Here is a 144,179-nt window from a genome sequence, read left to right on the forward strand (position 1 = left end):
ACCACAAGAATTCTAGCTCTCCCTCTCCATTTCTAACAGAGTCTTGTGATTTTATTACAGCCATTATTTACAACATGTGAAATGACAGACGCCAAAACAAAATGCAGCTTTCTATATTTCTACTACTCCAATTATACTTTTTTGTTTTATCAGTAAGGTGAAATGTTAGCCCACTAATGTTACTGCGGCAGGATGGTGGTGGGTTGGTTATGATGTATCTCGCCGGAATTCAGCAGGAAAAGGCTCGAGCCCACCTGTGTCCAATACCATTTACAAGTGGCTACAGCAATGGATTGAAATGGCCGCTAAGTGTCGCCCTACAAGAGTTTCTCCAGACTGGCAAAGCATCGACATTCACGTCCTTCTTAGAAGTTCAACTTTGGTGTGACATTTCGAGTCAAACGTGAGTCCGTTTATAACACACGTGCACGTGCAAGTGCTCGTGTGCCTATTTTACATTCCTAATGTGATAAAAGTTCGTTAACCTCCAGTTCACCTAAAATATAAACATTGGGATTGTGCCTAATAGACGAAGGGATTGTTTTAAGATGCTTCGAATAAACTTGAGGTGCAACTTTGTCACATTGTTATTTCACGTTTAATGACGTCATAATCATTGCTCTGGAGAAAATGACGAGACAACTGCCAAATTATCGCTTTCCCTGATTTCTAACATTGATGGCTAGTTTCGAGTGGTATGTCTGTCTGTCTGTCTGTCTGTCTTGTAGAAGTGCTCATGTGTCTATTTTATATTCCTAATGTGATAGAAGTTGATTAACCTCCAGGCAATTTATAGGCATGGTATTCCGTCTAATACATCTTTCACATGGCCCTTTCAAAACAGCCGCAGCTGCAACACAGCGCTTTACAGAACATTTAACATAAAATAATAATATAACAGAACACATCACATAAAACATCGACATTAATACAAGCGTAACAGCTAATTCTTAAGCACCGGTATGACTTGTTTGATGGAGAGACTGCTTTGAGTTGCTTTGAATAGAGCAACTTTGTTTCATTATCTCACACATGCATATGGCCTCATCATCACAGCTCTGGAGAAAATGAAGAGCCAAATGATCGCTTTCTCTATTTTTGCCATTTTTAGGTCGGCTTGCGTGAAAAAAATAGCATTTGTTTACTCGATCAGCTATTGGCAATGTAACTCCCAAATACAAATAGTCATGTGAGGCATGCATTTGCAGAAAATAAGTACAGATCAACGAACCTGAAAAGGTAATGTTTCTTGTCTCTTATTTCCCCATACCCTCAGAAAGTAGTATAACGAAATTACGTTACAATAACGTGCGGTTTGTATGCAGTAATACTTTTGTAAAAACGATTCTCATGAGCGATCAAGTGGTGTTTACTAAAACGTCTTATTCTAGTAACACTACAGCTGAGACTCAAAGCACGTTCGGCACTGGCGCGCTCTGATTGGCTGGAGTGCGCCCCTTGGCACAAGCCTCCACCAATGGGAAGGCGACGTTGTTTGTGCATCGGCTCTGCGGCCGCTATATAATGTCGACAATGACAAGGGAATGGAGAAACTCACTAAAAGAACGACCACGCACGTGCTACGAGACAACTTTGACCTCAACCGGCTTGTCGACGGACGTCTGGACGCGAAGAGGCGGATTGGACTGAACACTGAGGTGTCTTTGTCCCTGAAGCCGCGCACACTCAGGTGGGCCGCCGCAATCGAGGATGCTCTGACTCACACTCACCGCATCTGACTAGAGAAGAGGCTGAACAGAGTTTGGCTATTTTCGCCACCATTCCACTCAATTATATAAAAATGTGACAGATAATTTAAATTACACCGAGCCTCGTATTGTTTGATATATGGGGAAGGACACTATTATTTATGAGATATAAGCTTTAGTCTTGTTCGCCCTTTATATCGTCATTATTTTCTGACAGTCGAACATGTTAAATGCCTGTAGCATAGGAGTCCGCTTCAATCACCACCCCCCCGACCCCGTTCGGCAACATTTACTACTTTTCCTTGACAGTTGTTTTTCCAAACAGCTGAGCGTTACTTAGTCGTGTACTGGAGATAAAAATCCCCAAGATCACCTCGTTCAGTTCCGGATAATAATATACTGACCGAAATAAAAGCTTAAAAATTGCGAAAATGGAAAATTATAGTTACATTTAGGGGCGTCATCCAATACCCGTGTATGTGTATTTAACAGATGAATATAAACGATAATGCATTAGTTATACTGTAGTGTATATAGTTTAAATTAAATGGAGAAACTGTCTTTTATTTTGTAACCGGAAGAATGATGTGCTGGATCACCGGACACCGAGACATTCTTTTAGCGGGGCGCTTGACACGCAGATACAGTACTGTGCGTGTGCGTGCGCGGGTGTGAGCGTGTGTGAGTGTGTGGTGATAGGCAGTCCAGTTCAGACCAGTTTTGGCGTTCTGACTTTGTCTTTATTGTCGTTGTCGTGATGATGATGATGAGGTGCTGACTTGCTTCGATTTGTTATAACACATCTTAAAAACATATTGTACAGGCGCGGCGCTACCTAAGTGATGACTAATAGAAGTTACGTGTATGCAAAACAAAAACAAAAGAAAATCTAACAATAGGCAATGTATTGTACGTGCACAAATGTGTGAGTCGACTACTGTATTTTTTGTCTGCTTCGTAAAGACACAATTTTAGCAAGACAAGCGAAACGTTAAAATGTCGCATTCTTGTTGTCATGTTCACTTGTTTAGAAGCACACAATGCCCTCGTTTTGTGTTTGTGTCCCGTACATGCCATACAAATTAGGACATGATGTCCATTTCAAGCCCCTGAAAAACAATCTCGCGCCGTGCTGGTTCGAACCGGATAGAGCTGGTGCTGCATTCATGTACTGTCGCTTTTTCGAAACCCAACAATTGAGTCTCGAAATTGAAAACCGTCTTTGCGCAAAACACGCCCAAGTTTAAATAGCTTTCAGTTTAAGGCTTATATATCTACTGAATCAGTTTTAAATATTAACTTGTCGTGGCGATGAATCAGTCATCCAAAGACAACTGTCAGTTGTCACTTATCAGGATGTTGTAAACTTGAAAATTCCAACAGTCTTTTAAAATCCTATTACATTGGGTCATTTGAGCTGTTGCATTATATCGACGATACTTGTTTTTTGTGTATAAGTAAAACCACTTCTGGGAAGGGTTCCTCTCAGAACCATTTGTACTCTGTACAAGCTGAATGCAGCATCCTCACGTGCAGCTGCTCCGTTTCCTATGTCATTAGCAGCCAGTAGTCGAAGAGCTATTTCCCCCACGCTCCAATCAGATGTCTCAAGGTCTTTCAGTGCGTGAACTGGGGGTTGACCCGCCCACGGTGCTCAGCTGTTTTTTTGAGTCGAGTCTGTACATTGGCTTGAGGAAGGAACAAAAGCACCAGGATGAGTCACTGCTTTTTTCTCAAAGCGCCTGTACGATTGTGTCCCACGGCCTCTTAGAACTGATGTTTTTTTAAAAAAGTTTTTCCAAGGTAAAAACTTTCCATCAATTGCCACTACAAGCCTTGCACCATCACTGTTATACAATATATAGTGAGCAAATTATCCAATTTTGTGTCGTGGTTAAATGTTCTATTTCTTTTATTTGTTTGAAGTAAGAAGTTCAATAAATCAACAACATTCAACTTAATTCATTTGAATTCAGGGGCGGTTCTGGATCAATTTCACTGAGGGGGCCAGGCTGGGGCCAGGGGTTTTGATGGGGGGGCACATTCAACCCAGGGCTAAAAAGACACATTCGAAATCTTATTTGACTTTTTATTTCTTCAGACTTTGAAATTGTAGTCATAACATTACAGTGATGAGAAAAAAACAGTATTAGGAGGGCTAAAATGTCTGCAAGCGTAACAATACGTCTGTTGAGAATATTCAAGTCAGGGGATGATATGGTACCAGCCTGCCGGGGACAAAAATTGCAAATACACTGAAGCTAGATGTTTTACATGCATATAATTATCCAAATTTTAAAAGGCAATGTCTTATATATTGATCCTGTTAAATAAAAATAAAAATAAAAAGGGAGACTAAAAAAGTTACACACACACACGCACGCACACACACACACGCGCAAATAGCACTCGTGTCGTGGTAATTTCCTTCTCTGCGGACTGCTTCTCATTTTCCCGCTCATTTTTAAATGGCGCAGCGCACTAAAGGGTCCGACTAGAATGTTAAATCACGCACTTTGGTTCCACCTTTCGCGTCGGCGACTCGGCACGACTGCGTAATCTGCGCTCAGAGGGGGGGCCACAGGGGGGGCCAGAATCGGTGCTACAGGGGCACTGGCCCCCGTTGCCCCCCCCCCCCAGAACCGCCACTGTTTGAATTCCCCCTTCTCCCTTTTTTCCCCCCTAATCATCCAGGCGACTTTAGCCGACCTTCCATCTCTCCTGTCACACGAGTGAAGCATTCCACCGCTCTTGTCCTCTCCGTCGGGATGGCTCCTACCTTGGCTACGGCTTTCAGCCGCCGTTGGTGGATGGCGGTGACGGCGGTCATCGAGAACCTGCTTTTCTCTGCTGTGCTCCTGGGCTGGGGATCCCTGCTCATTATGCTCAAGTCAGAGGGCTTCTATTCCTACCTGTGCAAAGCACCAGGTAAGCTTCATTTAGTATGAAGAGAAAGTACCAAAGTTTCAGCATTATTTTAACATAGTGAACAAAAGTCAAGAGTGGGTATCAAAACATTTATCTTTTTTTTAAATATGACTCAAAAGTTAAACAAAATGTGTCCGTTCCAATCTTTACCATGTGTGATTGGCTGCTCAGGACAACATCAGCGATAATTCAAATAAAATATAATAATGCCTGCACATTTGGTAATACAGTAAAGGTTTTATGATGGCAACAGTTTTAGCCCGGCACAAATAAATACAGGGAAAAGTGAAAACTGAATTGAAATTTGAAAAATAAGTCAAACGGCATCATAGAATGAATTGCGTTTCACTTTGAGCTTTACTCTAGCTGCTGCTGTTATTGTCTGATGTATGTGAGTTCCTCTGCAAAGTCAATCGGAACTCTCCAAAGCAGCACTCGTGAACCCCAAACACAATTATTTGAATATAATTTGTGACCTTTGTCATGCGAAGGATGACACAAATGCTTATTGGCCTTTGTACCTCACAATGTTTTACTAGTTGATCTTCTCTTTGTCTTCCTTTGATTTGCACTGTGATGAATAGGATGTGTGACCACACCTCGGGTGTCTTTTGAGACCCACTGTGTGGTGTTTATGCTGAGGAGGAATTTTGAAATCTCGTGATCAGAATCAGAATCATCTTTATTGGCCAAGTATGGAGAACACACAAGGAATTTGTCTCCGGTATAACACGCTGCATTAAAAGCACACACAATGACGGAGTGGTCGTTTTCAGCAAGCATACCAGTTCAAATGGAAAAAAAGTTGAGGATCCTTTGGGCAAAACAACTTGTGATGACTAAGCTCCAAATTTCAAAAGCTTCAGTCTGCGCTGCAACAATAAAACTACAGTTGGCTCAGATTAGCCTTTTGGCAGATTCTGTCCTTGGCCCACCATGGTCACGTGTGTGGGGTGGGGGAGACCTCCTGAATATAAAAATATGTGTTTGCTGTTCATTGTACCATGCAGTAATGTAGGTCAGATAAAGTAAGTCAACAACAGGCTGCAGGAGTGATTCATCGCCTGCAGACATTTGGGAGTTGCTTGCTTTGCCGGGCAGTTATTAGCTGAAGTTACACTGAATCAGGCCTTTCATTAAAGCAGCCTTGTTTCTGGCTTTGTAGGGGAAGTGATGAAAGCTGTGCTTGGGCGCTCATTTGTGCATACGGGTTCGACTGAGAGATTGCACATTGTCATCACTGTGTTAAAAAAAAATAGCTTTGTCTTCACATGCACAACCATGATTAATTGACATATTATTTGAATAGATTATTTTCAAATAATCAAGTGATCAACCTGTATGGATTATTCATTCTTATAGGACCTTTGTTACCCCTTTGACCTTCCCCGCAGCCTTTAATTGTTTTGCAGTTGACAAAATAATCAGGTCAGGAAGAAGCACCACTGCTTATCTCTCCTTGCACTATAGTCACTGTCATTGTTGTCCTCCTTAGAATTTGGCTAAATACTGACACCTTATACAAGTTCCCCAAGCCCCAGAGAGACACAAAGGGAAGTGAGAGTCACTTGTGTATCTGTATAACGTGTATATTACCATCGAAACTGTTCGTGGTTTGCAAGGTTTGCCCATTTAAGTCTGTCACATTTGCACAAGTGTTCGGATACTCAAATGCTAACCGCCCGGGGCCAAGTCGCTTTTTGGAAATCATCAAGTGCCTTTTATTTCGGCAGCCACTAAAAGGCGTGCGTATATTTCACTTCCATTGATTGAATCCACTGACGTTCTGTTTGACGGTAATCATTAAACCACATTGGATAGGATCCTCGTACAGTGAAGCCCCCGAAGGTGAACAACCTAAAGGTCGTTACCGTTTTAACTTGTACGACAGCGAAAAATGTGAAATTGCGATTTAAGACAAAGTCTGTACAGCTGATTGTTCTTGAAATTAAAAGTGTCGTGGAATGAACTGTTTGACTTTGGAGGGTGCATTGTAGAATTCAGCTCGAAAGGATGTGTCGGAGTGGCAAAACTGTCAGATGGAATTTCCTTTTTATGGCTTCGAAACTTCCTTAAAGGATGTAAGCTCAACACTGACCTCCCACACTCAAACTCCAATGTGTGTGTGTGTGTGTGTGTGTGTGTGTGATGGGGGGGTGTTCAGGGCTATTGAATCACTGCAGTCACTTGAGTATGCAGCTGCCGTGCGGGGAAAATAGTGCTGCTTCTTGTTGATTTGACAGCTGACACGTCACAATCTCGCAGAGGAGGCAACACTGCACACATCTTTAACCTCACCCTGTCAGCATCCTACTTTGTTGACCAAACGTGTGCTCATCAGACACATACAATTGATGACACACAGAGCTTTTCGTGAGTCAGCATTTTTATTTTTTATTTTTTGGTTTTGGGGTGTTGTTTTTAATGAGCACTGAAAGGAGCTCAAATAAAGAAAAAAACCGAAATGCCGATATTGTGCAAAAATAAGGATTTCATTTTCATAGGTTCCAGATCACCCTAATTTAGAAGATACACTTCAAAAAATACATAAATAAAACAACTGTATCGATCAGTGCAAAACACCTCTTGAAGAGCTATTCCACAACTTGTGGTAGTGTCATAGAAATGAGGGTGTAAAACCACATTTACCAGACTATTCCAAGAGGATTCCAGTCGTCTTAAATTTAAAAAAAAATAAATAAATAAAGGGGGGAGCGGGGCATGAATGCTTTTACTTGGACATGAAATTTCATCTCAGCGGGCAGATTAAAACATCATAAAAATAAAAACATCCCACTCGCGCTACAATAGCTTCACAAGTGAAATTTCTTTCTCAAACAATTATTGTGCTCACATTTTGCACATATTGTTGGCTTAATAGTACATGCCTGTCATATTTTAAAGAAAAAAAATAGTAAGCATATTTATTTTTTTACTGATTTGGTGCAAGTTTATTGTAGTTAACAAAAGTGAACAAAAAAATTGAAAAGTATCGGTATCCATCCATCCATCTTCGAACCCGCTAATCATCACGAGGGTCGCGGGCGTACTGGAGCCTATCCCAGCTGTCTTGGGGCAGCAGGTAGGGTACACCTGACCTGTTTGCCAGCCAATCAATTGCAGGGCACACAGACAAAAAAGCCTTTGCTCTCACAATCACATCTCGAGACAAATATAGCGCGTTTAATCAACCTGCCACGCATGTTTTTGGAACATGGGAGGAAACCGGAGTACCTGGAGAAAACCCACGCAGACATGGGGAGTACATGCATACTTCACACGGGAAGGCCGGAGCCTGATTCAAACCTGCCACAATGTGCCGCGCAAAACATTTTCATTCATGAAATAAAATAAAAACAAGACAGCTTTTGTACTCATAATTTGGTGAGTTGAGTGGTCGAGTGGAAGAATCTACCCGGGTTTTGGTCCCGGTATGTCTCCATATATGTGGCAAAAAAAAGAAAAAAAAGCTCTAAAAACTAATTAAAACTACTTAATTTAAAAGTAATTGGCATAAAGTGTGAGCATCATCCTGATGAGGGCAAGTGGAATGGAAAATGGATGAAAATAAGTGCAATTCATTTTTAAAATACAGCGTAAATATTTTTCAGCTACAGGTTTTTTTTTCTTTTCTGCGAATCATAAAAACCACATGTATTTGGCTGTGGCCGCACTTGACAACGTGCCCTCAGCATGAAGATGAAGAAAACACTCTGATGACGAAGTCATTTTTTTCCTCCGTCCCTCATGGCGATAAAAGTACAAACTGCTGAGTCCTTGTGTTTTGTTTTCCTGACAGTTTGAGCCCAAGCAGACCGAGGTGAACGAGTTGCTTTTCGATGTCAGCCCTCCCTGGGTAGCGCACCGGTCTGTTAATGCAGTCCAGTAGGGCAGATGGACAAAAATAGAATGCACGTGTTGAGTGTTGATTCCGCTACTGGGAAGAAAGAGGGCGGGCAGGCAGCGCTTTACCATTCTGGGAGCTTGTTGATTCGGAATGTGTTGTTAACCGACTGTTTGTTTACGTGACCGTTGAATCACTTGGCATATTTGAGCAGTAAGCTCAGATTTCAAGAGAGGGAGGGAGAATGTTCTAATCATTATAATATAAGATAACAAATGCATGATGAGAGAAGAGTGAAATGATAAAAGGATGACAATTCTTTTTTTCTTTTTTTTTTACTTCCAAAAATGACCCGCACAACAAGTATTCACAGGTGTATTCATGTATTGAGTGACATATGCATTCAGATGTCTCCGTGGCACGCGGCCCCTTCATTTCTCATCGTTTTCTCTCCATCCAGACAACAACAGCTCCAACTTCAGTCTCTCCAACACATCTGACTCTGAGGCGTCCGACGCCGAGGAGTACCTGGAGATGAACGGCTGGCAAATCTGCAAGGACCAGGATGAGATGCTGAACCTGGCCTTCACTGTGGGTTCCTTCCTGCTGTCCGCCATCACCCTGCCCATGGGCATCGTCATGGACAAATATGGGCCGCGGAAGCTGCGACTTCTGGGCAGGTGAGAGCCGAGACGTGACCCGGTCTATATCGAGTGTATATTATACTATTTTACATGTTCACACGCAGTGACTCTGTGTTTCCAGCGCCTGCTTTGCCTTCTCCTGCCTCCTCATCGCCTATGGAGCCAGCGATCCCAACAGTACGTCCAACCGCTTATGCCAACCCTCGTACATCAATCATATTTGACATCTGACAGTTGACATGAGCCTGCTCTGATGACACCGCGTCTGTCTGGTCCACTAATCTGCTTTGTCCTATAGATCTGTCCATCCTGATCTTCTTTGCCTTGGCCATGAATGGATTCGGAGGCATGTGCATGACTTTCACCTCTCTGACGGTAAGAGCACTGCTATGATTTCTTAATCACAGACGGTCATGAAAATGCTGAGATGATTGGCCAGGTCATGAAGTCAAAGCAAAATGTCCCAAAACCCCAGCTTAATTTTGCCCCGACCAAGGACCTTATGTTTTCATCAGCATGGCGACATTTATCTGACAAACATTTTGTATGGTGGTTTACCATTCCTCTACCTCAAAGAAGTGACAACACATGGCCCAATATAATACGGCACCTTAAAAACAACCCTTCAGAATTGTATTTTTCTTTGTACTCATGAATATTACGCGCCCCTGATTTGCAGGAGGTTACCTACCGTACTCTGTTGGGCTGGCGTGGAAAAAAAAAAACTCTGATAAATTGGCTACAAAAACGGGTCAACACAGAATCTCTGCCTTGAATATACGCAGTTGCACTATCCTTGGCCAATTTCCACTCAGACATTGGTAGGCTACGTTGATGGGTGACTCGTATTCAAATATTTTGTAGTCTGTTAACACCCTCTACTGGTGGAAATTTGTTGCTGCAGTCAAGCTTTGGGGACTGGGAATTGACTTCCCGCGTTTTGCTCAGCGACCCAGTGTCATGAGCTTCGGCTCAGCCGCAAGGTTCGGGGGTATCGCCCATTGATTGTGATAATGTGGTGCACATGGTATTGATGCTCAAAAAAACCCTCAATTTTTATCCGAATAGTAATTTGTGTTGTCGATTAGTCTGAACTCGCCGTGGCGACTCAAGACTAAAAGGGACTAAGCCAAAAGTCAAACAACAACAACAACAGGGCGATAAAAAGCTTAGCATCATGGTGCGGTAGACTTTTGGTTTCGGTCTCGTCTCAGCCACAAATCGATACGATGCGGATAACGACGTTGCTTTTGCGCATGTGCAACCGCAATTAAATGCGTGGTGGTGGATGTGCAGTTTACGCATCTTGGTAGCCGAGATTTTAGTGACTGTTCGAGGTTGATTGAGCCATGACTGATTCTTGGAATTGCCATGGCGTGAGTCCTGTTTTAAGAACAACAGCAGCAGCAACAGCGGTGTGCAAGTTACATTAAAAAAAATCACAGATGAGAGTTTCTGCTGTCTAACAATGTAAAGCGTGAAATCCGACGCCCTGTTAAGATAAGATAAGATCAGATATCTTTAATTTGTCCCACACTGGGGAAATTTAGGTCGAACGGATGCAATAGCAACAGATATGATATGCTAACAGCTATCAACTGCCAGCATTTGTGATGCTCTGAGATTCAGGGTTAGTAGCGAAAATGATTTTTTTAGTCAAGTCAAGTCAAGCTTTATTGTCAAATATGCTCTATATGCAACATACAGTGCAAACATGCAGTACATTGAAACACACACAGCTAAAAATAAGGGCAGCAAAGTGAACTGCATAAAAATATATAAAGACATATATATATAAGATAAGATAAGAAAACCTTTATTAGTCTCGCAATGGAGAAATTCCAGATTCACAGCAGCAAAGTTATGAAAGGAAGAAGTAGAACAACAAAATATAGGAGCTGCTGGAAAGGCAGCCACTCTCGCGGCGCCATTTTGAAGTATGTCTTTATGTATTTGTTCATATATAAATATGAACAAATAAAACAATTAATAGCAAACAACAGACAACCAAAGGCAATTGTGATTTAGCGGCACTTCTTGAAACTCGTTGCTGCTCCGACCGGCCGAGGAAGTGACCTGGAAGCCCGGAATGCCAAAAACACACGTTTTGAGCATACTTTGTACTCATCGGTCCTCAGTTTTGTCGGTGAAATGATCAAAACTACCACATTTATATATAAATGAAATATCATATTGGAATGAAAGTACACTTTTTTTTCGCAGCGCCTTTACAATATGACAAATTTTTGTTTTCCCCTAAACCGTTTTTTAATACACCCCCTTGATTTTGAATGCTTTTTAATTGTTTGATTATTATTATTGTTATTTTTGCAAATGAATGTGTGTTATTCTTGAGAAATGGCCGTACAGAGCTAATGGCTGTGCGTTCTGTGGGTTCCGCTAAGATTGATACATTGGGCAACGTCTGCGTTCACTCTGAGTGGTCGTGTGGATACGGAAGCAAATGGAAGGATTGGAGTGGATCAGAAAAGCCAGCGCGGTCAGGGTGAACCCATCAGTGAGATAAAAGTGCTGCATCACAGGAGAGGCCACGTGAGAGCTCGAGTAAAGAGAAGCACGTCATCTATTATTCACCGCTGCTCGGTTGCTCTGTCTGGTGGCCAGAAAAAGACGGCTCATGACTATTTCATCGGCACAAGAGCAGATGATGCACCGTACAGTGTCCATCATGGCAGTGTGTGTTGATAACTCTGCAAGTCTGTGTGCACGCCAGTTGTTGTTGTAAGTATGTAGAACGGGGCGTGAACAAAGGATCGCAACCAGTTCCTGCACAAACCACATATTATCCATCGTATTTGACAAAGCGCACCCAACCTTTGGGCATTTTCGCATCAGTGTTACTTTACAGGCTGAGCAATCATATTCCACTTTGATACCGAGAAGATAAAGGGGAAGCCGCAACATGGGAATGTGTGTTGATATGCTTGTCTGCGTCTCCCCACCTACTTTTTACCGTCTCCTGTTCAGGTGGTTAGCATGCAAGTTTTTGCCTTCTCCTCATTCGCCCCGCTCTCGAGTCAAGAGGTTGTTTTTGCCCAGCTCCAGTTACAGCAAGGCCGGACCTGCTTCCAACTGTCAAAACTGACCTGATGTGCATGTCGCGGTATATACACCGGCACGTATGTGTGTTCAACCAACATTCCAAGCTTTCAGCGGTGTGAGTTATTGCTCCCTGTCGGTTGTATTTATATTGCTTCATGTCGAGGTTATTTGTTTCCAGGAAAAACAAGGAGGGGAAAAGCAGGCTTGTGTCACACAGCTCGGATGTCGCGTATCAGTTTTCTTCGTTCCTAATTGTAAGGCGGAGAGCCCCTCAAACCTCGGCGGCTATGGAGAGCGCAAAAATACAGCATGCGCTCTTATCCCCCCGCTCACTCCTCACTGAGTGACCTTTATGACCGCATGTCTGCATTTTCATTTGTTGTTTCTCCTCTTTGTCTGAGCGATGCTCACTTTCCGTTCCCTGTGTCCTGGATGAGGGCAATTGCTGTGCGACTCTTAACTCATTCACTCCCAAAGACGTTTTTAAACGTCTTTTCAGACTTGGTCCAGAATTGGCTGTTACTGAATGAGTCAACACACCTGATAGATTCTCGTGGATGTGTAGTATGGTATGTGAAACTCCCCTCAATTCCATTTCTCGGCACGTTTTGGAGCACCTCTTGCTTCCCGGGTTTGGTCTCCCTACTCTGAAGCATTTCTCTGCCTCGATCGAATCTTTCAAATCATAGTTTTCCTGACGCACGCGCCATCCCCTCGATAAGGGGTGCGGGGGGAAGTGCACCGAGAGAACAGTTTGTGGTTTGTTTCCAGACCGCCGCACAGATGAAAGGAAATATGTAGAAAGGATGAAGTGAGTGTCTGCTTGCAAAGCCGAGTGGCAATTTTAGACGGGAGCTGGCAAAACGCAGCAGCAGTCGCCGATATGCAGCCTCGTGCGGATGAGACTTCGTGGATGAGTGCGAATTTGGCACGCGTGTAGGCCGCGTCACGTAGCGCGTGGGTCTGCGCAACCTGCCGATCTGGAGGGGCTGCAAAGCGGCCCTTCGTTGCACTCCCGGGCGACCCTTTCCCTTCGAACGAAAAAGAAAACTCGCATGCTTCTGGGATGGGCCGACATCATTGTTCAAATGTTTGACCCCCTCGTTGGAGGGAAACGTGATGTCGTGGGTGGAAGCCAGTCTGCTGCGGTGTGTCAGCTGTTGTTTGCTGATCTTCCAACACACTTGGCTGCACTTTATGATGGGTGGAACGGAGACGTATGCTGCGCGTCAGGTCTGGACCGGTCCGAGCTGGTTCTCAATGGCGCATTGGCAAGCAGCAGAATTTCCACTTGCTGCAGCAATCCCTCTTCCTTCTTTCGTTTCTCTCATCGTTCCTCTTAAAAGGCCTTGCTCCTTGTTTCCTGTTTTAGACCACCCGCTGCCCTTTCGAGGCATCTCTTCTTTGGTCATTTCACAGTCAACTCGGTGATGCACGCGTCAGACACACGTCAGCGCACACTCACTCTTGAGCAGAGTTGCGAAACATGTGCTGATGTCTGCAAACATCAAAAGCCTTGTCCCAATCTTACGCCGTCGGGCCGCTTGCACAATTTCATAAGTTTCGATCCCAGAGTGGAGGTGGGAGTGCATTTCAACATCTTTCATAAAATGTCTGATTCCATTTTTCCATCGCTTTCAGACTTCTTTTTTCTTCATGCTCATGCTTATATTCATGTGTGCTTGTTAATTGTTTTGGTTTTTTTTGCTCTGGACATTCTATATATTCATAATGTTAACAGAAATAATAAAATAGATAAGCAAATACCATTGGTGTTGGGATGGAGATTTTTCAAAATACCTGTGTGGTGAGGTGAGCTCTTTTACGACAGCCGATGTCCATCTGCGCCTGACGCTAACCAAACCCGCCCATCGAACCGTGATCCTATCTGCATGTGACCTTTTGGGGAACTAATATAGACCTTACATGGCTGTCCAAACAGCGAGTCCATCAGTGTGTACACTTCCACTCTCTGCTTGGATACACTGACCACAGAGCTAACAAAAGAGTTATTCAGGGAAGGTGCAACAGCAATAGTAGGTGGGGTGGGAAGCACCGCTTATCTACGCTGTCGCCATTTGGATGCGACCTGCGCATTCTGCTAGTTATTTGTCCTGCAAAGGAGACTCGTGAGTGTAATCGAGTGAAATGTGAAACCAAGAACAGGAGGGGTGCTTAATCTGCTTGGCCAGGTGTTGATCTGCTCGCATTTGTGTGTTGCTCACCATTTCTCGAGGCAGTCGCAGCAAAATTGTTGCACTTTGTCACTTGTCTTAAGTGTTATTTTTCAAACCGCACCTAATGGCACTTTCAGACATGAAATCTTTTTAAACAGGATATTTATTTTTTTTAAATCCTCAGCGTAACATACTTTTTAAAAAAAATTACGGTAGTTTAGGAGAATGCACCTTCAATTTCATTGCGCACTACACAATGACAATAGACATTCTTATTCTTATTTCAGGGGAGAAAAAAAGACCATTTAGTGGTATTATACAGTAATCCCTTGTTTATCGCGGTTAATGGGGACCAAAACCACCCGCGATAAACAAAAAGCCGCGAAGTAGCGACCCCCCCATATAGGTACATGTACATAATACTTATAAGGCCAAATTTAATGGTATACATGCATGTAGAAGTAAATTTTGAAGTCATTAATATGACTTAATGTTGTATACTAATAGATTTAAACATGTATAAGTTAGGTTACTTTATGAATAACAAAATACAGTAAAGATATACATGTAGTACTGTATATGTTGCTCTATGTGACGCGCTGTTGTTTTGCTGACTTTCGCTGCTTCTTGCGGACCTTTTGCGGACTTTTTGCGGACTTTAAAAAACAAACAAAAAAAATATGAATGTTTGAAAAAATCCGCGATGCATTGAAGCCGCGATAAACGAACCGCGAAATAGCGAGGGATCACTGTAATCTATTCTCACACTCCACTACGGTTCATCATCTCAATTTCTTTTTGTGATCAGCACATCTAGTTGGTTTGAGATGTGAAACAGCTGTCTCAGCACCTGACTCTGACGCACAACCACTAACCCCAAAAAAACTCTTGGCGCCACCTCGTTTCTTTTCCGGCCCGTGAATGAGATGTGGTGGCAAACTTGCTCTCTCACACATCACAAGGAGTATCGTAGAAGCCGGTCTGGACTTGTTGCAACACAAACAAACCCCCTTTTTTTTTTTTTTTTTTTTTTTTTTTTTGCTGAGACACGGCTCCACTCGTGATCTGGTTGTTTTTGCACAATTAATGAAATGACTGCCTGTAGCAATAGGACTTCCTGGAAATAAAATGAACTCCAGTTGCTTTTGATCTGCATGGGTTGGGGACTGAATGTTGGATCGTTTTCTAACTTTGGCACCTTCTCTCCCAATTTAGTTTTCTTTGTGCCACCTGCCTGTCAGTCGGACGCATTACCTTCATACAAAAATATTAGGACACCGCGAGTTCGGTAATTTTAATGAATCACCCTCACCCCCTCCCCCACATTCATTTTGCCAACAAGTAGGATAGTCCAAAAAAAAAAATTAAATCATTACCAGTTTTTCACCATGTTTTTATATTAACTCTTTCAGGGACAACCCTTACCTAACTTATCCATCTTATACATGTGTGTATATATATTAGTATATAGCATTAAGTAATGTTAATTACTACAAACATTTACGTCTACGTGCATGTATACCATTACATTTGGCCTTATAAATATTATATACTGTATATACTCATACATGTGTCGCTTTGTGCGAGCGGGTTCGTTTAATAAAACAACTTCTGGAAAGAGTAGAGGTTCTTTAATTTGGACTGCCGTCTTGGTCAGAGGGGGAATGCAATCACCATGTGTAAAGCTTGTAGACTCTCGTACGACTGCCGAACGGATGCGCATTCTCCGTGTATACTCTGTGCGCTGTGCAGGCATCGCTAGTTGAACAAACAAATCCAATTTGCTCATATCATTACAATACACATGTACATATACCTGTACGGGTGGGGGGTGGGGGGACGGGGGGTACTACTTAGCGGATTTTCCTCTTTCGCGGGGGCCGGGGGGTGTACTGGTTCCCATTAATCATTATAAGTGAGGGATCACTGTATATAGTGTGTATAGTTGTATATGTACGTGGCGAATGTGTCAGGGGCCCCTCATCTTTTTTCGTATTAGATTGAAAATACAGTACTTCATGACAATACATGCAATCTATTCCAGGAAGCTGGCTCACTTCCAATATCCAAATCATTATCCTGTAGGAAATGGGGAATATCTGTTCCAGTGTCAAACTATGACCATCGTGAAACAATGTAGACATTTTAAAGCAACATTTTACCATGCTCATCAATTGTCGTACACATGTGAAAGGGCATCTTTGTCACGTGCAAGGATTCTCCCTCTCTCTTTTACTTATGGCACAGAAGTGCAAGAAAAGTCAACCACATTTGAAAAAAGAAGCACGCATCGATAAAACTGTAGACTTACTGGTCCTATGCAATAAGTGTCAGTAAAAAGACACTCACAAAACAGAAAGTACACACTCTGCTCACTCCTTTTGATGCCTGATGCCCACTCAAATGCGCTATTCTGAGCTCTCGCGCAATGTCCTGTCTTCTCCTTTGACAAAATGCATGCCATTTACAGGCAAAGTTCTCCTGAAAATTTGGATGACCTCAGGGGCGTTTCATTTCAGCTAACATCTTTTTTTTTATTTTTTATAATGCCCCCCCCCCCCCCCCCATAACATCACTCGAACAACTCCCCCCGCTTTTCTGGCCATTGTGGGTCCCAGTTGTGCAATCCAAATACGGACCACATGGCAGACTAGCTAGAGATGTGACAAACAGCTCATTGAGGAACCAAAAACACTTCACATTGGAACTCATACTTGATGTGTGACTCTGTGTTGACCTTGATGAATCCTGTTGACCACCTCCGATATGCTGAGTCGGACATTTGCCGAGCATCTTGTTTGCGTGTTCTCTCCAGAAAGTGGGCCAAAAGTAGTGTAGCTTATCCCAGCGGGAGTGGCTCGTCCGCCTATCAAGCAAAGAAAGGGCTTTATGGATATTTACGGTCAAAGTATTGTCAAAGTAATATGTGATGAGATAAACCGTGATGGAAAATAAACCACAATGATGAAAGAGTTTGTTGAAAGGTTTTGTTGCCATAAGGGTCTTTCCACGAAGACCGTGCTTGTACCTGCTTGTCCCACCGCCTTCGATGCTCCGGCAGGAATGTGTCGCAATCTTTTGACGTGTTTGTTGTTGCTCGATTCAAGAGGGCTGTTTACAAGAGAGCGTATTTTGATTAAGAACAGCGTGTGCCGAGAGCCGTGATGCAAGGCCAAAGAGTGTCTCTGTTGTGATTCAAATGCGAGAAGAAAAACACGGCAAGATTATTTTTTTACAATGCAGCTCATACTTAATAGGGACGTGCCCTCCACTGGTCTTTACTGTTAAGCAGCGGCAGTTGTTTACCAGCGTGTTTTATCGTGTGTGGTTTTCGGAAGAAACGGCGCACGTTACAATAGGTCACTTTCAAGTCAGCAAGTTCAACTTCAAAGGCAAATCGCCTCCTCGTGCAATAACGACGGAGCTGAGATGAAGCTCAAGTGGCGGTGCTTTACTTTGATCCGCACTTCGGTCTGAGGAGATTTCATCCGATTGTCCATTGTTTTCATGAGATCATTTCCCAACTCTTCATTGTTTCTACTAAAACATGGAGCTCTGAAAAATTACAAACGTCATGTGTACCTCTGCACGTTTTCTTATGAGCTTTTCTGTACCCCTCCCCCACCCCCTCCCTCCTTTAGATGCTACATGATGTTTTCTGCTGTTCTTGCTTATTTGTCAGCTTCCCAACATGTTCGGAGACCTCAGGTCGACCTTCATCGCCCTGATGATCGGATCGTACGCCTCCTCTGCTGTTACTTTCCCAGGCATTAAGGTAACTAAGGCTGTCACCCACAATCCCCGGCACCCGTTCCAAGAGGCGTCGCCTCTTTTCAAGATACAGTCATACCTCGGTTTTCGACCATAATCTGTTCCAGAAGGCTGTTCGAAATCCGAAACTATTTTATTAGCCCATGATTAGGGGCTAATACACTATGCAGAAATAACGAAAACATTTGATTTTGGAACCCATTTTTAGCAAATCCACTCAGCGGGTGTGTAAATCACAACAAACACATCTGCTCACAATGAATGTTACGTAAAGAAGCCGAAAGGAGTCGAGTGGCGTATTCGGGTTTGCTCAGTTTGGTCGAAAACTGGTTTTCAGCCATAATCTGAGGCGTAAAAATCTCGAATTTTCTGGTCGAAATCCAATTTGGTTGATAACAGAGACATTCGAAAACCGAGGTTTTACTGTACACTGAAAAAAATGGCGTGCTGTATTTACTCTATTTTATGCTTACACCCGATTTTTTTCTGTGTATATAATCACACTAATACATCAGGAAATTGTTCTTGATTGTGCGCCCCCCCTTTATTTATTCAGTTTTTAAAAAAAGATGTGATCATTAATCACGAACGCTCCAATGCCCGTCTCCCTCCTTTTAGGTACTCTATGACCTGGGTGCTACCTTCATCTCCATCTTGCTGGTTTGGGCCGGTTGCGCCTGCCTGCTCTTCATCAACTGCTTCGTCAACTGGCCGCTGGAACCTTTCCCTGGCCCGGAGGACATGGACTTCACGTACGAAACATGACACACACCCTCGCTGACACACTCAAAAGGCAGATATGTGGCTCCAGCTGTCCTCCAAAAGACATTATCTTAGATGAATGGTGCCGTCGAGTGTCTGGTCAGATCCAAATCTGTCTGAACATATCCATGTCAGACCAATTTGTTAACGCGATTAAAGGTCTTATTGCCGTGCTACTGGAAAGCAGCTATTATTATCCTTTTACAATCGTAAGTCATCTCATATTTGAAGGTCTGTAATTACTGCCCTGTAGTTTGTCTGAGGCCACACTACAGAGCACACATGAACCACAGCCAAGCCATACCTCCTCCAGTCCAACATATCTGCAAATTTGATCTGCCACTGCCGTGATCTATTGTTTCTCCTTTTGCCTTTCCTACAAGCTTTACCTCCATCCAATCAAACAGCTCATCGTCTTTAATATTCTCCCATTGGCACATCTCCCCTCCCACAGAGTGAAGATCAAATTCAGCTGGCTGGGATTTGACCACAAGATCACAGGGAAGCAGTTTTACCGGCAGGTGACCACGGTGGGGCGCCGTCTGAGTGTAAGCAACTCAGTAACGCAGCAACAGCCGCCTTCCAAGGACCTCGCTTCTCAGGACGCCAGCAAGATGTGCCTGTCCGCCGTCGACCTGCAGGTGACGTGCAAGTCCCAAGAAGAAGGTAAATCCAGAATTGGGCCGTTTGTCACAAATTCGTTTGCCGGTTGTGAAATCCAAAGAAGTAATGCACCTGAGTGTGTGTCATGATGCGTTGCGAGGCAAAGCTTAGACCACAACTGGCTCTGCTTTTCTCCCGAAGCAATGGCTGCAAACACAAATGCTCCTTCACGCTAATCTGTTAGATGAGCCACACAGACACATCACCGGAAGTGATAAATGGAACTTCTGGATCCACTCTGCAAGTTCATTTCACAATTAGCCGTAGACAGCCGTTACTACAGTGGACAGCTTCTCCTGTTATCGGGTTACAGCGTGCATGAAAGGGTTTAAATGTGCCATATTTTCCATCCATGGAATCTCTATGAATTTCACATCTTTAATGACAAATCCAACCTTTGATTTCACATAATCGCGCCTCTTTGGCGCTTGCCCACAAATTTCCAGTTCACACATGGTGGGGGTGTCCAGCACCCTGAAAGTGTGCAAGCCATAAAGCTATTATTATTATTATTATATTACTCTCTTTATCTGTTACTTCTGGCCCTCATCACCAGATAGCTAACGTAGGTTATTGCGCTACATCCAGACGACATCAGTCAATCCAGCTCACCCTCAGGCATTTTGGTTTTTCCCACATTATTGAGGGTCAGAGTGTCTAGGTGGGCCGGTTGGATTTGGTGTTTTTAGTCCCAAAATGGACCACGGAATTGATTTTGGAACCCATTTTTAGCAAATCCACTCAGCGGTTGTTGGTCTTTTCGGAATCCCCAAGAGGCAGTAAAGCAGTCGCGGCTGTGTTTAGACACAAAGACAGTAGGATGAGGCAAAAATGGGAAATATGGATGTGACAACAATCAAGTGATTAAAAAAAAGCGTGTTTAAGCATCATGTCTATTTTTCTCGTACGGTATTTGAAGTTTTGCCTGATCGAAATGCATTTTGAGGCGTGCCACGTCGATGGAATATGGCTATTGTTTTGGAAGCGCCGCATAATCTTCCACTCAGATTACTAGCAACTCGAGTCCAACTTGATATTAAACTTCCACCAGATATTAAACGACAGAGATGTGATCTTGCTCTCCTCTGTCATTTCCTGTGCAGCCCAGACATTCATGAGGAGCGTGTTGAGCCCCATCTTCCTCCTGAGCCTCATCACCATGTGCGTCACCCAACTGCGCCTCATCTTCTACATGGGCGCGATGAACACAATTCTGGAGTCGCTGACCGATGGAGAGCTCAACACGGGTGTGTGTGCACTCTTGTTTTCACACAGCTTGGGCGTGGTCCTCCTTTTGACCGTCTAAACACTCATTTCTTGCACTGGATGCTTGGTTTTAACCTCTTGACCAAGTCGATGCTGACATCGTGGCGTCTAACAATCTTCTCTGTCACTCAGCTAATCTGTTGCTTCTGGTTAACACCCCTCCGTGTTTCCTCTTCTGTGCGTCTCTTGCTCTTTCCTTTTTTTCCCCCTGTCATGCTGCCTTCCTGTTGCTGTTGCAGTGGAACGGATGCAAGTGGGTAAGAGACTTCAGCTGGCCATTACAAAAAAAAAATTAACACCAGTGCTTTTCAAGTTGCCTTCCTCTGCTGTTCCACTCCGTGAAATCACCTCTGAATAAAAAAAAAAAAACTAAACGTGTGGTCATAACCTAAAAAGTCCCTATGACGTCAAGCCGATCTGCACTTTTGCCTTAAAAATCTTCACTACGCTTTAACAACACAAAACATATTTATAACTTCAGTGTCATCGTTGTCTGTCTTCCAGTCAGCACATACACGTCCATCTTCGGCGTACTGCAGCTATTGTGTCTGGCGACTTCCCCTGTGATTGGCTACGTCATGGACTGGAGACTGAAAGACTGCGAGGATGAAAATGACAAGTATACTGCCAGGTGAGATACAATCGAGATACATCTACTTGGCACCAAAGTAAATAAAAATGATTCACACTCTGGGATGCTTTCAAAATCTTGGTGACTCTTCTGGCGGGAAATGATACAAGAAAAGTGAAGAAGAAATTTTTTGAACTTGCTTAATTCTTGCCCATCAGGGAGCCTGGCCAGCCTCGTCGGCCGGACAAAAAGATTCAGAAGATCATCAACTCCACCCGAGCCTTCATCTTCACCAACTTACTCCTGGTGTGCTTTGGAGTAACCTGCGTCATACCCAGCCTCCCACTTCAGGTATACACACGCAAACGCGACAGTAAACAGAAGGGATTTCCTGAATCCTAACAGGTAGAGTCCCATAATGAACTTGTTGCTCTGCGCACAACAAAATCTTGGGATGAAAGGTTGGACTGCTCCCTAAGTTCCCTTCCTTCCACATCTTATCTTACCAGTTGGGAACATATGGTGAATGCGCTTCTTTTTTGTTCCGATGTGGCTGTTCCCCAAAGCAGAAAGTACGCTTTAGTAAAGGCACACGAGGATGAGCTTGGTGTGAAAGAATTAGAAAGGCAGACATGACCGCAACCCCAACACCTTTGCAGAAGAGTTTTGTGTGAGTCACATTCTCATCCAAAAACCAAACGTTCTCCTAGCTCATCTCACAAGCGAGGGAATCCAAGGCTCTAGTCTAAATCTTCTTCCTTTTTTCATATCGGCCAGATGTGACAGTGCTTTGTCCATATGGTCTGTGTCCTTGCATACTTTGTTGAAACTGAAAGATGGAAAGAACGTTTCATGGTGTTTTAGCGACATCTAGTGGATTGAATACATATTGAACAATATTCGTTTAGAGTTGATAGAATCCAATGATGAAAGCCAGTTTCCACATGCAAGTTATTGCGACCACTGGCCTGCTTGTTTACAGAAAATGTTTTTTCCCCAGATTTTGTCCTTCGTCCTGCATACAATTGTACGGGGCTTCATCCACTCTGCGGTTGGTGGCCTCTACGCTGCTGTGTAAGTGTGTGATACCTTCAGTGTTGTGATGCATATGGTGATATCGTAGAAGAAACCGCACCTGCACATTTTGACCTTAGTCCTTATAGTCTGCTAATTTCACTTCACGTCTGGTGTACGGTACATTCTTTTCTTTAACTTCTGCTCTTGAAACTTCTTGCAGAGGCTGTTTCATCGTTTTGTATAAATTGAGCCATAGATAGTCACAGAAGGCGAACAGTTCATCCCGTGCTGCCTGCTGAAATTCGATTGCTGCGATACTTTTTACCAAGCGGTATCCAAAGTCTTTCTGCCAAAATGCAAAGCCACTTTGACCTTCTTCTCTTTTAATTCATTGAAACACACTAAATCCAATCCGCCAGTGTAGGTAAAGGTATTCGAAGCAATTATATGGCCCTCGGTTCATATTTTGGACACCGCTGCGTTTCGGGGCCCCAGGATTTGAAAGCGCATATTTGTTCACGATCAACCTTCGTAGTGTCGGTTCAACATTGGAGCCCGTTCACAATTGAAGTATAATCTTGTTCTTTCCTACAGGTACCCGTCCTCTCAGTTTGGCAGCCTGACAGGCATGCAGTCTCTGATCAGCGCTCTGTTCGCCTTGCTCCAGCAGCCTCTATTCATGGCCATGGTGGGACCCCTGGAGGGAGACCCCTTATGGGTAAGCAAGTCCATGGACAAATACAGTATGAGGTGATCAGTAGGGAGGGTGGTTGGTTTTACTCCTCAGCAGGGTTGATCCAAAGGCACGAGTGACGGTCGCGACTTTCTTTGTCTTCAGGTGAACGTGGGCCTTTTGTCGCTGAGCATGCTGGGATTTTGCCTGCCCTTCTACCTGCTGTGTCACAGCCGACACCTCCGGCGTCTCAGAGACGAGCACGATGATGACCCAAAGATCTTCGTCAAGATGGAAAACGGCAACAAGATTGAGGCCTTCGTCTAGATCCAGAGCAAGCACTTGGATGACTTCCATAAACTTGACGAACTACACGGGGTGGGGGGGACGAGAAGAAAAGAGACGAGACAGGAGTCGCGGAGGTCACTTGCCTCTTGTAGGAACTCTTGCACTGTTTCTGTGGTGCCTCTCTGGGTTTGAACATGCACACGTTCACAAACACAGTCATGACTGGCCAACTGTGTTTCCTGCACAACTGCACACAGCTTCACCATCACTGACATCGGAAACTGTGAGAAACTGGATACACACACACACACACACACACACGCAGACACGCATGCCATTTCAAGTTCCCTGGTGGTACAATTGCATCACTGAAGTGAGCGGTAAAACCGACAGACACAAAGCAAGACTGGCTGTGACGAGACCACCCGTTACAGTTCTTGACGTTTATATTCAAATCATACTTTGCATTGTTTTTGCTCAGCCTGTTCTTCCATGAAATGAGATTAGAAGTAGAACAGCACACTCAAATGGAAAAGCCCCAGTGCGCAGATTGAACAGAAGATTAAATGAGTATTGGGCTTTTAAGCCGCCACACAAATCTAGAACCAGGAGGACTTTGGCTCGAGGACTGGTGTGCTCACACGTAACATCAAAGATGGAGTCCATTTTTACATGTGATAGCCATGTCAAGTGATGTCATGGCTCAAGTATTCTTTTCTTGAAAATCACCTTGAGGGCATTAGAAAAACAATCAAAGACAGCAGAATTGGTAGCAAATCCATGGTGGAAACATATGAAGTCATGCTGACGTGATGCAGTGTATGAAAATGATTTTGCTGCCTGTTAGCGACTCCGACTGCTGGCTCTGGTGTTCAAACTTCCAAGTCTGGAGACTTTGTATCACCACCTTAGATCCACGTTTAAACATTCACTCTTTGTCTTTGACACGTTTCGCAGGATATTGTTAAATCATTGTTGCTTATATATGTTACCAAAAAAAAAAAAAAATGGTGTGCTTGAGAGAATGAGACCTGAAAATAGATGCTGCAGGGTTGGCGTGGTGCGGAGGTGAAATACCATGTCATTTGTTCGCGTGGCTTAGCTGTAGTAGCAATAAGTTCCTCTGTGAGATGCCAGGCAAGCACACTGTCGGTCAACATACATTTACATTTTTTACGGTGCTTTTTTTTAACCCTTTCACGGAGAGCGGTTACTACAGTGGGCAGCTTATCATGTTAACAGGTTACAGGGTGCATGAAAGGGTTCAAATGCCATCATTAGAATGCAGCAAAAAGAGCAGCGCCTGCCTATTTCCTTGGTTTGCTGTCCATTTGCAGACATCCTCACTGTAAAAACCAAGTGTCAAAGGCAGCAACAATGCATTCACACTCATCCTCTGAGGAAAACGTGAGAATCCAAATGGCTGAGAATAGTTACAAATGTTTTCGGATGACGAGCCAAACCGACGTGTCCTGCCTGGCATGAACTCACAGAGGCACTTCTTAAGAGTGCCTCTCAGTAAGTGCAAATGATGGAAGAAGTGGAACTCCACAGGATGTGTCTCACCCCTCTGCCTTCCATCTTTTACGTCCATCCATCCATCCATCTCTCCGTCCGTCCGTCCACAAATGACTTCTAATGCCTGAGCTGAGAGACGAGCCTCCGCCCCCGTAAGAGGCTTCCCATGAATTGCACACCATGCACTTTAGACCCCCTAGGTTGGACCTCAGCTGTGTATTTCCGAATAGTTTTGCTCCTGTGCGTGGCAAGAACAATGCTCGGCTGCTGGCTGGTGGTACACGTCACCAAAGAATGTCAAATGAAAAAATATGGGAACAGAAAGACACACGTTTTTTTTTTTGTTTGTTTGTTTTGTTGTTGTTGTTTTATAAACTCCCGTAGAAGACTCAATTTCATAGCATGCTCGTTACATTGGGTTCATATGCAGGCCACAATAAGAGTCTTGTCTCTCAGCTCAAGAACGTCCATCGAGGCATGATGGAAGACTTTGAAAGTTCATAAATGCATGGAAACTTAATGAAATGCCAGTGGCTATATTGAACATGATCATATGTATGAATTCTCGGCTGGCTTTTTGCCCAGCATGCACGGGTGCTATAGTTAACGCGAATGAGACGATTGAAATAATTTTGGAATCTTCTCGCGGATGCAGATACTTTGGGAGAGAAATAAGAGAGCAACTTAGAAGAATTCATTTCACGTTAATATAGCCATTGTTTTTCAAAGGACAATTTTTGATCAGGCCAGACTTGGCTCTTGTGTCTTATTCTGTTTCAATATATGCTCAGCTTTGATCCACAAACAAGCTTTTGTACGACGTAAAACACGGTGTGCACAAAAATGTCGTATGATCGGTGTGTCTTAAGTTAACTGTCGCATACCTTATTCACACTATATTCGATTGGTTACACCCTTTATGGTTTTCAAAAGAGAACTGAAAGAATGAGTGGTTGATAAAATCCGTTTGCTCCCTAATCGGGATTTGCAGGATATGAATCTGCATTTTCCCTCCCTGGTGTACCTTAAAACATCTCATCGCTTCTGATGTGATTCATCAAAGTCTACTCGACGAATGACTTTCCAGTTTGACTGATGGATTGATGTATCGATAAACCGTTTGTCCGCTGATTGTCAATCAAGGTGCCATATAGATTCCCTGCAGGTGCTTCATGTCATGTTCGTGATGATCGATATCTGACATAATGCTTTTTTTTTTCTTTTTACTCCCCTGACATGAATATTTGTATGAATGATTTTCATTTCATTTGAACTTCTTAGTTGTTTGGAGGTTTTTATTATTTTTATCTTATTTTTACATTGTATATTTTATGTTATTCTTGTATCACATTAATACATTGTCATTTTAAATCATGTTTTAACTTGATGAAAAAAAAATCATTGAAAAGAATAAAGCGTAATTTGTACACAGTGTATCATTTCAATGCAAGAAACGCACATTCAGGGCATTGTTGAAGTAAGTACCTTATGAGAACAGTGGGACTCTGGGAGGCAAGATTTCACAGAAATGTCCGCCCATATACTTGGTAAACCTGATTAGCAACAACTTAACACCACGGTGAAGTTATTTCAAGAACATCGATGGTTGTGACTTAGCTCATGATAAACAGGTTAGACCGGACTCTACCGTTGCTGTAGCAGTTGGATCATGCGTACTGTAACCCATAGAACAAGAACCAATCAAAATAAATATCGTACCACAGGGAAAGCTGCTGATCCGGTTGGGTCATAAGGCCTGACGTACCTGCTCCGGTGCCCATGGTGGGCTATGCATGGCAGAGGCGTTTACCTTCCTGAAACAGGCCTTGACCTGACTGCAGGTTCACTTCCAACCTCCACAGGCTGTGTGCTTGTCTCCTCTTTGTACTTGGAGGAGAACTTGATGTTCCGTTGTTCCCCTGTTGGCCTGGTGTGATTCGCCTTTTTGTGTCCTCACCTCCATAGCTTCAGCCAGTTTCCTAAGCATCTGGTCGTGCCTCCACCGAAACCGACCCTTTGTCAATGAAGTTCTGCAGCCGGATAAGATATGAAGAAGGGAGGCACTGACCATCCAACAGAGGGCCCAGATTTGCTCAGTCCCAAACCACTGGTGGATATATTGTGTGCTGGGTAGGCTGTCGTAGGATGATCTAATACGGAAATTCAGCCAAGCTTGTGGCATTTTCCACGTCTGGCTAGCTGATTGCTCGGCTTGCGAAAGCCTCCCATGTTAACCTCAGCGACAATGAGATCCTTCCTCTCCTTCCTCGGTACACTTTCATTACGGAATGTCCTTCTTTACTTATTTCTCATGTCCTTGTTTACGATGATGCTTGTGCAGCGTGTTTTACCGGAGACAAATTCCTTGTGTGTTGTTCTACATACTTGGCCAATAAAGATGTTTCTGATTCAGATTCTTTGTCACTTTGGACCACAGCGATGGTTGGTGCCCCCAACCGTGGCCCATCCACCCTGCTTGGACCCTTCCCGCTACCTCTTTAAAGCTGCAACCTGCTCACTGCCTTCCATACTTCCTCTTCAGCCCTCCATTTCCTTCAAGTTGCCATTTTCACCTGTGCATCACTCACTGCACAGCCGTCAAAAGGCATCGGGGGAGACCTATCCATTTGCAAGACGTAAATATGTAATGTATATACTCCAAAATATACGCAAGTATTTTCACAGTTCCTTTGCCCCTGCAAAAAATAAAATAAAATCACAATTCTTCACACAAAGGAGCTAATCCAAAAGCAGCCATCTGCAACCCATGGCTCCAGAGACACTTATGGCTCTTTCATCCTTCTGTTGTGGCTCTTTGTGACTTTTGAAAATAATGGGTAGTTAAATTTAAAGTACTTTGATCATTTTTCCAATGTAATTCTTAATATGAAGATTACAGTGTGCTTATAATATTGACATTTTTTAAAAAACATATTTTAATTTGTCGGGTTGGTGCACAAAATGTATTTTAAAAATTTTCAAGTGCAAAGATGCCATTTTGACCACTTATAATTTGTTTAAAATCTGTATTTGCTCATTTCACGGGCCACGTAAAGGGTTTTGTGTTTGACATCTGTGCATTAAGGCTTATGTTTGACGACTGTAGGGTCCAAGTGGGATTTTTGAAATGAAGGTGATTTGCCACCTTAATTCGCAAGTGGGAGACGTGACAACTTTATGGTCGTTTTCAGATGTAATAATACTTTAGGTATTGTACAACATTCCTTTAAAACACGAGCGGGTGTGTGTCAGCGAGAGAAATTTGACTTTTTTTTCCTGTCCGGTGCCGCTTGAACGCAGCACGGCGACGGAGTTACCTGAAACTAGGTGGGAGTCTCTGCCCCTCCCTTTGGTGAGTCTTTTTTTTTTCCCAATCCTGGACGAAAGACAGCGGCGTCAGGGGAGGCAGACGGTGAATTGTCAACTTTGAACAAGAAGCTGCTTGGTGCTTTACATCCTTTCGCTCGGACAAAGACGCCCTCAACATGTTGATTCGAGAATTGTGAGTCATTTATGTTGTTTCAACTTGGCGAGATTGTCATTGTGTCTGTCAGGAAACATTCGCGGCGTCAAAGTGAAATATTTCGTGCTCGCCAAACTTTTACTTGTTTCGCGATGTGAGCGTCCCACGAGATGTGGAGTTTGCTTTTTATGCTGTGGATTTGTTCAGTGCGTTAACCAAGTCCAGTTTTGAAAGGATATGCTCTTTTAAAGTAACTCGTTGTTTTTTTGATGTTTGCAACCGAGCAACTGAGTTCAAGAAGCGCACACTTCCACCGGTTCCCCGACCTCGTGACACTGCGACGTAATTAAACAGGAAGAGGACTTTACTGCTGAGCTTGCTATTGATTGCATTTACTCAAATTTAAACAATATTATCACACAATACACACCCAGTGTTATGCGGAGGTCTAGTATATCGTTAAGAACTCTAGAAAATATTAAGTGGAGGCTGCTGATAAGGAAGGCAATGTTAAATTCGTGAAGTTTTAAATGGGATGATGGAGTGGTTTTGCTGTGTATAACGCAAATTTCACACGGTATTGCAGTGGCCAAATTGTACAATAAAATCATTGTTGGTTGACTTAACATCCAGTAGTTAGCTGTCACCTGACCGCAGTCCAAAGTGCATTGAAGGGAGCAGACACGTTCAATTATTACACCTTAGTCACACCAACCCTCATCTAAAAATAAACTCGATATCAAAATATTTATTTATATAATTGTCATTTCACTTAAAGTGCGTTGAAACAACAAGCCGTGGGTTATTCCATAGAAAATCAAATGTAAAGCGCGCATGAAATATTCCTGCCCTGCTAGACGGACAATAACACGTGGCAATTAATTAGATATTGTGTCAAGGAGGATGAGAATGTTCCAAATGGGACACACGCACGCACATGCGCAGACACGCACACTGTACATGGTTATACACACCAAGCCCTTGTCTTTTGTCTTGATTTGTTTGTTCATTCCCTCTTCCTCCTCTTTAGGTTTCTGTGAAACTTGTTTTAGTATAAGTACCAGGTAATGGGAGTCAGCAGATGGCAATATTGATATGTACATCTGATTTAATCCCCAGTTTTAACGTCAAAAGAAGATTCACCCAAACTATTTTAAACACTGACTACATTTTTTTTGGGGGGGGGGGGGGGGGGGTTGGTAACATTTGAAGTGCCACTGATGGAGTTACTTAACTTTTGGTAGCTATCGGCCATCAGTTGGAATTTAGCCTTATCCACCTCTTACAGCGCGCAACTGTGCCACTTTACGTCATATGGAGCAGTTCAGAATCTACATTTATCAAAGAGCAAGACAAAAGAAAATGGAGAAAAAAGTACAGTACAGTAACCCTTCACACACGCTTCATCTTTCAGGGCTGCGCTGTTCCACTGATTTTTTTATTTTTATTTTTTTCATGCATTACATTTTTTTTTTTATTGTCCATTGTGTTCTCCAACCTAATTGGCTAAGGGACTGTAGACTCAACAGTCTCCGCGCCTCATTGCTGTGCAGCTTGCCAAATTTTCTTCATGACAGTATTTCTAAAAACAGTCAGTTGTTTGTAAGAAAATGCTTATTTATAGGTCTCATCTTTGGTTTCATTTAATAAAGTATTGTATACGTAATAATTGTAAAAAAATAAAGATGACTACTTCATGGATTTCACTTATCACAGGTTGTTTTTGAAACATAAACCCAGCTATAAATGAGGGATTACTGTACTGTTTCAACGGCAGGGAAGGGTAGGCGCCGGGAGCTCACAAGATGCAGCTGGACCCACGACACATTCCTGGATTATTTTAACAGCATAATCGCAAGCGCTTTTTTGAAAGCCGTACTAAGTGACTATCTGAAACATTGTTCGCTTCAGGTGTTGGCGCTGTACGGCAGAAATCACAAATCAGCTTCCTTCATAAATTACTGTGGCTGTACGCAAACTGAAGCACAGTTTGTCAACCAACGCAAAATTTATCCAAACATGTTGTTCGTGAAGCGATTTTGTTCATGAACAGGGACATTCATGAACCAAGGTTCAGCTGTAAAATACATGACAGTGGACATCTAGTGATGTTGGCAGACATGTTTTGCCATTGGAACTTGGCTTGCTCTGATCAACCAATCAGAAGAGAGACAAATACTGAAGTCATTGAGGGCCAGCTAGTTGGTGCTAGCTGGCCTTCCCTGGAGGAGGAGGAGATTGTTGACATTGACCGAGGAAAGTGAAGAATGATTTGATGTTTCGACAATGTGTTAACATTTACTGAAGAGAAAATCTTTTGTTCTGCAAGTGTTCTAACGTCTGATGTTTGTGTTTCTCTCCTAGCCGAATCGTCCTGCCCGTGTCAGTCGATGAGGTAAAGACTTTCCCATGTACTTAATACGTCAAGGCCTGTCTAATTTGATGTTGTTGCAGTTAATTCTGATAATTGCAAAACAGTCCATCCAATGTTCATAGAGCTATTTATTTTCTCTGGACTAAATACCTTTTATGCTGAAGTGATGAAGCATTTCAGGATGTAAAAAAAAAAACAAACAAACCTCCCAACCTTTTTTCGTCAATGAGTCATAAGGTGTGCATAGAGATGGGGTGTTGTCCCATGTGGTGTTAAAATGAATCAAGTATCTCTTGGGCACAGGGTTGGGACTGCATGCCGACATCAATTTACGTGCAGCCATGCCTTTTGTAACGTTTGCAAAATGTGTTGAGATGATGCACTTGCAGGCATTTGATCTTACAACCTTCTCATCCAAAATCCTACTTCAAACAATCACCTCTTCCTCAACACACTGCAGAAGCCGTTGTCTCAGCCAGACAGAAATGAACTGATTTCTACGTGACCGCTTTTCCCCTTTTGATCTCTTGGAACACAGTAACGGAAAAAAACCAATTGAGACTTCACGCAGTAAAGTCACTTGTTGACTTATATCTAAAACTGGTATCTTGATAGTTGGATATGAGCCACTCTGAGGGACACGTTTGAATATATTGATCTTGAACTGTATATGCTAAATCTAGTAGTCAGGATGCAGACGAGCAATGCAAAACAATAACAGTAATGCCGTTCTCCCTATCTATGCACAAATGCTGACAGAGGTCTTCACTTTGTGCCGAGTTTTCCCAAAACTCAGTTTTTAAGGACATAAACCAACTTTGCACATGGATGAAAATAACGAAGAAGTGTTTGTGTGGATATGATTTTTGATATCAACAGTCCGGTTCGTTTGTTTCCTAGTTGTCTACCTGCCCACAGAATTTTTCAAGGCAGAACATGGATCACTGTCAACTTTTGCGTTTGGAGCAATACCTGATGTCTTTAAAAAAAAATGTTTTTAATATACCGGTATTTTGATGAAGACATGGCCATTCTTTAAGTGCCATTTGAAAGTTATTTCGGTTTCATTTGCGCCAACCTTATTGTTGTGGATGTTTGTTTCAAGGAACAACAACTCAAAGTGTTGGCATGTGCGCGCAAGGATACGTTGTGATCTAAAATGATGGATTTGAAGTTATCTGTAATATTTTAGTGAATGGGAAAGTTTATAATTGATTATCTTTTTTTTTAAATGACTAAACCAAGCAGGCGATGAAATGCTTGAAATTCACAGATTCCCCGTGACACAACTTTTAACATTGTTTCACCAGTCCACTAAATACGCTTTCAAATAACCGAGGAGGAGAGAGTGCGCATATTGGCTCAACATGTTCAGACCAACCATGCATATCAAGTTTATCCTGTATGTCAATTGCAGTTTAATGTAAACTGGTCGCCCTGAAATCTCACAAAGGCTTGGATCGCGTCCTCTAGGAAGCAAAGGAAACATTCTGGTTAGACGTGCTTCGTGACATTCCGTTGTTTCAACTCAACCTTGCATAGACACCTCCTCTTCATTCAAGGGAAATAGTTTTTTCCAGATTGAGAATGAAAGGTAGCCAGTCACCTTTCCCGAATAGCTCAAGGTGCCAGCATTTCATGTACAATTCACAGAGGGAACTGGCAAAGAATGGCAATCTGAAGGACTGAGAGAAGCATTTTAAAACGGTACACGTCAGCTACGATAGTTAACATGCTGTAAAAGTGCGTCCCATCCCTTGATTATCTTAGGAGCCGTTATGGCTGTTGCTCATTATGGCATGCGTGTGCGGTAACGGGTCGGTCGCGGGAGGTTGGTTGATCGAAAAGTAAATCTTCGGTCAAAAAAGGTTGAGCACCCCTGCTCCACAGGATGTACTGCAGGGAACAAAACATTGAATCATGAAGGCTCATTGTGTATTTGTAGCCAACGTAGTCATTTTGATAGAAGGCTAGTATAGCTAATTTTGAAGGCTTTTAATTGTTTGCGGCTTCAGACATATTTGTTTTTTGGTCCAATATGGCTCAACATTTTGGGTTGGAAGGGAAACTGTTCACTCGCTTATTCATTGAATTGCCTTGATTGAATATGGTGGTAATTGATCATCATGAAGAAGAAATGTATTGCTGGCAACACACGGAATTGAGAGAGACCAATAATTAAAAATAAATAAATAAATACCCTCACATGTGGACTGACCAGTACCTTAGGTTTGTGGGGACAAAGATGGAATCCAGTGGTCGAGTGGTTAGTGTGTCAAAGTCACAGTGCAGAGGTCGTGGGTTCAATCCCGGCTCCGGCCTTCCTGTTTGGAGTTTGCATGCTCTCCCCGTGCCTGCGTGGGTTTTCTCTGGGTACTCCGGTTTATTCCCACATTCCAAAAACATGCAGGGTGGGTGAAATTGTCCCTAGATGTGAGTGTGAGGGCGGATGATTGATCGTCTCTGTGTGCCCTGCGATTGTCTGGGCAACCGGTTCAGGATGTCCTGAGACCAAGAACACTAGGGCTCAGACTCGCACCCAAAATTTCCATTCCCTAACCATGGGTGTATTCGGAAACACAGTCCAAGCAGGCACTGTTTCACTCCAACCGTTGGGAAATTCAGAGTGATGCTCAGTGCTCCAAAAAAAAGGATTGCTGGAGCCCAGTGCGTCAGGCAGCACATGTGGAGACAGTTCAAGTACTGTACGAGCTGTTGATTGCTTTGCAGTCCTTGTTGTGGCACAAGAAAGCCACATGCTAGACAAGCGATACGAAAAAAGTCACATTCAGTAATGACTCGCGAATCTGCATTGGCCAAGCTGATGATGGTGGAATTTTTGTTTGGCGTTCATCCAATGAGATTTATGAAGACAACTGCCCAAAGTAAACATACAGTCATTGATGATATAGGGATACATGTCAGGTCAAGGCACTGGGGAAAATGGCTGTCTTTACATCTTCGAAATATGCACAAGCTTATGGTGGCATTGTGGACGCTTTTCTGATCCCACCAGTTGAAAGGATGTTTGGGGATTAATGAGATCATTTTTCAAGATGATAATGCATCACCCCCATCCATCCATTATCCAAACCACTTATCCTTAGCAAAAACTGTGAAAACATTCCTTGAACAAAAAGACATATACGGTCAATGTCATGGCCTGCAAGTAAACCGGATCTCAATCCAATTGAAAATCTTTGGTGGAAGTTAGAATAAATGGCCACGACAAGGCTCCTACCTAAAAAGCTGATCTGACAAAAGCAAACCGAGAAAGTTGGAGCCAGACTGATGAAGACTGCTGTTTATCACTCAGAAATCTACGCCTGTTTGACTATGAGCTGAGCTAAAAACCAGAGGTGGTGTTGAAGTGTCCTTTTTGTCTGGGTTTTTTTTCATTCAGAATTTCATGATTTCAATTTGTTTTTCCCTCTGATTGGTCCACACAAGTAACTGTTACTATCACCTTTAACACCCCCCCCCCCCGATTGCTTTGAGTGTCTTGAGTTGAGTTGCCATTTGAAACGACCTTAGTTTTTTTGTCATTGTCATTGTTTTTCCTACAAAATTGAACAACTGAATGAATAACCTGTGACGCTGAGATTGGCGATTGCGTAATTTTTGCCAGGGTTTGTATAACTCGAACAAAGTGATGCCATGGGAACTCAAGCAAGCAGTCATTTTTTTTTTTTTTAAATAAAAAAAAATTAAGTTGTATTTTTGACGAGACAAGGATTCGGACAACCATGATACACAAGTGGCACCTGCGTATAATTTGCATGACCAGCCAAACTGTGGAAAAAAAGTGTGACTTACGGTTCGAAAAATAGGGAAAATTAAATTTTCATCTTCTCTTGTAGTATCAAGTGGGCCAGCTGTATACGGTAGCAGAAGCCAGCAAGAATGAGACCGGTGGAGGAGAGGGCGTCGAAGTGGTGGTCAATGAGCCCTATGAAGAAAACGGGGAGAAGGGACAATTTACCCACAAGATCTACCACCTCAAGAGGTTACGTTGCATGCCATTACCTGAACATTTATTGGGCCGCCCGGAGCTAAGTTGCAAGGAAGCTCTGACTAATACTGTTTTGGACGTTGATCGACCCTAAAAAGCAGTGCCACATCAGACTGGCTTTTGAAATTTTGGTTTGCGCCACAAAGTCTTAAATCATGACCAAAAGGGTGCCAGTTGAATCAATTGAGGCATCAATTCGTGCTTACTTCATCGACCAGTTGTAATGAACCCTTTCATGCACCCTGTAACCTGATAACATGATAATCTGTCCACCGTAGTAGCCGCTGTCCCTGAAAGGGTTCATCCATCCCGACTCATATCATCCTATTTTTCTCGACAGTAAAGTGCCAACCATCGTGCGACGGCTTGCTCCAAAGGGATCTCTTGAGGTCCATGAGAAGGCCTGGAATGCATATCCCTACTGCAGAACCGGTGAGTGCCTCCGAATACCACAAAAAAGATAAATAAATAAATTGTGGTGTAAATTTATAGTCTGTTAAATATCTGCCATTTATCATTTATGAATGAGAAGATAAACTCGATGTATTAACTTTAAGTCTCTGCTCTCCACTTTATCCATCACTCGTGGACAACCCTGATAAAGTTCTCAGTGTAAGTAATAATTTCCTTTGTGTTTATTCTTTGGGTGAAACACGTTTTCATTAAAACATGCCGGACAAAATGAAATGTCGTGACGCAACGAGGCACTCGATGAGCGTGTCTCGGGGTGCTTGGGTTTACCCGTGCTATTTCATAGAGTGCATTGGAATATGACTGACGCTATGCCATATGTCCTTTGTTTCCAGAACTCATACATGAAGGACAATTTTGAAATTAAGGTTGAGACTTGGCACAAGCCGGACATGGGAGAAACGGAGAATGTAAGTTGTGTGCTGTGCTTGTGTTAGGTTGTGTGTAATCTAGAAATTTTCTGATGTTGCTTTGACTTTCCGATTGTAAATCCTCTCAATAAACTCGCATTGTGTGGTGAAATAAATAACTTTAGTGGTTCAATTTAAAAAGCGAAACTTTTAATATTTATGACAAATAGTGAAACATTTGAAGTCATTTTGATGATGACAGAATACAGATAAAAACGCATGTTACCATATCAAGAAAACAGAAGATTTACAGAAACAACGAAAAAAAAGTTTAACAGAGAAATTTGGGAGCATTTGTACAGAAACAGCCAATGTGGAGAGAAAATGTTTTGACTGGCAAATGCATTCAAAACATTTTTGTTAAGCACTTTGTTACAGCTGCAGCTGTTGTGAAAGCGCGATATAAATCAGGATATATTGTATTGTAAAACTTATTTGCATGTACGTACAGTCCACTTAGCTTTCGGGTAAAAATGTTTTTTGGGGATATGTGTATCATACAGAGTATGACTTGTGGAACTGAACTACTGAAACAAACTTTTTTTTTAACTTTGCCTCATAGCAGACTGAAATTGTCAAAGTAATTTTCAAAAGTTTTTTGGAACATGAGAGGGGGGGAAAAAAGTAACATATTGAACAAATAAGACTTCAGTTGCCTTGTGTCAATTCTTGTGCAAATGATCATGTCCTGGATGACTGATATTGTGATGTTAAGATTAAAAACAAAAAAGATGCTGGAATTGATGCGATCAGGGTAATGATGTTACCGTATTTTCCGCACTATAAGGCGCACTGAAAAGTATTCCATTTTCTGAAAAGCTCACAGCGCACCTTAAAATCCGGTGCGCCTTGTGTATGGTCATTACGGTAATACGTCAACCCCAAGATGGCTCCTTGCTGGAGTCATGCTTACAATGTTATAACTTGCTGTTGATTCAGTGAACTGTGTCACTGCTTTATTCAATACTTTTTTGTTGCAGCTCCGAAAAAAGGAGAGCTATGGTGTTGTTTTTTTAAAACGCACACTTTATTAATGGTTTTCACAGTCTCAACAAATACGGCCACGTCTTTGTCCGTCTCCGTGCCTTCTCTTCTTCCGTTTGACTCGAGAGGCGTTCATGTCCGCCTCCGAAAAACGTAAATGAATGATTCCTTCAATGAATCTACGAAAATTGATAATAATGCATCAAAAGAGAAAATCAAGCGAGGAAATCACAAAATAAATTCTGTAGGCCGTCTACAGAATTTATTTTGTGATTTCCTCATTTGTGAACACATCACTGTACACAACAAAGGAATAAATAACAAACACTTATGAGAGAGTCCAGTCTCCTACATTTTACTGACCTCTGATCCTTCTGCTGGAGCTATGCTCAAGGAAATGCCAAAATAAATTCTATAATCCAGTGCGCCTTTTAGTGCGGAAAATACGGTATTTGAATTTATTTGTATGTCTATGTATTTTGTAAAACAATGGCTTGATTTGAAATGCCATGTTACAGATACACGGACACGAGAAATGGGATAAAGCTCAGATTGTACACATCGACATTGCTAACCGTGTCAGTGAAAAGGTAAGAAAGGAACAATAACTTGGAGCTACACAGATTTCATCTCAGTCCACTCAGAGGAGATGATTTATTTATTGCCTTGCTTGACATATACTGTCTATCATATGTGATTAAATGTGCGCATGAATACTCTGTTAAGGAGTACAAAGCAGATCAGGATCCCGCCAAATTTAAGTCTGCAAAAACTGGAAGGGGGCCCCTGGGACCTGAATGGAAGGTAGGCATTTTCACAAGAATAATCACATTTTAGTGTGGCAGTCATACAGATTGGTTTTTTTTTTTTGCTTTTGTGATCGCAGAAAGACATTCTCAACGACCCCAGCTGTCCACATATGTGTGCCTATAAACTCGTCACGATAGAGTTTAAGTGGATGGGCCTGCAGTCAATGGTGGAAAACATCATTCTAAAGGTTTGTCAGTCATACTACCATCTAGTGGGCTGATGCGCGAACTGCAACAAAGAAGTGCTCACGTTGTCACTGGCCTGTTGTATACCTCCACTAACGTACTCTTTTGTGCAGGCGGAGAGGCGCATTTTCACCCACTTCCACAGACAGCTATTCTGCTCGATTGACAAATGGATCGATCTTTCCATGGATGACATCCGAAAAATGGAGGAAGAGACAAAAAAGGAGCTGGATGAGGTGACTGAACAGTATAGTACTGTACTTGTTTGCTTCCTAAATACACTGGCGCCCCACCGTTCCAAGCAACCTATTTTTTATTATTATTATATTTTTTACGAACCTCGGGAAGAGAAAAATTAAGACAAAAACACCAAAAGGTGTGGATGGAGTAGAATGAAAACAAAAGAAGTAGGAATGGAAGCAAGATTACAAACGCATCAGTTTGTAGTTTTTACTTTCTGGGACAATTTGTTCTTGCAACAGGCCGATTTTCACATGAAAATGGACAGTAGCACTAAAATGTTTGGGGTCCTACCTTCATTTCAAAATGTGTGTCCGCATGCGTATGCATTGTGCATTGTTGTAATGTTACTGCTAAGTAAATAATTTTCTAGGCAGTTCATTCTTTAAAATGATTAAATAGATATAAAACATGAGTGGGGGTGATAACAAAATGTGAGCAACTTTAGTCATCTTTATTAATAGTGACTGATACACATCAGAGTTTTTGAGAATGCTCATCACCTCACTGTCTAAAGCAGGGGTCGGCAACACGCGGCTCTTGAGCCGCATGGCTCTTTAGCGCCCCCCCCCCCCCCCCCGTGACTCCTTTAGAGCTTTTTCAAAAATGTTTGAAAATGGAAAAAGATGGGAGGGAAATATATTTTTTTGTTTTAATATGGTTTCTGTCAGAGGACAAACATGACACAAACATTAACGTTTTCCGATGCTGTAAAAATGTATCGAATAAATATTTAATGTCAACATTTCGTCAACGAATATTTGCGTCATAGCCTGCGACACACGTTTCTATTAGCAGGGCGGGATGTCAGTCAGGGGGCTGTTGTAAGAAAAAAAAAACAGCTGCCTTTCATGTACAATTCACCAAGGGTACTTGCTAAGAATGGGAATGTGGGCGGCCAAGTGAAGCATTTTTAAATGATACCTCGTTCATTTTAGCAGCCGTTAAGGCGTTGCTCATTACGGCATGCGTGTGTAAGTGTGTGTGTATGCGCGCATGTGCAGTAACTGGTTGATCGCGGGAGGTTTGTTGTTCGAAAAGTAGATCTTCCGTCCAAAAAGTTTGGGCACCCCTCCTCTAGAGGCGGGGGGGGGGGGTTTAATAGATACATACACCATGTGTTGCCTTCATCATAAGGCTTTTTATTTTTTGCGGCTTCAGACATATTTGTTTTTTGTTTATTATGGTCCAGTATGGCTTTTTCAACATTTTGGGTTGCCGACCGCTGGTCTAAAGTGACAAGAGTTCAGAAAGTAGCAAAACATGAATTTACCTTGTCCTCGCCACTTTTTTTTTTTTTAATCATCTGCCGACATTGCTACTTTAGTTGGAAACAAGGTTGGAATGATTTTTGTTCTTTTAAGCTACAACATCAGATATATTTGTACTGTACAAAAAAAAAAAAAATTATCTGTATATGGCTATACCAGGGGTCTGCAACCCAAAATGTTGAAAGAGCCATATCGGACCAGAAAAACAAATGTGTCTGGAGCCGCAAAAAATAAAAAGCCTTATAATGAAGGCAACCCATGCTGTATGTATCTATATTAGCTATATTAGCCTACTCTCAAAATGACTGAGTTGGCTACAAATACACAATGAGCCTTCATGATTAAATGTTTTTTTTTTCTCTCTGCACTGTGCATCCTGTAGATCAGGGGTGCCCAAACTTTTTTGACTGAAGATCTACTTTTCGATCAGCCAGCCTCTCGCGATCGACTTGTTCCTGCACGCGCGCATACTCACGAACTTACACACGCATGCCATAATGAGCAACAGCCATTACGGCCCCTAAGATGAACAAAGCGTGGGACGCACTTTTGCAGCAATAACTATCGTAGCTGACGTGTACAGTTTAAAAATGCTTCTCTCGGCCCTCCACATTCCCAGTCTTTGCCAGTACCCTCGGTGAATTGTACATTAAATGTTATTTATGTATTTATTTATTGATTTTTAAAAAAAGTCACCTCCCTGGTATCCTGTCCTGCTAATAGGAACGTGTGTCGCAGGGTATGACGCAAATCCTCGTTGACAGAAATGTTGACATTTAATATTTATTCGACACATTTTTACAACATAGGAAAACGTTAAGAATGTTTGTGTCTTGTTTGTCCTCCTACAGAAATCATATTAAAACCAAAAATATATGTCCCTCCCCCATCTTTTTCCATTTTCAAACATTTTTGAAAAAAGCTCCTGCGAACCACTAGGGTGTCGCCAAAGAGCCGCATGCGGCTCCAGAGCCGCAGGTTGCCGACCACCGCGCTATACATAGGAAGTTGTCAGTATCGGTTGAAAATTTTCATGTCATGCATCACTACTTGGAAACTATCAACTGAGAGGCAGACGTGCTAACTCTTTTTTTTTGATCAAATGGAATTGGTTGTTAGACTGCACTGGAATGACGCATGCCGACAATATCCCTCTTCCACAGATGAGACAAAATGGTGAAGTTAAAGGCATGGCCATTGATGACTGAGGGCGAAAGCAATTTTCTTTGTCCAGGTTGGTTAATAATTCATACATTTCACATTTTGTCTTATCTAAAACATTTTTTTTTTAAATCTGCTTTTCAGTTGGTGCTCTTCATGCAGACTGTACCCTTGAAACACTGGACCGAGCCCTCCCCTTTCTGATCCGAGAAGGCTAGAGTTCCTTTATAGATGCTTATAATTATACATTCTAAAGCAGTTTGGAAAAAAAAATGGTAGCATCTGTCAACAAGTTTGCGAGGTGCTTGAACCTTGTAAATTCACTGGCATAAAGCGACCTATACCAGTTATCCTGTCAGTGATTTGTCATGTCTGAATTGCACTCGATTGATACATTACCATTTTATTGTTGTATGGTCTCCAAAAGACGAAGTTGTTCGACTTTTTTTTTCTTCTTTCTCCTTTAATACAATGAAACGTGTTGCTTTTGAGACTTTTGTTATGTCAGTTCCTATTGTTTGGGGCTTACAGACGATCCTTTTAGTATCTTTTGAAGGATTCCATGTCATCATTTGAGTAACCACAAGAAAAACCACTGGTTATATGTTCTATTAAAACTCACTGATATTAAGTACTGTATTTATTTCCATTTTCAAAGGATCATTCAGAGGTGGAGGAAAATGCTGATGTAATGGCTCGGTGAGCTAACTGATGTTTTGTACACACGAACTTTTCTTTCTTTCTTTCTTAGTTTTTTTTTTTTTTTTTGCAGGTGCTAATGTCATTATCACTCAAGTTTGCAAAGATTTGGGAACCTATTCTTGTCTCTGTTGGATGAAATGGTATTGGATTTAATGTCATCCATTTGAGTGTCTACCAATGTATGTCAAATGTACACTTGTCATTCCTTTTCATCTTCTTTCGATTCACTTGCAGAACCAATACTTGTCGGGAAATGACCACAGGATATTTTGTATAGGCGTTTATAATCATTTGTGGATTAGGTTTACTCGATGTTTCCTGTCATTGATGGAACCTTTGAATCGATTGACTTGGACATTTCAAGGAACACATCTCGATATGGAGGCGTTTACATTCACAACAACACTTGAGACAGCCTGCGTGCGCATGAGCCCAAGTTGCAAGGAAATAACTTCACAAGCATCACCAGCAGACAGTGAGAACGTGGATGTCAACCGTAATACACAAATAGTCATCAAAATATCAGCCTTCGGGCCGTGTTCAATTTCACTACACTTAGAGCAGCTAGCGAGAGGACATTGTTGGCCATGTACAGACACTCCGTTGTTTATTTTATTTTTACTGTTTTCAGCAAATTTTACTGTGCAAGTTTTTTTTGTAACATCAGTTTTTGTCATTAGTGTAAAATATCCATTTTTATTTTTTACCCCTTCAAATTCCACTTTTTTAGAATGCGCACGGTGTACAATTTCAAAAATTATATTTTTGTGGTCACTGTCAGTAGTATTTAGCATGGTCTTTTTTTTTTACAGAGCAGATGAAACTATTACATTGTTCATTTTCTGAACCACTTATCCTCACTTGGGTGGTGGGCGTGGTGGAGCCTGTCCGAGCAATTTAGAGCCTTTAATTAACCTAGCATCAATCCATCCATCCACCCATCCGTTCTCAGAACAGCTTATCATGTTTCTGGAATGTGGGAACACCCGGAGAAAAACCCACGCAGACACGACCACGGGGAGAACATATCAAACTCCACGCAAGAAAGACAGAGCCCGGAATGAAATTCACAACCCCCAGTGGACTGCCACTCATTCAGCAAGATTTTAGGGTCTGATTCTGACCCCGTGGTTGCAAGGTGTGCTCTTAAAAAGAAAAAAAAACAACCTAATTTTTTGTGAAGATTTATAAGTCACAAGTGATTAGTCATCAAGCATTGAAAACAATGCTTTTATGCAAGTCATCCTGTGTGGAGTCACCAAAAGACTAAAAATGGAGCAAGTATTTTCCCCAAAAGCTGTTAAATGTAAACACTTTGGTTTAGTTGTTCAAATGTTGCTCATTGCTGCTTTTCACTTCGTTTTGTACAATAATGTGTGTGTGTGGGGGGGGGGGGGTCATGTTTTGGAGCATTGAATGGTTTTTGTTGCATTTGCTTTTTTCTAGGTCTTCGTTGTTATTTTAGTATGACAGAGAACCTGACAGGGATTCAAAAATGGCTCAATTTTGAGTTTTATTTTAATTGCATTATCTTTTATTCATTTAAAATTTTAACTGTTAGATGCAAATTGAAAGTTAGGGAGCAATAGCAGTTATTTTAATGGAGTCAAGAGGTGTACTTTTTGTTTTTTGCCTTTTTTGTGGAATAGAGTTCTATTAAAAATCAAGTCTGTTTTTGTGGGGATTTACGTACTTGTTGACACCAACCGGGGGTTAAACAAAGTTGACATCTGAAAGGTCAACAATGTCTTATTTTCTGAATACTGCAGTTACTCCATTCGAGTATATTTTCATCTAAGTTTTTTTTCACCCTGATTTTTGTTGACTTGTTTCATTAAGTCAGCATTAAACACATTGGTGTTATTTTAGCATTGGAAAATGTAACTGTACATACGATGTCAAAACAATGTACCCATAATCCTATTATAGAAATTAATCTGACCAACGGGAAAAAATCAGCTTCTACTATAGTTAATATGGCGTGGGTGTGTGTGCGCGCGCGCGTTTGTATGCGTGCACGTCCGGTAACGAGTCAATCGCGGGCTGTTAGTCCCTTGAGAGGTTTCGGCCAAAAACGTTGGGGACCCCAGCCTTAAATGCTCCTCATGATCAGGTGTTGCAGCTGTCTAAACGTATCAGTGGGTTGCACCCCTGACTTTGGACGAAGAGGTTTTTTTTCCCCATATATACACAGTGTGTGTCGATTCTGGTCTCGAATGGAAAAGGCAATCCTGGTTAAGGTAGTGTCTGCACCAGAGAAAAAAAACCTAAACAAAGTAAAAGCATCTTTTTCGATGACAAAATGTACTCCTGTGGTTCTTTTCTCTATGAAACGTGCAAGGAAGGCGTTTGACATGCCGACTCCTTGTAAAACTGTCCCTCCTCAGTTGCCGTACTGTGCGGTTCCAGATATAATTGGCCATCAATCGACCTCTTACCATTGACCTTTATAATTTTAATGTCTCACTTTTAAATAATGCAACATTAATATTAAACAACACCAACAATACTCCTATGAGACATTACAACACCAACAATACTCCTATGAGACATTACAACACCAACAATACTCCTATGAGACATTAAAATTAATAACAATACAAATACTGGTTTATTTTTTAAAACGCGTGCCTCATGTGGTGGTGGTGAGGGGAGGGGGGGGGGCGGTGCCACAAGCAATTTGGTGCGAAATTCGGCCCTCTCCAGGCTCCAGCTACAAGTGTTCTTGACCATGCAGTGTAAATCCAAAACCGGTCAATAGTATCCAGCTGCAGACTCGGAGGAGGTAGCTTCAGGCAAACGGTGGCCGGTGAAGTTTCGTCACTCAACGCTTTTAATTTGAAGGCGAGGTAGCTTCTTCCGCAATAGGGGAGGTCCTACTCAACAAGAGTAGAAAGTCCTGTAGATACGTACTTGATGGCTTACAATGAAAACAAGCGCTTCGTGACCGCGTCGGGTATTAGAAAACATTCATTTATGCACGAATTTCTTGTCACAATCGAACGTTTAATTGACTCAAATGATCTTCCTAAGCTTGCTCTCATTGCTTTTGATCGTGAACTGAAATACGATTAGACCGTTTGATCCATGTAGCATGCTCTGTTTTCTCTTCATCGTCAACTCTGGATGGTTCCGAAAGCTAGATGTTTAACATTAGTTCATTACAATCGTATTCGTCCGTTGTCTCGCTGTCCGTAAATGATATATTGCCTATTGTATAATTCTGCATTGAACCTATTAAAGTACTTGTGTGTTTTTCAGTTGTACTGCTGAGCTTCAAAACGTAACTTTCAGATATGGCATCGATGGAGCGGAATCGGGGTATGCCGAGGGGAGACTACGAAGGAGACAAATTTAGGTAAACAAAATGTCATCTTTTCCTTTGTGCCAGAAATAATATTTCTCCACTGGTTTTAACGTCAACAGATGAACAGACGCTATTTATTTGACTTAGCTGAAAGAGAGTACTGTACTTATTCGTGGACTGGTGTCGAATCACACATTTAAAGGTTTCTCATTCAAAAAAAAAAATGATTGTAGGAAAATAATAAACACCACACAATTTTCCCCAAGACTCTCCAAATCTGTTTCTAGATTAGGTTGCTCGATTTTATCTAACCTAAAACGGATTTGCAGAAATGGTCATGCTGTCATGTCTGAGAAAAGATCGACTCTGAGCTCACCAGTTTACAGAGGGACTTGAACTTTAAATGTTAATTCAGTTTACAAACACTTCTAAATCTTCAGGATTCATAAATGAGATTAAATGGGCAAACAATGGAGGGTTTAAGAACCAGTTCCCTAATTACTCAGTGGCCCTTTGTTGCCTGTTTGACTCCACAGAAGGCACTAAAACGTCTGAATGTTGTTGATAAATACAAAATACAATGCTTGCTTTCACGACTTGTACTTTTGGCACACTTCCAAGAAAACAGCTGACACTGCTTACATCAACACCAATATTATCACCGAGCTACTAAGTAATCAACTACAGGTACTGTTACAATCTCAGGGATGTCACGACGTCATTTGGATGGGAATTCTGCACAGTAGCATAAAGTGAGCACGATTTCTCCAAAAATTCAAAGTTGTGGGAAAGCGTGACAACCGTGCGGAATGCCATTCTTACTCTTTGATGCAGCAACAACCAGTGAATGTTTTACTGCAGCTGGAGAAATTATATATCATCATGTTTTCTAGGAGACTTGTTCTGCACTTTTCCCCACAATTTGAAACAGTTCCCAGGTCCAGAACGGTGGCTTCTTTTGGTCAAAATACTCCCAAGGTTCAAGAATTACATCCGACTTTACACACCCAAATTCTAGACTGACTGAAAATAGGCCGTTTTTGAGGGACTGGTTATGTTTCTCCCTTCCATTGCTGGGTCAATGATAAGTCTGGCTTGCCATTGCCATGGTGACAGGTAGCAGAGCCTTTAAAATACAACGAGAGCTGTTACGTGCGGGGTGGAAAAGCTGCTCGTGCACGGTCACATTTTTAGAAACAAGCAACACATTACCTTGTTAAATTTCACATTATGATGGGTGAGCAGACACTTCAGCGACCCAACCTTATGTGTACAAGAAATTAAATGTCAATTTGACATAACATTCACCCTTTACAACAGGAATGTTCATCCAAATGAGCAATTGAAGATCCATCCTCAGTAGTAACATTTGTTTAAAGTACCGGTATGCTAGCAGAACCGATAAAGTTAAACTAGACTTTGCTGCCTAGAGAAGTGTTGTCGCTCTCATTCGGGTGACAATAGAATAATTGCAATAACAGCTTTTTATTCCACCTTTGTTGTTTTGGTCATGAAATATTTGCACATTCCTTCACAAAACAAAACAAAACAAAAAACTTGCCACACACGCATGTTTTTTTATTGTTTATTTTTTGTCAGCATTTCCACAAGACAAGATTACCGGTAATGTAGTTTTGTGTGTGGCCTCTAAATTCTTACCTCCTCCAAGCATTAAGTGTGAGCTGGGAATGTCAAACACAAATACAAAACTGAAGTGATGTAGCTGCAACTCAAACCATTGCAGCTTGTGCGTCCCTTCAAAGCACATTACCAACACACAAATACTACTCGGTGTATATTCATGACAATTTATAAATGCGGTTTATTTTTTTACTTTCTCATTTATTTTATTCATTATGTTTTTTCCATGCAATATAGTGCATATAGTTAAAAAAAAAAGAAAACACATCACAAAAAATTGTTTTTGGGGTGGCTACAATAGCTGAATAGCATTTCAATTTACTTCATTAGGGAACAGTGGCGGTTCTGGGGGGGGGGGGCAGCGGGGGCCAGTGCCCCTGTAGCACCGATTCTGGCCCCCCCTGTGGCCCCCCCTCCGAGCGCAGATTACGCAGTCGTGCCGAGTCGCCGACGCAAAAGGTGGAACCAAAGTGCGTGATTTAACATTCTAGTCGGACCCTTTAGTGCGCTGCGCCATTTAAAAATGAGCGGGAAAATGAGAAGCAGTCCGCAGAGAAGGAAATTACCACGACACGAGTGCTATTTGCGTGTGTGTGCGCGAGTGTGTGTGTGTGTGCGCGTGTGTTTGTGTGTGTGCGCGTGTTTGTGTGTGCGTGTGCGCGTGTTTGTGTGTGTGTGTGCGTGTGCGCGTGTGTGTGTGTGTGTCTGTGTGTAACTTTTTTAGTCTCTCTTTTTATTTTAATTTTTATTTAACAGGATCAATATATAAGACATTGCCTTTAAAAATTTGGATAATTATATGCATGTAAAACATCTAGCTTCAGTGTATTTGCAATGTTTGTCCCCGGCGGGCTGGTACCATATCATCCCCTGGCTTGAATATTCTCAACAGATGGACACGGCGTATTGTTACGCTTGCAGACATTTTAGCCCCTCCTAATACTGTTTTTTTTCCTCATCACTGTAATGTTATGACTACAATTTCAAAGTCTGAAGAAATAAAAAGTCAAATAAGATTTCGAATCTGTCTTTTTAGCCCTGGGTTGAATGTGCCCCCCCATCAAAACCCCTGGCCCCAGCCCGGCCCCCTCAGTGAAATTGATCCAGAACCGCCCCTAATAGGGAACATGGATTTGATATATGTCATATGCATACATTTAATCGCATTATGACTCATGACCTTATTAAATCCATGAGTTAAGGTAACTCAGTTATTTATATGGAAAAGCATGACTGGTCCACATTTACTGGTGAGTATGTGGTTGGAGTAAGCCGCTGAAGTCTTCATTTTATGGGTTTGTTCACTGAATTCATTTTTTTCACTGCCACGCTGGAATCGACACGCTTCCTTTTAAGTAATCCGGATGTCTTTTTTTTTCTTTTTTTCCTCACTGTTGCCCCCAGGCTCCACATAGTGACATGGAATGTAGCCACAGCTGATCCCCTAGATGACATGAGCTCACTTCTCCGTTTAGATTCTGCAGAGGATGCAGACCTCTACATCATTGGGTAAGATGGCGTCATGAATGGAAATTGATTGTATCAGTTTCTACACTAAGCACTACTGGCCACTTTAAATTATGTTGATAAATCTCTGCATCATCTGAAACAACAGTCATTGTATCGTAATTACGGCACTACTGCTCAATTTATTTTGCTAGCCAACTTTACACATCATTTGTGCTGCTGTCATTGTTTGGCACCACAGTGATCCCTCGCTATGTATCGCTTCATTTATCGCGGCTTCCCTACATTGCGGTTTTTTTTTTCCAGAGTACAGGATTCAGAAAAAAATGCCGAATGACTTTGAGGTTTTGCACGTTTCCTGCCACTACGTCGACCAATAACAGCATGAGTAGATTTATCCCGGGAGCTGATTGGCTGCACATCGTTGCAGCCCCGCCCAGTTCCTTCCTGATCAGTGTCTCCTCACGATGTTGTTTGAGAGAGAGAGAGAGAGAGAGAGAGAGAGCTAGAGAGAGAGAGAGAGAGAGAGAGATTGTTTTATCATAAACACATCGGCTGTGCGGAGATAGCTGGCCAGGAGCTAGCTGGAAGCTAATGGCAGATACACCGTCAGAGCGCACCTTCGACGTCACTAACACAAGTCCCTTTACCTCACTCAGAAGACAATGCTGATGAACGTTAATTTCTGTATTAGGTTTTATAGTTAAAAATTTGAGTAAATACATGTACTGCTGTAGTCTTTGTAAAGTATAAATACTGTTGACATATTTTAAACATGCTGTTACCCACATCCACTTACATAAAAATTCTTAGCGGGGCAGCCAACCCTCCTTGGCGGTTTTTCACTTATCGCGGCAGGGTCCCGGTCCCCATTAGCCGCGATAAGTGAGGGAACACTGTACTGCGCTCACGCTATCGTTACATTGCTTAACGACTCTCACTACTCATGTTATTTGTTCTCAATGTTCTTTATACTTGGCCATTAAAGATGATTTTGATTAAGTGTGAGGATGGGCACAATGATTCATGTTGACGTAAGCCTGCAGGAGGTGTACTCCGGGCCCCTGAGATTCATGTCAGATGTTGTATTGGATGACCCTTGGAGTTCTGTGCTTATGACCGCCTTAGCACCAAGGCAATACGTGAAGGTACACAAAAGGCTGTACTAATAGTTTCTATGGACCTCTGTACTCCACCGACTGCCCTACATATGACATGTATGTTTCTATACATTTTAGGTGTCCTCTATCAGAATGCAAGGTCTGTTGTTGCTGCTCTTCTGCAAGCTGGAACATCTCCCATTCATTCGAGACATCCAGACGACATACACGCGTACTGGCATCTTTGGATATTGGGTAAAGTGTTATCAGCACTGTAAACAGAAATGCCAAAATGACAGAAAAAAAAAACAAACTTCTCATCTTGAAGTGATACAGATAAATAAATAAAATAAAACGAACCATATCAAATCACTACATGTTGACATGATATTTAACATACCTACTATCAGAGTTGGTCTATCACACTGTGGATCATAAACCAAATGAAATAATTACTTAAAATATGCCAAGGCATACATTGGAACCTCAAAGGCAGGGGTCATCATGTTGGTGACTCCTGCTGCATGGTGTAGATGTTTACAAGTAAAGTCAAGTCAAGTACAACTTTATTGTCAAATGTGCTGTATGTGTAACATACAAGGAGGGAGGAAATTTCATCTGTGCTGTCTGGCCAGCACAGATGAAATTTCCTCCCTCTTAAACAGACAACATACAACAAGAGGAGCCACTGCGGGTGCCCGCGCCGCCATCAAAAGAAAAGTTAACAAAAAAATGACAAAATAATACAAAACAACACATGGGACACAGACAATCGTGCACTCTTAACCACTTTCCTGCATACACTTTGTTGTCTGAAGCAGTTATAGATGAAAGAGGAACAAATCAAAGTGTCCTTTGCACCAGTGGATCAAAGACGTCATGCTGCAATGTGCACACGTCTGCTACAAGCTAAGCTTGAAAGCAACAAGAAGCTGTAGCATCCATTAACGAAAAGGAGATTGGCTCTCTTCTCCTGTCCCATGTAAATCCGCTTCAATTCCCAGCCGCGACTCCCAGTTCCACATACACATTGGCGCTCTGCGCTGACGCTCCTTTCTTCTCATCGTCGGCTTCTCAAGCCATGCATCCATCCAGCTGCAGACTGTCCATCAGCACCGACCTTTTCGCTGAACAAAGTGGGGTTGTGAAAATGCTGCCTATTTCTGGCGTAAGACACAAGCACCCAGGAGCTGTCCAGCAACGACAGTCAAATGGCGCCGACATTCCTCCCAATCAAAATCAGTGCTGGTACACGCGTGCTGCCGAGAAGGCGCAACCAACAAGATTCTTCTTCTTTGACGAATGTTGTGGCCAAAAATGCTGAAAACAGTCCACATCAGGTCCACACAACGTAACAACACTGTTGTACTGTTGTATCTGTGTGTTTTAGGAATGTATTTTTATTTTTTTTTGCATAATGTACATACCGGCACTATACACCTACTGAGGGCGTGCCTTTCGCATCCTCTTTCACCCCCCCCCCCCCCCCCCCCCCCCTTCCCCTTTTAATTTGTTGTACCTCTGTGGTTTCGGAATGTTTATTTTTTTCTTTTTGCATAATGCACACAATGCACTATACACCTACTGGGGACGTGCCTTTCGCGTCCTCTTTCACTCCCACCCTTCCCCGTTTAACGTCTGCATGCTGTTCTCAGTTACGGCCGCCTTTCCTCTATTTAAGTTGACCATTTGTGTGTTTTGTGTTTCTTCTGTGTGTCCCAGGGTAACAAAGGTGGTGTGTCCATTCGTCTTTCTCTCTATGGTCACATGCTCTGTTTCCTCAATTGCCACCTCGTTGCACATATGAAACATGCCAATGAGCGAGTGGTCGAATTTGAGCACATTCTGAACTCACAGAATTTCAACTGCGAAAAGGCTGGGAAAATTCTTGATCACAGGTGAGTGCATACTGTGGAACCTCCAAAGGCCGTAAACCAGGTGTGAAACTCAAGGCCCGGGGGCCAGATCCGGCCGGCCAGGTCATTTTATGTGGCCCGCGAAAGCAAATCATGTGTGTCAACTGACTAAAATCTGGACCAAATTGTCATGTGTAATAAATAACGTTGAGATTTTACGATCATTTTGTTACCCTGTTTACACTCAATTGAACAATAATTGGACAAACTATTATCATTGACTTGACTGATTTAAAAACTAGTTATCTATGAATTGTTGTATACAAGTAATAATTTTGTGGTTTCACTGTCTTCACGGCCCTCTGAGAGACAACGCAACTCCAAATTGGCCTGCGGCTGAAATGAGTTTGACACCCCTGCCGTAAACCATCAGACTCGAAATGCTGTTTATAATTTCAGTTTTCTTTTCAAACTGTACCTATTAAAATTGTAATTATTGCACAGAAAATGTTTTAAAGAGGGAGTGAAAAAAAACATGTGTGCATCAGGAGGTGTAAGGCGGGCCACCAATTGCCCACCTCACACACACAGCCGACTACATCCCAAACGTTAGACATTACGCTTTGCATGCCAGTGTCATGCACAAACTCCAGCGAGGATGATTTCTTTTTCCACATGTGAAACATGGCGCACTTGGGCGTGTGCTTTATGCCGCCCTGATTTGGATGCAAATTCGGGATGAAACGGGGGTTGGCTGGGAAAACATTAAGTTCCATCCCAGGCGCACAAACTCCACGTTACACCTAATTCGAGCCACGCAAAGTCTAGCAAAATATCAAAACAGAGAAAACTCCACCCATGCGCACTGTTAGACTGTGCTTTTTGCTCGACTTGCGTCTGACTTTCCAATGCATGTTTATTTCCAGATGCTTGAATTCTAGATTGTGTGGCACTTTTTCTTCTGGAAGTCACGTTCTTTGCCATTTTAGCATTTCTGCTTGTATGTAGACTGTGGCGCAAGCAGTTTTTACAAGATTTTCTCCTCTTTTATCTCGCTACCCTCTGTCTTCAAGGCTAGTCTTCTGGTTTGGAGATCTCAACTTTCGAATCCAGGATCATGGGTTGCACTTTGTTCGAACATGCATCAGCAATCAAAACTACAACTTGCTGTGGAAAAAAGACCAGGTTGGATAAGTCCTCTTATTCATATGTCCCTTGCAGATTTAGGCCCGACTAACACGGATACTGTGTTAGCCGGGCCTAAATCTGTGTTTAATATGGAACGTCATGGAATGTTTTGTACGATGATGCTTTCAGCTGATCATGATGAAGGAAAAAGAGAAATTGCTGCAAGAGTTTGAGGAAGGGCCCCTTGACTTTCAGCCCACGTACAAGTTTGACGTCAACACCGACACATATGACAGCAGGTAGCGGACAAGTCACTTGCAATGAGTCACTTTTGGGGAAAAAAAAAACCACCGCATATTTCCTGTATTTGTGATCCTACAATACTAATGTGTGTATGTGATCTGCTCCTCTTGTCACCTTCGCAGGCTCTACAGGACATGGTTTGCCTTTACGTAAGACTTGTAACTCGTTTATGTCCACACTGGCAGAAGTATATCACAACTCTTCTTTGGTGTGGATGCAAATGTCATTTAACAGCTTTATAAAGCTCGAATATAAAATAATTTAGTCTTTAGAGTAACACATTTTTTCTCACCTCTAACTAATATGCAGATTTTTTAAAGATCAAACTAACTCTAAGTTTGGATAACTTTTATCTTGAGCGAAAGGTGTGGAAAGTCAAAAGCTGGTTGTTTTCATGAAATATGCCCTTTGGAGTTTGTGGTTTTTATGTGCAAATACCACATGTTGACACGCCCTCCAATTGTTATTTTTGCCAACGTAAATAAAGGCAAACATTGTTATGGAGAGACATATGAGAAAGCATGTGAAGTACATGAATCCATTACGAAAGACAGAGGCACACTATATTTGCAATGCCGAACTGTTTAACCTCAAACCTCCATCGGGTGCTACTATCATTATCAACCTCCTGTCAACATGACGCAGCAGCTTGATGTGGGAGCTTGGGGCTAAATCTTGGGGTCCTGCTACACCCTGCGAGATTACACTTTACATCAGGGGTGCCCAAACTTTTTGGACCGAAGATCTACTTTTCGATCAACTAACCTCCCCTGATCTACCCTTACCGACACACGCGCGCACGCACACACACACACACACACACGCCATGATGAGAAACAGCCTGAAACTGAGGCATGCGATGCACTTTTGTAGCCTGTTAACTATCATGGCTCACACGTACCGTTTTAAAGTGCTTCCCTGAGCCCTCCTAGATTCCTATTCTTAGCCCGTGCCCTCGGTGAATTGTACACGAAACAAACTGAATGAGAATAATGACGATAAAAGACAGAGCGCAACAGCTCTGATCACAAGCTGCAATTGCAGACTGCTGAGCGCTAACAACTTCCGGTGACGTAATCCCGCGCCACCGTAAATTCAAGAATTACCTGCTTTATTTTATTTTTTAACTTTTTTTTTTTTTTTTTTGTGAAAATGGGACTGATAGGATGATTAGGGTGCAGCATACATTAACACAAAAAAATATTACTAACATGTACAAAAACACACAAATGGTTGTTTGTTTTTTTTCTCCTCGACACTCCTCGGATCTACTTGGGACCTGTCTTAGATCTACCGGTAGATCAGGATCCACGTAATGGGCACCCCTGCTTTACATGAATACTGCCTTAACATCACCCTTAATATTGCTCGGGCGGCATCGTCTTCTTCTTACTTGTAATTCCTCCGCATTGTCCGGCACAATGCGGCACTACACTAGAGGCGCAACTATCAATTTGAACTTGACCATATACAGAAAATTCCGATTAAAACGATGGCTTATAAGGCCGTGATATAGCGGGAGAACACTGGAAAGTCATGTTGAATGTTCCCGAGGTTCATATCACGAATGCAATCAGACTTTTTAAGATAAGATAAGAAAACATTTGTCTCACAATGGAGAAATTCGCAATTTTTTTGAAGGGAAGAAAGTAGAAAAACACAGTAAAGATGTCCTTTGCTTTCTTTTCTCTGGATAATAATGGACCACAGTTAGGTAGGTCTTACAAATTTTTGTGCCTTGAGCAAATCAGTTGTGTTCTGAGATGCTCATCTCTAAAATAAATCCAGAGTATGTCTCATCAAGCATCATGTTGGATCACAGGGCTGTTGCTTATGGGCCACTCAAGATAATGAACTTCTCCAGCAAAGTGTTCTTTTACGGTGAGCAGTGGCGACGTTTTAGACCTGTAAGTCCTCGAGCTTGCTGGTCAAGTATGTACTCGTAAATGAGAGTATCTTCGGATGTGAACTTCCCAGGTCTAAGTGAACCGAGACCGTTTTAATAACGCTGTCATTTGTAGAGATCATAATCTTCCATTTTGACTAGATTGAGATCATGTCAGGGTTCAGTGCTTTGAGGGAACAATGTAATCGTTTTAAAGCAATGAAATTCTCCTTTCTATACTACAAATAATGTACCGGGGGGCCCGGTGGTCCAGGGGTTAGCGCATCGACCTCACAGTGCAGAGGTTGTGGGTTCGATCCCGGCTCCAGCCTTCCTGTGTGGAGTTTGCATGTTCTCCCTGGGCCTGTGTGGGTTTTCTCTGGGTATTCCGGTTTCCTCCCACATTCCAAAAACACGCATGGCAGATTCATTGAACACTCTAAATTGTCCCTACGTGTGAGTCTGAGCGTGGATGGTTGTTCGTCTGTGTGTGCCCTGCGATTGGCTGGCAACGGGTTCAGGGTCTCCCCGCATACTGCCCAAAGACAGCTGGGATAGGCTCCAGCACCTCCCGCGACCCTTGTGAGGATAAAGCGGATCGGAAAATGGATGGGAATAATTTACCAATCATCTACAGCATGCTAGCAATGTTGAGTGACAGGCAGAACAGTTTAGTGCTCTTCCAGTAAAATAATCTGTTGCCAGTCACACAGCAGAGTGCGTTCAACTCACAGGACCAGATTTCACAGCAAAATAAACCCTCTTTTACGTCTAATGTGTGAATGAGCTCCAGGACCTTTCTTCCTTGACAGCATTAACATGATTCTGTTCTGAGTCTTTTGATCACATTGAAAGTGCAAAGGTCCAATGCAAACGCAGAGTAGCTTCATAAACAGATCATGTTCTCTGTTCTCTGTCTCTCACCACCACCAATCAGCAGTAAGAAGCGCAAACCCGCCTGGACGGACCGTATTCTGTGGCGGCTCCAACCCAAAGCCCCGCACGCCGACGAGCAAGACAAACACGGTGACGGACCAGACGCACACAATGTCAAACCGCCAGAAGAAGAAGAATATCCTTTGGAGATCAGACAGGACTTGTACACCAGCAACATGGAGTACAGCACAAGTGACCACAAACCTGTCACCGGTATTTTTACACTTAAGGTAACTTACTTAAATGCTGTCAATCGATGTAACGTTAACCGCACACGGCGGGAGATACTATACCGTGGTTTTGTTAGACGTTAGGTCGTATTCTCAGAAGTCGTAATTGGGTGAAGAATCTAATGAGATTCAATGCAGGAGTTAAATCAGCTTTTTCAAAGACTACACACTGCAAACTACAGCTATGTTCCGCATGTTCAATGTGCGTTTGGGTTGTTGTTACTCTAGTACAGGGGTTGGCAACCCAAAATGTTGAAAGAGCCATATTGGACCCAAAAAAAAGAAAAAAATGTCCGGAGCCGCAAAAAATTAAAAGCCATATATGACCTCTATTATGAAGGCAACACATGCTGTATGTATCTATATTAGCGATATTAGCCTGCTATCAACATGATTAAGTTGGCTACAAATACACAATGAGCCTTCATGATTAAATATTTTTTCCGGTTGAGGTTCATCCTGTAGAGCAGGGGTGCCCAAACCTTTTTGACGGAAGATCTACCTTTCGATCAATCAACCTCCAGCGATCGACCCGTTACCACACACGCCCGCAAACGCACCTACTTACACTCGCATGCCATAATGAGCAACAGCCATAACGGCCCCTAAGATGATCAAGGCATGGGACGCACTTTTGCAGCGTCTTAACTATCGTAGCTGACGTGCACCGTTTAAAAATGCTTCTCTCGGCCCTCCAGATTCCTATTCTTTGCCAGTACCCTCAGTGAATTGTCATGTTTGTCCTCCTACAGAAACCATATTAAAACAAAAATATATTTCCCTGCCCCCATCTTTTTCCAATTTCAAAAATTTTTGAAAAAGTTCCAGGGAGCCACTCAGGCGGTGCGAAAGAGCCACGGGTTGCCGACCCCTGGGCTAGAGCTTTTCTTGTCCTGTAATTTTTAAGATACTATCGAAATATCAGGTTCATCAATTACACATTTATATAACAGCACAAAAAAGGAGAGAAGACACTTAATTCTGGTACCAATCTCGCGAGGAGGACTGAGAGAACTAGACGGTTTCGATTTTCTGCTGCGTCGCTCACCAGTCTCTCCGTACTCACCCAGCCCATATACAGTATATATTTTTTATTTGCATGGGAAACCCTATCCAATGGTAGTTTCCAACCTAGGGAGTGAGGACTAAGCTGCTGGAAACACACTGAACTTGTTTGACTATGTGTGTGCATGTGAGTGAAAAATTACGTCCATGTGTGCAATCATGAGCAAAACAGCAAGTAGCTATCTTAAGTTGCAGCTGGTGTTGACAGCTCCATCCACGTCCAACTGAGTTCTTGTTTTGTCTTATTACCTTATCTCTTTCCGACCACATTCTCAAAAATACGGTGGTCTCCTAACTGTCACATGTGCAAAAGCAGAAGCCATTCTTCATTGCAAGCATATCTTTTATGTAAGCATAAGTATTTCTTCGTTGCAAATGATTAATTACTAGCAAATGTATGATACCTTGCAAGTAGCCCTTCAATAATCTACAGCACCTGCCAAAATCTTGGACATGTTGTTGAATGGGATGGAACGGTAATAATTTTGACAGGTACTGTAAATATAACACATGTATGAAAGTCGGGCCCAGTGGTTATACATATTTGGATGAATGGCCGGCTGAGTGCCAGACAAAACTGACGTCATCTTTTCTGCAGCTTATCACAACTGCAACCGATTTTGCCAGGAAGCAAAAGAAAAATACAGTCTCACATTTTTATAGGGATAATATGTTAATGAGAGGCAGGCAGTCCTGCCCCTTATGTAAAAGAAAGGTTGAGGCAATTCGATCTTGACATGAGAAGTCCAGGACTGAAAATTCCAGACCTCTCCTGCTTTGCATACATCTTGAGATAAGAGTTCCTCCTCAGGGGAACGTGACGGCCTCCAGGGAGTCTCCTGAGATGGGGGGGACGCAAAAGAACACACTAGGGCGCTGTGTTAATCACTCAAAGGAGAAGAAGATACAAACTTCACACTACATCCTTTGTTTTAAGAGTTTAAACAGATGTTCAGGTGAGAGACTAGTACCAATAGTACTCATAGTAAGGCTAAATTCTTCAACAAGAGTTCCATAAGTTTTGGGGCGGGGGTTGTGGTTGATGTTGATGGCGGCGCGGGCACCCGCAGTGGCTCCTCTCTCTGCTGTGGTTGAGAGGAAAGAAATTTCATTGGTTCAGTATGTTGCACATTTGACAATAAAGTTGAATTGAACTTGAATTTGTGTAGTTGGCCTTCTCACTAGAAAGAACTTACCAATACATGCTGTAACAAGCCTTGATGCTGTCCCTCGTTAATGTTACTTTGGCTTAAAGCATGCCACTAAGTATCGCCTGTTCACTGTGTTCCTTTAGCTGAAGAAGATGTACGCGACTCCACTAGTACACCTGCAGGCTGAAGGTGAATGGAGCGCGGACATTGACGCCATGCTGCTTTACAGCCCGCTGCAGCCATTCCCTTCCAGTACGTGGGACTGGATTGGATTGTATAAAGTGAGTTTTGCAAACGATTGTTCCCCCTTTCACTTGAACTACAAAGTCACAGACTTGACTTTGCCTCATGAAATGCAGGTTGGGTTTACTAGCGTGTCAGACTACATCACATACACTTGGGTCAAAGATGACGAAGTGTTCATCGATGAAGATGCCATCAAGGTAGTCAATACCGGTGAATTGAGTTAACTGGCCATTGTGATACAAATATATGCATGTGGTCATTCTTGGGGGGGGGGGGCTGTTTTTTTTAGGTGTATGTGAGTAAAGAGGAGATCCCAGTGCGAGGAGGAGAGTGTCTACTGGGTTACTACTGTCATACTCTGCAGTGCATTATTGGAATCAGTGAACCATTCAGGGTGAGTGCTGTGTGACCCACATGCCTATTATGTCACTCTTTCATGCATTTCTACTTTTTAGAGAATATCCTCTCCTGCCTTGGGTACACCGTTTTCCAACTTTTAATGAGCCAAGGCACATATCTTGCATGAGAAGAATTTTATGGCCAAGCTAAAAATTGTTACAAAGTACTATATATACCAGTATACTGCAATAAGGATGTTCTTGTCCTGAAACATATCTGTCCCTGAATCATTTCTGTCATTTTAATTTAGAATTTAAATACAATGCTATTGATCTCAGGCGTACTCTGGCTTCCTCCCACATTCCAAAAACATGCATGGCAGGTTAATGGAACGCTCGAAATTGTCCCTCAGTGGGAGTGTGAGCGCGGACGGTTGTTTGTCTCTGTTTGTCCTGCGATTGGCTGGCAACCAGTTCAGAGCGTACCCCCGCCTACTGCCCAAAGACCGCCAAGATGGGCCCGCGACCCTCGTGAGGCCAAGCCGATTAGAAAGTGGATAGATGCTATTCATCGCTTGTAAGAACTAATTGTTCCTTCTGCCATCTAAAAGAATATTTAATTTTTGTGCCTGTCACTACCATTGCAGGAGAACAAAGATTATCCATCCATCCATTTTCTGTTCCGCTTTATACTCACAAGGGATGCGGGGGTGCTGGAGCCCATCCCAGCCATCTTCGGGCAGTAGGCGGGGGACACCCTGAACCGGTTGCCAGCCACACACACACACACACACACACACACACACACCCAGAGACAATTTAGAGTGTTCAATCAGCCTGCCATGCATGTTTTTGGGAATGTGGGAGGAAACCGGAGTACCTGGAGAAAACCCATGCAGGCCCAGGGAGAACATGCAAACTCCACACAGGAAGGTCCGAGCCGGGATCGAACCCACGACCTCTGCACTGTAAGGTCGACGCGCTAACCACTGGAGCACCGGGCCGCCCAGAACAAAGCTTATTGATAGTAAATTGTTTGGACCAATTAAATCATTCACTCCCAAAGACGTTTTTAAACGTCTTTTCAGACTTTGTCCAGAATTGGCTGGTACTGAATGAGTTAAGTTAAAATTTGATCACCTCCCATGGCAGACCAAATTATCTCATGACTATCTGCTCTAAAAAAAGTTTAGGAGTTAAATGTTAGTGTATATCCAAATTGTCGTCGTAGTTGATGTTGATGTATTTTGTGTGAATAATTTTGAGACAAATCTCTCCGCATTCTACTGAAGATGACATCACATCATTTGCCCCATGTCACATGGTGTCAGAAGTATTACATTCATTATTTTTCCGATCCGCTTTATCCTCACAAGGGTCACGGGGGTGCTGGAGCCTATCCCAGCTGTCTTCGGGCAGTAGGCGGGGGAGACCCTGAACCGGTTGCCAGCCAATCGCAGGGCACACACAGACGAACAATCATCCACGCTCACACTCACACCTCGGGACAATTTAGAGTCTTCAATCAGCCTGCCATGCATGTTTTTGGAATGTGGGAGGAAACTGGAGTACCCGGAGAAAACCCACTCAGGCCCGGGGAGAACATGCAAACTCCACACAGGGAACCACTGGACAACCGGGCTGCCCAGAAGTATTACAATCACCATAAATGTCCACTTTATGCTTTATGTTTCAAGTGAGATTAAATTGAAGTCCATTATCCACACTGTTACGCTTCAGAACTTTGCATTGGTCTGGTTTCAAGAATTTGGTATGTGGCACTTCAGCTCAGAACATTATTTCCCATGTATGAGTACCCGGGTCGTATTCGGACTTGAATTTGTTTGCCATTATGCAGTTCAGTCACGTTTGGCTGCATTGCTTGGTGTCTGGCAGGGCTCATGTTATAACAAGTGCCTCTCTCTCGCAGGTCCATGAGTCCAAAGTGGCCATCGAGGAGGGCTTACTGCACGAGAAGATCAATATTCTAGATCAAATCGTCGCAGCTGAAAACATTCATGACTGACAAATCATATTTTGGTCTGGTTTACCACATCCCAACAAAGCTTTTAATCCATTTTGTGTCGACTAAGCTTTTTCATTGCTTCTTCCTCATACTGTTACATTGCTCCACTGCTCCAGCTCTGAGACTACTCCCAGCAACAGCAGCAGCGATTTGTGTACTGTGTATAAGATGGCATCATCAATTGTTGATGATGCCATGCCTTGATGTCACTGTGTTTGGGTCATGAAGGGTGCAAAAGACTACATCAGATATTAAGTTTTCAACACTGCTTTAAGATCTACTTTTTCAGGGCAGTTCAATGAGTCACTTGCGTTGAGGGCAAATGTGAAGCTCTTGTGCAGGTTTTCCTTGCTTCCACAGTGGAAACAGGTTGGTACTTTCGCTAGTCTACAACCATATAATAATTCGTGTTTTTGGTGTAAAGCTGATAGAATTGTCTTGTCTAATGACTACACATTCACCTGCATACTAAGTCTCTTTATTGTGCTCCTTGCGTTCACGTAGTATTAACTTAATAGGAATTCATTGTCTACTGTATTGTATTGCCGAATGCTCTGACAAAGCTGTAATTTGTAAAATGGATCAGTGCATTTGTTCATTGTTTTTATCTTGTTTGAAATGGTTAACGTTGAACCACCTTGCTGTGAATGAGCTGTTGCTGGAAGAGTTTATTTAAGTCACTCACTTAACTTTACATGTTTCTGGTAGACTTGAAAGCAGATTTATTTTATAGCGTTTGCCCCCCCCCCTGCCCAAAAAAGGCTGTGTGCTTAATCTTTCTGCCAGCACAGGAAGCCAATTTCATGATTGATTTAAAATTATAAAGCTTAATTCAGCTGCTGTTTTAGAGATGATATAAATATATTGCACATATGTTTTTTTTAAAAAGAATATTAGTTGGTTCAAAAAGGCAAAACTTGTTTTACTTTTGTAGTGTGCTCATGTGTCACTCAAATCACACTATTTGAACAAAATAGTGTTTTCCATGGTCTTATACTGTAATTAAGACATTTTTCATAGTTGAAATAATTTCACCTGAATGCAGTGTATAGCTTGCTGGAATACAGGCATCCAAATTTGTGATTTATTTGTATCTCTTGCAATGAATTAATGAAACGTGCTGTAACACCAAGACCAAACATTTCGAGCTTTGAAAATGTAGTTATTAATAATAATAATAGTAATGTCACCATGTTCTGTGTTTTGTCTTCTTGGATGTCAAGTGTTTAGTTGTTCGTGCATCATTGAAAAGTCGGATTACAAATGTCAGGAGGCCGCCTTTGACGTTTGTTAGCTGTTGCCATAGTAACTTCATTCATTTCGGCGGCTACAGCAAGAGGCATACACGTTATTTCTTAACTTGCAGCCAAGAGGGGACGAGGTATGGTTAATGACTAAATAATGTTCGGTTCTATGCAATATCCCCTTTTAAACTTGCAGTTAGTCTTAAAAGTCGATCAAACAAATTGCGAAGTTTGTCTTTGAACCGAAAACAAAAGTTGCGTTCAAGTAACCTCGTAAATCAGAAAAGATTCGCCCAGCCTCAGACGGTTTCAAGTCAAATCGTCATTGACGCATTCTTTGTTTACGTCATTATTAGTAGTTTACAAAGTAAGTAGTGTTAGAAGAAAGAGTAACGACGGGTGTATTTGCAAACATATTGCTTTAAAAAGTACGTCTTTACCAGGCATGTCCAGCTGCGGTCCTCGAGTATCGTTGTGCCGCCTGTTTTAGATGCGTCTCAACTGCAAGACACCTGATTCCGCATGATCAGCTTTTCAGCAAGCGAGGAAGACGACGAAAAATGATGTTGCAGGAGGGACACATTTAAAACACGAAGAACAATGGCCCCTGAGGACCGAGTTTGGACATCCCTGGTCCAGATCGTCTCTTGTCCAGACAAACACGTTCACTTCTCATCCGCAGATAACTAAAACGGAACTCTTCCCACGTCGTAATTATTTTATGTTGAATTTTTATGACTGGACACCCTGAATTTCAGCACAGTGCTTCTGACTGATATGAAAAAAATGAGATACTTTACCAAAATGCGAAGCGTGTCTTGATTATTCAGTTGGTTGGTTCCCGGTGCGAATCATTACTGTGTTTTTACAAAGTTTGGCGTTAACAAGTAGCCCAGTAGTTCTTAACCTTCTTAGAGGTACCGAACCCAACCAGTTAATATGCACATTCACTGAACCCTTCATTAGTGAAAAATAAATATCTATATATTTTACTAATTGAGTTTGTAAAAAAAAAAAAAAAGATATAAGGAATGCATTTATTAAAAACTGAAAAAAGTTAACATTTCAAGGGATAAGTCTACTTTTTTTTAAATGACATACTATCACGGCAGTAACACGTTGACTACGAAGCGAACTAAATTTCCCACAGCACTAATTGGACAAGCAATGTAATGTGATCATCTGCAGGCAGTGATGGCCAAGCAGGCGTGTTATAACTAATTGACATGTTGACAATTAGTTATAATGTGTCTTACCCTCCATGGCAGAGGCTCCGTCGAACCCCTGAGATCGATTCACCGAACGCCTTGTGTTCGATGGAACCCAGATTAAGAACCACTGAAGTAGCCGAATATGTCGTCGGCGTAGGGCTGTGTCTTAATTGTACAACGATCATAATTGATAACGTCATGCTTACCCACACTGGATCCAAATGTCACTTGCAGTGAGGTTATTTTAAAATTTAGAACATTCTTCTTTTTTGTTAAACATGATTTTTATTCATTTATTTATTTCTGGCCAGGATTTTATACATTTCTATTTTCCACCGTAACACAGTTATCTGAAACTGCATACTGTATAAGGTGTACAAAATTTCAACGCATTCCCAGAAGGCATTGTAATTTAAGTCACTCACTCCCAAAGCGGATGCGATTGTTAGCTGAAAACATCAATAAGGTGTCTTGATTCAAAACCATCTAACTTTTTCAAAACCATTGTGAATATGTGCTATATTACAACAAATAATCAATTGCTCACTTCATTCAGGCAGGTTTCCAATAGGATACTGAATAACTGCTGGCCACATTCTTTTTTGTTGTTGATATGATTAGTGACCCACTACCCGTGTTGAAGGATGTCTACTCGGGGAAAGAATATCCATCTGATCGGTGGATCAACTCTGGAGAGCATTAATGTCATACGGAACCACTCCAAGCTCTTCCGAGGAGAATGCACGAGATTGATCGAGGATTGCAGCAAATCTTGCAAGCGCCTGGAGGATGATGACAGCGAGAGGCTGGGTAAGCAGTTCGCAGAAACAGGAGTAACACGGAAAGACTGTTCAGCTTCGTTCATGAGGCGCTGCTTGGTGCTGTACAGATCAACGCGTCCAGGACATTCACTTTGTGAAGAAGGAGCTGGAGCTGAAGTTGGAGGAAAATATTTTGGAGACAGATCAGCTTATTGCACTACAGAACAGAGTGACGAAAGCCATTGAGTCCTGCAAGGAGCCTCTTCGAGTCACTCTTCTCTGTGTAGAAGAGAGGTGAATCTAACCTACATCTTCACATTTAACGGGGTCCAAGGTCCAGTTCAGGAAGATGAACTGTTGACTTATTAACTATTAATATTATACAGAGTGGCCCGGTGGTCCAGTGGTTAGCACGTCGACCTTACAGTGCAGAGGTCGTGGGTTTGATCCCGGCTCCGGCCTTCCTGTGTGGAGTTTGCATGTTCTCCCCGTGCCTGCCTGGGTTTTTTCCGGGTCCTCCGGTTTCCTCCTGCATTCCAAAAACATGCATGGCAGGCTGATTGAACACTCTAAATTGTCCCCAGGTGTGAGCGTGGATGGTTGTTCGTCTCTGTGTGCCCTGCGATTGGCTGGCAACCAGTTTAGCATATCCCCCGACGACTGCCCGAAGGCAGCTGGGATAGGCTCCAACACTTGTGAGGATAAAGTGGATCAGAAAATGGATGGATCGGTATTATACGAAATCTAACTACAATGAAGCTGGAATGTTGTGTAAAATGCTAATACAGTAAGTATTCCCATTTATGGACTTCGGTCAAATGAAAATTCCCTCACCCGGAATAAAAACCTATGCATTAAAATTTCGAGTAGAATATTACATTAACGTTCGATTCATAATAACGGAAGTTCCGGGACCCGGAACCTGGAAGCCATGCGGAAGCCCGCAGTAAAGTAAACTCAAGCGCGTCCCGCTCGACACTACAGAATAACTGTGGCCGCTCCGGTATTTACTCTCATTGGATCCAAAACGGCAACATGTAAGTGACTCAATTGGCACGAGTTTTACTGGAATCGCGAACGATTTTCTATTTCATTCATTTACATTTACGTCGTGTAGATTGTGGCATCCAATCGAAGAGGAACGGTAATGACCGTGGAAGAAAGAGTGGAATGCATCCGATTGGCTGCTCAAAGTAAATTGCTTGTGGCTCAACGGACAGTCGAGGAAACGAACGTCCCCTGGAATGCTTTACCTGTTATCATGCTAAAAATCTTCCGCTAACTGGACCGCTAATTAGAGAGACGGCGAGTTCCATAGAGCTAACGATGGACATAGAGGACTTCAAAGAATCCCGTGGCTGGCTTCAAAAGTCTGAGCTGTCTTGTACGGTGATTGAGGGGCGGTCAAGTCAGAGACAGTGAGTGAGTGGAAAGAAAAACTACCAGGCCTGTTACTAGTCTCATTTTGTAGCAAGTCGTCCTAATTTTGTGACGCGTCTTGTTATACTATATTTTGTTCATATACCTGCACTGTATGCTGCAGTTTTTGTGTTATAAACAGTTTTTGGACCATATAGTTTTGCATTTTATTGCTTGTGTTTTTACACATGTATTTTGTTAACACACTTGCATATTTATAAAGTACATGTACCATGGTTGTTTCCCACATAAGGAAATTCTGTTATAAGGAAAGATTGGACAACGCAAATATGACTCCTTACTAGAGAATACTTACCTGTATATATATTTATCCATCCATCCGTCCGTCCATTTCCTAACCTACTTATCCTCACGAGGGTCACGGGCGTTTCCTGTAGTTTGACAAGGCCCCGAGACTGCATTTTGCACGAAACTTGCGCTGGATATAAAAAGAGGGCCCGGAGTCCTTTATCAAGTATCAAGTACAACTTTATTGTCAAATGTGCTGTATGTGCAACATACGTGCAACGTATGTGCAACATACAGCACGGATGAAATTTCTTCCCTCACAACAAGAGGAGCCGCTGCGGGTGACCGCGCCGCCATCAAAGGTTTAGCCAAGCTAAATTAATATGAAACCTATTATTATTGTGTCGAGACCTATTATTGTGTAGATCTAAAAATGTAGCACAGTTGGCAACTTTGTGGTGCAAATAAACAAAACGATTGTTGATATTAGAAATATTTTATACATTTTTGACCTCAAGCTCCTCCCCATGACCTAAATCATCCATAACTGATTGTTTTCCGTCTTTCAAGTGTGCGGTCTGTATCAATTCTGTTACTTCATCTCTTGATACTTATTGTTTTGCTAATTTACTGGTGATAACTTGCTGCTCTCCACTTATTGCGGTTCTACCCGGACCTCTGTAAAAAGTGTACTGTACACCTAAACTGTTATTCTGGTCTTTTCCTGTTTCACATCAGCAATTAGCATTAACTCCATCTTGTCATGTTATCTCTTGTTGCTCATTGTTGCATGCTTATCGACTCCTTGTTCGCCTTGAGTGATTGCACAACTTGTTAGAAGTGCAGCTTGTTTGCCACCCGGCTCTGCGCCGCACAGCTGTGTCATAAACATTGTGCAGAATAATTTAGGTGAGTGCCTCGCATTAGTGAGGAGCCAGAAGAGCAGTTGGATGGGTGACTGTGTAATGCGGACGCAATACTTTTTTCAATAGCTTGGAGCAGATTATTATTCTTCTTTTTTTTTGGTGTGTGATTTATCTATGAGTAGCATGCCACTTCTGATTGGTGAATTTGGGGGGGGGGGATAAGATGAGAGCGTTTGAAAAAAAAAATGCAGCTTTGACAGTCATGGGATCACGTTGACTGAGATGATGATTTCAGTCCAAAAAATAATTGTTCAGCCCTACTTACGAGTACCTTAGTAGCTTGAATTTAAGGGAGAAATATAGTTCCCTTTTATTTTGCCATATATATAGACAAAATAATAAGAATAAGAATAATAATAAGAAGTATATAGTCATCACTAGTCACTGACTGCTGAAGAATGATACAAAGTATAGTAAGTAGTACTACCTCTTTTTGAACTGTGGAGTGCAGAAATAAACCCGCTGAGAAGGTGAACGATGAAGTATGCATGGAGCTGCTCAGAGAGGCTGACCTCACAAAGGGAGTTACAGCCCTCATGCAGCGTGTCGTGAGGCAGATCGCTGAACAAATACGGTAAGGGAGCACTTTGACGATAATGTGGCTAGTCAGTCCATTATAATTCATGAAATCATCCCAACTTTTTTTTTTTTCCCCAGATTGAACCAATCGGCCAAATTCCAACTTGAACAGGATCTCAAGGAGAAATATGAGGCGCAGAATTTAGATTCATCCTGTGCCTCAATGACCCCGCATTCCCTCATCAACACAGAACAAACTTTAAATGGCAAGCCAGTTTCCTCCAGGTGACTGGCGATGTTCTTCTTAATTCCCATTCAATGTTCAAAAGGATCTGTCAGTGTCACTTTATTAACTATTTTGTTTTGGGCGGTCGGGGTAACGGCGATAAGGGATGAGTGTCTTCTTTTACCTGTTTGTTGATACTCCAATTGCAGTTTCATGTAAAACAAAACTCACAACGAAACAAAAGTACACACATCATATCGTACATGAATGCATACTTTGTTTTCGCTTCTTTTACCCAAAGTGCTAGCTTATGGCTAACACTGATTTAATACCCTATTGGCATGAGTTCCGGGAGTAATATACTGTCAAATGACGAATATCCACAGAAATACTTAAAGAAGAACATGCAAAAAGGTTATGTAACAGGACGACGAGGCATATAGTCTTCCTACTCTGTGAAAAAAAGAGCTATAGTGATGAAGTTAAATCGTGACTTTCTTCTACTCTTTTTGTCTTAGTGTACATGTGCAACTGTATGATTTGCAACACACTGCCCCCACGATGTTGACAACAAAGTGCGGCGTTTCACTTTTCAGATGGCCGCCCACTCAGTCTGCTACACTGGCGCCGTTTGACACAGTCATGTTCCACAGCATTATGATGAGGATTTTAGACACCGAAATAATGCGATATTTATAATACCATTACATCCCTCCTAATATATATATGTGTGTCCATCCACATTCCCATGATAAGTTGGAATAAAATGTCCTCCTTTTTCAGTTCATCTGTGACACCTGTACAGTGGGGCAACCACTCTGATTTCAACATCGCTAAGGCAGAACAGCAGAAGAGAAACTCTGTGTCCCTGAGGGCCCTGGTGGAATCTCTACTGGCACAAACTGCCTCTGATATGCAAAAGCAATTCCAGGCGACATCAGCAGCCTTTCAATTCAATATCAAGCAGCTGAAGACCGTCAAAAGTCACATGGAGGACCAACTCACCAAGGCAAGGCTGCATTTTGTTTATTTTCACATAAGTGATGACCAAGTGCATTGCATAGAATATTCCAAACCGGTCTACTAACGGAGTGATTTATTTGATCATAGAGGGGTCACGGTAGTGTCACGATTTCAATATCTGCCTTTCTCTTGAACCGTTCTATCGAACTCATTGACAGTCAATTGTGCACCCCCAAGTGTCAACCTGAGACCTGGCTTGCTTTGCGGCCCTCAAAACTCCCATTTTAGAAAATAAGGGATAGATTGGAAAGAGGAATATACTGTAGATTAGTTGATTACATATCGTTGTGGATCGTAGGATTTGGATCGAGTTGTAGGCGTGATTTAACCCTTTCATGCACCTTGTAACCTGATACCATGATAAGCTGTCCACTGTAGTAACCGCCGTCCCTGAGAGGGTTAAAGCTCCCTCTTTGGTGTCGGGCAAAAATGTTTAATCATTGCCTTTATACTAAGTCTAATACCTGTTTCCCTTTCAACCAGTTAATATACTATGGTTCAGTTTGGTATAGTATGCCATTACTATAACTTGCATGTCATGTAAAATGTTTGCCACCCTGCTTTGGGGGTAGTGGGTAAAGTACCAACAAAATGGACCTCAAAACATTCCAATCATTTTTGTTCATTATCATGTGATTGATAGTGTAAAAGGGTTGAAAGGGAAAAACAAGTGGAGGATTATTAGATGCTCCCGCACCCACCCTCGTTGACCCCCCCCCCCACCCCCCCTGATATTGACAAGTATACTTGTCAATGGCATTGAATGGAACCTAAAGGGAGAAGAATTAGGCTTGGAGGAAAGCAAAACCTTTTAACAAATGTCTTGTATTAATAACCTAGATCAAGGGTGCCCGTTACGCCGATCGCAATCGACCGGTAGATCGCGGACTGGTCCCAAGTTGATCGCAAGGGGTGTAGAGGAGAAAAAACCCCCAAAAACATTTGTGTGTCTTTGTGCATGTTAGTAATATATTTTTTGTGTTAATGCGCACTGCACCCTAATCATCCTACTAGTCTCATTTTCAAAAAAAGTATAAAAAAAATAAAATAAAATAAAATAAAGCAGGTAAATCTTTAACCTACGGTGGCACGTGACCTGCGTCACTGGTAGTTGTTAGCGCTCAGCAGTCTGAAATTGCAGCTTGTGATCAGAGCTCTTGCGCTACATCGTTTATCGTCATTATTCTCATTCAGAGTTTGTTTCATGTACAATTCACCGAGGGGTCGGGCAAAGAATGGGAATCTCGAGGGCCGAGGGAAGCACTTTAAAATGGTACGTGTGAGCTACGATCGTTAACAGGCTGTAAAAGTGTGTCGCATGCCTTTGTGTGTCAGGCTGTTGCTCATCATGGCGTGCGTGTGTATGTGCGTGCGCGTGCGAGGTAACGGGTTGATCGAAAAGTCCTGTGTGCAATATAAGCCTCAATCCACACGACCACAACTGCTGCTGTTGTTGTGTGTTGTTGAGCTTTGTATTTATTAAACCATTATTTTATGTTTTTCTATGTAATTTTTTTACGAAATGCACTAAGGAGTGGCACCCAAATTCCGTTGTATTCTATACAATGACAATAAAGGCGATTCTGATTCTGAAGTCGATCTTCGGTCCAAAAGGTTTGGGCACACCTGACCTTGATGATAAAGACAACACAGAATTCCAAAGTGATGATTTTATTTGGTGTTTGTGCACATTGTTTTGACCGGCATGTTGTTCCATGCTAGGTTTTGTCCGAGTTTGCCAGTCAGCAGAGAAACCGAGACGATCTCTTGGTGGCAGTCACAGAGAATGAGCATTTCTTGAGTTTGGCTCAGGCAAGGTTGGATGTGCGTCAGCACAGGCCTCCAAAAGAGCAATGCCATGATCCAGCACAATCACAGCTCCTCGCCGAGGTCGGCCAGCTTGCCTGTCAAATCAACAAGTACGTCACATCACCTGCATTCACTTAAACGTGCTCGCCGTATATTGCCATGATGTCCCTGATCTCCTCATTTCTTGCTCATTCCTAATTTCATCCGCTGTCAGGTTGCACGAAACAGTGGAGCAATCCGAAGAGCAGCAGAGGGCGCTGGTCCGCTGCCAGCTGGAGCTGCAACACAACATTGAGGTCAAGGCCAGACTCCTCTACGTTGACGATGTCATCTGCGGCCAACTCAGGAAGCCTATCGTCATACACAACTTCTGACACCCTTTGTGTACTTTTACAGTGTAGTTTATCAAAACATTTTCACAAAGATTGAAGGTATCTATGTATAGTACTCTCCAAAAGTATTGGTCAATTTCTTTCTTTTTGTTGTTGTGGACTGAAGACATTTGGGTTTCAGATCACAAGATGAATGACACAAAAGTTCAAAATTCCAACTTTTAGTTCATGGTGTTTACATCTAGATGTGTTAATAGCTCAGGACCGAGTACCGTCCCTTATGTTTCAAGTGAGCAAAAGTTTTGGAACAGACAATTCAATTCAATTAACGTAAAGTGAATAACATTTCATATTTGGTGTTGCATGTCAAAATATTGGTGTGGTTCTAGATGGGTACCCGAGGTTGTTTGGTGCTTATTTTTTGTCCCAACCTGACTGACCTCATGAATGAACATAAAGATTTACAGCACATATGAGAAGAGTCGGGTTCACGGGTCACATCCGGCCTGTCCAGAATTTCTGCAGCCCTGAGAAAGTCAAACTACAATGTCAAGCAACCTCTGCTTTTATTTTGAAGTGCATGTGTGTCAGCTGTGCAGGCGAACAAGAGCAGTGACTTGATTTCAATGTTGCCAATTTAAATATATTGTTGTTGTAATCTGTGACTTCTCTGAACATACTTGGAACTATTTTTTTTTAATATAAAAATATATCTTGATGAATAGTACCAACACCACCTGTGATCCTCATGTTAGCAACAATCTCATGTTAGGAGCAATCTAATTTTGTACACATAGTGGACTGAAGAGAGGAATTTGCCCTTGTAATCATTTTACACTCATAGAAACAGCTAATCCTCAAATGGTTTGTGCTCATGTCAGTGCACTTTAACCCATTCACTCCCAAAGACGTTTTTAAACGTCTTTTCAGACTTGGTCCAGAATTGGCTGGTACTAAATGAGTTAAAAATATACGAAAAAAAAATATGAACACTGATGTTGACATGTTTGTTTGTGTGCAGTTATTAGTGATCTCATCGACATATGTGTCTATTAAAAGACAACAATACCAATTTTGTGTCAGATACAAGTTAGTTTCAGTTTTTTATTTCACAGGAAGTGAGGGAATGTCAGTCAACTGCAACACCGCCCACAGTGATCTTTTTTTTTTTTTTTGCTCAATTCTCAATCAGAATCGAAAATTCAATCAGATGAGGAGTCAGAGTCTGAGCTTGAGCTGCTTTCTGCTGCAGCAGTCTTTGCATAAATGCCAGTCTTCGCTCGAGCAACAGCAGCCATTGCAATGGGTGCGACAGGTTTGGTTGTTGGTGTCTTGATTTTTGCAGGTTCCTCATCCTCAGATGAAGAATCTGAATCGGAACTGCTTTTGAATACTGTCGCAGCAAACCTGATAGCACGGGTTGCGGGCTTGAAGGATGGGGTGGCAGGTTTTTGTGTTGCTGGCTTTGCTTTCACCGATTCATTGTCAGATGAGGAATCAGAGTCTGAGCTGCTTTCTGCAGCCGCTGCAATGGCGGCGGCGGGCTTCACCGCAGGAACTGCAGCCTTTGCTGCAATTGGCTCGCCTTTGGCTGGTGACAGTGAAGCAAGAAACCGTGTTGAAGGTTTAGCAGCTTTGGTAGCAGGCATTCCCGGAGCTTCATCTTCTGAGCTGCTGTCTGAATGCCTGATGAAAAACACTACTGTTAGAAAAACACTGTAACTTGCATGGCTTGGGGTCAACAAACCTTTACAAACTGGGAGCTACTTTTTGGGTACGGATTAATGCAAATAGCAATTTGATCCACATTTTTGTCATAAAAAAATTCTTGAAACTACCTTACAGTTTTATGATGTGATTATTAATGATTAATGTATACCTGGAAAAATATCAACATGCAACACTGCATTCCTATAAATCTGTGCCAGTGTTTGCATTTTCAAATGATCACGTCCAAAGTATTCTCCATCTGGCTCATCACTGGTAAGCTATTTTTCGACTCACAGGCTCCCCGGGTCCTACCTGGTGCCCTACGGGCATCACGTTGCTGACCCCACGTGTATACTAATGTACGCTTGTGGAAAAATATTAGTCATTGAGGCCATGCCGAAAGAGTTTTATGACATGACTAAACAAGTCAACATTTGACATCTCTTGCCTGAGCTAGTGGAGTCTTGATGTGTCACATTAGCTGGTTCGACCTTGGCTGCCGGCTTTTTGGTCCCTTCATCTGAGCTTGGATCTGAGAGGACAAGATTGTTATAGAAGAATACAAGGAAACACTCCAACCAATGCGACAGACGAGCTGCAGTATTTGCGACCTGAGCTCTCAGAACTGGACTCCTTTGTCGCAGACTTCTTTAAACTAGCTCGTGCAGTTGGAGCTTTCACTAATGAAGCAGGAGGTGGGACTGCCCTGTATGCTCCTGATGAGATAAAAATCAAAGGATTGAACTCATTTGACCTCGACAAACAGAAGGCCAGAGACATAATAGCGATGATCAAGGAAATAAGACATTCACGTACTGGTGGCATCTCCGCTTTTCTGTGCTTGATTGCTAATCATCTCCGCAGCTTTCAATCTCTTCTGAGATGTCGACAGTATTTGTAAGTAAAGTTTGTTCTCTTACGTGTCATCCTTTATGTGTCACCCTGACATGACATATTGTAGAGCCATGTAACATCATAAGTAAATGACAAACAGTGGTCGCGCTATCCTCCGGCATTCATCATTTAGTAAATCGGATATAGTCCTCTTTCAAGGAACTCTGTCATTGAAACTTCAGTGTGGACTGACAAATCAAATATGCCCTGTCAAAGTGAAACGTGTCAAAATAGCCCAGGGACGACACATGAATACCCAAATTTTCCAGTCGTAAATAAAAACAGGCACTTGATAAATGGATGTTCCACGGGTATAGACTTTTAAATAAGAATCTAATTCAGGGTACATTAGCGATACAGTAAAATTATTGCAAAAGGCAGTCAGTGCAATAATAAGTATGTTCGGACAAACAAAATAGAGTAACTTATTTTTGTCAATTGCTGAATATTATTTTCTTGTGTGGTGCCAATGCCCAAGATGAGAATTGATGACCTGCATTTTGTCTGCTGCGAGTCATTGCATGGATTCATTCTACTGTGGACCCCGCATACTCGCGTTCGGTACCTTCGGTTACACCTATTTTCAGATTTAAAAAAATATTCATAATGAATAAATCGAAATGCAAATTTTTACTTTTTTCGCTTGTGCTACACCGGAAATATTCAGCCGAATAAGATTTACCGTATTTTCCGCACGATAAGGCACAAATTAATTTTTTTTGTCAAAAGCCGACAGTGCGCCTTACAGTTCGATGCGCCATATATATGGATCAATATTCGGATTTGTTCGACGTAGTATTTTAAATGTTCTGTAAAGCTTTATGTTACAGCAGCAGCGGTTGTGAAAGCTCTATATAAATAAAGCTGTATTGTATTGTGTTCAATGTCGCTCCATCTAATGGATGCACTATTGCAACTTCTATTCTATATCTTACATCTTATAATGCTGTGCGCCCTCCATATGAAAACAGTTTTAAAATAGGCCATTCATTGAAGGTGTTCCTCAAAGTGTGGAAAATACGGTACTTGATGGTGTAAATCTACACTTAACGGGAGGGCAATTACTCCATATTTAAAAAGCCAATTTTCCGTAAAATGTCCCATTCAAGGCTGCATCATTGTGTCATTATTCAAGCATTCATGGCATGGCGCTATGCTACTGGTTGTTTCCCCCCACAGAATTCAATACCAATTACATGGAAAATTATGCAAGAGGTCTGGGATTACACATTCATCAGGAAATGGAGATTTCAACACATTTTGTCGAAAGGGCCATTACTTTAAGCCTGTCATGGTTCAGACTCTGAATGGGCCTGTTGTGGTGAAGAGGCCTCTTCCTCTGCTTCCCTGGGCATCTTACTTTGATTTTTCTGTCTTAAAGCATTCTTCAGCATGACTATTGAAAGGTGGTAATTCTAAATTGGCTGGTCGGTTAACTCTATAAAATATTGGAAGTGATTTTAAAATGAATTTTGCAGTGCAATTTCAAACACCAGATAATGAAAAACATCCACTTGTCAAGAAGGTGCAAAGGTTCCAAGATTTCCAAAAGCTTTGTTGATGACATACAGGCTTGCTTTTCTGCCTAAAAGTCGTACACATTGGCAGAAATTGAGACCGATGTCTTACAATTGGTTAAAGGAAGAAACTGTCGCAAAAGGTAATTGTGACAAGTGATTCTGTCAAGTTTTCTTTGAAATGCTTCTTTAAGCACCGTAATGAAAAACAACATATAAAACAGTGCTCAAAGTATTGAAGATCACATGGTATCTTACCAGAATTGTCTTATACGGTTTATTTCATCTGGAAAATAAATTGTAGTTTTTCCACCTCGTGGGGAAGTTCATCAATGACTTTCACCCGTTTGACAAATGAGTAATGTTCTTTGCACGTTGATGTTGGTAAATGCAAAACTGTGTTCGGGACGCAAATATCTCAATACTATACGTGTATTTTGTACCATCATGGGATATCACATGTAACACAATTGTTGTATTTGTGCAGATACTCTAGGTTTGAGAAAACCAAAATACATTCAAATGTGTCAAACCTAGAACAGTACAATATTACAAACGGGAATTGCTGTGCAGTGTGTGTATTTGTTTGTATCGTTATATTCTGGAGAGCGGTAGTTTATGCAAACAGCAAAATGTGGTCTGACAAGAATGATGGAATGATCAATCAAATAAAACTTCAAGGAACTGACAATATTGTGAAGCCACACAAAACTGTTCTCATCTTTGTTTCTCATCAAGAGGCTGTACAGTTGTCCGTCGAGAGGTTAGGAATTGATTTATGTTGTCTCATTTCAGGTGACGTAGCTGCTTTTGCGCCACTAAAATGTTTGAAATGTTGAACGTGATGAAAGTATGAAAGACTTTGAAAAGTAAAAATGAGGAATCAGAAATGTTCATCTCGAGTCCCACAAACATGCACTCAGATTTTTGTTTGCACCAACAGAGGCCACTGTTGTCCAACAAAAGCGATGTACGGCAATTCCAGCAATTAAACCATTTGTTGTCAATCTGTGAGGAGTAGACTTTTTTTTTTCGGGTGACATTGCCACATTATAAACTGGGACTTTGTGATTGTTAGGTTTGTGCCTATTCTCTTTTGTTGAGGAAGGTCACTCGTGTAGAGTGAGCAAGTAGTAGAGCTCAACAATTCAAAAACAATAGAGCCGTGGGTACTCACTCAGTTCCACAGTTAGGGGGAATATTCTATTCTATATGAACTATTCCAGGTGAACGTAATATCCATCCATCCATCCATTTTCTGATCTGCTTTATCCTCACAAGGTCACGGAGGTGCTGGAGCCTATCCCAGCCGTCTTCGGGCAGTCGGCGGCGTACACCCTGAAACGGTTGCCAGCCAATCGCAGGGCACACAGAGATGAACAACCATCCACGCTCAGACTCACACGTAGGGACAATTTAGAGTGTTCAATCAGCCTGCCATGCATGTTTTTGGAATGTGTGAGGAAACCGGAGTACCAGGAGAAAACCCACACAAGCACGGGGAGGACATGAAAACTCCACAGAGGGAGGCTGGAGGCGGGGATCAAACCCATAACCCCTGCACTGTGAGGTCGACGCGCGAACCACTGGCCCACCGGGCCGCCTGAACGTATGATCTAACTGTTTAATGTTTCAGTCCTTTTTGAATGGAAACATTCACAACAGATGTTTAATCCATGAATCAAGTCAGTTTAACATTATGGTTTTAAAAAAAAGCTGAACGAATGCGAAAGTGAACATTGATCTGAAAAAATGTGTATCTTTAATTTCATTGTATTCACAGGCACAGGACAGTACCGTTCACTTCAAATGAACTGTCAACGTTTATTGTGAAAACCAAAATCGTTGCTTGTGTACTGTCGAGATTGTGTTGTAGTGTCATGACTGATCGCACTTCTAAACAAACGAGGCAGATCGGTTTCTGTTTAAATTTAGTGAGCATACATTACACTGTAACCTGCTTCCTGTTTTACCTGAATGACACCATTTTTCTTGACCTCATTTGGTCCTCGGATCATTGCAGGACCTGCTCTTTCGTCTTCCCTGCTAGAGAAGTACAGTCTTGAGAGTGGAGTTGCACTGCTATCTACTGGTGAACACTGTAATTACAATGTAAAATGGCTGGGGTACAGTTATTAAAAACATTTGTGGAGGGCTGTTACAAGTGTAGGAACGGGCCACCTGTGGGCCTTCACTGCTAATATTGTCCATAAGTGTGAATGTGAGTGATTTTATATATTTTTTTGTCTATGTGTGTCCTGTGATTGATTGGCTGTAAACAAGTTCAGGGTGTACCCTGCCTCTCACCCAAAGTCACCAGGGATTGGACTCCAGCACACCTACAACCCTCGTGAGGATCAGCGGCACAGAGAATGCGTGCGTGGATGAAAGACTGCACCCACAGTAAATTTACGAAATCAATCAATAACCAATCAAGTGGAAGTTTACTGCACTGCCTCAGGTTCGTGTTAGATTGGACTTTGTGATTAAATGCTCAAGACATTTCGGATTTATTAAACACAAGCTCTCTACAAATAATTAAAGGACAGATTTTTGCAAGATTTCAGAAGTTGGACAAGGCGAGCTGCAGGAACGAGGAGGGAATTAAATATTGACACAAAATAAAAGCTTTTGATCACCTTTGCCAACACAGTGAAGTGATGTTCCAATATGAACTTAGCCTTCCATATTCTGATGTAGAAAAACGAGACCAAAACGGTCATACTGTTGCCACATTTAAACCATAAAGTCACAATGCTGTCACTTTTGCTGCCAGTTATTTTTTGGGTGAAAAAACGCTAGCAGCTGCAGTTGGATCACACAATGAGTGAGATACAGCTGCTGTCAACTGCAAAGTTCTCTGCTAATAAAAGCTGAACACAGCTTTTTCATTTTTGAACGGGGAATTATTGACAGAAACATTTTTTTCCTGGTTTGTTATGAATAAAAGTGCAAGTGTCCAACATTTCAGAAAGTCCTCTTTTCCCGATAACAACGTCAAGGTCAAAATTGGTCCGCACGTCAGAGGAAGCAGAAGACAGGTCAGAGGTCAAGGTGAACTGTATCATTAGCTCAGTATGTGGATGTAATGTTGTCAAGATATCATTATCAATTAATCAATAGTATCCCACCACCAAAAATAATGAAATCATATTTTGACTTTACAGGAAATACTCCAGGGGCGGGACTTCTGCATATCACTTCAGTACTGTCTACAAGATGGCACTAAGGCCCTTTGGGGCAAAGCTGTTTGCAAAATTGAAATACTTCAAGTTAAAGTCATCTCCTCCCGGACAAGCAGTTAACCGAGCTAACATTACAATCCATGTGCATCATGACCCGAGGGAAGATATTTGTAGAAACATTCAAAACGTGGCAATTGTCAACAATGTCTGTCACACGTTCTTTTGGATGTCAAAAGCGGAAATATTCTCCAAAGGTATCACCATTTATCGAACGCAGAGGGTTTAAGAAACGGCGTGAACGGCTTGGGTGATGATTCCAAAGGGAACATGACTCTGATAGTTTGGCCTTTTTTTTTTTAAACGCCTGAGTATGGATTTGTGAAGCGTTCATTGAAAATATGCTTCATGAGATAAACCGCTTGGAATAGAGACCCAAGGGTGGCTCCAATTTACATTTTAATGGATATGTTTATTAGAAAATGGACGTGGTGGAAATTCAGACATAGTTAACGTTGATTATTGGAGGACTGACTGATTAATTCAGGAGAGAGCAATAAAGGAAACACCTTACCATGATCTTGGCAGATGCTATCATAATTTGTAATGAGCCCAGCCAACCATTGAGTCATTGCTTTTGGTGACTGATGCCGTTTGATTTGATCTGGAGACTTGTGTATAGGATCAATATCCCTGTTGTCCAACTAAAAATGCTGTGATCACTTGAGCCTGACCGCACTGCTGCCTTCACACGCCGTAGGCCAGGGTCTAGATTGCAAAGGCCTGCTCATATCATTGGCGCCACCCATGGCCTTTCCCTCGCTTGTCTTCTTTCTTTCAGACTTGCATCATAAATGTCTCTGTAAAGTATTCGAGAGGCGAGAAACCCCCTCCCAAAGACTAAATACTAAGCCGAGGACAAACATAGATTGAACTCAGAAACCTAATACATCAATAAAATGAGCGCCTTGCTATCCTGAAGTTTTGCAGAGCATAGGGGACAGTTTTATTGCGGCTATCAGCTCGCAGACAAAGGAGAGGTTATGCTTAGCACATTTCGAAGGAGTTGCTGATGGTGTAGCGGTACACTCGCCTCACTTGCATGCTTGCAGCGAGGGATCGGTTCCCAGTCAGTGATGGTGTGAATGTGGGTGTGTAACGGTTGTTCGTCTCTATATGTACCCTGTGACTGACTGGCGACCAGTTAGTCGGTTAGTCGGCCTTTTGCCCAAAGTCAGCTGGGCTCCAGCAACCCCCTTGACCCTCTTCAGGATAAGCTAGCTGTGTTGAAAATGGATGGCTGGATGGACATTTCGAAGGGCAGATGTTAGGAGGCTTTGATCATTCAATGATCAAGAAAATAAAAAGTCAGAAAACAATCAAACATCAAATTCATCCCCCTTCACAAGTTTCTGTGAAAAGCTGCAGTCTAGTATTAAAACTCCAGCTTTTTCTTAACACAGTGAGGTTTTCCAACGAATTAGATGGTGTTGCACATTTGTATTTCACAGCTCAAGTGTTTCTTGTGCTCTGTTAGGAATGTGTTGGCCTTGTCTTTGTTCGCTCTTCAATTACCCACCAAAGACCACCATGAAATTCTTTGAAATCGATGAGGCGCTCGGTGGTTGATCAGCACGATGTCATCCGAGTGGGACTTTTTTAATGAGGGGCTTCTTTCGCCGAGATGAGTTGGTGACCGGGCAGATCACCTGTCAGAAAAAGGGCGCTTCTTTCATCCCATCCGCAGCAGGCATACTTTGGTCGGTTGTCTCAACTGCACCACCCTGCAATGACTGACATGGGTCCAAGTGGCCCTTTCTGCAACTTAAACTGCACTGTGGGTCATCAACACCTGGAACAGAACTTGCCACCTGAGGAAGTGCCAATTCTTCCTTGTGAGGACCTTGATGACCACAGTCATCTGGTTGGAACCGGTGACGGAAGCTTTCTGCTGACTTCAGTGGGGCCGTTGGCTGCCACCTTTCTGATTCTGGCAAGTTTAGAAGATAGTTTAGCACATTTCAATCTCCACATTAGTGCTACGGGCAGGGCCTTTGTCCATGGTAATTTTGTTTCTTCAGAACATTTCGCTAATTTTTGTTTGAGTGTGCCATTTTCTCTTAGCACTACCTGGAAGGTAGGCACAGTGAGTTCTCAAGTTAATGCTCAAGTAATTGCAAAGCTGACTGATTGCATCATTAACAAAATATGACTCATTGTTAATGAACAACCTAGCTGTAATAGCCCAATGTGGAATAAATTCAGAAAGCAGAAGTTTGTTGACAACCAGTGGCGTGCTGGCCATTTGGAATTTCCGGGAAATGTGGTGCTTTTACTGGTCTACTTGTGGGCTGGGCGAACCGCATGACTGCCACACTCCCACCGGCTGCCATTAACTTTTGTAGTGTGACGTCCGCCGTACATCCCACTCGCTCCTCCTTCGTCGATTATGTTTAGGCGTGTGATGGCCACCGTCCCCCTGCCTCCACCCTGTCAACGATCACACAAAGTAGCGTGACGGCCGCCGTACAAACGAACCTCACCCCCACCGCTAGCCCTTGAAGAATATTCCCGGGCCAAATTTTGATTCCAGTACCTCCTTTGGTGACAACACTAGCAGTTTGTTTAGGAAGCGTCTCTGGGAGTCTATGGACAGTGGGCGTTTATGGGCGGATTCGGATGTTGAGCTTTTCTGCATGATGATCTGTCTGAGGCTGAATCTCTTTTTGATTGACAGCAAAATGAGCCAATCACTGATCTTTTGGTGTAGGCCTCCATGGGAGCATTTTTCAATTCTCATTGTGTTCTGAGTTGAACTGGAGACTTCTTCTAATCATTTTAGCGACACTCTCTTTGTTGAAAGCGACTAGCGACAAATTTATCTTTTATTTCTGGTGGTTTTTATTGTAGTTGCTTGTGTTCGCAGACTGACTTATATCACCACAGAGTCACAGATCATTTTCTTGAAAAGGAACGGAGAGTAGAATTCACATATAAATAAACAGACACATTTTATGATGTAGGCCGAAATTGAGCTTACCCTCCTTGACAGACCAGCATCCGCCACTGGTCTACTGTATACTTTTGCAATGACATGCAAGGTAAATCTAGCCTGAGTCAGCCTTGATCAACTCCAGGCGCTGCTGTGACAGAAAATTCAGACTGTGGATTGTCACCTCTGTCCAGTTTGATTGAATGGATTTAGTCCCATGACTTCGGTCACCTCAAAACAAACTACGATATGTCTTTCCCTGCATTTGAGTCCACCATGCCTACATGTTGAGAAGCGTATAAAAAAAATACGTTATTTTGCTGTAGGAAAAGCATGCTTTGTTTTGCTTTGCGGTTTTGAAATAAATTGTGAGCACCTGGACGACTACAACCACTTCCACAAGCAGACACTCAAAAGTCATGATGGCATTTGGGTTCATAAATATATGTGCCTATGCCCAGTCACAAAGAGATTCATTCGGTAAGTCCAGTTCTACCTGATAGCGAAGTCCACCATCAGCTGTACAGTTGCTGCGATTGAGCTGGGCCATTGCTAGAGAAGCAAGCCTGGGAGCACACAAACACTGATAACACACCGATAATGACCCAAAGCCACACACATACATGGCACAAGGATTTGTTTGAATTTATTCAAACATTGAACAGCAACCATAGAGAGGAAAGCGATAGCGATCACATGTGAACGAATACTGCCGCTGCACAGTCGGTCCTGAATGATCCATGTACAGCATGTCAGTTTGAGCTTTGTGATGTTAGGTGACAAAGGGAGGGAACATGCTCTTTTCGTCAAAACCAAGTTCACAACAACACTCATCACATTTGGTGGACAAAAGCCTTTTCTTTCAAATAACAGTACATATGCTTGAGTCATCTCCACCAGAAAGTTCGGTTGAGTGGACCGAGTGCATATACAGTACAGTGCTGTATTCTGTTATTTGTGAGTTCATTGACCGTGAATATACACTAATGGCGATCCAACGCACTGCTTCTCTTGCGGTTACTGGTTCTCATATGATCACATGAGCTTGTCTGGTCAGTCCAGTGAGGAACGTTTTTTTTTTTTTGTTGACAAACAACAGCTCCTTGATTTGGTGATGAGGTGAGAGTTGTACCGATACTAAATTTTGGTGCTACATTTCCTGAGGAAAAAGGTCAATAATGAATTCAACTTTTACAAAGAAACACTTCACGCCGCTTGAAAAGGTACAAATACTCGAACAAGAGAACAATGCAGGCAAACGATACAACAGTCATGACAGTGAGCTTTGCGCTCTAAACCACAAGAGCAAGAGCCAACTTGAATACGGTACAGAACTAAGGGGCAACATTTCGCGATGCAAAACAATGTTGTCATTGCAGTTGAGGAAAAAAAAAATTGACACCGGTCTGCACTGAAATCATCTTGGGATGTGCTGAGAATGTTCCGGGTGATGCATCGGATGTTAAATTACAGAGAAATGTGTTGCTTAAGTAAAACTTAAACCTGCTGAAATACATTATGGCCATCATATATTTGCTGTAATACAAAAATAGATGATTTGAAGGGGGGGAAAAAAAAGATCTAAAATACAAAAATAGATATGTATCGTCAATGATATGTGTTAATTTGTGATATGTGCATGACTGATGAGAGCGGTTAGGAGACATTTCTTCAGATGATGGACTGTATGAGGATCACTCATTCATTGTGTTTGCACTGATGAGTGTGAAAAGATTCACTTTCACCGTCATGTAGGACATCTGCTTGTAATGAATAGTGGTGACGGTGTGTGTGTGTGTGTGTGTGTGTGTGTGTGTTGGTGGCAACTTCAAATTAAGTCAAATTATTTCCGCTGGGGTCACCATACAGAGCATTTGTCAACAGGGTTCATGGGAGTACCCTTCCCACAATGGAAAACACGGGAAAATTCATTGAACTGGGAAACGCTGCCAATCACTCTAAAGGGTGAAAAATGAATACTATATTAGTACATTGGGATAAGATATGTGCACATATGCAAGATATTCACGACTTTCAAAGGATCTGCTGTACGTAAGCGTGTATTTGGTGCATGCAATTTACCTGTAGTGTTCTGGTGCGTGTTTATCCGTTAACAACTGCAAATAGGTTGACTGAGATCTTCTTTTCATACACCAGTTCTGAAATAAAGAAATGAACAAATAAACAAATGAAATACAATCAGTTTTGCTTCAACTGCAAGGATACAAATTGAGGTCTCCACTTGAAACAAATGAAGCATCTATGGCAACAAAATTAGACAATGCGAGGTCTTAGTACCTGTGCAAAGGCAATGAAGAACAGTTGCTCATGTGTATATTTCAGCCCTGGTAGGGGCCTCTCTGGCCCATGTTCTCTCACCCACTTTTGATATGCCTGGACAGAGTGAATGTGATCGGGGTTATCAATAAAAAGAAGACAGACGTTTAGATAAATAAGCTGCACAGTAAACGAGGGGTTAGAGTCTGGTTTCAAATGTTGGCTCTGGCACTCCTGTGTGGAGTTCCCCCCACATTACAAAACATGAGACAAATACAAACTCTAAATCAGGGGTGCTCAAACGAGTCACATAGGAAACCGGAGTACCCGGAGAAAACACACGCAGGCCCGGGGAGAACATGCAGCTCCACACAGGGAGGCCGGAGCTGGAATTGAACCTCTGCATTGTGAGGTCGCCACGCTATATGTGCTCTGGCCTCGTAAACTATTTAATCATAACAAAGAGAGTGAACTGGAAAGAAATAATGGAGTGGGTGTGAATATTTGAAAGACTTTTGGCAATAATATCCTCATTCATAGACTGCAAGCATGCATTCATTTATCAGCCATGTGTCCATAAAATTATAAGTCCATCTGTCCATCTTCTCTTAGGTCAGGTCGTGGGGACAACAGCTGAAGTAGGGAAGATCAGACTTTCCTTTCACCAGCCACTTCTACCAGCTCTTCCAGGGGTATCACCAAGTGTTCCCATGCCAGCCAAAATACATAGTCTCTCCGGCATGTCCTGGGCATACTTCTTGTGGTATATACTCAGAACACCTCACCCGGGGGGCATCCTAACCAGATGGCCGAGCAACTGCATCTGACTAGTCTTGATGCGAATGAGCAGCGCTCTATTCTGAACCGCTCCCGGATGATTGAGCTTCTCATCCTTTCTCTAAGAGAGAGTCCGAATACCCTGCGGAACAAACTCTTATTTTATCTGTGATCTTGTTCTTTTGATCATAACCCACAGTTTGTGACCATAGGTGAGGGTAGTAATGTGGATCGACGGGTAAATTGAGAGCTTTGCCTTTTGGCTGGCTGCTTCTTGCAGACCGATACGGAGTCCACATCACTGCAGATGTTGCACCGAATCCAACTGTCAATCTCCCACTCCATTATTCCTTCACTTGTGAACAAGCCTACTAAACACTTGAACTCCTCTACTTGGGGGAGGATCTCCTCCCAGCGTGAAAAGGACACTCCATTCCTTTTTGTCGGTGGACCATGGCCTCATATTTGAAAGTGCTGATCCTCATCCCAACCGCTTCACACCTGCTTGCAAACCATTCATGTGAAAGTGGAAGGTTATGGCTTCACAAAGTAAAGAGAATCAGATCATCTGCAAAAAGCAGGGACGAAATACCAACGCCACCAAAATGGACCCACTCAATGCCTTGGCTGAGCCTTGAAATTCTGTTCATAAAGGTTATGGGAAAGATCAGTGACAAAGGGCATCCTTGGGACTGCTTGAATGCCATTCTCTGAGTCTAGTAGACTCGCTGGGCAAACTCCCATGCATGCGCCATGATGACAGTGGGAAGCTGATCCACTGTTCCATAGCCAGGACGAAAACCACGTGGCCGAATGACCAATAGTATCGATTTGTATTTGTGAAACAATATGAAATTGACCAAACTTAACACCAGCAATATGTAACTTGAGACATTTCTTAATTACAGTGGTATCTCTATGTATGAAATTATTCCGTGGGAAAGGGGTATTATACCCCACGAATTTCAGTGGGAAAGAGGTATTATACCCCTTTCCCACTGAAATTAGTTGGTAGTAGTGATCCGTGGTGACACGCAACCAATGGGCATAATGCCCCTTTCCCATTGACCAACAGAAGGCGATTCTGCGCCCCTCCCCCCTTCCACCACTTTACGTCTGGTTACATCACCACGCTGTGATTGCGTAGATGATAGTGCGACAGATTTCTTGGTGGTAAACAAAGCAACATGGAAGCGAGTGTTCTTTCTTTTATCATGCTTTTTACCATCCTCAAAATGGTCGAAAAGCAGCGGAGGATCAACTCTTCGCTACGACTGATACAACAGCTTAAGGGGCGATCTCCTAGCTTTGTTGTGGGGGCGTGCTATATACGAGGCCGATGGCGCGTGATGTTATGACGCATCACGTATCGCCCTATGTCATCACGTAATTACCGGGAAGTCCCGTGTTAGGTTTTCAAACTGCAAGCGGAGGCGATCACAAGCCGCCTCCGATGGCGTGCTTGTGGACACGGATCGACACTGGCCAGTGAGCCTTTCCCACTGCCCAAAAAGGCGTGTTTACCCGGCAGAGGGGAAGGGGTATTAAACTGAGAAATAGTTGGCTGGCAGCCTTTGGCCATTTTGCTTGCCGTTTGGCTGCTTGTTTCTATACTGACAAAAGCAGAGTCCAGAGTGTGCAAAACAAGTGAATCCCCTGATTTTAAAGACAATTTTACTGGACTAATACAAGATTTCAGCCTGTACATATGGGCATTCTGTTATTGGCTGTGTGGAGTTGTCATGGTTCTTTTCTGTTTCAATTTCCAGACGGATCGGAGGACGTTCAGGAAATAAGCCAACTTTTATTATCCCCAACTGCTGCTTTTCTGCAGTGGCTAAAGAACTAAATAACCAAATTGTCAAATTATATTTGAGGTAAAACACAATGACAGTCAAGCATAAGTTGCCTAGATAATTACATGTCCAATGGCCACACTGAACACCCAAAAAAACCCACATAAAAAATCAGAAAAACACGGCTCTGGTGAGCAAGTTTATGCAACACAAAATGGAAAGAAAGTTCGATTTGAAATCACTTTTTAAATATGAATAAATTTTTAAAACATCAAATCTTGTGATTTCAGCATCTCAAATGGGAATACTTTCTCATTTCCTTAGTTCGTCCTCCATGGATGGAAATTGACTGTTTTTGGGTTTTAATAAAATAAAAAAATTGATGGACATCCGCTTGGACTGATTCACATTTTTGTGCAATTTTTGACATGCTTTAACTCACACATGACCCCCATCAATCACATAACAAAATAGTGTCAGGGCCCAGTTTGAAATCTTAAAATTCTCTGAAGCTAACCAAAACTTTTTGGGCTCAGATCAGGAACAGATTTTGTAACCATATTACCGGTAATCTACTATTATTCTGCATTTTATATTCATTTATTATAAATTTACCATAAATTGCATATCCTCAGTCAACGTTTCTGCATTCTAAATGACTTTTACATCAGTTATGTACAGCACTTTGTATGGCTGTTTGAAAGTGCTCTATAAATAAATACAATTGAGTTGAGTTGAGATTCAGCAGTATGAGTCTGATCACTCAGTAATTCGTACTCACATAGTATGACAGCTTGAGTCCTCCCATGTCTGCTATGTTCTCTCCCAGTGTCAGGCGGCCATTAACCTAGATACAGAAAACACATTCACATTGCATTCTAAAATCTTAACTCAAATTACCAAATAGGGTGCAATAAAATGTTTTGCTTTCAATGATCCCGAGTGCACACAATGGAAATGGAGGGAATAATAAACTGCTCATTTACATGCTGAATATTTAACAAACACACAAAATTCAATTCAAAATTGTGGCATATCATTATGAAGTCAAATGTAAAAAAGGAATCGCAGAATTACAGTCCATTGCCTGGAGCTGAAGGTTTAATAGAGCGCCATTTTCACTGCGCTATGCCTATCCAGTTTGCCACAGTTGACCCGACCTGCTATAGTTTAGAGTGGCTGACTTTTCTCTTAAAAAAGAGGACTGCTTTCGTCACCAGAGGAAACTGTTCCTATGTGACGAGTTTGAAGCCACATTAAATCTCATCATCAACTCTTCAAGCTAAGTTAATGAAAAGTCACTAAATAACACAGCAAGGATGACTCTGCTCAACCACTGAGTGGCCAGTGGTAATTTGAAAATGCAGTTTAATCATGATGAGATGGGTAACTGGGAAAAGCGGCTTGATTGTAGAGGTGGACATTGTCAATCTGCTGAGTCTGTCGGTGAGCTGCCGTTTTTCAAGCCCCCACTGATCACTTTATTTCTGCTCTATGACTCTACACTTTGTCTCACAGCTGTCATTGAGTGGTACCAAATGGCACAATGGTACCAATACATAATGGAAAGTATTTCGATACTCGTAGTTGCTTGTTATTGCAATATTAGTGTAGCCGATACTACCGGGTACACATTCCTTGTATGTTCGATATACTTGGCCAAAAAAGATGATTCTGATATTGTTTGTTTTTGTTTATGCACTTCCTGTTTTTCGTCATGATTAAGAGGGCACTATCTTCCTATTGGTCGATGCCACAGAACCAATCGAAGGATGAGGTAGGACATGTCACACTATGCAGCAACACGAAAAAATATTCTGACATGCGAGACTTTCGTCGTCGTGAAGCATCCCAGATGCCAGGAGATTAATCACTAACTATGTTACACTCCACAAGCCACGACGCATCAAGACAACTCCAAATTGGCGACGAGACATGATGATTGTCTGCAAAACGTCTGTCGGCTCAAAATTTGGCTACATCCGTGTCATCTGACATCAGCATTACCCTTACCATGTCACAGGCAGGTCACACAGACCTGACCCGCAGCCTTTTCAGAACACCCCCCCCCCCCCCCCCCAGTGTTGTATTCTTTTCAGTCCCACAGACCACAGTGACATATGTCCCATCTTGTTTATTTCACCAATCACAACTCTGTGTGTGGACGTGTGTGTGTCTGTTGTCTTTTTTTAAAATTTGGCTGCGTGACTGCTTTTGTGGCATCTATCTTTTTTGTGGAAATTGCATTCTTTGACGTTGATTGGATGTCACCGGCCAGGGATGTACTGTGCCCTCCTGGGTCGGCCTGAAATGCTGACGAAAAGAGCGATGGAATGACGGACCTTCCATCAGTCTGACGGAGAGCCTACTTCTGCTTTATTGTGTCTTGGACGCAAATGAGGCAAAGTGGAGTGCATGACGTGGCGCCAGCAAGCAGAGGCACATTCTGTCAACTGCTTTGGAGAGATTCTGTGATCCCTCGAAAAATAATACAGTATATATTAAAAACAATTGAGTGTTGATTTTCTGGCCTTCAGAATGTTAAACTAGTATTATTTTAATTATTATTGTTTAGGGTGGTGGGGTGCCACCCTACATCCCCTTATTCCTGTACTTTCCTCGATGACAAAAAAAAAAAAACCCTACCGGTAATAGAAAAATATAAATAGTTTTAGTTAAATCTTGAAAGGATATAGTATTATTTGACACCTGACTGAAAGGGACGAAGCCGAAGTCAAACAACTTTAGATGGTATACAATGGGAACAGAAATTGTGGTCCAATTTTGGAGGTCTGATATTATTTGCATTTTGATCCACATACTGTATATCTATGGGCGTAACACCGCCTCACTCTTTGTCCTCTAACATTCTTGCACTTAAGGTGAAGTTTGCAATTGCCCCCTCCACAAACAAACAAACAAACAAACAAACAAAAACTTTTGTCGAACTTAAAAGTGCAACTGTAACCTGACAGTTGTACATGACAAATATCATCCGTCATCACTTCATGGTACAACGATGCACTACTGCAATCATGCTCTTACAGTCATTTTGGTTCAATGGTTCAATTAAGGATAGGTACTCGAATTTAACTGTTAATGTTTTCATTTCATTTTCATTTTTCCCACCGTTGAGTGAATTCTTCTCAAGAGACTTATCAATCGACAAAATGTGGCAGAATTGTGTGTATGATTTTCTTGGACAAGTGAAATTGAATTTGAAATAGCCAAAACTCACCCTCTGATTGTAAACTGTGAAATTATCGTAGAGCTTCACAATGCATTCAGCCTTCTTCTGGAACTTTCTGTAGCTGTCCTCAGTCCACCACTGTTGGAGGTTGCCGTGGCGATCATACTGTCCCCCTACGTTATGTGGATCAATGTTGAAAAGGCAAGCGAGAATGATACATCCGGGCTTTGTGTATGATCAAGATATTTTACCATCACATCTCATTTTTAAGAAAAGTATTCTTACCCCAGTCGTCATATCCATGAGTCAACTCATGGCCAATGATTGCTCCTATTCCCCCATAGTTCAAAGACCTAGCAGGTGGAATGAAACACTGTTACACAAAAGTATTTCCGTCTAGATCGGATAAACAAGTTAGACAATAGCATTGCTTATAATATTTTTAGGTTAGCAGAGGTACTGGGAACTGACGGACTGAAAATAGATGAAAGTAAATGAGACATGGTTGGCCGACTGTTTTAAGTTGCAAGTCATTTAAGATAAGATATCCTTTATTAGTCCCACACTGGGGAAATTTACAGCCTCCAGCAGCAAGAATGTAGGCAGAAAGAAGAAGAAAAAACAAACAAACACCGTTAGATTACTCGTTAGAATTCTATGATATATTGTAAGTTTGTATTGTACAGGTACTGTTATAACAATAACTTTGGAGGTTCCACCCAGTAGAATTTCATTGATTTAATTGTGTTGTTGAGGGTGGGAGGGTGCTGCAGCCATGGCAAACCATAACACATATAATGGGACTCACACTGAGCTCACTCATGCAGGTACACACTTTAATGACATGGACAAACGCACAATTCTCTATGCAATGGAGTGCTTAACACTTTATCTGTTTTACCAACGGCACTAGAGAATGTAAGGGGAAGGCCTGGAATGTCATTCTCCGAGAGAAATTCATCACCCCACACCTCACCTTTATTAGGCACACACACCTCTGCCCAACTGCTGACCCTAACCGGAAGCCGGCTGTCTTTGCAGCTCATGCAAAGATGGGAGTCCAATTCGAGGGCAGACTCGGGGCTATTCACATGGCTACGTCTGAAAATGACTTTCTGACAGCGAGTCGATACGCTGCCTCGCAATGAGCCGGACTCCCTCGCTAAAACTAACTGGCTGATTGAAGCTTCAATTACTGGATGTGATCCTGAGGTGTGTGTGTGTGTGTGCGTGTGTGTGTGTGTACGTGTTTGGGAATTTTGTTCTCCTGAAAGGGGGACAGATCCAGACTCCGTACCATTAATAAATGTTTATCTGCATGCATGGCAGCAGGTAGTGGAATTAGTGGCGATCTCCACTAATGAGGACATAAAAGTATACGTTCATGTTTAGCACACAAACTGTTTGCTCTAATGATCTCATTTCTGAGTGTGGGATTTATAAAAAGAAGTTGCAGCAATGTGGACTCAGTTCAATAGTTGCACTTGCATCAACATCATTTTGAGCAGCATTCGGTTTACAAAGGGGTTGAAAACTGGATTGGAAACGCTCTTGATTTGTTCGATCGTCTCCAACATTAATTTGCATCGCTTTTCACCACACACCAAAACCAGCACCCTGACTTGAATTCATGCCAGAATGGTTTGCAAATGAAGTTGTAGCTTGATGAGGATGACTCCTGTCTGACAGGCAATTCATTGTTCTAATTTAAGAAGTTAATGTCATTTTAGCTGCAGTCACTGTTCCGTTGCTTTACTTTGTAATGCTCTATTGCTTTATCAAGTTCCAAATGGATTTTTCTTCTGTACTTGCATTACATGAAGGGAACACGATGGCAGCATAGAAACAAGCACAGGCCCATTTGACAGAACTTAAAAGTATGTTAAAGCGAATCTAATTTTATTAGTATGCTGCACGACACGTTTGAACAGACAGTTTGAACTATTTACTTCTCTCGCAGACATTAGTTTGACCGATTGATCTTGTTGTATCAAGTAAACCTGTATAAATCCCCCAAATTAGTTAAAATAATGCCCTGAACCCTTTCATGCACTAATAATGATAACCCGTAGTAACCAATGTCCTGAAATGATTAAAGTGATATTAAACCTCAATTTTTACCCTTTTCCCACTGAAACTAGTGGATAGTAGTGATCCGTGGCAACACACAACTATTTGGCGTATTGTCCCTTCCCGATTGATCAACAGAAGGCGATTCTGCGACCCCCCCCCCCCCCGACCCCTCCTTCCAGAACTTTGCGTCTGGTTACATCACCACGCTGTGATTGCGTAGATGATAGTGCGACAGATTTCTTGGTGGTAAACAAAGCAACATGGAAGCGAGTGTTCTTTCTTTGATCATATTTTTTACCATCCTCAAAATGGTCGAAAAGCAGCGGAGGATCAACTCTTTGCTACTACTGAGACAACGTAGACGACATGAATTTTTGGCCGAAATTGCGGGGGGCGTGCTATATACGAGGCCGATGGTGCGCGATATTATGACTCATCATGTACCGCCCTATGTCATCATGTAATTACCGGGCAGCTACCGTGTCAGGCTTTCAAACTGCAAGCGATACGGAGCGGAGGCGGTCACAACCCGCCTCCCATGGTGTGCTGGTAGACACGGATCGACACTGACCAGTGAGCCTTTCCCACTGACCAAAAATGCGTGTTTACCCGTGGTTTAGACATTTTTTAATGTACGGTAGGTACTAAACGGGCTCATCGAAAACTGCATACAGTAATCCCTCGTTTATCGCGGTTAATGGGGACCAAAACCACCCGCGATAAACGAAAATCTGCGAAGTAGCGACCAATAAACATATACAGGTAAAAAAAATAATATATATATATACTGTATATATAATAGATATATACTGTATATATATATATATATATATATATATATATATATTTTAAGTCTGCAAAAAGTGCGCAAACGGTCCGCGAGAAGCTGCAAAACAACAGCGAGTCACATAGCGCAACATATACAGTACTGTACCCCATGTATATGAAAAAAGAAATTATGAATGTTTGAAAAAATCCGCGATGCACTGAAGCGGCGATAAACGAACCGCGAAATATCGAGGGATCACTGTACTCGACATTGATTGACAACAATTTCGACATTGTGATATTAAAACGAATAAGCGTCTCTCACATCTCGAAGGGAGTGGGTTGGATGTAAATAACGTGTGGTCTGAAATGTATGTGCAAGTTCAAGTTCGAAGTAAAATTATTTTGGCCTGCTTCATACTGCACTTCTCATATACAGGTGTTCAGCTGAAAGATGAGCAAAGAGAGAGGAGACACTGACAAAGAGGAGTCCTCTCATCTGTCAATTTCTGTCCAATTACTTCACTTAAATTCAGGGAGGCGAAGGAGCAATGAAACCCGTTCCATTCGGAGAGACCTTGTTCGCTAATTGCGCTTTGGATCAAATCAGGGGAGCTGGGCCTTTTTGGGAAGGAGAGGTTTGCCAGAATAATGGAGACTTCACGACCTTTGTTTTTGAGGCACTAGTGATCGTGTCATACCTGTGGGATATAGGACACACAGGAGGACAGACACTTACTGTGGGAATTCGGGATTGTACAAAGTGGGTTGAAGGATGCCTGCAGGGAAAACTGAAAAACAATACAGACACAACATGATTAAAGCACTCTCTAAACAAGTTCTCCTGTATAGTAAGTCTACAAAGGGAGCGAGCGCACCACTATTGAAACACAATTAAAAAAAATATGTGAGGTAAATGAAGTCGTAGATGGCAGTGAATTTCCATCAGCTCATGTAGAATAACACAGAAGTTTTAGTGATGTCCTGTAGGCAAGAGAGAAAAGCTTTTACCAAAATTCAACATTGTGCAAAGAACCTGCATGTCACTTTTGACACTGAGCTTAATTTTATTTCGCGCATCAGGAGAGAAACCAAAATAGGTGTTTACCATCTTAAGACTACAGCCCGTTCCTCTCTCAAGGTAACACAGAGGTGCCGACCAGTGCATGCATTGCAATCTGATCTCTGATCTCTCTGATCTTCCCCCACAATAAACAACAACAACAAAAAAAGAGCATTTCAAACCTACAATTACTGTATTTTCCGCACCATAAGGCACTTTGGAGTATAAGGCACACCTTCAATGAATGGCCTATTTTAAAACTATTTTCATATATGGGGCGCACCACATTATAAGGAGCATAGAATAGAAGCTCCAGTAGGGGCTGTGGTTGTGTTTTGCATCTCCTGGATGGAGTTACACTAAGGGGAATACAACACAATACAGCTTTATTTATATAGAGCTTTCACAACTGCTGCAGCTGTGACAAAGAGCTTCACAGAACATACAAAATACTACATCCCAGAAATCAGAATATTGATTCATATATAAGGCACATCGGATTATAAGGCCCGCTGTCAGCTTTTGAGAAAATTGAATGCTTTTACGTGCGTCTGATAGTGCGGAAAATATGGTACTCCAGAACTCAGCAGCCTGTGTGCTCACAAAGACCAGAGGGCGGGGAGGACATAACATCAGTTTTAAGATCATCACATGGCTACCCTTGTGTTTCAGGATTGATTTTAAGGTTCATTTACTAATTGTTTTTTTTCTGTCTTAATGGTCTTGGTCCATCATATTTATCTAATATGCGTTCATTATATCAACCCTCGCAGTTCCGGAGGTGCTCTGGCACATACCTTTTAATGGTTCCCAGCGCTAGAACAAAAACTTACAGAGAGGCTGCATTCAGCCATTATGGCTTGCACCTCTGGAACAGCCTTTTAGAGGGCATCTAACCACACAGCCGAGGCACCCAAGACCAAATTGGGGCTCAGAGCAAAATTTCATTTGGAGGCCGCCCCAACTGCCATTTTTCATGCCCCACAAATACCAACGGAGGTGGGATGGGTGTTTTTTGACGGACATATGGACAACAATGTGCAAAGGCTGCTTGAAGTCGGGGGTGAACGGCCATTTATCATGCAACGAAAATATTTTGTTGACGGAGTGGGGAGGGCAGGTTGGATGACGTATAGTGCTTGTCGGCACGTTCACGCATGATGTGCGAAACACACTCCATCGATTATGGTGCGATGCATCCCCTTGCAAAAAATGGGGCACCATGGATGATCGAACCCTACGGACAGTGTGTAATTTGTGTTTGGCGGCCTTGCCACAGAGACCGTTGGTATTTTTAAGAGGAGGCATAACACTAACCCAGGGGTGCCCATTACGTCGATCGCGATTGACCAGTAGATCAAGGGCTGGTCCCGAGTCGATCCGAGGTGGAGAGGAAAAAACAAAAACAAAAACATTTGTGTCTCTGTTCATGTTAGTAATATATTTTTTGTGTTAATGCACACTGCACCCCAATCATTCGATCAGTCTCACTTTCACAAAAAGTATTTTAAAAGGAAAATAAAATAAAGCAGGTCATCTTTAACCTACGGTGACGTATGACTGCGTCACAGGAAGTTGTTAGCGCTCAGCAGTCTGCAGTTGCAGCTTGTGATCTGAGTTGTTGCGCTATATCTTTTATCATTATCATTATTCTCATTCAGAGTTTGTTTTGTACAATTCACAGAGGGGTCGGGCAAAGAATGGGAATCTGGAGGGCCGAGAGAAGCATTTTAAAACGGTACGCGTGAGCTACGATCGTTAACAGGCTGCAAAAGTGCGTCGCGTGCCTCAGCGTCAGGCTATTGCTCATCATGGCATGCGTGTGTACGTGCGTGCGTGCGTATGCACACGGTCGATCGCGGGAGGTTGGTTGATCGAAAAGTCGATCTTCAGTCAAAAAGGTTTGGGCACCCCAACTTATTTTGTTAGTGCAAAAAAAATTTTTTTTCTTTAATTTAAAAAATTTAAATAATATATCAGTTTAATACATTTTTATCAGATTTTATTGTCTCTGGTGTTGCCTCATTGGAGCCACCGTGCTGAGAGGTGTGTTTGGTCCGCCCGCAGGGATGTCATCCTACGGACTGCCCGCATCTGCGGCACGGCGAGGGTTCCGCAAATTGTTTTTGGGGTGGTCTCTGGGGGAATCCTCTGTGGTTTGGTTGTGGACTGGGACACCTCTTGGTGTGGATTGCTTCCACGGATTGTTTTCCTCACCTAGATCCTCAGTGCCTTGACATTATTGTACACTGTCACTTCATATGTGTTATGTGTACATGGGAGTGGGGGTGGTCGTATTGGTGCATATGTGTTTACATGTGAGGATGGGAGGTGTGGGGTTGTGTATTTGTTGTTTTTTTCCTTTTGACTGTTTTTTTTTATTTCGGTACAGCACATTGTGTTGCATTTTTAATGCATGAAAAATGCTGCACCAAAAAAAAAAAAGTTGGCTTCATTTTACCCTACGGTATGAGACAAGCTTCACACACAAGCACATGTAAAAAGAAAACCACAAGGATGGGAAGGACTTTTGGGCATCAAAGGGCAAAGAGTCATGTGCCAAGGCACCCACAGTGTACATGTTTTTGTCCACATGTCCACATCTTTACATGCAAACTAAGAGTTTTAAGCATACATTTGTTGCACATAGGACTGCCCTTTAATTGTCTGGATGTAAACTGCAGGGCGAAGTTGATTTTGTAGCCAGCATGTCCTTACAACAGAGGGTGTCAAGTTTGTGTACGAGCTTGTTTTAGTTGTTATTATGACAGTGATTTACTCGTGTAAATGAGAGGATTTTTCTGTAGCAGACAATTGTTGAACCGGGTCAAAGCGATATGTCAGCCCACATGCCCTATTGTATGTGGCTTTAATATTAGTCAAGTCAAGTCATATTAGCCATAAAATTGAACTAGGATAACTTCATACAATCAAAAGCAATAATTCCGTATTAACCCGGGTTGGGATTGGGACAGAAGCGCTTTAAAAGATCGAGGACGGAGCACGATTATTATATGAATAAGAAGGACGGACGGAAAATGACGGAAAGGTATCCAGGTCGCGGATGGAGGATGGACCGGCAAAATATTATAAAGTGGTTTTACATGGTGTGAATAATTTACAAGTGCGTATGAGATTGTTTCAGTAGTGTGTGAGGGCTTTTCAGTTGTGCATACAAGAGCATTTTAGGTGTGTGTGTTTGTGTGTGTGTGTGAGAGGTAGAGAAAGAGAGAGAGAGAGAGAGAGAGAGAGAGAGAGAGAGAGAGACAGCTATTCCTGAAATATGTCCCTTAATATTCATATTCCAAACTCAAATGCCTTCAAAGTACTTTTTTTATCAGCTGTTGAATTATTTGCATGGTTATTGAAATTAGAATGTATAATATTAATATGAGACAAATCTCAATTAAAGTAGTTCAGAACAGGAAGTTTGTTCCTTTTTAACTTGGAAGAATACATCTTGGGGGGGATAATATGTTGAAAGAAGTGAATAAAAGCCTATGCCCAATTTACTGAACACTGTTTTTAAGACTCAAGATAATTTGGGAAGAGAATGTCATGCACTGCAACCATGTTTTATGAAGGCTTGAAATGTATTTTTTTTCTTTGAGAAGCAGTTTTGCAGTTTTTTAGCACCGGTAGATGCTCCCCCCCCCCCCCCCCTCAATGCACCAATGTGGGGACCAAAAGCCAGGAGCAGCATTTTAAAACAGTACACACAAGCTACAATTGCGACGTCTCTGCACTGAACATGCTGCAAAAGTCCCGTTTTCCACTAAGTTTGGTGGCGATTTCCTTTTAACAAACGCGATCTAGTCTTGTATCTAGTTTATTTTTCTCTTTCGTTTATATTAGGGTTCGTTCTGACTATTGCTCATCACGACAAGGAACCATGCATCTATTTTAAACGTGAAGTACCATGAGAAAACCCCGGAATGCCCAAAGTGAACATGAAAATTGCACATAAGAAGACCAAATGTCGAACCCCAAACCTCAAAACTGTGAGGCTGACGTGCTAAGCTGCATGCAGTCCATCACCAAGTTTTGGAAGTTGTAAATGTTTAAATCTTTTTATTGTGACAAAAAGTAGAGAAGCAACAGCAGTGTCGGTAATTGCTACTAATTTAAAAAAAAAGTATGAAATTAAATTGGCTCAAGTGGCTGCTTCCAAAATGAGAGAAATGTCTGTGTGTGGTGCTCTCTACATCAGCTTAGGAGAAAACCATTGATGTCTTTTCAGTGAAGGAATTAAACCACTAGGAAGGTAGGCTAGCAGACAGCAAAGAAGGTGCAGCTGCTCAGTGAGCGACAAGAGTAAGGAAAGGGTGACAGAGCGAGGCTATTTTTCTAATTGAAAAGGTTTTACTGTTTGTTGGTCTTTAAAGTGAGGTACACAACATGCCAACAATTTGAGAATTTCCTCCTTTTTTGACCAGAGTCTGCAAAGGCCCAATTCTTGGATGTGTGTAAAAGATTATCCTGACCAATTATCCAATGGTGTGAGGTCTGTTAAAGGGGAGGTCAAGTTAAAAAGGTTCTTTTCAATATGTTCTATGTAGGACCACCTGTCTAAACACGGCATTCTGATTAATATTGTATTTGTGGACTCAAGCCGTAAAATACACCTGTTTTTATCCACCTCAGGGGGCAGCCATTTTGTCACTTGCTGTGGACTGAAAATGACATCACAGCGCCTAAGGACTCCGATAACAACCAATCACGGTCCAGCGTGCGAACATCACATGACCAAACTCAGAAAAAAAGGTCAAAAAGACCAGCGGCTAATGCCACATAAATAACAGATTTTCTTCGACTAGTAGATTCTTCTTCTTTGAATTTTGTGTCAGTCTGGATGTGCTGTGGCTCCATGCTACCCCTCACTGGTCAGTTTGGGTATTATGACAAACAACATTTTGTGTGTGGTGTGCTGTGTCTTTCATAAGTACACACATTGGCTTTTTCCTCATCCTGAATCGCGCTCGTTTTAAAAATTAGTTAAGATGGAAAAAAAATCAATGTGTGTACTGTGGCTTTATTAGTTGAAGAGGAAGATTTATTATCGTGAGTTAAGTATGAATACGATATAATGGCCCTTGATAGGTCACCTCCAATTAAATCAAACAGTTTGTCCCCCACAGGTGAAGGTGAAAATTATTTGTTGCAGCATCAAACTGTCCCCATCACCATTAGCGGAACAAATTGTCAGTTTGATTTCAAAATTTTCAGCGAACATTCCATTGTACCTTTGATCAGAGATGACGATGATAACTGAGCCCTTAAGAGTTTGAGGTGCTGCGCTTTGAACAGGGTCATCTGTGGCTGGTGAGACTAATGGAGAAGCACTTTTCTTGATGCCATAATGTGCATTTGTCATTAACATTCTTACATACTTTCCTTTAATGTCATTTGTTGAAAAAAAGTCATGTCTATATTTTCAGTTGAAGGTGACTGCTTACGCAGTGTATTTAACATTTACAATACGTGTTCTTGATCATTTCCTCAGTCCTCACAACTCACCAAAGAACAATTTCGAACCTCACGTAAATGTTTTGTGAATTTTTGAGAGTTTGGGCAGAAGCTGGAATAACCACGGGAAATCCACAGAAGCATCTACATGCAAACTTTGGAGTCCGGATTTGAATTGGGACACGGATGTGCTAACCACGCCCAGCCAACAGCCATGAACTTTATTGGGTAACAATTCCCCCAGACATAATCCAAAATCTTGTAGACTCTTGCCCGAAGAGTGGAGAAAGTCCCCAATTTTCAGGCCCTACAAATGCAATAACCAATCTTTCTGTCCATTTGAAGAATCACTCACCTATTTGGTTCTTGTTAGGAAGGTAGTAGGCATTTAGCGCCTGTGGAGGGAGAATCCACCTGTGGAGATATCAACCAAATAACCCTGACACACACAGGCAAGGAAACAAACACACACATCTACAAAAGTACTAACTATAATCGCAAAACATTCTATCTCTCTCTCATCTCTGAAAAAACCCGTGGTGAGAAGCATTCAGTGCCCGTGATCCCACAGCCACAGCCCCCTGCACTTGAAAACAAGGACAGTTCCTCTATGCTAATCCACTTGAAGCCAGACCAATCGATTGCCACCAAATTCCCTAAATGACTAACTCTGAAAGTGAGCGATGCCCTTGTTCCAGGACGGAAAGACTGATGGCTCTGCGTGGGCTTTGTAGCATTGAAGAGGACCGAAAGAAAAGAACGAGGAGCGTTTATTTATTTCTCACTGACAAGACAGAGAGAGCAAGCAATGAAAGATGCACTTTTTGGTGATAAAGGAGGAGTGCGTGATTCAACTCTTTAGCGTATCGAGCGTGGGCTAATGGAGCAGTTGTTCCGGGCATCCTGGAATAATAATGTGTGTCAGTGCAAAGAATCACTCAGTCCAGGAGTATCAGGCTCTGCTGTATTTCACAAAAATGAGCTCCATGTTTCACAGAACGTCCCTACTGTCTGGCTGCTGTAGATAAGTAACTCAATGGATATTCTCCAGCTGTGTGTGTGTGTGTGCGTGTGTGTGTCGACTTTAAATCTGTTTGTTTTATCACAAAGGCACAACCGCAAATGTGTCAAACTAAAAAGAACATCAGAAAAACAATTGCTGAGAGGGGAAACTCACACTGTCTTGTCAACTTCTTCGTGAATCTTCTTGACCGACATCTTAATGTTGAATTTGATGGTGTTGAGGATGTTCTTGAAGTAGGTTTTCTCATCCACATCAAACTGCAAAAACGGTAAGATATGATGACGCTAATTGGCGAGTACACCGTGTCTTGCAGTTCGTTGTGATAGAAACACAACGCTCCTTAATATTACGTATGCAACAATGTTCAATTGACGTCACAGGAGCATGTTTTTAAGTGCTTAGCATGTTCAAAAGTTCAGGTTTTGAACCTTGGCTGAGCTGTAGAGTTTGCATGGATTTCCCATGCTTGTGCCCACATTAAAAACTGAACGTTAATTGATTTGAAGACTCGAAGTGTCCCACTTGTCTTTATGTGCCCTGTGACTGTGCCCTGCCATCAGTCCAGAGTGTAACCTGCCTCTTGCCCCAAGTCAGCTAGGATAGGCTCCAGCTCCCACATCATCCTAATGAGTAAAAGCAGAATAGAAGACGGAAGGATATATTTTTAAGAAAGTGATTTGTGGATAAAGGCCCTTTTTGTCCCTCACCATCAATTAGGTACACTTTGCAATGTCTCATTAAAATATACCTGTTTTTGTCTGGATTATTTAGTAATTAATCAAATAGTTATTTATGACTGACTCTACTGGCCATGTTTGTGTGACAGTTGATAAAGAGTTTGTTCTTCCCCACGATGTTGCTGAAATGTCCAGAAGCAAGATACCACAATAACGCCCACCCGCACATCACTATGTGAATGAGCTGTTAACTTTTGTTCCATGACAAAATTTTCCATCAATACTTTGGTGATTGTGGTTAAATTGCAAGGCGCTTTGAAGGCCTAAAGGTAAAGAAGTGCTACATAGGCGAGGCCATTTACCACTTATGCTCTTCTATTTCGGATAATGAATGGATATTTCTGAAAACCACTTATAACAAGCACAACCTTTCCAGTGGAGTGATTTGAAAAAATGCTTTTCAACCTAAAGGCCAATGTACACTTGCGCTGATGCCGAGAGAGAAAACAAGTAATAGTGCAGCAAAATACAAAAAGTCCAACAGAGATCTATAATGGGCCTTCTATCCATTGCATCTGTGAGTTGGCATTTGTGAAAAAGTTATTGCGAGTTGGGCTGTACAACCATTTGAACTTTGGTACAGTACCACCAAAATTCTTAAAATGCTCAAAAATAGCATGCTAACATATTGAAAGCAATGCACTCCGAATTAAAACGTGTGCCATTTTGGCTGTTTGCCACCTTTAGAAGATGGTGGTAAGAAATAATAATAAAATGCATTGATGTATTACTCAAAGCAGCCCCCTGGCCAAGGCACAACTTGTATGTACACACACACACGATCATCAGTGGAAGCCGATCTCAGAGTGTCCACTTTACTGGGGCCAACTTTACATTATCCGCAAGTGGAGATCTTTTCTTGCAGTTCCTTTGAAATGCACTCTGTGCATGCCAATTTCCTGCATGGACTGCAGCATGTGAGTCTGTTATGCAGCCCGTGCGCCTCACCTGCACTGAAGGGAATGAAATGAGATGCTTTGATTGGCCAGGAATCAGGTCTGCTGTGTTCACTCGCACAACAGCGCAAACATGTACAAAAATGCCAAAAGAAAGAAAACTCGATCCATGCGAACAGTTGGATTGCACTTTTGTATTAGACTTGCAGTGGGCACAAAAATAGGGCCCGATAATTCAAAAAGTAATGGTGTGAAGCATGGGGCAGTGAATCCCCAAACATTTTTTGTACATCTGGTAAAAGTCAGGATTGGTTCTTTAAGATAAAAGGATAATTTAGAACAATCAATCAACCTGCAGTCGAATTGGACAATCGCTTTTAGGCAAAAATCTCATCAACAACAGTTACACAGTGCATATTTTCTGAACAGAAATACAGCAATGTTAACTTCACGATACAACTTCTAAAGCTTTTATGCCTCAGCTTGACCTATAATGCTCTCTCTATTTAAACAGTCTCCCGAGATGGGAATTCCTGGTGGAAAATCCCTTATCAAGTAGAAAGCAATGCTGAAAAAGTGAGAGTTTAAGACTCACCCCATATTCACGATCTATGAGCTCAGGTTTGACCAGGAAGTCTGGGTATCCTGTCATGACCATCATGTACTTCAGCTGAGAAAGAGCAGTTGGAGAGGATTATGAGGGACGAAGGAAAAGTGGAAAGTGAGGAGGAAAAACAAATCCATTCTCCATACATTTGTCCCCAACTTATATTCAACAGATATTTGCATTTGGAGTCGGGCACACGCGTCAACTAATCAAGCAAAGCAAGTAAAATAGGATTACAGGGAAGCTCTTTATATTCGGAAAGACCCTATAAAAGGATTATAGCTTCACATTGTAAATGTATTAGAAGGGATATCTTGCTGTGCAGACCCTAAATCAGCATCGCAGAGAGATCCGTATTCTCAAAGTCAAGTCCTTGATGTATTCTATCACTGTGTTTCATCTACCCCAGCAATCAGTCAAACCCGCCGAAGGAAGAGAAGTAGAAGACTAAACAAATCCAAATCCTACACCGGCTCTGACAGGAGCTTGCATGCGTGAGATGGAGAAATCAAGTTTGAAACCTTTGCTCTGGCTGCGTCCTTGGTGGCTTCATCCATCCAGTCGAGCTCCTGCAGCCGCAGGTCCAGGGAATGCTTTATATCCTCCACTAACTCCTGCACCTGGAGGGTGATCACGTTACATTTTAGGCTCCCCGAAAACAATTTTTTGCACTCAGATTCTTTCCTGCACAGGAATAGGCTTAGCACAGGAACATAATGCATTCAGCAGATGTTGGAACAGTTACTGTGCGTTTCTTTGACATGAAACTACTGTTGACCATCCTTATTAATTTTTGGATATGCTGTACAAAAGGATGCAATAGGCAACAAGACCAATCAACAAGAGCGAGGATGTGACTCAGTAGAAAGGAGGCCTCCGCTGAGACAAAAAGGGAAACAAAATTGTGTTTTGTGTTCAACATAAATCAAAACAGAATACAATGATTTGCAAATCATGTACAGCCTACTTTTCATTGACTACACGACAAAGACAGAATATTTAATGTTCAAACTGATCAAATGTATTGCTTTTTAGCAAATAATAATTAACTGAGAATTTTATGGCTGCAACACATTCTAAAAAAAGACGGGACACAATTGTGTTCACCGCTGTGTCACATCATCTTTTCTTTGAACAAATTCAATAAACAAACCGAGGACACAAATGGTTGAAGCTTTGTGCAATTATTTCCCATTCTTGCTTGATGTACAACTTGAGCTGTTCAACAGTCCAGGGTCTCCCTTGTTGGATTTTACGCTTTATAGTGTGCCACACATTTTCAATGGAAGACAGGTCTGGACTGGAGGCAGGCCAGTCTCGTCCCTGCTGTTATAACACGTGCAAAAATGTGGTTTGGCTGAAATAAGCAGGGGCGTCCATAATAAAGATGTTGCTTGAATGGCAGCCATATGTTTCTCCAAAACCTGTTTGTACCTTTCAGCATGCATGGTGCCTTCACTGATGTAGTTCCCCATGCCATTGGCACTCACACAACCCCAAACCATCACAGGTGCTGGCTTTTGAACTTTGGAGTGCGGCTGATCCTTTTTTTTTTTTCTTTGATGTCCACAATTTCCAGAAATTATTTGAAATGTGCACTCGTCAGACCTCAGAATATTTTTCAACTTTGCATTAGTCCATCTTAGAAAAGCTCATCGCCAGAGAAGGGAGTGGCATTTCCGGGTGGTGTTGATAAATGGCTTGTGCTTTGCACAAGTTTTGAATTCTACTTATGGATGTCGTGCCGAACTGTATTTACTGACACTGGTTTTCTGAAGTGTTAATTCTAAATTCTAAGTTAATGGTTATTTGTGGGCGGAACGGTGGGGTCGACTGGTTAGCATGTGCATCACAGTGCAGAGGTCCAGGGTTCGCCCCGTGCCTGCGTGGGTTTTCTCCAGGTACTCTGGTTTCCTCTCACATTCCAAAAACATGCGTGGCAGGTTAATGGAACACTCGAAATTGTCCTGAGGTGTGAGATTGAGCACGTATGGTTGTTCGTCTATGTGTGCTACGAGTACCCCGCCGACTTCCCGATGACAGCTGGGATTGCTCCAGCACGCCCCGCGAATCTTGTGAGGATAAGCAGATCAGAAAATTGTTGGATGGATGGACAACGGCCCAACTTCACTGGTATTGGGTTTGTATTTGAGTTTATATCTAACGACATTGTGTTGAGGTTCTGCAATCAGCAACTTGACAAGATTAAGAAGTATCGTGATCCCACACACCAATTCAAAAGGCAGGGACTTCTCCTTGACACACTCAGTGCAACAAAAGTCAATGACCCAAATCACAACATAATGAGAAAAATTTCACAACAACATTTTTATTCAGTTTTGTGCAAAGACTTTTTGGGCTCTTGCACCCCTTTGAGAAGAAAAAAGAATGAAAACAATGTGTTTTGTCTTTGCACTTCTTTGCTAGTCACAGGTCGTTTTATTGGGAATAATTATTACTCGTGTCGTGGAAAACTGTCTGCTGTTGAATCACACCGTGTATCCCTCCACGTTGGGTAATCGGGATGATGAAACACTCATCTTGAAAGCCGCCTCTTGTTTATCAACGAGACCTTCCGAGACTTTATAATTTCTCCATCTGCTGTAGTAAGTGTCACCTGTTAAGGCTGCACATCACAACCAGCAGCTTTCATAGACTAGGTGGGAATTTGACCTTAAATGAAGCCACCTTTCTGTCCCTCATATGAAGCACTGCATTTCAGAGACTCTTTTAACCTGTTGTCATCCTAATAAAGCATAAGGGGTGATGTGTTAATGAAACTGCACTATACAGAAACACTCAACTCAAACTGTATTTCTAGAGCACTTTAAACCAACCACCACTGTATACAAAGTGCTGTACATGGAGCAAATATCATATATACAACTATGAACAATAAAACAAATTAATAAGGAAGACAGTAGAAAGCACAAAACAGTAAAACTAAGATCAAGTCTGCGTCATGCTGAGTCAAAAGCCAAAGAATACAAATGAGTTTTGAGACATGTTTTAAAGATGGGCAGCGATTCGGGCTTCCCGAACGTTCAGTGGGAGGTCATTCCAAAGAGAGGGACCAGAAATGGAAAAGGCTTGATCCCCTCTGAGCCTCCGCTTAGTTCTTGGTTCCTCTAATAGTGTCTGGTCCGTTGACCTGCGGCACCGGGCAGGTGTGTAGGGGCGGAGGAGCTCAGAGAGGTAAGGCGGAGCGAGGCCATTTAAAGATTTGAAAAAAAATAATAGGATCTTAAAAAGAACTCTAAAATGTATAGGTAGCCAGTGAAGGGATGCCAGAGTAGGTGTTATGTGCTCCCTCTTACAAGTACCAGTCAAGAGGCGAGCGGCAGCATTCTGGACCAACTGGAGACGCTTAATGGAGGATTGGCTGACTCCAAAGTAAAGTGCATTCCAGTAATCCAGCCGGGATGTGAAGGCATGAATTACTGTTTCAAAGTGCTCTTGAGAAAGGAAAGGCTTTCTTTAGCCAGCTCGCCTCAGATGAAAGGACCTGGATTTGACAACGGCACCAATTTGCCGGTCCAATTTAAAATCACTGTCCAGGTTAAGACCCAAGTTTGAGACTGCTGACTTAAGATAAGGAGCCAGGGGGCCCAAGTCTATAGGATGGTATGTACAAGGGCCATTGGGACAAAACACTATCACTTCTGTCTTCTTTTCATTGAAATTCAAGAAATTTAGTGCCATACAGGCTTTGATTTCCTCCAGACAAGATAAAAGACAGTGGTAGAAGTATAAAAAGTAATTATCAGTTACTTGTAGCATTGAAGTACCAGTCAGAGTCCCTAAAAATCATAAAAATATGACCAAGTCTGTGCTTGTCCACATCGAAAACTACCGGGGTACCGATATAAGCATACATGTGTATCAGATCAAGTATTTTCACATGAAAACGAAAACGGTGATGAATAAACACGTGTACAATATACGGCACAGGACCATATTTAGGGACTAACTTGAAATACACCTTACTTACTATGAGGCAGTCGAACCCGGATTTCTCCCAGAAAGTATTGACAACTATGTGGGTTAAAGTAGGTCATCATTTCAGAATTTTCAATTAATTTCAGAGTAAAAACAGAGTACTACATGTAGTCAATATGTATAGACTGAATTCCCAATTCTTTTAACTAGGATTTACCGTGTGAAATGTGAAAACAATGTTATGTGCGGTTAAGAAGTAATATATACAGGTATGTTTTTAACAAGTTTGCAAATCGTATCTCAACATATCCTCCTGACTACCAGGAATAAAAATGTTGTCCAATCACATTTATTTTAAAATTCCCCAATCTATGTGAAGTAATTGGACTACTCCAAAATAAATTTTTGAAGTCCCACTACATTTTTTAAACAGGCTCAAATACACTTAAAACAACTCAAACAACACTTTAACGTGTTCATAAGAGTCTTATAATTAAAATGACAACAGCATTTCAAGACAAAATGTGTTTGATAAAAAGTATTACTTTTCCTCTTCCCATAAAAAGTGCTTGCACTGAGGGAAGCCATTTTCTTACTTTTTCTAACCCCTACAAATGTGGTATCATTGGAATGCACTGAATGTCCTCTTTATAGTAACAAAAGGAGTTAATGCGATTGGAGGCACTCGGTGGGAGATATTTAGGTTCACAAATGTCCTCTACAGAGGACAAATTTGAACTACTGGTAGTCAGGAGGATAAGCGTTGTGTTGAATGACTAGGTCGGAGACTGTTGTTGCAGAGGTTATACAAAAAACATTGGGAACTATACCCTCATGTTCTAGAATGGCTCAGAGACTGAGATAAGGATAGCAATGTGAGGGATCAAAATTGGAGAAAAACGGACCATAGGTGACACAGGGCCAGAGGTGTGGGATTAGTGTGAACTGGTTTAGAGAGCATGAAGATGGGCCAAGGATAGAATTTTTAGATTGGAGCTCAGCAAACCATCAAAAATCATTGGGTTGTTTTCGAAACCTACGCTGATATGTAATAAAAAATGCATTAAATATAAATTTGCATTAATTTCCTCCCTGACTCAATGTTCGAATTAGGATGTGAACAATTGTGTTTTCAGCAATAAACCTTAATAAGACACCTGAGGCCAAGGTCCGCTTTTAAATTTCCTTCTATTGCCTTGGAAGGCTTATGGTTTGACACTGTCCAGTTTCCTCTCAAAGCCAAAAGCACTCAATCCAAGCAATCACTGGAAAGTAGCTCACATTTTGTGCATTGTTGACGTAACAAGCGACACGCAACAACATGTATGCATTCATTGTTCCATTCAGTCGCTCCCCGGCTTGCATTCTTACCTTTGCCTTGCTCTGTGAGGAGAAATGCTGCTGGACAAAGAGTGCTCCCAAGGCCATGCCAAAGTGTTTGTTGGCCTGGGTGAGGCACAGTCTGCCCAGCTCCAGCTGCTGCTCGGTGCCATCAATCTCCCGGGAAAACTCATGGATGGTGCTTCGGAAGGCGGTTGACAGATGTTCACTTAGCGCTGCCACAATGCGCCACAGCATGTAGTTATGGAGAACCCTAAGGTGGAAGATACAGGAAACACACAAAGGAGGCTGTTTTTGGTAGAAAGCATACAAATAAATGAAAAAGTGTCTCTGTGGCCACGTTCGTGAGCGCTGTTGAAATTCCATCCATGCCTCTGGAAGGCGCTTCCTCTTATTTTTTCTTAAAAGCAATACTATATTCCAGAACGTACGAGAACATTAGTTCTCTCACATACACAGACAACTGGCTGTTGGATTACTATTAGTCTTGCTCACGACTCTGCCTCCAATTGCTTAATTTTCTAGACGTTCTTGACATTTTTCCCTCATAGTTTCTCATCAGTTTTTCGAAATATCTTTTCAGTTATGTAGTTCTTGTTATATTTCGGTTTGCATTCTCGCGTATTGGATTTCTTTGTCCTTTGAGTTTGACAAGCAATTTATTTTTCCCCTTCCTTGGCTTTTGCAGGCATCTTTGGGTTTGCTTTCATTTTCTTCTGGTTCTTTGTTACCAGCGTCCTTCGTTGTGCTGTCGGTCTTGCGTTCTTTTGTGTGTGTGTATATATACTGTATATATACTGTATATATAGTCAAACCTCGGTTCTCGAACAAGATTTTTGAGTTTTTTATGCCTCGGATAACGAACAAATTTCGGTTCTCAAACAAAGAGTGTCGAGAGTCAAATGGCGCACTTGAATGCGCCGTTTGACTCTCGCCTTCCTTACATGAGGAAGTGACGCTTCCTCGGGTAGACGAGGAAGTGATGCTTCCTCATGTTGCTTTCCATTGTGAGCAGACGTGTTCAATAACCATTTTTATTTTAAATAGAGCGGGGTTTCGGTTTTTGAACAGCCTTCTGGAACAGATTATGGACGAAAACCGAGGTTTGACTGTATATATATATATATATATATATACAGTATATATATATGTATATATATTAGAGCTGTCAAACGATTAAAATATTTAATCTAATTAAAAATGCAACTGTCATAATTAACTCAAATTCACTAAAAATTAATCGTGATTACTCACGCATTTTTGATCATTTCTGAATTCCCTTTGATATTTTTTTGTCCTATTTTTCCCCATTTTAATGCTCTCATCAACATGGAATCATGAATCAGTTTTCTATGTGCAAAATGCAAATATTTACTGAAATAACAATTTAGATTTTCAATTTTACATGATAATTTTTCACTTGGAGCAGTTATTCACACGTAATCTCTCACACAATATTACTGTCCATCAACAACAGTGAAAAAAATATTTTGTCACACAACAGCTGCTTCAACAGGTCTTTTTATGGAATCAAAACAGAGCAATATAACATTATAAAGTGCACATCTAAGGTAAACTAGAACTCAGCCTATAGTGGATTTAAACCATGGTTGCATACTTCGTTTTTCTCAAGTTTGCTTTGAACACAGCAGTCAGGCTATGTTGATTCTGTTGGTCCTTGCGCGGAAGTCTCTCTACGGTTTTGTGTAGACATCATTTTGGATGACTACACTCGGTTCGATGACAACACTGGAGACGTTTTATTTTCGCTAGGTCGCTACCACTGCAGCGCACCGTCACTGTCAGACGAACACAGAGAAGCTCCACCCGCTTTATTTATATGGACACGGAACACTGTAACCTTCCACACAAAATAGTTCCAAACAAGTAACAATCGCGTCAGTGGCATACATCGTATACCTGTATGATACAGGTAACTTTGGCCTTGTCAGTGGAGCAATCTAGCAACTTTTTAAAAATAAACTTTCCATTCATAAACTCTTTAAGTATCCGTTTTCGGTGTCTCGCGCTGCCGTGGCTGGCAAAACAAAGTGCGTGGACCTATGCAGCGTGCTTGTTTTGTTTCTGGTTTATTTATAGAGCAACGTAACATCCGCTGTGACGTGCTCCGTGTTAATCTCGCGAGAAAAAATTTAATCCCGTTAAAATTCATTTAAATTAATGCCAATAAAAACGCGCTAAACTGACAGCTCTAATATATATATACAGTATATATATATATATATATATATATATATATAAAGAGAGAGAGAGAGAGAGAGAGAGATAAAATAAATAAATCCAATAAATATATTTTATTTATTTATTTTTGTCAAATTTCTTGTCCGTGCCTACGTTTGTGGAACCTAATTCTGTTCGGAGCATTCCAGACACCTGACACCATGCATGTTTTTGGAATGTGGGAGGAAACTAGAGTACCCGGAGAAAACCCACGCAGGCAAGGGGAAAACATGCAAACTCCACACAGGGAGGCCGGAGCCAGAATTGAACCTGCAGTGTGAGGCCAACGCGCTAACCAGTCGACCACTGTGTCACCGGACCTAACTGTTAGCTCTCAAAGTCTCAATTGTGGAAGTAGCAAGAAATGAGAGAACAAGACAATCAATGAATGAAAACAAATGGAAAGTTGTCTGGTTCAGTCTAGTCCAATGCGGTAATAAGAGTCACTAAAAGAGAAAGGGGATAATTTATTTATGCATTATAGTTAAATCTTCTCCCTCAGATGACAGAACGCTGGTCTGCTCTTGTGCCCTACTCTGCTGGGTGCACTCTTTTAATGTGCTGTGGGGGACAGACGCCCCACACCCATTGTGAGGACCCACCTGAGGCTCAAGGCATGTTGTTTCCGCAACGATTTTATTTTCCCTGTGTATGGCAGATGTGGAATCAGAAGAGGTTGTCAACAGTACCCTGAAGGTCCTGCCAACAAAGCACTGCACTGAATGCAATTGATGGCAAAAGGTAAAGGAGGATTGGATTGGTAGATTATGCATTGCAAAACAAATTCAATATACCCAGAATTTAAGATGCAATCTAATTGTGCACATTTACACGCATTGTTGAAATTATGTACTTAGATCCAGTGGACAATGGGCATCATCTAGCAATGTTTTTTGTTCTCGTGTTAGTAAATTCATTTTATGAATCATTGAAAGTACGCAGGGTTGCACGGTGGTCGACTGGTTAGCGCGTCGACCGCACAGTGCAGAGGTGCAGAGTTTGATTCCGGCTCCGGGCTCCCTCTGTGGAGATTGCATGTTCTCCCCATGCCTGCATGGGTTTTCTCCGGTTTCCTCCCATCGTCCAAAAACATGCATGACAGGTTCATGGAACATTTTAAATTGTCCCTAGGTGTGAATGCGAGTGCGGATGGCTGTTCGTCTTCGTGTGCCCTGCGATTGGCTGATAACCGGTTCATAGTGTTCCCCGCCTACTGCCCGAAGACAGCTGCGCGAGGCTCCAGCACCCTCCGCGACCCTTATGAGGATAAAGTGGATCGGAAAATGGATGGATGGATGGATGGAAGTACGCAGGGTGGCACGGTGGTTGACTGGTTAACACATCCATTCCTGTGTGAAGTTTGCATCTTCGCCCCGTGCCTGTGTGGGTTTTCTCCGGGTACTCCAGTTTCCTCCTACATTCCAAAAACCTGCTTGGCAGGCTCATCGAACACTCTAAATTGTCCCTAGGTGTGAGTGTGACCGCGGATGGTTGTTCGTCTATGTGTGCCCTGCGATTGGCTGGCAATCGGTTAAAGGTATACCCAGCCTACTGCCCGAAGTCAGTTGGGATAGGCTCCAGCATGCCCTCGACCCTCCTGAGGATAAGCGGATCAAATAATGGATGGGAAGTACACAACTGCTGCTCATAACTACACAAGATAAGCAGCCCCCCAAGTGGACCTGCTCTCTATAGTAAGACACACAAGTTAACATGAACATGTTTGTACAGTTAGAGCTATAGACTTATAGCCCAAGACTGACAGTTTATGTGATGCAAAGTGTGTTTGAAAGGAGAGATATGTTTGCATTATATCTGAATGTGATTCAACACCGGGCTTGGAGGAGAATCATGCAACCATAGCACTGGTCTTCATGGGTGTATCTCACCTTCACTGATATCATGGTTGTGTTCTTTAGACCACGAACTCAGTGAGGCTGAATGGACTCCAAGTGCCACAAGAAATAATTGCTGAATAATTACTTCCACATGATGAATTTTTGGCAAACATTTCATCTATTTTAATGCCCAAAGCGGCAAACGTTGGACAGAATCCACCCACCTAGTTAACTTGGACAGTATTGACGTCTCTGTTGCCAACTGTAGTCTGCCTTTTCATCTACATTTTACATGAAACATCTTATCACCCCACATTGCCTTCTTTCCAGTCACCTAAAAGGTGGAGCCCTCCTGCCTGATGACATGTACAATGCGTCAGGAAGTACATTTGCAGTAATGGAGTAACAGCAGAATATACAGATCAACCAGTAGGCCTTAATTAGTGAAGGAATGAGGGCTCATTAGCTGAATGGATTTTAATGAGCCTAGTTAGGGAGATGAAAAGACACTGTCCTCCCATTAACAAAGGTAATGACCCTGAAGGGTAATGGGTGGGATTGAGAGCCTCCTATATTCCAAACATACAATCGCACGGCATTCCAGGCTAAAAGTGCAAATACATTTACATATTGTGATCAGATAAGCAGCGGAAAACCACTCAACTATGCTCTGCAAATGCAAAATCAAAAATGAAAGAATCAAAGTATATGCTTTGGGACAGGCTTTTACTCAAAGTACCTTTATGTATCACAACTGCATGTTTTCAGTTCAGGATGAGCTCTAAACGTTTATTTGCGAGTGCCAGCGCTAAAGCACCATGAAATCCGGTATTTGGTGAACCGTAAACTACATTATAACAAGACTGTGTGTATTTTGAAAGCAGGGCAACAGAGAATCTCGAGCTGCAGGGGCCGACACAGATAGAGCAACGTGCACGAATAAATAGTTAACATAAATTAGACTATATAGTATAGTCTCCCACCCCGCCGTTAAATAGCAAACCATTAAAAATGGCACACATCGGCATGCCAACCTCACTCCCTCACGCCCTTGAGAGTGACGATGAACAGAAGGAGCAGACGGAGCAGGAGTAATGGTGAGGGGAGAAATGTGTGTGAGCAATTCTGGTGTTGTCATTATGCTTTCTCCTCCATTGGAGGTTTGCTCATCTGGCTAATGGGATCGGCTGCAGTCACCGCAGTGGCTGGAGACGGCAGAGAGTGGGCTGTGGCGAGGGAAAGGAGGACAAGAAAATTGGTGGGGGAGGACCAGATGGGTTGAGTTTGGGTAGACTTGTGAGAAAAGAAACACTGGGCGAGGAATGTGCCTTGCTCATTCACATTGAAGGTCCTATTCTTGCCTTTTGGTCTCTTAAAGTGTCCTTGGGTGTCTTGAAAGGCGCTTATAAATAAAATGTATTATTATTATTATTATTATTATTTTCCTAACCAACTGGCTTGAGCTGCAGCAATGAGGGAAAATGCTAGATTGCTCAAGAACTCGTGAACCTTTACTGTACTTTCTGAGAAACCTATTGATGAGGCCCACTCTTTTTGATTTCTTTTTCTTTTTTTCTTTTTCTTTTTTTTAAAATTAATATGGCAGGCCATACAAATCACCAGTCGGAGACAGCTTTTTCTTTCTCAAAAAAATCTATACTATAAAGTCTATACGCTCTCGTGTGAATAGGTATTCACTTCTTTTATTGGATTCTGCGTTTGCATCTCTACAATCCGCAACGATTTTCACAAAATTAGACCTACGCAGAGCTTGCCACTTGATAAGGATTCGGGAAGGGGATGAGTGGAAGACTGCTTTGAAGTCACCTTTGGGGCATTTCGAAAACTTGGTCCTGTCGTTTGGTCTGACCAACGCACCTGCAGTATTCCAGAGTTTTATTAATGATGTACTTTGTGATTTGCTTAATGTGTTTTTTTTCATGGACCTCTATTTTAATTTTCTCCCGGGATCTCAAGGAACGGCAACACGTACACATAATTTTATGTCTTTTAGAAAATAAACTATATGTTCAGGTGGGGTGATGGACAATCTGCCCCCATGATGCAGCCCAAGCTTTTGTCCTTAAAGTCAAGTTAAAAATGTGGGCGTGGGCTGGATTCATCTGATTAATTATCATGATTACACGAATGTGAGATCAATCCAAAAACCGTGTTTCGACTATCAGGGCAGATAGAACATATCGAAAAGAGAATATTTGCCTTTTGTTTTCTCTTTGTTTTTTTACTTTTACTTTTATTCTTTAAGTAATTTTACATTTTCAGTAAAAAGCTGCAGTTGACACTTCAACTTCTACTGAAGTCTTTTTAAATCCCAATATCTATATTTCTACTTGAGTAACTAAGATAAATACTTTTGACACTTCTGCAGTCACAGTGTACAAAATCATATGCATGACCAAAAGACAAGCATGACACTTCTTTGGAGTTCATTTCAAAGATCTGTAAACTGAACAATCTCGATAATCTCCCTGATCCAACGCTGGTGCTTGTTGTTTTCAGTGTGAATGATTCTGGCCCTTTTCTAGTCCGTAATGTGTTTTTTCCTCTTGAGCCACGCCTTCATTGAACATCAGCTGATAAAGACAAGTCACACACCATCATGTGACACTCTGAAGAAGGTGAAAGACTTCCGCACAAAAATGCCAGGTAAATAACAAACTTAAAAAAAAAAAAATTGTCTGAAATAAAAGAACAGGATTTATTATCTGTCTACTGTTGACATAGCAGAAAACAGAATGCTACAGGGTAAAAACACAAACCAAACAGGCCGATGTCAACACGATAGTTCAGCCTGAGAGGGCAATCGGGATAGTTTGGGGGGGTCTCAATTCTGCTAAAACGAAAAATCCATGATTGCAGTGATGCTATGCTGGACATTAGGCTAGTGGACCAGGATGTTATGGTTCTGGCAGTTCATCCAGAACATGTTTGGAATTACGTTTTCCAATAATTGGTACATAAAACAGGCAAACTCATTTGCTGCCAAATCAAATGAGCAGTTTCATTTCCCACCTTTCTCTGCAAAGGCCAAACATGTTTAGTGCATTTGGTAAAGGATGACTTCTGCTGGCTGATGAGAACAGCTTGACAGATTTGTCAGAGATGCTACGATACATTAGGGGGCTCCATGACCAAGCTTTGTAGATGAGTAGCTCTAACAGCTGACACATTCCATTTTTCGGCTTGTGCAAGTGAAGTGACATTGTGGCACTCATCCCTCCAACCTTTGATGGACAAATCTTCCCAAATCATGTCCTTCATCCAGTAAAAAAAAGAAAAAAAAGGCATTGAAAAAAAAATCACATTGACTGGGGTCAGTCAATGAGTATCCTGCACTTGTGGAGTCGTACATGTTGCTACGTTTCGGCAGACGGTGCAGGTTCAATTTCCACCGATGGCCTAAACTCGCATTAAAAAAAAAAAGTATCTGCCATAAAAACTGTGCCGTACAAATGCATGCAAGTGCCTCACTGTAGCAGCCAATGATGGCAAAACCACGCATCCAAGACCTGAGATCATAAGTTACATGGTGTAGGTATGTCAGAAATACATTAACATATAAATAGAACATTGTTGAAATTTGTGACGCGAATAATATCAGCTGTTACTTTATTGCTTTTATTTTAGCACCGAGGTCATTTTAAGCATAACTAAGTCTCAATACAAGTTATATCAATACTAGGATAAGCACTTTGGAAAATGGATGGATAGCGCGACCATTTCTTGTCGCTTGACCTCTTGCAAAAGAGACTCATGTAGGAATCGTGTTCGTACACTATACCCATGTTTGGACATCCTGAATGGATTAGTGCGTGTGTATGTGTGCCTGCAGCGTCTCGCCACTAGTCAGTGTGACTCTGTGTGTGTCAAGGTATACTTCAGACTCGAGTAGAAGAACTGAGAACGCGCTTTCAGTTGCGCTACTGAAACTGTAGAATGTGAGAACGATGTTGTGTCCTGTTTGATTAAACTGGGGTCGAAATGAAGGAGTGAGTGTCGAAATGTAGGAACATAATAATGTGTAGCATATGTCACAAAATGGATCCGTTTTCATGTTATAGGGTTCCATGGGAGATATACTTCTTGAGGTACACTGTGTTTTTCCCCGGAAGCCTTAATGGAGCTGGAGTTTACTGTCCATGGCTGACATATGTATCTATGTATGTGGGTGTATGACACAAATGACACCAACCCATATTTTCACATTGATGGCAAGGAAGTAATACACCCACCAGTCAGTCAGTCATGCGTGCAGCTTGAGTGTTGTTGTGTAGAGCACCGTGACTATTGGCGAGCTGTCAGTGGCTCCAACACACATCTTGACGTGGTGTAGCCCCGCAGCTTGTCAAGAGCAAGAAGGGGAAAGAACAATGTGTGTGTATGCCTGCGTGTGCAAGTGTGAGAACAGTGTGGGTGGATCAATAATAATCAGCTGATGGGAAACTGGAAGGTAATTCAACAGGAACTGGTGTGCAGTAGCATCCTCAAATGTGCATGCACAGAAGGCTGAAAAACGAGTTAGATGACAGCTCCAAAGAAAAGACCAAGCAATTGCTCTATACAATCACATTGCACAAAGCAGTCTTAAAAAAATCACTCATAAAAGGACCAACCCAAAAATGCATATATCAAATACAATCGATTTTGGAAATCATTAGTGGGCTTGCCCCTAAATGCAACCCCTCACAACCTCCCCACTCTCTTTCCTACTCACTTATTTTTTACCTTTTCGATGTGGTCTTGATGATGTCGGACACTTTTTGTATGTAATCTGTGGCAAGCACAACGATCTCCTTGTCTTCAGAGAAGCTGTCATGGAAGATTTTATCCAGCAGGCGTTTCCAGTGAAGCTGTGGTCAGAAAATGAGTGTAAAATGTTATTTCTTTCATAATGCATGATGCTGGAATTATTTGATTGACTTTGATGAATCCAAAATGTGAGTCCCTTTATTTACTTGGTGCTTCAAGCTTTAAATCGGAATTGAGTCATGTTATTTACCAGAGGTGGGCATTCCGTCAGTCAATCCCGGTTTGCTGGTGAATGACGAATGACAGGAAAACTTTGAAAAACTGACAGACTAAGTGGAGAATGAAGTGGGTTTCAGTTCATCACCGGAATCGTCAGTACCGACTGACCTTCTCAGTCCATCATTGACAGACTCCCGTTTTGCTGACGGAAACACGTGCCGTGTTTCTCGTGCATTTGTACATGGGGGTAAACACCCACAGGGGTTGCTTCGAGCGGACTGAATTGACTATACATGGAAACGCGTCGCCAGAAACGCTCAGCTTTGACCGGTAGTAGATAGTTAACATTTTCCCAAGTTTTTAGGGTTTTTTTCCAAGATGGCAGTCATCTCCAAAAGCTTCAATGTTGGCGCTTTATGACTGTCGCCGCTTTACGGCCGTAGGGCGGGGTGTGTTTTTTTCTGCCTGCAATGGGCAGCACTTTTCACAGCCCTGTTTTGTTCAGCGATGATGTCGCTGCTGTGGGACAGTCTGTGTCGGTGTGGCTGGATAGATGGCTGGTGGAGGTGAGAATGAGGAGACAGGAGTGTCGGCGCGCAGTGCGTATGTGTTTGGAACTGAGAGGAGGCGCTTGGAATTGAAGCGGATCTAAATGGGCCAGAAGAATTGAACAATTCTCTCTATTTGCCAATGGACACAACAACTGCTCGTTCACTTTCAAACTTAGCTTGTAGCAGACGTGTGTACGCCACACACGCCTGCTACAAGCTAAGTTTGAAAGTGAACGAGCAGTTGTTGTGTCCATGCACGCTGTGATCGTGACGTCTCTGATGCACCGGTGAAAGGAGTGAATCTCTCCTCTTTCATCAAGAACTGCTTCAAACAACGAAGCGCATGCACGAATAGTTGATAGGATTGTATAATTGTCAATGCTTTGTGTTATGTGTGCTATTGTGTAACTGTTATTTCGTATGATCTGTAAAGCGCTTTGTTACAGCTGCAGAGGTTGTGAAAGTGCTCTACGAGTAAACATGTATTGTCTTGGAACTCGGCCAGCCAACTCCCTTTGCGGTTCCTGTACAGTCGGTGGCGGTATGAAGCAAAGAGCGCTAATCGGCCATTAAACGAAGAGGGGGGGGAAGAAGAAGAAAGAGAAGAAGGACAAACCTGAAAGAGAAAGAGAGAGCCTGCGTTCGCTCTAACCACATCAAAAATGATTGTGGATAGATTTTGCAGAGACAGGAGTGTGGTTAAAATAACGATGACGGACGGGTGAAATTTCATGACGGTTCTAAAATACTGGTGACGGACTATAATTTAGAGAAGCGAGATTGACGGATCGACGATGATAGTTTTGGTTTGGATTGAAATAATGACGGACTGACAGTAACTGGAAAATGATGGAGCGGGAACATTTACTGATGGGGCCCATTTCTCATGTTATTTACAACAGTATATCACGTTACAATTATGTCTTCCAACAGCCAATTTCCATTCTCAAATGTGTTTTTTCTTTCTGCTTATCACAGCGTTGTTTTCACTGTGTTGTTTTGTGTGTCTCGGTTTTCTCATCATCAGAAACAGAGCCAATTCTAGGGAATAAACATCCATGGTGCTCAGTCCACAATCAGAAGATTGAACACACCAGCCCACACAGTTAGTGCGTTAAGAAAGCAACAATTTAATCATGAAATACATTGAACCAAATCATTTCGAAACCATACGAGAAAGGGAGTGAAGTATGTTTGCAAATGTATTCAAACTTTTTCACCTCTCCAAATCTCAGTTCTTTTTTTTTTTTTAACCAACTACAATGTCATGTTTTAAACCAACCCAGTAAGTCAGACGCTCTATTATACTGCCGAATAATACAGTACTTAAGAATGCATAATCACAGACTTCATTACAATACGTCTGTCTGTTCTAGGCTGAATCATTACCTTAATGAAAACCAAGGCATAGATTCATAAGTCAATATTCACAGTCGATATTGCATACTGTTATACAATACTGATTCTGCTAACTCTCTTTATGAGATTTCTTCCCATGGCTGCATGTAGAAACCGAACTCATGCTACCTGCGCTCGAGTCAGGCCAACGTAGCACTCCAACATCAGAAGCCATGAACGTCATTTAATTTGGGCAAGGTGATGGTTAGAACTCTTTAGAATTTGAACTAATTAGAATTAGGGAGCCTGGACTGTAGAATATATAATTTCAATAACAACGATGAATTTTAAAAAATCTTCAAGAAGTCCGCAAAATGTGACAGTTTCCCATTAATAATAGTAGTTAAATTAAAAACCTTTTTTTTTGACAAGATCTAATTAAATTAACGACACCGTGTTTACGTATTTGACAAAAGATGCCTTGGGGTGCAAAGAGTTTAAAGCAAAGACCAAACAAAAAAAGATCAAGAGTGGTTCAGAGCATCTGCCTTCCACAAATTCATTTTGAGGAATCAGTGAGTAAAGCCTCTTAATTACGCATCATGTAAACAAAATTTGCATCCTAAATTAATCAGCATCCTCCAGATCCAATTGTCGGACTAATTCTTATGCTTCTGTATCTGTTCACATTTCAGTCTGCATCTTTGGCCCCATTTTCAGGGTTGCAAATTCACTCTCAGAGTATGTTATTTTTCATACACACTATATATTTAATCTCTTTTTTTTTTAGCTGAGAATTTGAAATCAGGCATTTTATCTTTCGTTTCCCCCGCATGTGCCTGTCCCTTCTAACCACAGAACATCTTGAGGATCTTCTGTCAGCATGCGCACTGCTTCAGGGTAGTGCCTCCTCCTTCTTCTCCTCGCTCGAAATCCAATTTACCTTTCCTCCTCCTCCTCCTGCCATCATGTCTAACACCCTCCAATGTCCGCTTATACTCTTTCCTCCTTCTTGCATTCAAGCCTCAATCTTAAGTCCTGCAGGGCGGACACTTTTGTGATTCACTTGGGCTGTGTGCGTGCGTGTGTGTGTGTGCGTATGTGCGCCCATGTGCGTGTGTATACAGTACTCACACCAGGTGCAGTGCGCTGCAGCTGCCTGAGTGTAATGCGGTTATACATCGTGCTGACGTCCTTTCTTTGGTCATCATATTCTGACATGGTGATCTGGAGAGAGATTTTACTGAACACTGCACACACACAAGCGTATGCTTCCACATAAACTGCTGCGTGTGCGTGCGTGCGCACACACACATGCACACACAAAGAATCAGCTCACATTGGCTAGACGAGTCTCCAGCTGTATAATCTCCTTGGACTTTTGTGTAGCGTTGTGAGCTCCCAGCATGCTTAGTAAGCGCTCCATCAGGGCCTTGTATGCCGCCAAGATCTGAAAGGCACAATGACTTCAGCACTGATCGAGGGGAGGAGTATCATCAATAACAGCTGGTGACGGCTTGACATGTGGCGAGGTGGAAAGGATGACAAAAGCACAGTGGGACACAGGAAAAAAAAAGCAGGTGGTTTAATGCAGATGAGTGAGGCAAGTGAAGAGAACAGATGGGAAAAGTGAGGGAAGAAAGGAAGAAAAGACAAACGGTTGAAAGGTGAAGAAAGGCATCATATCGCAAAGGGGCTCGAAAATAGGATGCAGTCCAATGGGAACGAAGAGTAGAAGGGGAAGGGAAAGTGCCGTCGGCAAACGGTGGAGCAAAATGAATGACAGAGGCTCCCAATCAACAAAAGCAGCGCTTTCTACCTTGACACTGTCCTCATCTTGACCCAAGTAAAGGCTTCTCTCAGGCAGCGTGAGCCCCTCCTGATCAATCTACACAGTCGTCAGACACACAATACAATGTCACGGTCACAAAAGTGCCGATATTTACAAGCTAATATACCGTCTACCAATCGATTCGATTATCATCCCATTGAGTGGATTGGCTGGGTCTCTGGATTTTATAAACACCTGTTTGTATGTATTTGTGTGTTTGTGTGTGTGTGTGTGTGTGTGTGTGTATCACACACACACACACACACACACACACACACACATATAAGGTGTCGTTAGAATTCAAATTTAACAATGTCACGAAATGATTAAAATCTTTCAATATGTTCCAATAATTATCTTTGTCTGAAGTTTGGGTTTGAAACTTGCAGCAGCGACGAATTTCAATTAATTGTGTTTGCCCGCCCTTTTTTCCTTCTCTTCTTTAACCAGGAAAAAAGCATTTGTCACAGTCACACTATTTGATCCTGGATATGTGCCGCATGTTAAACGGAGGAACAGTTCTGTTTGATAAGGTCGAACTCCATTGTTTAAACCAGTGGTTCTTAATCTGGGTTCGATCGAACCCTAGGGGGTCGGTGAATCAGTCTCAGGGGTTCGACAGAGCCTCTGCCATGGAGGATAAAACACACCTGACTCAACGTGTCAATTAGTTCTGATATCACTGCAGTCAGTGATATCAGCCAGTTCATTTTATGCACAATTAAAAAAATGTATACTTTATGATTATGTACTAATTCTGTTTACTTTTTTTTCTGTTTTTAATAAACGCGGTTTTATATGTCTTGAATTTGTAAAAAAATCAATTTTCTTTTTCAGTAATGAAGGGTTCGGTGAATGTGCGTATGAACTGGTTGGGTTCGGTCCCTCAAGGTTAAGAACCACTATAAACATATACCGGGCAAATTATTGTAGCAAATTCATTGACAAATGCATATTTCAACTCACAGGTATGTAAAAAGAATCCCAATGTGTAACCGCAGTCACAAATGTGCAATGCGAATCCACAAATGTGCGACTGAGGTCACAAATAACAACTATAATTGACAAATACGTGACTGCAGTCACATATATGGGACAGCCATCCATCCATCCATCCATTTTCTAATCGGCTTATTACAGCAATTAGCTGGCAACCAGTGTTCTACGCCGACTGCCCGAAGACAGTTGGGATAGGCTCCAGCAACCCCCGCGACCCTTGTGAGGATAAAGCGGACTAGAAAATGAATGGATGGATGGATGGATAGATTCTCCAAGATTTGATGAATTTAAAAACAACAACATTTTTTTCTTTTTTTACAAAGTCCATTTTCATTTCCTAATGTCGTTCTCCACAATGGCCTTTTTCATTATGTCGTTTTTCCCGTACAATGACTTGGTCTGTCAATCAAATCACATGAGGCGCAGCCAGTTAAGTGATTGGATGATCCTTTACATAGAAATGAGCACTTGCAGTATCGATTCAAGCATAGAGACTTGCCTTATCACTAATGCTGAGAAGCTTGAGGGCCAAGAGACAGATTGGCTGCAGGAGAGAATTCGGCTTCAGAGTGACTCAGGGAGACTGCAAAGCGTTTGGATAGTAACGTAAGGCTGAGAGAGGGCTGCAGCAGCAGGGTATTTTTGGTGTCTATGATTGCACATAACAGTCCAGCATTGATGCTACCAAATGGTAACACTGGTGACCACACTCAGAGGTCCAATCCCACTAACTTTGATTGACAGACCAAGTAATTGTGCTGAAAAGGTAAAAAAGGCCACTATGGAAAAGGACATAAATAAAAATCGACTTTATAAAAACATGTTAATTCTTTTTTTTTTAATCTTTGGAAAGCAAGAAATTTACAACATTGTTATAGTAAACATTATCCATCTATCCATTTTCAGATCCGCTTATCCTCACAAGGGTCGCGGGGGATGCTGGAGCCTATCCCAGCTGTCTTTGGGCAAAAGGCGGGGGACTACCTGAACCGGTTGCCAGGCAATCGCAGGGCACACATACTGTAGACAAACAACCATTCGTGCTCACACTCACACCTAGGGACAATTTCAAGTACAGTATTCCATTAACCTGCCATGAAAGCTTTTAGAATGTGGGAGGAAACTGGAGTAACTGGAAAAAACCCGAAGAGGCACGGGGAGAACATCCAAACTCCACACAGGAAGGCCAGGGCCGGGATCGAACCCACGAATTCTGCACTGTGAGGCCGACACGCTAACCAGTCGACCATCAGGCCTCCCCAGAATAAACATTATGAAATATGTACTTATTAAAAAAGGTTAATAACACATTTATTACTACTACGTTATTTTACAATTCAATGGCTATATTATATATTTGTCTTTTATCAAAATGTTTTTTTCAAAATGTTGCTTTTATTGATTTAATTTACATTACAGATCTATTCGCGCATTTAACCATGTGCTTAGGCATGCAAACCAATGTACACATTTGTAGGTTTTTGTCACACGAATAAGACTCCAGTTACGTATTTGTAGATTTTCGTCACACATTTGCGACTTCGGTGACGCATCTGTCGGTTCTCGTCATCTGTGACTTGAGTCACCCATTTTTCAAATAATGTTACACATTTGTTAGTGTGGTTACAGATACGGATTCTTTTTACATATTTGTGGAGTGAAAGACGCATCTGGAAATGGTTTTGCTACAATAACGGCCGCATAAAAATATCCTAATTAACGGTCAGTTCTGTGTGAATAGACTGTGCTGTCAGAGAGGATTAACCTTCTCGCATAATCTCACACACACACACACACACACAGATACACGCACAATTTAGAAATGGACACCGTTTCTCACCCTGATTGCATTCTGAGAAGAGTTTTTGTCATCCACGTTGACGGTGAGAGAGAAGAACACAGCAGTGCTGTACACGCCCTGCGTCCTATAAAGCAGTTCATTGAAATCTGGTCTTTGTGGGGCACCCTCTTTCTCCCAGCCAGCAGCACCAGGAGGAGCACCAGCCTGATCCCACCCTCCGCAGCTGTCGATCACCTCCATCATGGGGTCGGAGCCCAGCTTGTCGATCTCCTGGATGTTGACACAAGATCTGTAGAACTCCTTGACTTTGCGCTCTGCGGAGTCAGGCTCACGCCTCTGAATGGGGTCCAGAAGGATGCGCTGCAGTTTTTCTTCATTGTGCTCTCCTATGGCCGTAATGATTCCATAGCTGAGCTTGTCCTCTGGGATGGCGTGACGCCTCAACCAACCTCCACACGCGAAGGAGTAAAAGTCCTGGCAGGGCTGGATAGTGGGGTCAATGTTGGCCTGCACAAAACGCGCTGCCCGCAACAGGACGCGTCTCCGCTGGCAGTCCTGCCTGCACTGCGGGTCTTGCTGGGCCTCCAGCGAAATGTATTTTAGAGCGAGCATGCTTCCCAAAATGACACACATGCCCGCTGCGAAGACCAAAGCCGAAAGGAGGCAAATCTCCCTCCGGCTCCATCGGGGGAGCCCGCCACTGCTGCTAGCCCTGCCTGCATCTCTGTTGCGACCATTTGACCAGGTGCCACCCCGCCCACGCGTCATGTGACGGTCCAGACTGCCACCCAAGTGAAGGGTCATACCATTACTGAGGATGTCACTGCTGTATCGGCCGCCATATTTCACTTCCTGGAACTCATCATAGTGCGCGGTGAGTGAGTACGTCTTCTCCATGACAATTGGGCGTTGTGAATTAGATGTCAATAGCAGACGGCTGCGGGGGGGAAGGGATTAAAGGGGATTTATTTTGTGTTCAGATTAAGACCATGACTCCGACTGAGATAAAGAGAGAGGCCACACAGGGCAAAACACGGATGATGCGGACTTCTTAGGCTACGTTTGTTCCTTTCAAATCGCAAGCCGGCAGAATGAGGACTTCCATTCTGCATCATCCTCTTTCTCCTGGCTCCCTTTCCATTTGTTCTCCTCCTCCCCAACCAGTTCCAGGTCACCTGCTGATGAAAATAAGAATGATTCAGGGGGCTTTAAGGAGCGAGAGAAATATTGAACAGCCCGGATTTAAAACTTTTGGCACAGTTTTCACACATATTCTACCTAATTCTATTGTGTGGCAGCGAAACCTGTTGGGTTAATCGTTATTTCTGAGGGAAGTTATGATGACTCACCACTTTGGATGGAAAAACGAGAGATAAGAGCTCAGAAGTTGGGGGGATGGTTTTGCCACAGTAAATGTGTGCTTCAACATAAAATGCACTCAGAGAGAGGAAACAAAAACATCAACCTTTGTCATCAGAGAAATCATTGGCTGAATGACGATTATCCATGTATCCTAAGAGAAGGAACGGTTTCATCCAGATCCATGTTGTAACCAAGGGAACAGTCATAGTACGCTGTCAGCACAACAAATTACCGTATTGGCCCGAATATAAAACGGTGTTTTTTGCATTCAAATAAGACAGAAAAAGTGGGGGTCGTCTTATATTCGGGGTCTAGACATTATACCCATTCACGACGCTAGATGGAGCCAAATATCATTGAAGCGAAAGCTGAACTTGACTCCCCATGCCAAAGTGAACCCGTCACGAAGAATAAAAAATAAAAATAGCAATAGCACGAAGAAGAAAAATAAAAAATAGTGGTAAGAAAGAAAAGAGAAGAAAATAATAGAAGAGATAACAGAAAATGGAGAAACGTAGCGACAATCTGGAGAAAAGTGGGTCGAAGATAAGCCAGGTTAACCGGCAGCCGAGGAGAAGTTATGATGTAATTTACATTTCAAAAACCAGAAGCCATTCATTTACGAATGTGATTGCACTTTAGTTTACATATTTAAATGCTCAGATATTAAGATTTGAATGAGGCAAAATAACATGCTTTCTCTCTCAAATATATTGTTTTAATCATTTGTTTCAGATGTACTGTAATTATTTTCTGTATAAAAATTAATTTGGTGTTCAAAAAGTCTTTTTTCAAACTTGAGTCTTGAAAAAGAGGGGGTCGTCTTATAATCGGGGTCGTCTTATATTCGGGCCAATACGGTAAATCTCGGTTAGATGAAACGTTAAATCAGCTTTCCACATCTATGGTTGCAGTCGTAAAAACATCTTTATGAAGTCCGTTTAAAAATAAATAAATACAGTAAATAAATAAATAAACAACAACAAAAAAAAAGAATGCTCAACAATGTATTTGTGAAAGCCCACAAGGGAAAGGTACTGTACATCCAAATAGTCCAGGGCTGTCTGTTCCAACTAATCCACTGCCCATACTGCCTGTAGGCGATATCACATCCCACAATGACAGCACCTGCCAGATAAGTCGTGCTTGAACCAGTGTGAGTGTCTACATCTGGATGGACGGGGTTATTGGTCAGCCAGAGTCAACCTGCTCAGCTATGAAGACCATCACTTACACCTGATCTTGCTGCGGTTGCCGAGTCTGAAGACTCAACACTGGCCTTTGACCTTTTAGGCTCAATGAGTCGTCGGTGGAGGCCGAAATGCTTTCCTTGCCTTGTCGTGCATGCACCTGCAGTACGGACATAAACTGTATTTGGCGCTTGCACAAACACCATCCACATTCTTCTAGTACCGCACTGTAATTGTATGTATACCAAAGTTATAGTTGAATACACTGAACATTTTACATCTTGCCTTGAGTGTAGCATCTACATAAAGAACGTTACTGTCATTAGTGCCCTCAAGTTTCTGTCGCTTGGTTATAAGGGATTCGGACCCTCCTCATAGTGTTAATCATGGGACAAAGTGCTGTGCGGTTCAAAGCGAATTGGGCATCCAAAAGGGCAGAAAATAGGAGTAAGAATTGTGGAAATTCAACCATGAAGTGTATCAGTGAGATGTCACCGTCCATCCAAATTTTCATCAATCAAACCTCCACTTTGGTACACGTGCTCAGTCTGTGAGGAGAAAAATACATATCATGACATCAGTTTCATGTACTTAATGGATGAGCACATATTCCCTCTACCTCTACTTATTATAATGCACAGGTTATTGGATTACATGATTCCATGATTCAGATATATGCCTCCTCTCTTTGCAACTACTCTCCTCTGCTTTTGAAATGCATGTGCACTCCCTGGTGCCACAGCTCCTTAAACACTACAATAAATTATGGCAAAATACACACACGCGCACACGCACACACACACACACACGCACACACACACACACACACACACATACCAGAAAACCAGGGTATGGATAATGGATTGGATCTTGTGAGTTCCATCAGAGAATGCTTTGTGTGATGAATGGCTATTTACTGAACATGACAGCCTCTGATATCTGAGGGTAACTTATGCTGAAGCATAAGCACACACACACACACACACACACACACGCACACACACACACACACCACACACACACACACACGCACGCGCGCACACACACATTGCAATTGCATGGACACTGGACACATACGTGGAAAGCATGTATCTCATGAGACATTTCACTTTGGCAGCTTTTCCGAGACACCTTTATTCTTTTAAAAAACAAGCTCTACAACCCAACTTGTTTATATTGTACACCTTTGAAAGTATTCTCTTCACATAGTTGGGAAATCATCACCTGGCGGGGTAACATATTTTTTTCCCATGGGCCCTCTTCCCCAACAGTTGTTGATAAGGCTGGAAAATTGACATGTTCATTGTTTGTGTACATATAGTTGGGTTTCTGGACTGCATGGCCACTGATCACTTGTCAGATTAAATAAGTGAGCGTTTGTCTGCCTATTTCTGAGGATATGTCTGTGAGTATGCTTTTCCGCATGTCGACAAATTGTGGCATTTCCGGAATTTACATAACTGCTACCAATGCTGAGTTTCTCCACCCAAGAAATGGCAGCGAGGCTGGCCCGAGTCCAGCGCCAGACTACACAAGAACGACCATGTCGAAAAACAAAAGATAAGCAGAGCTGCAGTGTTAGTACAGATTTAGCGTCAGCTGGCGTGTGTGGCCAGCATTGACTTCCGTTAAGTTGTCGACATGAGGGCGGGGAGGAGTTGCGTTTGGCGATGCCAATTGCGACACAGATCCTCTAATTGACGAGTTTATATCAGTGGCTTGGTGATGTTGGGGGAGAGTCGGCCTTTCTCATCCTCTGTGTGTTCATTAATTTCGGATGATGAGGATGTTGGTTATCTAAATACAGGCTGGAGACGATGAACAGTACCTTTGAAGGTTTTGTTTTTCTTTTCTGCAGTTTACGAATCGATTCGGGCTCCTGAGAGTTTTAGATTTCATCAGGAAGCCCAGAAAAAATACAGTCATGAGAATATATGGAGACAATATGATAATGAGAGGCGGAGAGTTACGCCTCCATCCCGGAAACAAAGAAAGGTTGATGCAATTCGATCTTGGCATGTTGGAAAAGTCCAGACCTCTCCCGCTGTGCTTAAATCTTGAGATAAGAGTCCCTCCCCGGGGGAACTTGACGGCATTCATGGACTCTCCCGAGGTGGGGGATAAGGGGCACTAAAGGTCATTGTAATCACAATAAGCAGGAAATACCTTCAACAGCATTCTACATTATTTTTTTTTCAAGTGTTTGAACAGAACCAACAACAGAGAGGGGCTAAAAAAAATCACAGTAAGGAATAGATTCCTTAACAGTGATAAGGTAACTTCTTCTCAAAATAAAATTCAATGAAATCTGAATGGGCTCCACTTTTACCCTTTCATGCACCAATAATGATAACATGATAAGCTGTCCGCTCTAGTGACCGCTGTCCCTGAAAGGGTTAAAGGGTTGTGGTCGTATGACTGCTGTTCAAAACATTTGTGCAAATTCATGAACAATTGTTTAGCTTGTAGAATTATTTGCACCTGTTACAGTTCTTTTGCTGAAACTCTAACAGTGATTCTTGTGGCAAAATTTGCAAAACTATTAACTCTTTCATTCCACAAGACGTACTTGTACGTCTTTTTAAAGTTAGGCCCCGCCTACCAAGGACATACTTGTACTTCTAAGTCTTTTTTTTTGCGTCATAGAGAGGAGGAGCGTCTGATGCAATCTGTGAATGAGAATAAGCAGTTTGCATTGTAAATCATGTAAAAAAGCGACCAGTAGGTGGCAGTGGTGCCTCACATGTTTGAAATGCATGCTTTTACAAAAAGCTGTTTTCTCCATTTTTTGCCCAGGAATTGCCATTTTCATGAAACTTAGCCATTTTGTAATGCCGATTGCTGAAGAATGGAAAAAGATAGAAACAAATTTCTATCTTTATTTTGGTAGGCTCCATGTTTATAAAACATTAGAACCAAATATTCTGTGAGCCTTGCAAGAGCAGTCAAAATCCAGATAATCTAGATAGGTTTTTTACTTCTTCCTACTCCCTTGAACATAATAACTGTGTTGAATGAATCCAGTAAAACGCTGGGATTGAGAGGGTTGCTCCAGTGAAAATGGCTGGGATTGAATGAGTTAATATCTATCACACAGACTATTGAATAGACGGTCCTGGAAACCTGGACTCACCCCCACTTACCCATTTTTAATATGCTTGTATTTATATTTTATATTTATTTATATACTTTTTGTCTGTAAATTGGGAATTTCTCCATTGTGAGACAAATAGAGGGTTTCTTATCTTATTTTAAAACCACTCACAGAGTTTGCAAAACTACACGCACAAACGCCGCTTTGAACTGAGTTTGTAAGTTTGTAATGCGCCACTCACTGCTTTCAATTTCTAAACCATCGACACACACCTTGCAAAACTCTACACACTCATGGCAATTATTTACACTATTCTACCAACTGTCTGCCCACACAGTCACAGTGTAAATCATTTTGAGATCATTAGTTCACTTTGCAATCAACCTGAGCTCGAGAAATAAGCCATCGGTAAGCTGTCGGTGCGGAGTACAATGGAGGGAGAAGAGTGCGATTCAGAGGGGGCCGAGGAAGAATACATGGAGGTGAAAAGGCAAGAGGGAGAGGAGGAAGAGGAGCACGTGAAGGTGAAGGTGGAAGGCGAGTAAGAAATAGAATTACTGATGACATCAGAGCCACAATACTGAGCCATGTAATCAAATAGAATGACCAGGAGGTAGGACATGACGAAGACTAGGGTTTTTTTTTCTCTCACTCTACGTCTCAGTGAAATTACTTTTTGTTTGAGTGTGTGTGTGTGTGTGTGTGTTTTACATATTTTGCCTGTTGCTTGAACACTGTAGGCACATGCTTGAAACCAAGCAACATAACTTGAAGTTGTTGTGACCATTCCTTAAACAAAAATGCTGCTTGGTACGTAAGTCGCGGTTCTGGAACATACACTAGCTTTTTTTTTTTTTTTTTGGCAACACACTTGCTCCTGCACACTGCACGCTATTTCCTACATAATACGCTTAGTTCAAAAATCAAATCTCAGTGTACCACCGGGAAAACACATCTATTCAAAATAGAACACACATTGTTGAATCGAAAATACTTAAATTGAACACCAATCAGACCACTATAAAAAGGACTCAGTTAAGCCATTTTGAGAAATTGGCCAGCATGGATGTAGGGAGCGCTCGAGGCAGAGAAAGAGGAAGACAGAGGGACAGAGGAAGATGTGGTCAAAAAGGCCATGCAAGGACTCTTCTTTCAAATGACCTAAGAGCAACTTTGGTATATCACATCATAAACCACGACCTGACTATGAGGGAGTCTGGGCAGAGAGCACATCCGAATCCGAGCCATTTCACGATTTCATCCATGACAAGTAAACACATTGCACATCACGTTACCGTATCACATGGACCGCATTGCAGGGTGTCTACAGGTAATATTCCTTTTTTTTTCCAGACAAAAGTGGTAGTTTCATAAAAGATACCATGAGAATGTGTTGGTGTTTCATTACTTTGTTTGGTAAATATAGTACAGATCCATGGATCCAAAAGCCCACAGAGTTGCGCTTTTTGCTTTAACTGAATTGACTCCACTGGAAAAGACTCTACTGTCATGTTTTTGTATTGAGTTAGTTCTTGTGAATAAGTGCCTTCTGTGGAAGTAAATAAAAATAAATACATTTTTAAAAAAGTGGAAACGAATGACTTCTGCATTTTATGGAAAGAAGACTGATCTGAGAGTGTGTATTGCTATGATGCCAAGTGCGTACCATTGTGTCCTCAGAATGACATTTTGACAAAGGATTGTTAGGTTGTGAGTGCAGACTTTCCATTTGACATAGATGTGAAAGGTTTATTTCCCTGTGGTGTGATTTATATGCTAGCACATCGAGTTTTGACACAGTTTTGCAAAATGTGTTCAAGCAGTGGGCAAAAACTGTAACAAATACTGTAACATGGATAAACACTGTTTTGTATTTGTTTTCATGTTGACAGTAAACACCGTACTTGAAATTTGATTCCCTGTGTGTTTACAGAATTATGACAAATGTATGACCTCAATGCAATGGCCTTCCATGTGCAGATAGAAAGCAAAAGCAGATGCGTTTTTCCATTCTTCCCATTAATGTGTATTTGAGACATTGTGTGATTGGCTTTTGTTAATTGTCTGATACCAAAACACAATATTTTCAATGGTTTGAAGAGTGAAGCAATATCTTTTTGCTTTTAGAAAATAACTATGATGTTTTGCCATTTTGGTAAAAGGTTTTCTTATTTTTGTGAAGAGTTTTGCAAAAAATAGCTGATAGTTAAGATTAAGCCCTCAGGGAAAAATGTAATCCCAAACCCCTACCAGATGGTCCCAATTAGATGTCCCCCAATTCTCCATTGGAGGACATTAGACTGGAGAAGATGTAAAGAGATGATAGTTGACGCAACGATGGCCTTGTGTTCTGCCATTCGCGAATGAATATACATTCAGTATGTTCATCCTCAGTATACGTGTAAAATTGGTCCTTCAAATATTTGTTTTCCTGTCCAAAATGTCAACAGTCAGACAAAGCTAAACAGGTTTTTATCAGGCAATTGTTTCTATATGGCAAGTTGGATGCGCTGGCGGGCTCTTAAACTGTCTCTCAATTCAATTGTAACACCACGAACTTCAGCCTGATGAGCCACTGCCCTGTGACATCATTTCTTAATGAAACACTTTATGGTTGCAACATTCCTGACTTTACGAATTGTTTTGAGTGTTTCAGTTAATTTTGTTGTGTGAAACAAGCTTTGAATAGACACCGTATCGAGGTTGTGTGCCCAAGTCATGCCAAGGCCAGGAAAGTGTACTTCAATCCGGCACAGAGCATCTAGTGCAGTGGTCCCCAACCGCCGGTCCACGGACTGGTATCGGTTCGCAGGTCATTCGGTGCCGGGCCGAACAGAAAGAATAAATGACTTACATTCCTTCTGTTTTAATCATTTCGGAAACTGAAAGATGTTTCATTTTGAAAAATTACCGGATTTTCTGTTATATCAGCCTACAGCAGGGGTCACCAACGTGGTGCCGGCGGGCACCAGGTAGCCCATGAGGACCACACCAATAGCCCGCCAGTGCTAGGATTGTGATTTGCTAGTATAAATTATTTAAACATGCAAACACGGGCAGTATTGTGAGACATCTTTAAAAGATGATCAGAGCCTGAAAATTAAAATCATTAAGTATTAAAAATAACACATTCTAATACTGTATTGTTAAATGTAATTTGTTCAAATGTTATTTCAGATGTGTATCAATTTGGTAGCCCTTCACACAATCAGGACACATGAAGTTGCTCTCACTCTCAAAAAGTTTGGTGAGCCCTGGTCTACAGTATGCCACTCTTGATGCAGGTGAATGTGCGCTTTTCGGTCACGTGATGGGTTACCGCATAAAAAACAAACGTCTTTGAAAAGTTTTTTCGGGAAGGGGAAAAGGCCCAGTCAGGAGACAGAAGAGGAGCCTACGACTTTCAAGAAAGAGAAGGCTACATTTAATAGACAGTATGAGGAGTCCTATTTAAAATGCGGCTTTATCTCAACGGCAGATTCACATGCACCAAGCCTACTCTGCATCATCAGCGGCGATTTTTCATGCACTTTTTATTTGTGGCGTATCTTATTTTGAAGGCACATTTAAATGTTACCGTAGCGACCAGATAATATGGCGGCCAGATAGGACATTCCTCGTGTCATGATTCGTGTTTATTTTTATTATGTTTCGAAAATACCACACTTTTCATGCAGGTCATATCATATTATATTGTTGTATCTATCCGGCGTTAAAGGATGGTCCCTGAAAATATTGTCTGACATGAAACCGGTCCGTGGGGCAAAAAAGGTTGGGGACCTCTGGTCTAGTGTATTCTGATTTTTGTGCAGGCGCAAGGCTCGCCTTGCTTGTTTGACAATTTTGGTGACCCGTCCGCGCTGCCAGCGGGGAATTCTAGTGTAGTAAAGGGTCCTTTCACATGCGCCCAGCGCAGTTGAAAATTTGGTAGCAGGAAGTCTGTCGAACCTCATGCCTTATGGTACCATTCCGCGATTTTGACAAATTTGATCAGGGCACAGCTGGACAGCTTCTCAGCTAATCAAACATGTGCTGGGATGTCACTGTATTTCATTCATTAGTATTTGTATGAACTGCGGGCATCAAATCCAATTGAATTAGTGCGGGAATCACTTCATTGAATGTATTATTATTATTATTATCCGAGCCGCTTATCCTCACGAGGGTCATGGGCATGTGGGGGGCGTGCCCTTGCTGTCTTGGAGCAGGAGGCGCGGTACACCCTGAACTGGTTGCTGTTCAACCCAGGGCACACATTGACAAACAACAACCGTTCACGCTCACAATCAAACCGAGAGACAATTTAGAGTGTTCCATTCAACTGCCATGCATGTTTTTGGAATGTGGGAGGAAACCGGGATAGCCGGAAAAACCCCACGCAGGCATGGGGACAAGACGAAAAACTCCACACAGGAAAGGCAGAGCCGGAATCGAACCCTGCACCTCTGCTCTGTGAGGTGGACGTGATAACCAATTTTCCACTGTACCGCCCATTATTATTCTTGTCAGTATTATTGTTATTTATTTATTTCTCCGAATGTGACATCACATGGTATTTATGTTTGTCGGTGAGTCAGTTGCATACTCCCAAAGCACAGATACACATGCAAATTGACAAGTCTACTTTGGGCACTTGGAGGTTTTTTTTTTTGGAATGATTAACATTTTTATTGAGGGCCCAAAAGAACGGTGGCAATTTTTTGTCCATTTTGCACTCCCCGCAGTGGAGGACAGCAATGGTCATTTGCATAAAACAGGAGGCTGCTCACCAAAACTGGCTTCTTTCGAGAGGGCTGCAAAAGGTTTTGTATAGATGTTGACTGTACCCGTATTTTGACGGAGATATGTTTAATGTCTGTGTAATTTAATCTGTGTAAAGTTGCATTATTTGTTTAATAATAACATACAGCACATTGGCGTCGAACCTCAATTAAAACCTCTCTCCACTACCACTACCATCCCCAATGAGTCACACCGTATGTTGGCTTGCTGTTTGGCATAGAATCGTATAATGATTTTCAAAACATTTTCTGAAAGAGTGGTGGCTGCAGCAAAGGACCTTATGTACACGAGCGTGACAAAGTGTCTTTTGAAGCCACAATCATGGTTAAAATATAAATTGCCTTCACAATGAACGCAGAGTTCAGGCTCGACTTTTATCTTTTGTTTTGTTTGTTTGTTTTTAAATTCTCTACAGATGCAATGACAATCACAACATCAAAATTGTTCCAAAACTTACTGCAGGAGTACTGGGACACAACTCGTCTGAGCAGCTGCCATAGGCAAATGAGAGAGCAATGGAATGTATGGCGACGGGTATGAAAATCAGACTTGGATTTGGGATTTTTCGTGCCGGTGGATTCATTTTAGGCACAACAACTTTAGAACGTGATCACATAGTTTTAACAAGTGACACATACATAATGTACATTTACAATTTGTGGGTATATTGATACCTCACATTTGTTTCCTTTCACTTTTTATCTGATGTTCATTTCTTGCCCTAACTACCGATCGCGCGAGTAAACACACACACAAACACACACACACACACACACACACACACACACACACACACACACACACACACACACATACACATACACGATGTACTTTCAGAACTTTTGCTTGTGAAGGAGACGCAAATCTATTATAATCGATAAATATTTGGGTGTGCGTAAAACGCAACCACGGTTGTGTGCGATGGCCACTTTGATTGGACGACAAAAACGCCAAGGATGAACAACAGCATGAAAGAGAAATACGTGACCAACAGCAACATTCAAGTTTCTACTTATTCACTCAAATGCGCATTAACGTGCCCCATTCAAACAGCTTACTCGAACCATTTGTGCGTAAAGTGACTAACAGTAACTTGTGCTTGTTCTCTCGCTAAGTCCCCAAATTCTAATTGGACTACACTGTCAAAAGTGCCATTGCCAAGACCACCTGTCAGCAGCATGATATCCTAAACTATTACGCACAAGAGTGCGGCGCGAGCTCACCTGTGGAGAGTAAATCAAAACCGCCGGTGGCAAGGAAGGGAAAAGTGTCTGAGAGGTGATTGAGATCCGCTCCAATGTTCGTCAAGTAGGTGATGCGTTTTCTTCCGGAGATTGGCACACGCACCGCGATGTGCACCGCTTACTGCCGCTGCTGCAGACCAAAACCTCCCAACTAGTACGAGGGTGAGGGAGGGGGAGAGGGAGGGACAAAGGAGGGAGGCGTGTGTGTGTGTGAGAGAGAGAGAGAGAGAGAGACACACACACACACACGCACACACGAAGTGTCCTGCACCCCAGACACACAAGACACACGTTGATTATTCGAGTGTCCATTTATGGAGGCTTTTTCCACTTCTTTTTTTGTTTGTGTGTTTCACATGAATTGTATAGGTTTTGTGCCAACCAAAGTAGGTACTGTATTGTTTTTACTGACATGGTCCAGTGCAGTTGTTCTTACAATTCTTTTGCGCACAAAGCGCTGCCCTCAATAAATTCTTATTTGCCAAAGTACCACCAGTATGACCGCCATTAAAATACAATGGCTCCACGTGCTGGAGCCTATCCCAGCTGTCTATGGGCAGTAGGCAGGGTACACCCTGAACTGGTTGCCAGCCAATCGCAGGGCACACGTAGACAAACAACCATCCACACTCACACTCACAGCTAGAAACAATTTGGAAGAGTTCCATCAACCTGCCACGCATGTTTTTGGAATGTGGGAGGAAACCGGAGTACCCGGAGAAAACCCACGGCACGGGGAGAACATGCAATTCCACACAGGAAAGCCAGAATCAAACCCTGCACCTCTGCACTGGAATTGCATTTAACAGTTAATGTAAATAAAAATTGTACTGCACCCTCAAATGTACAGTTTAATTACAAAATTGATCCAGTCGTTTTAATGGTGTATAAGTAACTAGTTAAAAATCACTAGTTTGAAGAAAAACACATTGTACGAAAAAAGTTAAATACAGCTAAACTCTATTTAGTCAGTGATTCATTTCACATACCACCGAAGAGGGCCTGCAGACCTGACTTTGGGTGAGAAGCAGGGTACACCCTCGACTGGTTGCTCACCAATCACAGGGAACATACAGACAAACAATCATTAACACTAACATTCACCCCAGCAGCAAAGATAAGATGCATGTATTTGGAACGCGGGAGGAAGCCGGAGTACTGGGGAAAGCATACTGCACAGCTCGTTTTTTATTTTTTATTTTTTTTCTGCTGCCTGAATTGGATTGTCACCATCTAACCACCACACCAGACACAATCATTTATAGCCAACAAGTCATAAAACAGTCACACCAAAATGTTATACTGTGAATCAGCTTATTGACTAACTGGCTATTTCATTACCACTATTGGGAGGAAAGGCAAATCCATCATTTTTACTTCTTAATATGTTTGTCTTTTAGAAGGTAGGTGCAGGTGGTAATATTTTGACGACCTTGAGAATATGGCATTCAACATTTCGAGGTTCGAATGCCGCACAATGAACTAGTTTTTGCAGCAGGGTAAGAACGTAACATTCGGGAAGTGCACAAGAGCACAGTCCTAGTTGCTTCCGCTCTTACTGGTTTTGATTTGATTATTTTACATTAAAATTTGTTGTCTGCAAAGGTAATTATGACTTTACTACTAGGGTTAGCGAAGGTTAGTGATAGACTGCGGCATGTCCAGACTCACATACAAATTAAATGTGGTTTTGCTCTCATAGGAGGGGACAATCTATTGTTACAACATTGCTGTTATTCCACTTCTCTTGGTTTTTGCTGGTGACCATTCTTTTCAGTCACCAGTCACCAAATGCAAGACTAATGTTCATTCAAGTTTTAACTTTTTTTTCATTTGTAGAACCCTCACTCACAAGAGTCTCAAAGGCATTCACAGGACCACAGCTGACGATTGGCAACAACTCAAACCTGCAACTGGGCAAGGAAAAACTGTGTACACGCACACACTCACACACACACACACACACACACATACACACGCAGATTTCAGAGGTTTATTGAGTCGTTTTCAAATGACAATGTGCCAGAATCCCAAAATGTAAGAAACCCAAAGTGGTCTAGGCTACGAGGGTCCTTCAAAGCTGTTTCGTTCTTTTTTTTTCCCACTGTCTTGCTGTGAACTATCTAATGTCACTAATCTCAAAATACTGTCATTTCCCGATTGTTGCCAACCATTAATTCCACACTAGTCCCTACAGTCTCAAATACAAGAGGAAAATTGTGTTGCTTGAATGCTCTTGCTTTTAATGAGGAATTAAAACAAAAATTGTTTTCCCCCTCCTCCTTCCCCCCCAGTTTTACAGTTACCGTTTTGAAGATGCATACGGCGATGCGACTCCCAGTAGGTTGGGTTGTTGTTTATCCCCCTATATATGAAGGCTCATTTACCTTGTGTTTAGCCTGGTTCTCTCCTGCAAGTCCAACAAAATCTGGCACTCTTGAACCAAAATGAAGTGTCGTTCAAAAACCATTCAGATGCCAGATTGAGCGTGTTCTCAAAAACATTCATCTGTCAGAAATGCACTCCATTCAATTCACGTTTGCCCAAAATTTGAACAAGTTCATGAACTTTTGTTCAGTGAATTCATTCAGATACAACACTGTACCTCAAGTCACCAAGCTTGGCGCCATACAGTTATTGGGGAAAACACAAGCATTTTAGCAGATCATTAAACAAAATGATCTTTCCCCTCACACCCAGACGCACAAATTGCTTTCTAATCAACTTTTACAGCATGGCATGGATGACTACATTTTTACACAGAAACCACAGCGTACACAGCAATGTTTTCCGCATGAGCGATATGGTGCGGATTATTTATGTTGCACGATGTTTACCTGTTCTCCCCGTGCTTTCCTGGTTTACACCCACATTCTAAACACACGTCTTGGGTTAATTAAAGACACTCTATTGTGCATTAATATGAACGTGAGTCTCAATAGTTGTTTGTTTATACGTGCCCTGTGATTGGCTGTAGGTTGGGATAAACTCAGGTTAGCGTGTGACCCTAATGATGGTAAGTGGTATAGAAAATTGATGGATGGTTTGACATTACGTTGGACTTGTCAGAGGTTGATTAATATGGAACTTTTTGCATTATTTTAAAGGACAGCCAACAGAAAACTATCGGATGACATCTGTTTTTAATTGATCTTGCATTCACAAATCCTGCACTTGATTAATTTTATGAAAATCCTATGTATGTTTGCGTGAGTCATACCTGTCAATGGTAAAATGGGCTTTCACTTGTATAGCACCTTTCCACCTACAATGCGTTCAAAGTGCATCACACTGACTCTTCTTTCAACTACTGATGACACAGCATCAGGAGCAACTGGGTGGGCTCAGTACCTTGCTCAAGGTGCTCAAAATGGTCACAAGGGTCAGGGATCGAACTCACAACAGATGGGTTGGGACACGACCACTCTACCACTCCCCGTATGAAGATTTAGTAAGATGGATGCTCCGGACCACTTGACCAGGTCATCATGAAACCTCGGTCTAAACAAGCCTTTTAATGATCCACGCATCCATGATCTGAAGCGCTTATCCTCAAAAGGGTGGCGGGCGTACTGGAGCCTATCCCATCTGACTTCAGGCATTAGTCGGGTGACACCCTGAACTAGTTGCCAGCCAATCGCAAGTCTTTAAATTAGCTGGTTACATAAAGGTTGAATAAATATCATTTTCAAAAATGTGCAGTTCTCAACAGCAATGCTTCCAGCAATATTAGCTATAGACCCACAGTTAACTCTTCCTCAAACAGCCGACAAACATACCAACCAGCTGGACTATATATTGGAACCTTTTGCAATTAATGGGGTAAATATTTGAGGTGATTTACACCAAACCAAACCAAATAGTCATTGGATGCCAAAAAAAGCCATCTGAAAAAACAATGTTTCCTCACGAGTCACATTCTTGTGTCCTGTTGCCAAGTGGCCACTACCTAGAAGGAAAAATAAATATATGGACACGACACATTTCACTCAAGGTTTATAATAAATATAATAGATTTTATTTATAAGCGCCTTTCAAGACACCCAAGGACACTTTACAATAACAAAAAACACAAAACAATACGGGTTGAGCCAGCGTTCACTCAACCCGGAAGTCAGAAAGAAACCACAAGGGAGGGAGAGGTGGAGAAAAAAACCCACACTCAAACTACCATCATTTTGAGGATAATTTGAGTTGGGCAAAAAAACTCCTGCACAAGCATATGACAGTTACAACAGGTCACAAGACATAAACAACGAAGACGGTGAAACAAGGGAATGTATGAAGGAGGGGGTGATGGTGGGGGACTAGCTTCCGTGCATACTTTCATCAGGGGAAGGTCGAGATAGCAGATTTTTTGTTTTATGCAATTTGACGTTGGGTTTCTGCAGTGCCTGCCATCCATAATATGTGCAATTAAAATATACCGGTAGCTTTTATTATCCACATTGTCATAAAAATGTGTCTGAAAGCAAACCATTCTGAATTTTGTGCAGTTTTGAGTTGTGCTCCATTTCACTGCATGTGCCACATGCACAGATTGGCCCACCCCATGGCCCCGAGTCAGCATAGGAATGAAAGCCATCCTGGGAACCGGCTCCATAGTTTTTCGGGCAGGACATTTCACAACTATACCTGTAAGACATCAAGCAACTGTTTTAAATTGTGAAAAAAAGTACACCTCCTTCAAGGGGGAAGTCAAGTCAAAAATGAAGTCAAGTCAAGTCAACAGTATTTATAGAGCACTTTCAAACAGCCATCGCTGCATACCAAGTGCTGTACATGGAGCAATTTAACATGCACAATAAACAGTAAGACAAATCGGTAATAAAGGCGGTAGAAAGCACCAAACAGTAAAACCAAGAACAAATCTAAGTCATGCTGAGTCGAATGCCAAAGAATACAAGTGAGTTTTGAGGAGGGTTTTGAAGATGGGCAGCGAGGAGGCTTGCCGAATGTTCAGTGGGAGGTCATTCCAGAGAGAGGGACCAGCAACAGAAAAGGCTCGATCCCCTCTGAGCCTCAGTTTAGTTCTTGGTACTTCTAATAAGGTCTGGTCCACAGACCTGAGGCGCCGGGCAGGTGTGTAGGGGCGGATGAGCTCAGAGAGGTAAGGTGGCGCGAGATTATTCAGAGATTTGAAAACAAATAAGAGGATCTTGAAAATAACTCTAAAATGAATGGGGAGCCAGTGAAGGGATGCCAGAGTAGGAGTTATGTGCTCCCTCTTACGAGTACCAGTCAAGAGGCGAGCAGCGGCATTCTGGACCAGCTGAAGGCGCTTAATGGAGGACTGGCTGACTCCAAAGTAAAGGGCATTGCAGTAATCGAGCCGGGATGTGACAAAGGCATGAATTACTGTCTCAAAGTGTTCATGTGAGAGGAGAGGTTTTATTTTGGCCAGCTGTCTAAGGTGAAAGAAGCTGGATTTAACAACGGCACCAATTTGCCGATCGAGTTTGAAATCACTGTCCAGTTTAAGGCCCAAGTTTGAGACTGTTGACTTAAGATAAGGAGACAGGGGGCCCAAGTCTACAGGATGGAATGTACAAGGGCCACTGGGACCAAACAATATCACCTCTGTCTTCTTTTCACTGAATCTCAAGAAATTTTGTGCCATCCAGGTTTTCATTTCTTCCAGACAGGATAGGAGTGGCCTTAATGAGAAGGCGTCTTTCTTGCTCAGTGGGACATAGATCTGGCAGTCATCTGCATAGCAGTGGAAGGGAATACCATGTTTCCTTAAGATGGAACCCAATGGGAGCAGATACAGCGAGAACAGCAGAGGCCCCAGAATTGAGCCCTGTGGAACACCACATGACAGGGGAGCAGTGCGTGACTCAGAGCAGCCAAGGCTGACACAGAAGGTTCTGTCAGCTAAATAGGACCTAAACCACTCAAGAGCACTGCCACCAATGCCCACCAAGTGCTGCAAACGAGTCAGCAGAATACTGTGATCCACTGTATCAAATGCTGCAGTTAAGTCCAATAAAACTAGACACACGTGGTCTCCAGAGTCATTTGCCAGGAGGATGTCATTAGAAACGCGTAACAGGGCTGACTCCGTGCTATGCATCGTCTTGAAACCTGACTGGAAGACCTCCAAGATGTTATGTTCATCCAAGAAAAATTTCAACTGCATGTGCACCACTTTTTCCAGAATTTTGGAAATGAAAGGCAGTTTGGAAATGGGCCTGAAACTTGACAGCACATCTGGATCAAGACCAGGTTTCTTGATCAAGGGTTGGACCACAGCATGTTTAAACTGTTGGGGAACTACACCAGAAGAGAGGCTGCTGTTGATGATATCCAAGACTGATGCGCCAACACTCGGGAGAACCTCCTGAAAGAAGTGCGGGGGAAGAGAGTTGCAAGAGGAGCCAGATGGCTTCGTCTGGCAAACTACATCCTCCAAAAGCGCCAAGGACACAGTTTCAAAAGAATTTAGCACAGCTGAACATGGAACATGGACAGAGGGGTCAGATGCGGTATGTGAGACCGGAGTCCTAGCTGTAGAGACCTTATCAATGAAAAACTGAAGGAATCTGTTGCACATCTCGGGTGAAGAATCCGAGCAAGTAGGCAGAGGGGGTTTGAGTACAGAATCTATCGTTTTAAATAGTGCGCGTGGGTTGTGACGGTTAGCTTCAATAAGGTCCGACAGATATGCTCTTTTGGCCTCTTTTACTGTGAGCTGGTAGTTACGCCAGCAGTCTTTCCAAATTCGATAAGAGACATGCAATTTGTCATTTTTCCACTTGCGTTCGGCTTTGCGACACCCCTGCCTAGCTGCGCGGGTAATGTCGTTAAACCATGGCTCGGGTTTAGGTTTTGGCAGCACAGTTTTTGAAGGAGCCACCAAATCCAGGATGGCACGGCATGATGAGTTGAACCAAGAGGTGAGTTCCTCTGTGTTAGACGAGGGTACGCAAAGGTTATTAAAGGCATCAGAGAAACGACTAGCAGTGCGAGGGTTAAAAATTCGGCGTTTAAAACTAGGAGCGGCGGATTTCACAGCAGCATGCGATAAGACTACGTCAAATAAAACTGCCATGTGATCAGAAATCCCATTTTCAAGGACTTCCAGATTTGACACCGGTAGACCATAAGCAAGGACAAGGTCTAAAATATGTCCTTGTTCATATGTCAGGCTGGTCACATACTGCACGAAATTAAAAGAGTCGATAAGGCTTAAGAAGTCCTTTGCTAGCGTTTTTTCCGGACAGCACACATGGATATTAAAATCCCCCATTAGGAGGATATGATCATATCTCAGCCTGATTTCCGCAAGAAAGGTTGAAAAGTCGCTTAAAAAGTCTTTGTTGTATTTAGGAGCTTTATAATTATAATTGTAATTAGCTTTACAATATATTCTACGCGCTCCCCACTAGTCTAAACACGGAATTCTTACGAAAGTCCCATGACCAAACCCAGAGAATAGGTGAGCCATCACATTCTAAACTCACACTCTGATGTCATGTTCGGTTGACAGCAAGTGGCAGTTCAAGGCAGATTAGTGGTGGCGCATAGAACATATATCGTGAAAAAAATGTTTGACTTGACTTCTGCTTTAAAGTTTCAACTCAAATGATATGTTAATGAATGAGATTTATCAAGGATGGCACTTTTACACAGCTTGGCTCAATTTTTGGTCAGTGCTCCATCCCATTCACTCAGACTGGTGACCGACAGGACCCTGTCTCTTGCCCTAGGTCAGCTGAGATCGATTTGAGCCCACCCATCACCCAAATGATGTATAGAACATGGAGTGATTGACAAGAATGGAAAAGTCTACACTGCTAAAAGCTGTGACTATGCATCTTTTTTCCCCCAAGATGGTGCCCGAGTAGGCAGCCGTCGGCAAGTGCTCTTCAAGAGCCTTGCATTTTTTGTTGTTTTTGTCTTTTGTTTTGTCACATGGTGTTGTTGTTACGTCATGTGGACCTGATGTGGAATGTTTTCAGCATTTTTGGCTACGACATTCGTCAAAGAACAAGAATCAACCAAATGCTTGGTTGTGGCGCCTTCTCGGCGGTACACGTGTACCAGCACTGATTTTAATTGGGAGGAATGTCTGCGCCATTTGACTGTCGTTGCTGGACAGCCCCGGGGCACTTGTGTCTTGCGCCTGAAATAGGCAGCATTTTCACAGCCCCGCTTTGTTCAGCGAAAAGGTCGGTGCTGATGGACAGTCTGCAGCTGGATGGATGCATACATGGCTTGAGAAGCCGACGATGAGAAGAAAGGAGCGTCAGCGCAGAGCGCCGATGCGTATGTGGAACTGGGAGTCGCAGCTTGGAATTGAAGCGGACTTACATGGGACAGGAGAAGAGAGCCAATCTCTCTTTTTCGTTGATGGATGCTACAGCTTCTTGTTGCTTTCAAGCTTAGCTTGTAGCAGACGTGTGCACATTGCAGCATGACGTCTTTGATACACTGGTGAAAAGGACACTTTGATTCGCTCCTCTTTCATCTAAAACTTCTTCAGACAACAAAGTGTATGCAGGAAAGTGGTTAAGAGTGCACGATTGTCTGTGTCTCATGTGTTGTTTTGTATTATTTAGTCTTTTTTTTTGTTAACTTTTCTTTTGATGGCGGCGCGGACACCCGCAGCGACTCCTCCTGTTTTGTGTTGAGAGGGAAGAAATTTCATCTGTGCTGTATGTTGCACATTTGACAATAAAGTTGTACTTGACTTGACTTCGATGATCAAGGTGGAGCCAAATTATCACAGGGACGCGCGCGCGCACACACACACACACACACACACACACACACACACACACATTTTTATTTACTACCTGGATCTCGACAAAAACTGTCTTTACAGGCGTTGTTTCATTGTGCCCTCTGACAATTTCCCTTTAGCTCGGAGGCATTTTGTTCCACTTTCCCCAGAAGTCATCTTGCTCACAGGTAACAGTGAGAGCAACGAGGCACACTGGCCTATAATCTGGCTCAGTGAAGCATTTCATTTGGGTTCAGCTGTCAGCCTGCACAGAAGCAGAACACTTGGCACAATTATATCCCAAAACACTTGCGGTCTACAGCCTCAGAATTATAACGAGTACCCCAGGAGACCAGAAACGAGGGAAAAACCCGTTGAGCCAGGGACACTGATTATGAGCAGATGAGCTGGGATCAATGTTGGAGTCCAACTTAACGAACGTGAGGGGGTGTGACGACGATTGGTGCTTGGGGCGCGTGGCACTTTCATTCAAACAGATTTGTATTAAGGGTGTTTGCACACCTGCTGCCAAGAGGACGGAAAAGAAAACCCTCTCACCATTTCTGGCTGCTGTGCACAGACATTCTACAAACAAGAGTACTGGTGGGGAAACAAACACATCTGGGTCGTCCTCTCCAAATATGCAGACTAATATGATTGGTCTCTAAACTTGTCCTCTTGTAATCAAGGTTAATCAAAAATTGATCAAATCCTTTACAGCTGGAAGGAGCAATGCCTTTGTTTTGCTCCAGAAGTCTCCCTTAAAGAAGAAGCCAAGCCAATAGAGTGGGACCAGGGGCAACTCCCCTGAGATCGTACGATTGGGAGTTTTAGTTAAGGCTGTAAATATACTGAAAAAAAGCTTTTCTGTACAATACAATTGTATACTGCTAACTCTGTTGGGGGTCATGGGTGAGCTAGAGCCCATCTGAGCTGACTTTGGGTCAGAGGCAAGATACTCAGATATATTGTTATAATGGAGGCCAAATTATACACACACACACACACACACACAGAGTAGGGAGAACAAGTATTTGATACACTGCTGATTTTTGAAGTTCTCCCACTTATAAACCAGGTAGAGGTCTGTAATCTGAATCAAATGTACTCTTCAACTATGAGGGACAGAATCTGAAACAAAAATCCAGAAAATTGGAAAGCGATTTAGCAAGAAGCAACAAGAAAAGTGATAAAATGTTAATTAATTATTTAAAAATTATCGACTGATTTTCTAGATTTTTGTTTTTGATTTTGTCCCTCATTGTTGAAAAGTACTTTTGATACAAATTACCTGCTTTGTAAGTGGGAAAACTTAAAAATCAGCAGTGTATCAAATACTTGTTCTCCCTACTCTTTGTGTGTGTATATATACATATATATATATATATATATATATATATATATTACTTGCACATGCTCCATTCCCTGGCATAAAAGTTTTTAGCACTTAGCCTACAAGTACTTTCCGTACGTATTTGCAAACATATTTGCTCGTCAAAAATGTTGACACAACATTGGCAGTGTCATAATTATGTTGTCACGTAGCAAGGTGGTGGTGGACCCCCAAAAAGCAGGCAGGAGGGAGGAGCAGGGTGTATTTGAAGAAGTGTATTGATAAAACACAGAAAACTAAATCCTAAGCAAACAAAGTCCAAAGTAGCAAACAACAATCATGACTGAAGATAAAACATAACAGCAACCAAAACATGACTGAAACCAAGAGCAATCAAACAAACATGACAGTAGCAAGAGCAAACAATGACCGGACACTGAGTGTTCGGGCTGGGAGTCCTATTAAGGCCCTAATTACCTATGACCAACAGGTGTGCAGCTGCCGGGGGAGCCCTACAGTGCCACCTGTTGGTCCATAAACCGAATCATGACATATGTTTTGTTGAGATTAGATTTGGTTTTGTTTCATGTTTTACTGTCATGTTTTTTTTTTGGTGGTTGTTACTTTTGTTTAATGGGGTTTTCAGGACTTTGTTTGCGCTTCTGTCAGAAGTACTTACTTTGGTTTATTGGGGTTTTTGTTTGTGATTTGGATTTTGTTTTTTTTTCCAGTGTGGCTTTGCAAATGTTTTTGTTAACATATTTTGTTCAGGACACCCTGCTTCTGCTGCCTCCCTGTTTTGGTTCTCTCCCATCACGCAAAACATGACAGAACGATCCAACCAAAAAGGGACCCTGCACCTGGTTCCAGCAGAGCACATCCCACAGCCACCACCCTTCTTCGTTCTGGCAGCCGCCACCCGTTCATGCACCAGCGGTGCGCCACTTTTTGCACCCACCCTTTCCTGTTCCGGTGGTGCACATCCTACGGCCGCCAACCCATTTCTGTTCCGGAAGAGCACATCCTGCGACCACCATCCATCCCTGTTCCGGTGGCAACACGTCCTGCGGCTGCCATTGGGTGAATGGGATTCTTCCCTTGAGGGAGGGGTTCTATCATGATTCTGTTTTGGTTTCGATTAGATTTGGTTTTGTTTCATGTTTTACCCCATGCTGTTTTTTGTTGGTTGTTTCTTTGATTTGATGTGGTTTTCAAGACTTTGATTGTGTTTTGG

At 42.2% G+C, this 144,179-nt stretch overlaps 5 protein-coding genes across 10 annotated transcripts; 4 read left to right on the top strand and 1 right to left on the bottom strand.

The window, feature by feature from the left end:
* The first annotated feature begins 1,489 nt into the window (after positions 1-1,489).
* On the top strand, positions 1,490-26,321 carry LOC147197761 (large neutral amino acids transporter small subunit 4-like). 2 transcript variants are annotated; one of them, XM_086125651.1, is made up of 15 exons: positions 1,490-1,690; positions 4,404-4,637; positions 8,942-9,161; positions 9,247-9,302; positions 9,424-9,500; positions 18,048-18,140; positions 18,755-18,888; positions 19,353-19,564; positions 20,665-20,808; positions 21,067-21,084; positions 21,332-21,458; positions 21,617-21,749; positions 22,399-22,472; positions 23,010-23,133; positions 23,254-26,321. In XM_086125651.1, the coding sequence occupies exons 2-15, from the start codon at positions 4,478-4,480 to the stop codon at positions 23,413-23,415; spliced, it is 1,734 nt and encodes a 577-aa protein (XP_085981777.1). In that variant the 5' UTR covers positions 1,490-1,690; positions 4,404-4,477; the 3' UTR covers positions 23,416-26,321. The 2 variants fall into 2 exon arrangements, with proteins under 2 accessions (XP_085981777.1, XP_085981778.1); XM_086125652.1 differs by lacking the exon at positions 21,067-21,084 and having other exon boundaries at positions 1,491-1,690.
* Positions 26,322-28,238: 1,917 nt separating this feature from the next.
* Positions 28,239-43,280, top strand: LOC147197762 (phosphatidylinositol transfer protein alpha isoform-like). The gene is made up of 12 exons (XM_086125610.1): positions 28,239-28,396; positions 30,722-30,752; positions 34,592-34,737; positions 35,084-35,175; positions 35,348-35,355; positions 35,550-35,624; positions 37,127-37,198; positions 37,335-37,412; positions 37,495-37,605; positions 37,717-37,839; positions 40,278-40,348; positions 40,420-43,280. The coding sequence occupies exons 1-11, from the start codon at positions 28,380-28,382 to the stop codon at positions 40,320-40,322; spliced, it is 798 nt and encodes a 265-aa protein (XP_085981736.1). The 5' UTR covers positions 28,239-28,379; the 3' UTR covers positions 40,323-40,348; positions 40,420-43,280.
* A 545-nt stretch (positions 43,281-43,825) lies between these two features.
* Positions 43,826-60,853, top strand: LOC147197763 (inositol polyphosphate 5-phosphatase K-like). 5 transcript variants are annotated; one of them, XM_086125899.1, is made up of 14 exons: positions 43,826-43,933; positions 44,239-44,335; positions 47,330-47,434; positions 48,432-48,540; positions 48,631-48,747; positions 50,215-50,390; positions 51,422-51,533; positions 51,666-51,775; positions 51,902-51,928; positions 54,602-54,830; positions 57,190-57,327; positions 57,406-57,489; positions 57,582-57,686; positions 59,561-60,853. In XM_086125899.1, exons 2-14 carry the CDS (start codon positions 44,274-44,276, stop codon positions 59,654-59,656), a joined length of 1,470 nt encoding a protein of 489 aa, XP_085982025.1. In that variant the 5' UTR covers positions 43,826-43,933; positions 44,239-44,273; the 3' UTR covers positions 59,657-60,853. The 5 variants fall into 5 exon arrangements, with proteins under 5 accessions (XP_085982025.1, XP_085982026.1, XP_085982028.1 ...); XM_086125900.1 differs by having other exon boundaries at positions 54,605-54,830; XM_086125902.1 differs by lacking the exon at positions 51,902-51,928 and having other exon boundaries at positions 54,605-54,830.
* Positions 60,854-62,686: 1,833 nt separating this feature from the next.
* On the top strand, positions 62,687-70,386 carry tekt1 (tektin 1). The gene is made up of 7 exons (XM_086125530.1): positions 62,687-62,921; positions 63,001-63,166; positions 65,918-66,040; positions 66,124-66,270; positions 66,995-67,220; positions 68,957-69,153; positions 69,258-70,386. The coding sequence occupies exons 1-7, from the start codon at positions 62,756-62,758 to the stop codon at positions 69,415-69,417; spliced, it is 1,185 nt and encodes a 394-aa protein (XP_085981656.1). The 5' UTR covers positions 62,687-62,755; the 3' UTR covers positions 69,418-70,386.
* Positions 70,387-80,292: 9,906 nt separating this feature from the next.
* ecel1 (endothelin converting enzyme-like 1) lies at positions 80,293-133,001 on the bottom strand. Its single transcript, XM_086126346.1, has 18 exons — positions 132,864-133,001; positions 121,252-122,390; positions 118,401-118,469; positions 117,921-118,031; positions 117,716-117,808; positions 114,450-114,574; positions 105,655-105,877; positions 100,866-100,964; positions 100,333-100,407; positions 98,258-98,361; positions 97,436-97,494; positions 91,291-91,342; positions 87,996-88,063; positions 87,759-87,883; positions 85,302-85,367; positions 81,969-82,064; positions 81,753-81,829; positions 80,293-81,628 (listed from the first exon to the last, which is right to left on the bottom strand). The coding sequence occupies exons 2-18, from the start codon at positions 122,107-122,109 to the stop codon at positions 81,529-81,531; spliced, it is 2,400 nt and encodes a 799-aa protein (XP_085982472.1). The 5' UTR covers positions 122,110-122,390; positions 132,864-133,001; the 3' UTR covers positions 80,293-81,528.
* Positions 133,002-144,179: the final 11,178 nt, after the last annotated feature.

This window comes from Hippocampus guttulatus, chromosome 12 (genome assembly GCF_054856545.1).
Source record: "Hippocampus guttulatus isolate MCC_2025c chromosome 12, RoL_Hgut_1.0, whole genome shotgun sequence".
Taxonomy (NCBI): domain Eukaryota; kingdom Metazoa; phylum Chordata; class Actinopteri; order Syngnathiformes; family Syngnathidae; genus Hippocampus; species Hippocampus guttulatus.

Coding starts and splice junctions, on each gene's coding strand:
- LOC147197761 (XM_086125651.1), top strand. CDS start 4,478: ATGGCTCCTACCTTGGCTACGGCTTTCAGCCGCCGTTGGTGGATGGCG. Junction 9,501..18,047: donor TGACTTTCACCTCTCTGACG/GTAAGAGCACTG, acceptor CTTATTTGTCAG/CTTCCCAACATGTTCGGAGA. Junction 23,134..23,253: donor TGGAGGGAGACCCCTTATGG/GTAAGCAAGTCC, acceptor CTTTGTCTTCAG/GTGAACGTGGGCCTTTTGTC.
- LOC147197762 (XM_086125610.1), top strand. Junction 37,606..37,716: donor TGGAAAACATCATTCTAAAG/GTTTGTCAGTCA, acceptor TCTTTTGTGCAG/GCGGAGAGGCGCATTTTCAC. Junction 37,840..40,277: donor CAAAAAAGGAGCTGGATGAG/GTGACTGAACAG, acceptor CCTCTTCCACAG/ATGAGACAAAATGGTGAAGT.
- LOC147197763 (XM_086125899.1), top strand. CDS start 44,274: ATGGCATCGATGGAGCGGAATCGGGGTATGCCGAGGGGAGACTACGAA. Junction 51,776..51,901: donor ACCGACACATATGACAGCAG/GTAGCGGACAAG, acceptor TCACCTTCGCAG/GCTCTACAGGACATGGTTTG. Junction 51,929..54,601: donor AGGACATGGTTTGCCTTTAC/GTAAGACTTGTA, acceptor ACCACCAATCAG/CAGTAAGAAGCGCAAACCCG.
- tekt1 (XM_086125530.1), top strand. CDS start 62,756: ATGTCTACTCGGGGAAAGAATATCCATCTGATCGGTGGATCAACTCTG. Junction 66,041..66,123: donor CAGATCGCTGAACAAATACG/GTAAGGGAGCAC, acceptor TTTTTTCCCCAG/ATTGAACCAATCGGCCAAAT. Junction 69,154..69,257: donor CTTGCCTGTCAAATCAACAA/GTACGTCACATC, acceptor ATCCGCTGTCAG/GTTGCACGAAACAGTGGAGC.
- ecel1 (XM_086126346.1), bottom strand. CDS start 122,109: ATGGAGAAGACGTACTCACTCACCGCGCACTATGATGAGTTCCAGGAA. Junction 118,470..121,251: donor CTTCTCAGAATGCAATCAGG/GTGAGAAACGGT, acceptor ACGACTGTGTAG/ATTGATCAGGAGGGGCTCAC. Junction 87,884..87,995: donor TCATGGATATGACGACTGGG/GTAAGAATACTT, acceptor CACATAACGTAG/GGGGACAGTATGATCGCCAC.